Source organism: Elgaria multicarinata, chromosome 13, assembly GCF_023053635.1.
Source record: "Elgaria multicarinata webbii isolate HBS135686 ecotype San Diego chromosome 13, rElgMul1.1.pri, whole genome shotgun sequence".
In the NCBI taxonomy this organism is placed as follows: domain Eukaryota; kingdom Metazoa; phylum Chordata; class Lepidosauria; order Squamata; family Anguidae; genus Elgaria; species Elgaria multicarinata.
The window spans coordinates 28,803,768-28,925,663 of NC_086183.1; the positions used below are offsets into that span (position 1 = coordinate 28,803,768).

General features: G+C 46.7%; 3 protein-coding genes across 3 annotated transcripts; all 3 read left to right on the top strand.

Annotated features, from left to right (window-relative positions):
* Window positions 1-46,381: 46,381 nt before the first annotated feature.
* On the top strand, window positions 46,382-49,395 carry LOC134408255 (carcinoembryonic antigen-related cell adhesion molecule 16-like). Its single transcript, XM_063140460.1, has 3 exons — window positions 46,382-46,490; window positions 47,769-48,128; window positions 49,312-49,395. The coding sequence occupies exons 1-3, from the start codon at window positions 46,460-46,462 to the stop codon at window positions 49,314-49,316; spliced, it is 396 nt and encodes a 131-aa protein (XP_062996530.1). The 5' UTR covers window positions 46,382-46,459; the 3' UTR covers window positions 49,317-49,395.
* A 9,215-nt stretch (window positions 49,396-58,610) lies between these two features.
* On the top strand, window positions 58,611-89,724 carry BCL3 (BCL3 transcription coactivator). Its single transcript, XM_063140258.1, has 10 exons — window positions 58,611-59,096; window positions 59,253-59,481; window positions 61,152-61,317; window positions 65,878-65,986; window positions 74,028-74,229; window positions 74,894-74,982; window positions 80,335-80,412; window positions 81,717-81,884; window positions 85,037-85,157; window positions 87,129-89,724. Exons 1-10 carry the CDS (start codon window positions 59,034-59,036, stop codon window positions 87,644-87,646), a joined length of 1,743 nt encoding a protein of 580 aa, XP_062996328.1. The 5' UTR covers window positions 58,611-59,033; the 3' UTR covers window positions 87,647-89,724.
* Window positions 89,725-101,573: 11,849 nt separating this feature from the next.
* Window positions 101,574-121,055, top strand: CBLC (Cbl proto-oncogene C). The gene is made up of 11 exons (XM_063140455.1): window positions 101,574-102,119; window positions 105,813-105,959; window positions 109,188-109,344; window positions 113,574-113,695; window positions 114,092-114,229; window positions 115,569-115,656; window positions 116,292-116,423; window positions 117,725-117,973; window positions 118,708-118,824; window positions 119,673-119,840; window positions 120,983-121,055. Exons 1-10 carry the CDS (start codon window positions 101,794-101,796, stop codon window positions 119,811-119,813), a joined length of 1,617 nt encoding a protein of 538 aa, XP_062996525.1. The 5' UTR covers window positions 101,574-101,793; the 3' UTR covers window positions 119,814-119,840; window positions 120,983-121,055.
* Window positions 121,056-121,896: the final 841 nt, after the last annotated feature.

The window sequence follows — 121,896 nt, forward strand, 5'->3', positions numbered from 1 at the left end:
CTACTAGTCATAATGGCTATAGGCTGCTATCCTCAGGATCAGAGGCAGCATGCAGGGGAATATGAGCGGGAGAAATGCTAGTGCATCCATGTCTTCAAGGAAACATAAATGCACTAGTGGCCACCTGCTCATGTTCTCCAGCATTAGGGTGACCCTATGGAAAGGAGGATCGGGCTCCTGTGTCTTTAACAGTTGCATAGAAAAAGGAATTTCAGCAGGTGTCATTTGTAGGCATGCAGCACCTGGTGAAATTCCCTCTTCATCACAACAGTTAAAGCTGCAGGAGCCAGGTCCTCTTTAGGTAGAGTGACCAGATACAAAAGAGGACAGGGCTCCTGCAGCTTTAATTGTTGTGATGAAGAGGGAGTTTCACCCGGTGCTGCATGCCTACAAATGACACCTGCTGAAATTCCCCTTTCAATACAACTGTTAAAGATACAGGAGCCCTGTCCTCCTTTCCATATGGCCACCCTGCCTCTGATCCTGGCAGTGGAGGCTGGTGGCTCTGATGTCAGCGGGGCGATAATTCCGCTTCAGGTTTCAGTCAAAGCTAGTCCGAACTCTAAAGGCGCTATCCAAAATGTGGAACCTTTTGGGTTCTGACTGGTTCTAATTGAACCCCAAAGCGGATTTGCCAACCTGCTGACATTGGAGCCACTAGCTTCTACTGCTGGTTGGCAACCATGGGAACTAAATACTGAACTAGATAACCCCCCCTTTCCCCAAATATGTTGCACTACACGTAATCCTACCTGGCTGGGGATTATGGGAGTTGTAGTCCAACAGGCAAGGCTGATGTAGGCCTTTGGTCTGACCCAGCGCTGTTCTTCTTGTGTTCATAAACCTGACATGAAATGTGTCTTTGCAGCTAACATGCAGGATTTGAGTTGATTTTTTAAAAAATAAATAAATCCCACTGGCGTCAGTGGGAGATTTCCTCCCAATGCACAGGCCACCTTCAGGTGAAGGGCTTTCCTCAGGAGCTGAGCAGAGAAGGAAAGGGCTAAATCCTTCCACCCCTTCATGCCTGCCTGCAAACTTAATAATGATCTCAAATCAACGTCTCTAGTTGATGCAGGACAAAAACCTGAGAGCCTATGGATGTGTTGGGAAGGTAAGGAGCACATGTTAGATTGCAAGGTAATACTCCTATAAATATTGGGATGTGACGCTGTATTTGTATATGTAACACATGTTTGAGGTTGGCTGGTGATAAATATTTTCCAAAAAGAAACCAAAACCTGAAATAAATAAATAAATAAATAAAGGAACTCTCCTGTGTGTGTTTAGGCAAAAAAAAGCAGGACTGCTGTGCCTTTAAAAGCTGTCTGACAAGCAGGTATTTAACAGGTGAAGCTTTTCTCTCTCTTTTTTTGCCAGCATAGAAATTCACTGGTTGGCGCATCCCTCGGAAATCCCGTGCTTTTCCTCCCCTGGGGGTGGCGCCTGGAGGAGCAGCCATCCAAGGACCAGAGCCGCCCCCATCCTCTTCCAAGTGGAGGGCAACCAATCACAGGCTGCCTTCCCAGGGCCGGGCAAAGCTGGTCATAGGCCCGGGCCAGATGGGAAATGTAGGCCCCATTTCAAACTGCTCATTAAGTATTTTTTAATCAATCCTAAATACATATGAACTAGAATGTTTTATTTATAAAAAGGTAATGGCAAGCACTTTTATTCAAGATGTATATAAGACATCACTTCTTCACATTCAGAAATGCTTTACGTGCTTTTCTTTGGGCAAATTCATCATCATCATCAACAACAGAAAAATCAAGCAACTTTGCCTTGTCAGTGTTAATGTTCAAAACTGCTAATCCATTCAAATGTTCTTGCACTGTTGAGCAGGGCCCCTGAAAATCGTAGGCCCATGCCAACTGGCCCACCCTCTGCCCAGCCCTGTGCCTTCCACAAGGCACTGCCTGGCCACCAGTCCACTGCAACTCTGGAGCAAGGCTTTGGGGCTGTGTTGACACCGTCTTGCGCATCCTTGTCTCACTCTGGAGAAAGCAGTTGAGTTGGGGTAAGTCCCTGACTTTTTTTTCTCCGCAGCTTCCTTGGAAAGCAAACAGATGCAGAATGTGCAAGGAGGTTACACCCATCTCCAACTGGAGGATACCAAAACCAGTCTGGCTTGGGCAGAAACCAGTTTGGCCTGGTCAGAGAGTGTGCTAGCAATGCTGTCAAAGGAGCAGGATTTATGGATCCTGCTAATTTCAGATCTGATCAGGATTCGGCATGTGTCTGCGTGCGTGTTATTGTGAGGCTGTTCCTGATTCTGCACTCAGTTACAGCATTTCCACTTGAGTATTTATAAGCAAAGGAGCTGTGAAGATGACACCGTTTAGCCTCTCTGTTCCACAGGGAATGCTAGGGTGGCCATATGCTAGGGTGGCCTGCTGCTGCGCTGGATTGGCGCTGGGGGTGGGGACTGGAAGACACGTCCTGGGACTTCCGGGCCGGCATCTCCCAGCCCTTTCCCCCAGTGAATTGGGGGCCAGTCCTGGTTGCCCCGGTGACCTCCATTTCTCTGGAGGTCTCTGGGGTTTCCCGGTGCAACTGGTCACCCTAGTCGCAGGTTCTTCCTTTTTGCCCTTTTTGAAGATAGCTCTAGCAACTTCATTACTCTAGGATGCAGTTCATTGGGCCCTGGGGATTTGAACTCATTCAAAGAAATTAGGTGTTTCTGGACCATTTATTGATCAATCTTAAACTGCAATCCTGCCCCCTCAACTTCTGCTTCACTTTTTCCAGTGGGGTCATGGACCCGCTTTTGGGAGAAGACTGAGCCAAAGTAGGAATTGAGCACTTCAGCCTTTCCTTTGTCATTTGTTATCAATTTGCCATCTTCATTAATCAGTTGAACCACCATTTCTTTCCTCTGTCTTTTACTACTCACGTATCTGAAGAAAGCCTTTTTAATACTTTTAGCATCCCTCGCTAATCTTAGCTCATTCTCAGCTTTAGCCTTCCTGATGCCATTTCGGCACTTCTGTGCTACCTGTCTGTACTCTTCTTTTGTAGCCTGCCCTTCCTTCCACTTCCTATAGGTATCCTTTTTTGTTTTCAGGTGATCTCTACGCTTTTTGTGGAACCACATTGGTTTCTTCTGTTGTCTTGTATCTTTTTTCCTTGTTGGAATTGTTTGTAATTGTGCCTTTAAGATTTCCTTTTTTAAATAGTCCCACCCATCTTGCACTCCTTTTCTCATTAGGCTCACTTGCCATGGGACCTTTCTTATCATAGTTCTGAGTTTATTGAAATCCTTCATGGCTATATTCCAATCATGAATCTTATCCCACCGAGTATTAGGATTTCAAATTCATTCTGCTTGTATATAGACAACAGAGGCCATGGATGATGTGAACCTCCCAGAGAGCTCCAGCTATTGGCCGGTATAAAAATGTTATAAATAAATAATAAATAAATAAAATATGTCTTCTTTTGCAGACAATAGTCCTCTATCTGAAGGGGTGTCCAGTTCAAGTCCAGTTTAAAGATAATGGACCATCAGAAGAAAGAGCCGGGCCTTGAAGATGCCCTTCTGCAACACCTGGACAGCAGACTGAGAAAAGGCACACCTGTCACCTGGTCATGGACTTCTGTGCTATGACAAGATGAGCCATCTTTCAAATTAAACTATTTAAATTATTTCTAAATTTGCAATTTTTAGACAAAGTGTTGCTCTCTTTTCTTTCTTTTGGGTGATCTGTTTCCTCTTTGGGGGGTGATTCATTCATCAGCGGCTGTCCTTGCAGGAACGTTGTCCTTACAGGCTGCAGAGACAGCTAAAGGGAACACCTGCAGCAGCGGAGGCTAGTGGCTCAGTCAGAACCAGTAGGAACTCTAAAGGAGCTATCCAAGGTGAGCTCCTTTAGAGTTCTGACTGGGTCCGACTGAAACCCACAGCGGATTCATCACCCCTTTGCCATTGGAGCCACCAACCTCCCCTGGCGTGCAGTGCACACATATCGGACACTGAAAAGAGCAATGCACAGGAACCTGCAGGTGGACATTGCAATCTCGAAAGACTCTTGATTTCTGCCCTCCAGGTTGCTTCTGCTCAAACAAAATATGTTCAAAGAGCAGGAAGAGCGTGAGGTCGATGAACTGGGGTTGGCAGAAAAATTCATAGGGCAATCTTATGCTTGCTTGCTATGTCAAATGTGTTTACATTGCCGCTGTGGGGTGTCCAGAGGTGATGGAGGACATTGGTCCTGTACTATTAATAGTTTCTGCGCTGCAGGAGAAGTTGCATCAACCAACATTCTCTCCTCCGCATAGATATTAAAGAGCTTTCCTCCATTCTATCAAGTCACGCTAGACAGATCTGATGTGGTTCTTTGGAGACTTGGATCAGATGAGTCACGTTCAACAGCAATTATCTGATACAATGCAATTTGAGTACCTGCCTGTTACGGTTGGGTGTGACCAGGCCCCGTCTCCCTCCATGGGCTTGGTGGCTTCTGGCAGTTAACCTTTCCTAATTTCGATGTATCAGTTTGTGCAATACACCTCCACTTTCATAGTATTATATAACTGTGCCGAGCAAAGAAACGCCTGTCCTTGTAGTGCTTTGTGCTGCTTGAAGCTGGCCTTCAATTGCTGGTGGCTTCTAGCTATGAGGCACAAATCCTTTGATGGTGCACCATGAAAAGCATCTTGGCAGTTCTGAATCTCACCAAAAACTCAATCTCCGGGTGGGTTGTGGTTGGTTGCCAAGGCGTTCAGAGATTAAGCAAATGCAAGAGTAGGTGGATGTTTTAGAGAAAGTGATTCTGCCTTATGGCTTAGCACTGGGTGTCATATGGTTTACCTGCTCAGTCAAAATTTCAGCCCTGCTGAAATCCCGCCTCCATCAGGCTCCTCCCTCAATGGTCACCGCCAGCCACCATTTTCGCAGAGGAAGATGTGACAAAGCAGCAGTATTCCACCAGCCTCGCTGAAAGGCTGCCTGCTTTTTTCCTTTTCCCACCTCATCCCTTTATCTTTTTGTGTCATGTCTTTTTATATCGTAAAACTGAAAACAAGGGTTGTCTCGTTTTTATTATAAGGACCCTTTTTTTGGTTGAAGAGCAGGATGTAATGCTTTAAAATAAAAGGTTTGTTTGTTTGTTTAATGTATCTTTATCTTTATCCTGCTCCTCAGACAAAAAAAGGCTCCCAGAGTGGCTTGCAATCAATCAGTAAAATAAGGCAATTGGTACCCACAGGCTTACAATCTAGAAAGAATGACACACAAGGAAAAGGGGTGTGGAGGGAAAAGGAATAAAAATAAATGAATAGATTTTCATCAGAGCTGGTGAAATGCCCATGCTTCAGCTCTCCTCTTTTGTAGGGGAGGATGGGTCAGTCCAACAAAATCACATGCATGGAATGCTTTGAATACACTCAAAAGTATGATATTTATTATCCTTCAAAGCTTGCTTTAGCACTGTTTGGAAGAGGGGGGAAAGCATCAAAAGACCGCATTGACAGATGAAGCTTTGGCAATCTTAAAAAGCACATCCTCTCTGTAAAATTGTATACAGTTACACCACAAACACACATCCAGGCTCTGTATTGCATTGCAAAAAAAGGGCAGGTCTTAATGGGTTTCTGCAGTGGAGCCTGGTGGCTTTGGCATCAGTGGGGTGGTGAATCCACTCCAGGGCCGGATCTACACTACTGCTTTAAAGAGCTTTATAACAGTTTTATGGCACTTTAAAGCAGTTAAAGCGCTTTATAACTGTTACAAAGCGCTTTAAAGCAGTAGTGTAGATCCAGCCGTTTCTATCAGAACCAGTCAGAACTCTAAAGGAAGGAGCTATCCAAGGTGCAGAAGTCCTTTAGAGTTCTGATGGAAACCTGGAGCAGAATCACCACCCCACTGACACTAGAGCCACCAGCCTCCACTGATTTTGTTTTTGTTTTTGTGAGAGGGCAAGGAATGAGTGATATGGGAGGAGAAGCTCAAGAGCTGATTCATCCTTGGGATCCACGGAGTGTGGGCAAGCTGGAACCTCTTCTTCCCGGATGCAGGGGAAGGAATCAAGAAACGGCATGAATTATCTTAGGCGAGGCTTTTCAATCTGCAAAAAGTATGGCAGAGGCTGTTTAGAAGGCGAAGAGGAAATGGCCCTTTGCAGAACTTCCTCACACACACACAAAGAGACCTTTTTTTACCAGCCTTCACTCCTAAGCCTTTAATAATGATTCATATTTATTTTATTTCACTTTTTAATTTTTGCACTGTTAACCCATCTAATAACCCAACACTAATACATTAAACACATTCTGCAAACCACACAAGGTACGTGGATGGGATGGTTCTTTGTCTCGGGTGTACACGTACACACACACACTGTCAGGGGGAAAATTTATCCACAGAAGAGCCCTGGAATGAAAAAGAAAACTGGACTTGGCATTAAGCTTCACACAGGTGTTGCTCATTAGTGTTAGAACTGTGGGGGTCAAAAATCAGGAAAGAATTTCTTGCATCATCCCTTAATTGAATTATTGGATGATGAAAGTGTGTGCAATACTGTGTATGAAATTGTATATAAGGCTGTACAAATGTGATATTGGTGATGGATGCTGGTCGCTGATGTTGTTAAAGCTGGATGTGTTTTGTATGAAACGTTATACGTATATGCCTCAGTAAAATCTTTGCTGAAGAAAACTCTCCGTGGTGTATTTTTCACATGAGCTACTGGTTCCTCTCTATTCAGCCCTGGTTAGGCCTCATCTAGAGTATTGCGTCCAGTTCTGGGCTCTACGATTCAAGAAGGATGAAGACAAGCTGGAGCGTGTTCAGAGGAGGGCAACCAGGATGATCAGGGGTCTGGAAACAAAGCCCTATGAAGAGAGACTGAAAGAACTGGGCATGTTTAGCCTGGAGAAGAGAAGATTGAGAGGAGACATGATAGCACTCTTCAAATACTTAAAAGGTTGACACACAGAGGAGGGCCAGGATCTCTTCTTGATCATCCCAGAGTGCAGGACACGGAATAACGGGCTCAAGTTACAGGAAGCCAGATTCCAGCTGGACATTAGGAAAAACTTCCTGACTGTTAGAGCAGTACGACAATGGAACCAGTTACCTAGGGAGACTGTGGGCTCTCCCACACTAGAGGCCTTCAAGAGGCAGCTGGACAACCATCTGTCAGGGATGCTTTAGGGTAGATTCCTGCATTGAGCAGGGGGTTGGACTCGATGGCCTTGTAGGCCCCTTCCAACTCTGCTATTCCATGATTCTATGATTCTATGTGGCAGCTGGACAACCATCTGTCAGGGATGCTTTAGGGTAGATTCCTGCATTGAGCAGGGGGTTGGACTTGATGGCCTTGCAGGCCCCTTCCAATTCTGCTATTCTATGATTCTTTCAGAGGGAAGGCACTTAGAAACTGTGCAGGAGAGTCAAATGTTGAAAAGCTGCTGCTTAATCTCTGCTAAGCATTCCTAACACACGCACAAACACACACATACCCACGTACGGCCCAGGCCTGTGCAAGAGCCTTGCCCAGCCAATACTTACTGGGGGTAAAGGTTCCGTTTCGTGTTTCTCCCATTGGGGGGTGGGTGGGGGCACTTGCTTCCATACTCTTGGCGACGTGTCGCTCCAGAACGCCGGCCCTTTCAAAATTTCTCTCAACGCCGTGGGGTTTTGTGCACGGCGGTTTATTTTTAGAGGTGGCCTAGTCAGCCCCTTGTAACCTGGAAGGGGAGCTTCACTGGCACAGAGTGCATGTGCCTGTCTTGGAGAACAGACACCTCTGCAGTGTAACTCCACCGCTCTGCTCCTGATCGTCCTCCAAGGTCTTTGGGAAGCTGGAAACGACACCTTATGACACGCAGAAGGCCAAAATAACTTATCTGCACAGCCCTTAACAGCTCTCATTTCCCAACCCACTGGTGTTTGAGTGAACCTGAAAAGCCCTCGACAGATCTGTTAGGCTGAACATGGCATGGATTGTAAATTTGGTCTTTTTTTAACCTCAGAACCTACACCAAATGGGTCTGAAAACCCCCAGTGGGTAACCAGTGTTAATCTAAACAGACAAACTTTTAATCTCAGCTGACAAGCATCACCACACAGACATAATTGTAAATAAGAACCTTTTTATTGTAAAAACTGCAAAATTAAACAAGTGGCATCGTGGTTATATAAATCACTGGCCTTAGTTAGACCTAAGGTTTATCCCGGGGTCGTCCCTGCCTGATCCCTGGATCCCCTGTGTGTCATTTATATGCACAAAGATGACCCCAGGACGATCCCAGGATAAACCATAGGTTTAGGTAAGGCCTCTCTCTCTCTCTTGTTACAAGAAAAGAGAATGGAACACAAATACAAGATTAAGTAAAAGAATTGCAGTTGCTAAAGCAGGTATTACAAACTTAGCTAAAAAGGTAATGGCTTGAGCTTCTAGCATTGTTATGACTCCTCCTTATCTGCTTCTGTTTGTTACTTGTGGTTTAAAGCTAAACTAAAACACTTTTGACTATACTAAAAGATAGTCGTTAACCCTCCCTGTTCTTCCTCTTGCACACTATTTGAAACTAAAAGCTATGCTGCAGTATTACTAAGTTCCTCTGGCCATGTGAAGAGTAAAAGCAGAAGTTAGAGAACATCTAAGACTTGGAAATAATTTCAAGTTCCAGCTTCAGAAAATAACTCTAAGTCCTAAGTCCCAACTTTCAGGGAAATACTCTTTAAGCTTTTAGACATTAGGAGTTAAAGAGATTCGGAGTTAAAGAGGTCCAGCAATCCACAAGTCTGAGGTGAAGTTGAAGAGAAAAATAAAAATAAAATCTAAAATAATAATAATAATAATAATAATAATAATAATAATAATAATAATAATAATTCTGTGTTGCCGCTTCTGCTATCTGTGTTTTTATACACTTGTTCTGTATACGCTTGTTCTGTATACACTTGTTCTCACCACGAGTGATGAGACCACCAATCACAATTGGCATGAAGAAGTGATTAGACCACCCATCCACCAATTAGAAGTTAGGTGTCTCCCCCTCCCCAATATCTCACGTGTTATAGTCATGGGGTCCAGGAAACATGGCTGCCATTGGGGCGTCTTATCTTGATTAGCGTATTGATGTCTAGGACATCTTCTTTGAACTCACGTTCCTCTTCAGACAGAGTAGGTCATATCCCAGGTGTCACGTTTGCTCAGAACTATGACTTCCCATGCCCAACTTTGAGTGAGGACGTTCTCTTATCAGCAGGTGCACACTGCGAGTTAAAGCTGCAGGAGCCCTATCCTTTTGCATCTGGTCACTCTACAAAAGAGGGCAGGGCTCTTACAGCTTTAACTGTTGTGATGAAGAGGGAATTTTACCAGGTGCTGCTTGCATACAAATGACACCTGCTGAAATTCCCCTTTCTATGCAACTGTAAAAGATACAGGAGCCCTGGCCTCCTTTCCATATGGTCACCCAACTCTAATAGGCAGCAGCTGAGTCTGGGTGTGGCTCAGCAGCCTTTATTAGTGCAGCAGTCAGCATTTGCTAGCTGCTGGAAATGATCTCTCCCCAACTTCTCCTGGCTTCTTCGCCCATCTTGAACCCATGTGCTATGAACTTGGACTCCTGCTTGGCTGTGCTACTGGATTGTGTATGTATTGGGCAGCTTAACTCTGTTTGGCCACTTCTGCTTTGCCTAACTCTATGGCCCTGGTCAGAAGATACCTTAAACCACAGGTTTAACCACGGTGTTTAAGCACTGTGGTTAAAGCCATGGTTTAACATGTCTTCTGAACAGAGCCATTATCTTGGCTGGCTTGCCTGTGTCTTGACCATGTGCCTGTTATCTGGATCCCCCCTGCATTTGCCAGAGCTTCTGAAACTTGTCTTCTGGGACATTGGCCTGGGTAATTACTTGTCCCTTCCGTCAGCCCTATAGCTAAGACTGCTACTAACACAGGACTCCTAAAAATCAAATGTTAAAGTGAGAGATACTGTGTGTCTCTGGCCTGGTTCAGACAACACGCTAAACCATGCTGCTTAACCACAAAATGGTTAAGGGAATGCATGCATTCCGTTAACCATTTTGTGGTTAAGCAGCATGGTTTAGCATGTGGTCTGAGCCAGGCCAGTGAAGAGGAAGGAAAACGTATGTGTGTGTGGCCTGACTAGAAGAGGCAAGGCACCCACTAATGGCACTTTGTTCTGGCAAGCAAGAAGCCTAGTGCTTTCAGCAGGAGCCTTTCCTCTGGGAAGAGAAACTCAGTGACTTCAGCAGCAGTGTTGCACCTTGCCCTGGGGAGTGGGGGTGGGGGGCGTAAGGCACACTGTCCTGTTTTAATTGGATTTTACTGTTTTAAAATATCATATTGGTTTTAACATGTCAATGTTTTAATTTGTTTTATGATTGTATATTTATTCTATTTTATATGTATGGTTTTATCTGTACGTTGCCCTGAGATCCTTGTGATATAGGGTGGGATGTAAATGTTTTAATAAATAAATAAAATGCCTCTGGGAAGAAGGGGAATCTGGACTCGCCCAAACCTGAGGGTACTTATACAGCTCAGAGGAGTGCAGTGCCATGGGTCCTAAGCCCTGGAAAAGATGCTACTTGATATGGGAGAAAGACTGGGTTGTCTTTCCATCCCATCTAACCAAAGGGAGTAATTGCTGTAGTTGCCAGAAACCTGCTTTTAACAAAAGATGGCTTTACATGATAATGGCTGCCTTAAAATGCAGGTGTGCAGACTGACCAGGTGTGTCACTAACAATCACTCTGGCTATCCAGTATTTCATATTCTGCTCAAATTTAAAATAAAACAACACACTTTTGCCTTTGGGGAATACATTTTTAAGAGGTCTGTTAGGGACTGAATTGCTTGGTCCAGCCTTCCCTGATTCCTCTCAGCCCTGTTCCCTGGGCTTTTGGGCTGCCTCAAAATGGAGCCGCTACTTCTCACTCGCAAAAGAGCTGCTTTGGAACAAGAGAGCTCCTTAAGCCCTGAAATAAGAGTAGGGTGACCCTATGAAAAGGAGGACAGGGCTCCTGTATCTTTAGCAGTTGTATTGAAAAGGAAATTTTAGCAGGTGTCATTTGTATATATGGAGAACCTGATGAGATTCCCTCTTCATCACCATGGTGAAAGCTGCAGGAGCCCTACCCTCTTTTAAATCTGGTCACTCTAGTATAGCTCCTGCAGCTTTCACTGTGGTGATGAAGAGGGAATTTCACCCAGGTTGGAAAGTGGTGTACTTTATTGGAAGGAGAAAAATAATCTTACAGAAACCTCTGGAAGAGCATGACATTGCGAATGGATTAATGGAATTCAATTAAACAGCCTCAGGCTACATAGTTAAAAACTAATCCTTATTTCATAGAATCATAGAATAGCAGAGTTGGAAGGGGCCCATAAGGCCATCAAGTCCAACCCCCTGATCAATGCAGGAATCCACCCTAAAGCATCCCTGACAGATGGTTGTCCAGCTACCTCCTAAATGCCTCAAGATGAATAACCTTTGGTCTATAATGTATCTTAAATAGAAAACTATCTTTAGAAAGATTTTTCCTCAAAAAGCATTTTTTTTTAAAAAAAATCCAGTTTAAAAAATCCAATTTTTTTGCATTTTTTTTTAAAAAATCATTGATTTTTATCCACCCTGTTTGTAGCAGCAACAGTGTTTCTTGAGTCCTTCAGAGTTGCCACGAAACAATCCTGAAAACCCCAAAGTAAATGTTAGGGTCCCCTCAGGTCTGGAGTTCTTACTGTCTCCCTCCCTGTAACGTGATGTGCTCTCATTAGACCCGTGTACAAACTTGCACACGTTCTAATGAGACTTACACCTGCTTATAAGGAATCTTTTGATATTGGCAATAGAGCATCTGTGGCTAAGTAAGGCGATTCTCACTCAAGAAACTTACAGCACTGAAGGGGATAATGCCACAATGGCACATTTATTGAGGTTGAAACAAATACAAAGGCACAAGCTAGTTTGGGGGAAATTAGCTGAGCAAGTAGAAGCTTAGAAGCAGTTTCAAGACTGAAAAATAGACTTTCTGAGACTTAAGAGCATACACACAGAGACAGCAGGGGAAAGAGTAGAGGTAATCTTTAAAGGCAAAATACCTTTCCTTGGGCTGCAGCCCTTTCCTGTAGGAGCAGAACTGGGGAGCGTTGCAGCTCTTGGTCTTAGGTGAAGAGGAAAAGAATACAGCGAGGCAAAGCACTCACCCATGGCAGCTTGCACTTGCAAGCTGGAATGTGTAGTATGCTCTGTGTTTTTGGTTGAAGAGAGAGAGAGCGCTAGCCTGCCTCTTCCCCCAAACTTGAGGGTTTTTTGTATGATCATATCTAAGGATCTACTTGCTATGGGAGCAAAAGAGGGTGATTTGGGATGAAGGCTGTACTTGATGCAACCTGGAGTTCAGCAACAGGGCTGCATTAGCATGTGTATGACCAGGTAAAACTCTTGCCATCCAGCATTCATATTCTGCTTAGTTTTACCCCTACTTTTGTCTCTGGGGAATGCATTTGAAGAAGTCTATCAGGAAATGGTTACTTGACCTAGGCCTTCTGTGAATGCTCTCAGTCTGTAGGTGGGGTTTGGGGTCGCTTCAAAATGGAGTCAGTACTGCTCACAGAAGCTACCTTGTAACAACTCCCCCCATTGATGACAAGGCAATCTTATTGGTGGCGTCATCACAACAATTATACAGGTTGGAACTGGAGACTTATTTCACTAGTCTAGAATCATGGTAACTACTCTTTCTAATTAGACTTTATAGCTAATTAGAAATTATCCTTAAAACAGGATACGATATTGCAAAAACATTTTCATGCTGAAAACACAAGAGTGATAATCTGATAATATACTATACAACTAACAGTATAAAAACTTTGACACTTAAAAACTCTCTTTCTGAGGTGGGGGAAAACATTCTGTATGATTCTTTCATTCTTGCTTATTGCTTATGTGTGCCTGCTCAGTCTATTGTGGGTCTTCTCACTGACTTAAGTAAATAGTCTATGTCAGCCTTCCTCAACCTGGGGCGCTCCAGATGTGTTGGACTACAACTCCCAGAATGCCTCAGCCAGGCTGGGGCATTCTGGGAGGTGCAGTCCAACACATCTGGAGCGCCCCAGGTTGAGGAAGGCTGGTCTATATGGAATTATTGGGCAGCTGCTTGTTTTTGGGCTCTTGTAGTCTTTGGATGCTTGAAGACTACTGCAACTGATGTCATCTGGACTCTGGTCTTCTGTACTGCAGTTCATCTGGGTTCCATCTTTCATTATTACTTTTCTGAGAGGACTTCCTAAATCTCTTTAGGGTTATGATGGTGTTGTCAAAAACCTGCATATTGGAAATTAACTACAAAGAGGTGTGGACTCTCTCCATCACTGGATGAAGAGCAATAACAAAACAATAACTATGTACATGAATCTGTGCATCTTTCTTTTCTTTTCTTAAGATTTAGGGGCTAAGTTTTCACTCTGCACATGCTCTTGGCTAGGCTGCCAAGGGCTAGTTAAAGCTGAGTAAAACTTTCAATCAGGGGGCTTTGGGGGTGGCAGCATTTCTTGTTCTTTAAACATACCTGTATGGCTGGCTAGAATAAAGAAAACTAAAGCAATTACTCTGAAAGTTACTGGTGCTCTGTGTGCAAAGCTTGACTGAGTAATTGCAATTGAAAAAGGCCAACAGTCAGGGGGCTTTACTTTCCATTCTTTGGATTGCAAGCTACGGACACTCTCAGCTTTAGTTAGGCAAATGCCATGCTCTGTCTTGGTGTCTTGAAGGGGCTCCCCCTGTGCCTTACAAGGGACTCCCCAATGCGTGTAATTTTTGTCTACTCTCTGGTGGCTGCACTTTGAGACTATTTGGTAAATTAGAGAGAAAACTAGGTTAATTTTTAAACTTAATTCAGGTTTCAGGTAGACTCTTCTTGCCGTTGGAGGCTCTATTTTTGAAGTTTTTCCGGAATGAACAGGCTGCTTATCAGGAAGCAACAGCTGGTTTGCAAACACAACGTTTTCTGTATTAGGCTTTATATTTCTAATTTCTACTTCTGAGCATGCCATAGGAGTTTCTTTACAACTTGGCATGGCAGAAACATTCAGTTGGGTTTTCTCTTGAACTTGAGATTGAATTGGGGGAACTTTTAAAACTGGTTGTTCTATGGGCTTACTTGGCTCTGGAAGTGAAGTTTCAATTTCTCTAGCTGAGGGAAAATTTTGTGCACCAGACACAGCAAGAGATTGCTTGGGAGAGGTTTCTGGGGCAGTTACAGTATTGCTTCTCTTTGTGGCTAAGGTTTTAGGGAGAGTCTGGATTTCTGTTTGCTGCTTTGGGGAGTCTCTTTCTGATCTGTTAGATTCTTTCTCTAGCAGCAATTGTGAACTCACAGTCTCTCGGTCTTTTCTCATTTCTGTTGTTGGTTGGGCTAAGTATCCCTGGTTCCCCACTGTAACCCTAGCAGGGGGCATCCTCTGAACATTACACTGAGGATGTCCACGGGGAACCGGGCATCCCTATGGTGCTGCACACACTTCTCTTAAGACCTGCTTTTGCTCAGGGGTCCGGTTGTTGGTGTCAGTGACTGGAGCTAACTGGTATTTAGCTTTTATCCCTTTTAACAATTCCCAAACTTTAGACAAGACTTCTGTTGGCTGTTTGTCATACTTATTCATATCTTCTCCTAAAGAACGGAGTTCATTCCAAAGGAATCATCTGTATGGATCTAATTTTTTTTCTGGGGGGCTCTGGTTCTAAAAGTCTCTGCCTGTTGCTTCTAGCTGCTTGCGGGCACTGCCACTCAGCAGGATTTGCTGACCAAGGCACTTGATACTTGGCATGAGAATTGGGACCCTTGTTCTGCTTGGGAATAACTGAGGAATGGGGCCCAGTGTTGGCATAGGTTACTGCCTGCACTGGCTCTAAGTGTGCTTTTTTGCTATGGGAGGGTTTATTTAAGGTGCTAAAAGTCCTTAGCAGTTCAGAGGCTCGCAAGATGATGCGAGACAATTCATCCCAAGACAAGGCACTTGGCTCTATGGTACCTAAAGTCATCTTTGTTTGACCATTCAATCCAGAATACAGGGGAGACTTGAACTCAGCTATGTCATAGTTCCACAGTGCATTTCCATTGACTTGAATGCTCTGCAGTTTTCTAGAAAGGACAGCTAGTAATTTCTTTCTACTTACATATGCTTCTGGGAGTTCTCCTTGACTTTGTATCTCTAAGTAGAAGGTTTGGTCTAGGTCCTGACAAGGAAGGAGGGCTTTAGGAACTACTCTCATCCACTCTTGGCAATTGGCATTTCTGAGGTTGTTCATGTTGATGCTGTGTTCTAACACTGTAGCATCTCCTGGGGAGGCACTAATCCTTACTAATTGGGTCAAGTCTACTGCATCTACAGTGGGATAGTGGGACCTATAAAGCCTTACACGGCTTGGGACCACAATACCTGATGGAACGCCTCTCCCGACGTGAATATACCCGGTCACTACGTTCAACATCTAAGGTCCTCCTCCGGGTGCCTACTCCGAGAGAGGCTCGGAGTGTGGCAACGAGGGATAGGGCCTTTTCAGTGGTGGCCCCCAGACTGTGGAATGATCTCCCTGATGAGGCTCGCCTGGCGCCAACGCTGCTATCCTTTCGGCGCCAGGTTAAGACTTTCCTCTTTGCCCAGGCATATGGCGGCACATCCTAATTACCCACATGTTTAGTTTTTAATCGGTTTTTAATGCTTTATGTGTGTATGTTCTGTGTTTTACAGTTTTAAATTTTGTATACTGGTTTTTACCTCAATTTTAGAATTTCTGTAAACCGCCCAGAGAGCCCTGGCTATGGGGGCGGTATATAAGTTTAATAAATAAATAAATAAATAAATAAATAAATAGCTTTGCCAGACTTTGGCTAGCCATGCTACAACTGTATCGCTATTGAGGGGCCCCAATGGGTCGGCAACGGCTTTGGCTTGACTAGGAGTCCATTGACTGGCCTCCATGATGGTTTCTCTAGAAGTCCTATGGCATGGGTTCTTCCTACAACTTTGCTTGTGACCGGGGCCATGGGCTGAGGATCCTGCCATTCTGGATTAACTAGACTTTCTGGCCACGTTTGTAGGGGTGCTGAACTCTCTGTTTGGGTAGGAGGGAACAGTTCATAATCTTCTAGCCCATCAATTTGCACAGCGGCAATGACACCTTGGTGCACTTTCAGCTTTGCTTTTAATGCTTGGATCGGGCGGCTGCTTGTGCTTGGTCTAGCTGAACTTGGAGTTTGCTCAATTTAAACTGGGCTTGCTCTGCTGCTGCTTTATATTGATCTCTATTTTCTTGGGTATCTTTGATGAGAGCTGCTATTTTAACATGTTCCGCTACAGAATCACACTCCATTCTTTCTACTCTGTTTGCTAAAATTTGATTTTTCTTCTCTAATTTTCTGCACTTTTCTTTGTAAGCTTCTGCTTGCTGTTTCCAGTTTTTCACTGAGCTTTGCATATCCAGACATGTGCACCACAATGCCCAAGTGGCAAGAGACTCCTTTTGGCTGCCACGAGGTAATTGCTTTGTATACACATCTGCATAGGCCTCGCACATTGTTTGAACTGGATCCTCAGTTTTAAAAGATTCTGGTTTCCATGGGCCATTACCTTTCTCCATCACCCACTGCTGTAGTAGGGACTTTGCACTTTCTGGTTTGAGGAAAGATTCTCCCTTGGTAACTTGGGAGATATCTTCTCTCTCTCTTGAAATGCTACTGATATGGTGTATTGTGCCTTTGATAGACTTGTACACTCTCTATGCTACAACTATTATGCAACAGATTCCTACTACCATTGTAGCTGTGATGGACTCCCATGAAGGGTGGGCCAAATCTATGTATTGCTGCATCTTTGCAATCTGGTTTGCTACTCCCGACTTTGCTTGCTTGACTGCTGATTATGCTCACTGCTTCGCTAAACTGCGTTCTCTGGGTGGCAGAGACTTGTCTTAGTCTCCCCCCGTTGCTACTCTGATTGAGCTAGAATGGCTATTCTCAAAAGTCCCTGGACTGTGCGCTTTTCCTCACGCTAGTCCCAAGACTACTCAAGTAGACTTCTGTATGGCAGCAGAATCTACAACAAAATGTGGTCCCTTATTGTGTTCATCCCAACACCTTAAGGCAACTCAACTGTGGCTTTGGCTTGAGCGTAGAGAGAATTGCTCGCCCTGTCTTTAGGACCAAATCTCAAACCACCGCTCCCCAGAACCAAACTAAAACTCTGCAGGATTATGCAAACCTAGTAAAACAATTCTAGCAATTCTAAGTTTTGCAGTTCTAAAAGCAGTTTCTAAAACCACAGTTCTAGCAAACATTTAGGCTAAGCAAAACATTTTGCATGCAATACTGCAGCTTGGAGTTCAGCAACAGGGCTGCATTAGCATGTGTATGACCAGGTAAAACTCTTGCCATCCAGCATTCATATTCTGCTTAGTTTTACCCCTACTTTTGTCTCTGGGGAATGCATTTGAAGAAGTCTATCAGGAAATGGTTACTTGACCTAGGCCTTCTGTGAATGCTCTCAGTCTGTAGATGGGGTTTTGGGTCGCTTCAAAATGGAGTCAGTACTGCTCACAGAAGCTACCTTGTAACACCTCCTTTCCATATGTTCACCCAACTCTAATAGGCAGCAGCTGAGTCTGGGTGTGGCTCAGCAGCCTTTATTAGGAAAAGCTCAGCAGTCAGCATTTGCTAGGTGCTGGAAACGATCTCTCCCCAACTTCTCCTGGTTTCTTCACCCATCTAGAACCCATGTGCTATGAACTTGGACTCCTGCTTGCCCCTGCTACTGGATTGTGTATGTATTGGGCAGCTTAACTCTGTTTGGCCACTTCTGCTTTGCCTAACTCTATGGCCCTGTTCAGAAGATACCTTAAACCACAGGTTTAACCACGGTGTTTAAGCACTGTGGTTAAAGCCATGGTTTAGCATGTCTTCTGAACAGAGCCATTATCTCGGCTGGCTTGCCTGTGTCTTGACCCTGTGCCTGTTATCTGGATCCCTCCTGCATTTGCCAGAGCTTCTGAAACTTGTCTTCCGGGACATTGGCCTGGGTAATTACTTGTCCCTTCCGTCAGCCCTATAACTAAGACTGCTACCAACACAGGACTCCTAAAATCAAATGTTAAAGTGAGAGATACTGTGTGTCTCTGTCCTGGTTCAGACAACAAGCTAAACCATGCTGCTTAACCACAAAATGGTTAAGGGAAGCAGCATGGTTTAGCATGTGGTCTGAGCCAGGCCAGTGAAGGGGAAGGAAAACGTGTGTGTGTGTGTGGCCTGACTAAAAGAGGCAAGGCACCCACTAATGGCACTTTGCTCTGGCAAGCAAGAAGCCTAGTGCTTTCAGCAGGAGCCTTTCCTCTGAGACAAGAGTCTCAGTGACTCCAGCAGCAGTGTTGCACCTTGCCCTGTGGAGTGGGGGGCGGGTAAGGCACACTGTCTTGTTTTCATTGGATTTTACTGTTTTAAAATTTCATATTGGTTTTAACATGTCAATGTTTTAATTTGTTTTAGGATTGTATATTTATTCTATTTTATATGTATGGTTTTATCTGTACGTTGCCCTGAGATCCTTGTGATATAGGGTGGGATGTAAATGTTTTAATACATAAATAAAATGCCTCTGGGAAGAAGCAGAGTCTGGATTCGCCCAAACCTGAGGGTACTTATACAGTTCAGAGAAGTGCAGTGCAATGGGTCCTAAGCCCTGGAAAAGATGCTACTTGATATGGGAGAAAGACTGGGTTGCCTTTCCATCCCATCTAACCAAAGGGAGTAATTGCTGTAGTTGCCAGAAACCTGCTTTTAACAAAAGATGGCTTTACATGCTAATGGCTGCCTTAAAATGCAGGTGTGCAGACTGACCAGGTGTGTCACTAACAATCACTCTGGCTATCCAGTATTTCATATTCTGCTCAAATTTAAAATAAAACAACACACTTTTGCCTTTGGGGAATACTTTTTAAGAGGTCTGTTAGGGACTGAATTGCTTGGTCCAGCCTTCCCTGATTCCTCTCAGCCCTGTTCCCTAGGCTTTTCTCCCAAGGGGGGACAGAGACGCCTTGGCTTTTGGGGTGCCTCAAGATGGAGCCGCTACTTCTCACTCGCAAAAGAGCTGCTTTGGAACAAGAGAGCTCCTTTAGTCCTGAAATAAGAGTAGGGTGACCATAGGAAAAGGAGGACAGGGCTCCTGTATCTTTAGCAGTTGTATTGAAAAGGAAATTTTAGCAGGTGTCATTTGTATATATGGAGAACCTGATGAGATTCCCTCTTCATCACCATGGTGAAAGCTGCAGGAGCCCTACCCTCTTTTAAATCTGGTCACTCTAGTATAGCTCCTGCAGCTTTCACTGTGGTGATGAAGAGGGAATTTCACCCAGGTTGGAAAGTGGTGTACTTTATTGGAAGGAGAAAAATAATCTTACAGAAACCTCTGGAAGAGCATGACATTGCGAATGGATTAATAGAATTCATTTACCAAATAAATTAAACAGCCTCAGGCTACATAGTTAAAAACTAATCCTTATTTCATAGAATCATAGAATAGCAGAGTTGGAAGGGGCCCATAAGGCCATCAAGTCCAACCCCCTGATCAATGCAGGAATCCACCCTAAAGCATCCCTGACAGATGGTTGTCCAGCTACCTCCTGAATGCCTCAAGATGAATAACCTTTGGGCTATATTGTATCTTAAATAGAAAACTATCTTTAGAAAGATTTTTCCTCAAAAAACATTTTATAAAAAAAAATTCCAATTTAAAAAAATCCATTTTTTTATTTTTATCCACCCTGTTTGTAGCAGCAACAGTGTTTCTTGAGTCCTTCAGAGTTGCCACAAAGCAATCTTGAAAACCCCAAAGTAAATGTTAGGGTCCCCTCAGGTCTGGAGTTCTTACTGTCTCCCTCCCACCCCACTCTTCAGCCCTTAATCTCTCTCAGGGACCCCCAAAACTTCCACGTCCCCTTTTAAGACAAATCACCCATTCAAAATACACACTCCAGAGTAAAGGTGGTTTTTTGTTTGTTTTTAAACTTTTGGTGGTTTTAAATTTTGTATATCTGTTTTTAATGTTCATTGTGCTTAACTTTTGTAAGCCACCCAGAGAGCTTTGGCTGTGGGGTGGTATAGAAATGAAATGAAATAATAAAGTTAACAGAAAAGAAGCACAAGTCCTGGGTTCCCACAGTCTAAAGCCTTCAGTTACAGAAGGGGCCCAATTCCCCTCCTTCCCAAACGCAGAGGTAAAGGGGTTTAAGGACCAGGGGCATTGCTTCAGTAGTAAAAGCACCTAGTTTGTGTGAGAAAATTAGCTTTGGAAGAACCAGTTCCCCATAAATATATATATATATATATATATATATATATATATATATATATGCCACTTTGTAGCATTACAGACCACACAAAGACTCAAGGCTGAAAATTTCTACTCAGGAACAAAAGCCTGCTCATGAGGAGAAAGAACCAGTCCTTTTTAAAGTTTCTTTTCCCCTTCTTTTTTTAATAGCTGCTTTCAGTGCTGCAAAGCATCGAACGGGTGGAGACTGGAGGGGTCTACTCAAGAGAAGGAAAGGCCAGCTGTGAATGTGAACGAGCCAGACTCCGTTCAGCTGCAGCAACAGAGCCAGAGCGCGCATAATCTCTCCGTCTTCCCCAGGACATCAGTTAGGAGGAGAGTTTGCGCAGGGGAGAGACTCAAACAAAGAACCATCCCTGCCATGGCCTGCCTTCCCAGGAGCAGCACAAAGGCCCAGCTGGCCCTGTGGGACTGACTGGGCCACAGGAAACACCCAGCCCTGGGCCTCACCTGCATTTTACCTGCCTTCTCACTCGGCCTGCCTGCTGACTTGGACTGTTTCAATCTGCAACTTTGCAAGTAAAGGTTTTCTGTTAGGGACTGTGGTGGCTGGATTGGGCCAGAGCCTCACCTGGAAGTGGCACTTTTTTAAAAACAACACACAACTATACCTGTGTTGTGAGCAGAGCCGCCTCGTGGGGGGGCACAGCCAGGCATAGCCGCCTCGTGAGGGGGCACAGCCGGGCATAGCCGCCTCGTGGGGGGGCACAGCCGGGCATAGCCGCCTCGTGGGGGGGCACAGCCGGGCATAGCCGCCTCGTGGGGGGGCACAGCCGGGCATAGCCACCTCATGGGGGGGGCACAGCCGGGCATAGCCGCCTTGTGGGGGGGGCACAGCCGGGCATAGCCGCCTCGTGGGGGGGGCACAGCCGGGCATAGCCGCCTCGTGGGGGGGGCACAGCCGGGCATAGCCGCCTCGTGGGGGGGCACAGCCGGGCATAGCCGCCTCGTGGGGGGGCACAGCCGGCCATAGCCACCTCGTGGGGGGGCATAGCTGGACACAGCTGGGTACAGCTGCCATGAGGATAGCTAATACCCTGGAAGACAGAAACAAACTTCAAAGTGATCTTGATAGGCTGGAGTGCTGGGCTGAAAACAACAGGATGAAATTTAATAGGGATAAATTTATTTATTTATTTATTTATTTATTACATTTTTATACCGCCCAATAGCCAAAGCTCTCTGGGCGGTTCACAAAAATTAAAATCATCATAAAACAACCAACAAGTTAAAAATACAAATACAAAATACAATATAAAAAGCACAACCAGGATAAAACCACGCAGCAAAATTGATATAAGGTTAAAATACAGAGTTAAAACAGTATAATTTAAATTTAAGTTAAAATTAAGTGTTAAAATACTGAGTGAATAAAAAGGTCTTCAGCTGGCGACGAAAGGAGTACAGTGTAGGCGCCAGGCGGACCTCTCTGGGGAGCTCAAATGCCAAGTTCTACGTTTAGGAAATAGAAACCAAAGGCACAGTTACAAGATGGGGGATACTTGGCTCAGCAATACTACAAACGAGAAGGATCTTGGAATTGTTGTAGATCGCAAGCTGAATATGAGCCAACAGTGCGATATGGCTGCAAGAAAGGCAAATGCTATTTTGGGCTGCATTAATAGAAGTATAGCTTCCAAATCACCTGAGGTACTGGTTCCTCTCTATTCGGCCCCAGTTAGGCCTCATCTAGAGTATTGTGTCCAGTTCTGGGCTCCACAATTCAAGGGCGCAGACAAGCTGGAGCGTGTTCAGAGGAGGGCAACCAAGATAATCAGGGGTCTGGAAACAAAGCCCTATGAAGAGAGACTGAAAGAACTGGGCATGTTTAGCCTGGAGAAGAGAAGATTGAGGGGAGACATGATAGCACTCTTCAAAGACTTAAAAGGTTGTCACACAGAGGAGGGCCAGGATCTCTTCTCGATCCTCCCAGAGTGCAGGACACGGAATAACGGGCTCAAGTTAAAGGAAGCCAGATTCCAGCTGGACATCAGGAAAAACTTCCTGACTGTTAGAGCAGTGCGACAATGGAATCAGTTACCTAGGGAGGTTGTGGGCTCTCCCACACTAGAAGCCTTCAAGAGGCAGCTGGACAAGCATCTATCGGGGATGCTTTGGGGTGGATTCCTGCATTGAGCAGGGGGTTGGACTCGATGGCCTTGTAGGCCCCTTCCAACTCTGCTATTCTATGATTCTATGATTCTGCTCTCTTGGCTAGTCTGCTGTAGTTATGCCCGGGGTGGTCAAAGAGTTACTTGAGCCACTGTCTTTGCTTCCCTTCTCCTCCTGGCTGTACTGAACAGCAAATGACCCAACAAACCCTATTGAAATACAGCTTCTGTTTGAGGGACATCTGAAAACTAAAGGTGTCTCTTTGGATATTACAATTAGTAAGTTTAGTTTGTATTCATCTTAAGTGTTTTGTTTGTTCTTGTGTGTAATTGTACGTTTTCACTTCTCTTCTCAGCTTGTATGTCTGCTTGATCTACGTGCGTCAAAGAAAGGTAAGTGCCTGGGATTTCATTTTATGTTTCTTGTGTTTTGCATTGTTGTGGGTTGCATTTTATTTTCTGATGCATTTAGGGCTGGAATTGTTGTGGGTTGCCTTTTATTTTCTGATGCATTTGGTTGGAATCGTTGTGGGTTGCATTTTAATTTCTGATGCATTTGGGGTTGGTTATTATTGTGAGAGTTGGGTTGTGTAACTTTTTTAGAATTTATCACACAATCCTATGTGTGTTTAATCAGAAGTAAACCCCAATGACCCTGTTCAGAAGGCGCCTTAAACTATGGTGGTTCAGGCTTTTTTGTTAACAAAAAGGGCTGAACCACTGTGGTTTAAGGAGCCTTCTGAACAGGGCCAAGGTCTTCAACTGTGAAATGGGAGGGCACCAGGTTGGGGAAGGGTGGTTTAGAGGAAGACTGATTGGTAGTAATAGGGTTAAACTTAAAACCCTTACCAAGATTTCTTCCTGGCTTCCTAAATGTGCTTTCACATTTTATATTGTATTTTATTTGATGATGTGTTCTGTGGTTTGAATGGTTGTGTATTTCATTTTATTTAATGCTGCATTTTGTGATTTGAATTGTTGTGAATTGCCCACAGAGCTCAGTTGTAAGAGTTGGTTAGTGCATTTTTTAGGATTTATCACACAATTCTACGTGTGTTTAATTAGAAGTAAATCCCAATGCGAAATGGAAGGGCACCAGGGCAAGGGTGGTTTAGAGGAGCGATGGTGTGGTTGGCAGTGATAGGATTAAACACCACTTAACAAGATTCCTTCCTAGCTTCCTCACTTGGAGACCAGGCCTGCTCCCATCACGTCTGACAAGGTAAGACATTGTGGGTTCTCTTACTTCTTTACTAGCAATTGTTTCATGACCTAGTCATGTTTTATTGGGTTGTGTGGGATGGCAGAGTTTTTGGGATTGCTTCAGGCAGCAAAACACCTTGGGCCAGACCTGGACTTAGAACTGTGTTAGACACAACCTGCATCTCCTTTATGGGATGTCTCAGGTTAGCCATGGTGCCCTTCCAAGCAGGGCTGGCCCCTCCTTTATGGAGAACGTTATGGTCTAAATGCTGTAACTTAGTGGACTTCTTTGCCTCCTCTTCACGAGGACCGCTGACTTGGGACTGTGTTAAACACAGGCAGCGTTCCCTTCATGGGAATGTCTCAGGTTAATGAAGATGCCCTAGCAGGCATGGCCAGCTCCTACTTCATGCATTTTGTGGTTTTAATTGTTGTGAATTGCCCAAAGTGCTTCACTCTAAAGAGTTGGTTTGTGCCCTTTTTTAGGGTTTATCACACAATCCTAAGTGTGTTTAATTAGAAGTAAATCCCAATGTGTTTAACACGGGAGGGCACCAGGTTGGGGAAGGGTGGTTTAGAGGAGCAATGGTTGGCAGTAATGGGTTTAAACACCCCTTACTAAGATTCCTTCCTAGCTTCCTAATAACAATATAAAATGTAAAAGCACATTTTATTTCATAAAGCATTTTGTGGTTTGTATTGTTGCATTTTTTGCTATGGCTTTTGTGGTTTTAACTGTGTATTGCGTGTTATTTGATCATGCATTTTGGAGGTTCAGTTGTTGCGTGGTTTTGATTGTTGTGAATTCCTCAAAGGGCTTCATTGGCAGTGACAGGGCTGGACACCGCTTACCAAGATTGGTTCCTAATTGCAATATAAAATGTAAACTCAAGATTCCTTCCTTGCTTCCTAATTGCATTATAATATGTAAAAGCGCATTTTATTACATGTTTTGTGGTTTTAATTGTTGTGTACTGTGTTTGATTTTACTATGCAATTTGAGGGGTTGTTGTGTATTGTGTTTGATTTTACTATGCAATTTGAGGGGTTGTTGTGTATTGTGTTTGATTTTACTATGCAATTTGAAGGGTTGTTGTGTACTGTGTTTGATTTTACTATGCAATTTGAGGGGTTGTTGTGTATTGTGTTTGATTTTACTATGCAATTTGGGGTTTAATTGTTGTGTATTATGTTTGATTTTACTATGCAAATTGGGGTGGGTGGGTTAATTTTTGTGTATTGCATTTTATTGTATTTTATTTCATTTCTTAAATTTCTATACTGTCCCATAGCCGGGGCTCTCTGGGCAGTTCACAGGCTCTATTCAATAATAATAATAATTTATTAACCGCCTCTCCCTCTGGATCGAGGTGGGAAACAACATACAACAATACAGATGGTGGTATAATTGTAAACAGTGAGGTCAAAATAAAATTAACTGCAAAAAGCTGCAACTGCATTATTATCAGTGATCAGTAAACAAGGTACATGGTAATACCATGGCCTTGACACCAGGATACAATCAGACAGCTGGGGTTAATAGGCATAATTGTCAGAGGTGTTGATGTTTTTGACATAATTATGCATGGGGGTTAATTGTTGTGAATTGCCCATAGAGCCTGGTTGTAAGAGTTTGTGTCCACAGGTTTTCTGCAAGGTAAGTGTGCATAGGAATGACGCATCTCATCAGGATCATTAACATCAGTTGAAGACTTTGAGGACTTCTGACAAGGTGAGTGCAAGATTTGTACATGTGTGAGAGCAGAATTATAAACTCAGCTTAGCTTAGTCCAATGTACATCTTTTCTCAGAGACACTGTTAGTTATGTTGCTTCTTTACTAGTAATTGCTTAAATATCTAGTCATGTTTTATTGGGTTGTGTGGGGTGGCACAGTTTTTGGGATTGCTTCAGGCAGCAAAATACCTTGGGCCAGACCTGGACTTAGGACTGTGTTACACACAGGTAGCATCCCCTTTATGGGGATGTCCCAGGTTAGCAATGGTCATTTTCAAGCATGATTGGCCCTCCTCCATGGAGAACATTATGCGCTAAGTGCAGGGACTTAGCAAACTGCTAGCCTCCTCTTCATGGGTTGGCTGACTAAGTGCTGTGTTACACACAGGTAGCGTCCCCTTTATGGGGATGTCCCAGGTTAGCAATGGTCACTTGCAAGCATGGTTGGCCCTCCTCCATGGAGAACGTTATGCGCTAAGTGCAGGGACTTAGCAGACTGCTAGCCTCCTCTTCATGGGTTGGCTGACTAAGTGCTGTGTTACACACAGGTAGCGTCCCCTTTATGGGGATGTCCCAGGTTAGCAATGGTCACTTGCAAGCATGGCAGGCCCTCCTCTATGGAGAACGTTATGCGCTAAGTGCAGGGACTTAGCAGTCTGCTTGCCTCCTCTTCATGGGTTGGCTGACTAAGTGCTGTGTTACACACAGGTAGCATCCCCTTTATGGGGATGTCCCAGGTTAGCAATGGTCATTTTCAAGCATGATTGGCCCTCCTCCATGGAGAACGTTATGCGCTAAGTGCAGGGACTTAGCAGACTGCTTGCCTCCTCTTCTTGGGTTGGCTGACTAAGTGCTGTGTTACACACAGGTAGCGTCCCCTTTATGGGGATGTCCCAGGTTAGCAATGGTCACTTGCAAGCATGGCAGGCCCTCCTCTATGGAGAACATTATGCGCTAAGTGCAGGGACTTAGCAGTCTGCTTGCCTCCTCTTCATGGGTTGGCTGACTAAGTGCTGTGTTACACACAGGTAGCGTCCCCTTTATGGGGATGTCCCAGGTTAGCAATGGTCTTCATGGATTTTGGAGGTTTTAATTATTGTATATTGCATTTACTGTACACATTTAACATTAGTCATTAGGCAGATTTAAAATATAATAGAGAATATTAAATAAAAAGAAATGTGTTTACTATGATTTTTTTTCTCCTGAGAAATTAATGTAACCACAACCTAATAAAGGCAACTGAAACCTGAGTTGGTGTATTTATTTTGTCTGTGTGCATTCATTTTGCTTGTGTGCATGTAATAAAAGCATTCTGTTGCAAAAGTGTAATTTTTCTTTTGTTGTCTTAATACTCTAAAAAGTTTATTAAGTTTCTCTGAAAGTGTAATTTCACATGATATAATATATTTAATGTTGAAATGTTTTGCATCCTTCCAAAATTTGTTTATGTGTATTTGGCTATCTGCATTTTATTTTACAAAGTATTTTGTGGTTTTAATTGTTGTGTACTGCCCAAAGAGATTAGTTGTAAGAGTTGGTTTGTGTCATTTTTTTAGGGTTTATCGCGGTCCTATTCGTGTTTATTCAGAGGTAAATCCGCATGCATTTAACTGTGATATGTGAGGACTCCAGATTGGTGAAGGTTGGTTTAGAGGTTGAATGGTTGTCAGTGATAGGGTTACACACCCCTTACCAGGACTTCTTCCTTGCTTCCTAACTGCGCTTTTACATTTTATATTGCAAAACATTTTGTGGGTTTAATTCTGGTGTATTGCATTTTATTTTGCAATGTATTTTGAGGGTTTTAATTGTTGTGAATTGCCCAAAGAACATTGTTGTAAGAGTTAGTTTGTCATTTTTTTAGGGTTTATTGCAAAGTCAACAGAAGTAAATTGCAATGTGTTTAACTGTGAAATGGGTGGGTGGGTGGAACCAGCTTGGGGAAAGGTGATTTAGAGGAAGAACTGTTGGCCGTGATTGGGTTAAATATACCTTACCAAGATTACTTCCTTGTTTCCTACTTGCACGTTTTCATTTCGCAGTTTAAATTGTTGTGTACTGAATTTTATTATTTTATTATAAACTTAAATATCACCATAATATAGAAACCTTAAAATCAAGGAATAAGTAATAAATTGCTATATATATTTAAAAGAAAGAGTCCGACACTATAAATACACACTAGGAATTTAACATTAGTTATTAGGCAGGTTTAAAATAAGATGAATTCCTGGGAGGATAGGTATCAAATAGAAAGGAAAGACTGTTTTTTATTATTATGTACTTTAATTTTTCTCTCCTGAGAAACTATTGAAACCATAACCTAATAAAGGCATCTGAAACCCGTGTTGGTACTTTTATTTTGTTTGTATGTAATAAAACACCGGCATTCTGTTGCAAAAGCGTCTCCTACTTTTGCTTTCTTAATAGTCTAAAATGTTGAGTATGTTTCTCTGTAAGTGCTATTTCCCATACTGTATTGTACCGTCGTCTTAGGTTTAAACCCTTTTGCATCCTTCCAACAGTTGGCAAATGCTATTTCCCATACTGTATTGTACCGTCGTCCTTAGTTTAAACCTTTTGTGCCCTTCCAACATTTGGCTATCTGCATTTTATTTCAAAATGCATTTGTGCTTTTATTGTTGTCAGTAGACTAAAGAGCTTGATTGTAAAGAGTTTGAGCCCACTTTGTGATAAATCCTAACAGTGTTCAGTTCCCAATCATGCTTTCTGCAAGTTAAGTATGCAATGGAATGACATATCCCATTACTTCTGTCAAGGTAAGTGTATGATTTGTACATGTGTGAGAGCAGAATTATTTTTTTAAAAAAACTCAGTCCTATGTGTATCTTTTCTCAGAGACATTGTTAGTTCTCTTGCTGCTTTACTGATAATTGTTTCATTGCCTAGTCATGTTTTATTGGGTTATGTGGGGTGGCACAGTTTTTGGGATTGCTTCAAGCAGCAAAATACCTTGGGCCAGACCTGGATTTAGAACTGGGTTACACACAACCTGCTTCCCCTACATGGGATATCTCAGGTTAGCAATCCTGACTTGCAAGCATGTCTGACCCTCCTCCATGGAGGAAGTTATGGTTGAAGTTCTGAGACATAGAGGCCTCAGAACTTGGTTGTAAGAGTTTGTTTGTGCCAACTTTGTGATAAATTTTAACAGTGTTCAGTTCCCAATCAGGCTTTCTGCAAGGTAATTGTGCATAGGAATGATGCATCCCAACAGTATCATTAACATCAGTTGAAGACTTTGAGGACCAGGCCTGCTCCCATGTCTTCTGACAAGGTAAGTGTATAATGTGGACATGTGTGAGAGCAGAATCACAAAAACTCAACTTACCAGAGACATTGTTTTGTTGCTTCTTTACTCATAACAGTTATATTGCCTAGTCATGTTTTATTGGGTTGTGCAATTTTTTGTATTGCTGCAGGCAGCAAAATACCTTGGGCCAGACCTGGACTTAGAGCTGTGTTACAGACAGCCTGCATCCCCTACATGGGGATATCCCAGGTCAGTGAAGGTGCCCTAAGAAGCAGAGCAAGCCCCTCCTTCATGCATTTTGAGGGTTTTAGTTGTGTATTGTGTTTTATTTCATGGCTCACTGTGAGGAATACTAAGAGTGGTCGTTTTGCGTGAAACTACATGTGAGCACAGTTGTGATCTTGATCACGCTTGATTCCTGTACTGAGGATGTGCTCAGGGATGCCCTATTCCTAAATTCTTAATGTATGTCCAGGATTCCTATTGGAAATCCCACGAGCCCTTAAAGGACTGGATTTCGTGATAATGCACATCCCTAGCCAAAAAGCGTACCTCTAATGAGAGGATGTACAGCTGGGTCCAGGTGTTCAGAAATTCCTGTTTGAGAGAAGGGTGGGTCACTCTTGGGTTGACCTGTGCCAGGAGAAGGACAGAGGACCTGCAACCCTGTGGACTCCCTTGGAACTCTCATGCCATCCTTCTGGGGAGGCTGTCTTGAGTTGGGATGTGAAGTCATTATTGTGATGGTCCTGCTCCTGCCAAGAATTTTGAAGGTGGTGGTAGGGGATGGTAGATCTGTCCTACGGCAGTCTTACTACGGAGTGTCTCAGAGCTTTATTTGACCCCCAAGCTTTTCAACATCTACACGAAACCGCCGGGAGACGTTTACCAGGGGTGCAGGCTGAGGCATCACCCATGACACCCAGCTTCACCTCTCCTTCTCAGCTAACAGAGGTGGGGCAGTTGGAGCCCTGAACCAGCGCACGGGCAGGAGAATGGACTGGATGAGGGCCAATAAACTGAGATTCAATCCAGCCAAGACAGACATACTGTTTGCGGGTGGTTCATCATTCCAGTTTAGTGACATTCACTCTGTTCTGGCGGGGAGTTACAGATTTCCCATTCGGTGACGTCTGTAGTTTGGGGATGGTCATGGATCCACTGTTGCCCGTAGAGGCACAGGCTCCCTCTGTGACTCAGAGTAGCTTTCCATCAGCTTAGGCCAGGGAGGAACAGCTACAGTTGTTTTGGCCTAAAACTTCCATGATCCCCTGCCATCAGTGACACTGACTGGAGCTGATGGGGGTTGTAGTCCAAAACAACCGAAGTCACCGTTTTTTTAATTTCCATTTGTATTTTAGTTGTGTTTTATTTTGCTTTAGTTCATTTTTTTTCTTTATTGCACCCAATCCCAAAGTTCTTCAAGCATTTAAAATAATAAAAAAATTAAAACAGAATAAAACTAGCTGAGATTCAAACCATAGAAATAAATATACTAAACTTAAAACCAGCGGGATAGAAAAGTACTAAAATTACTGTCTAATAATATTTAAAATAACTAAAAAAAACTAAAAACATCCCTTTAAACAGGAGGTGCTCTCAGCCCCCGAGGGAGCCTGCGCCTCTACGGACGATGACGGATCTGTCATCGTCCCCAACCTGCAGACCTCGCCTTTTAGGAAGTCTGTAACCCCCTTCCAGAACAGGGTGACTGACACTTAACCAGATAGATGAGCCACCCACAAACAGTATTTCTATCTTGTCTCGATTGAATCTCAGTTTATTGGGCCCTCATCCAGCCCACTCCTCTCCCCCTGCACTGGTTCGGAGCTTCAACTGCCCCACCTCTGTTTAGCTGAGAAGGAGAGGTGGAGCTAGGTGCCATGGGTCATGCCTCAGCCCGTGCTCCTGGTTAACATTTCTCGGCGGTTTCATGCAGATGTTGAGAAGCTTGGGGGTCAACTACAGCCCTGAGGCACCCTGTAGCAAGACCGCCATAGGACAGACCCATTATCCCCTGCCACCACCACCTTTAAGGGGCATTCTAGGCCTGAGTGGAACAGTTGCAATACGCGACTTCACATCCCAACCCAAGGCAGCCTTCCCAGAAGGATAGCCTAAGAGGTCCAAGAGAGTCCACGGGGTTGCAGGTCCTTCTCCCAGCAAAGGACGCAAGCAACAAGCAGACTTGCACGTCCCTCACCTGGCACAGGTCAACCTAATTGTTTCATAGCCTAGTCATGTTTTATTGGGTTGTGCCAGGTGGCACAATTTTGGGGATTGCTTCTGGCAGCAAAATATCTCAGGCCAGACCTGGACTTAGAACTGTGTTACACACAGCGAGGATTCCCTTCATGGGATGTCTGAGGTTAGCCATGGTGCCCTTCCAAGTGCAAGGACTTAGCTGACTGCTTGCCTCCCCTTCATGGGGTTGTCTGACTTAGAGGGCTGTGTTTCACACAGCCTGCGTTCCCTTTATGGGAATGCCTCAGGTCAGCGAAGTTGCCCTAGAAAGCATGGCCAGCTCCGCCTTCATGCATTTTGTGGTTTTAACTGTTAAGAATTGCCCAAAGTGCTTCCCTGTAAAGAGTTGGTTTGTGCCATTTTTTAGGGTTTATCACACAACCCTATGTGTGTTTAATTAGAAGTAAATCCCAGTGTGTTTAGCAGTGAAATGGAAGGGCACCAGGTTGGGGAAGGGTGGTTTAGAGGAGCAACGGTTGGCAGTGATGGGGTTAACCACTGCTTAACAAGATTCCTTCCTAGCTTCCTGGCTTGCAGATTTTGAGGACCAGGCCCACTCCCATCACTCCTGACCAGGTAAGACATGGTTAGTTCTCTTGCTTCTTTACTAGTAATTGTTTCAATATCTAGTCATGCTTTATTGGGGTGTGTGGGGTGGCACAGGTCAGCCCTGTGCCCTTCCAAGCCCAGCCAGCCCCTCCTTTATGGAGAACGTTGCGCTCTAAGTGGAGGAAGTTAGCGGACGTCTTTACCCCCTCTTCATGAGGATGACTGATTTAGAGGGCTGTGTTACACAGAGCCAGCGTCCCCTTTATGGGAATGCCTCAGGTCAGTGACCTAGCAAACATGGCCAGCTCTTCCTTCATGCATTATGAGTGTTTTAAATGATGGCTCACTGTGAAGAATACTAAGAATGGTATTCTTGCATAAAACTACATGTGAGCACAGTTGTGGTCTTGATCACTCTTGATTCCTCTACTGAGGATGTGCTCAGGGGCGCCCGATTCCTAAATTCTTAGTGTAACTTTACTGGCGTCCTATTGGAAGTCCCACAAACCCTTAAAGGACTGGATTTCCTGATAACCCACATCCCTAGCCAGGAAGCGTACATCTAACAAGAGGATGTACGGCTGGGTCCATGCGTTTGAAAATGCCTGAGAGAAGGGTGGGTCACACTTGGGTTGACCTGTGCCAGGAGGAGGACAGAGGACCTGCAACCCTGTGGGCTCCCTTGGATGTCTCATGCCACCCTTCTGGGAAGGCTGTCTTGAGTCAGGATGTGAAGCCATTATTGCGATGGTTCCGCTCCTGCCAAGAATCCTGAATGTGGTGGTGTTCGGGGATGATGGGTCTGTCCTACGGCAGTCTTACTACGGAGTGTCTCAGGGCTTGATTTGACCCCCAAGCTTTTCAACATCTACACAAAACCACGGGGAGACGTTTACCAGGGGTGCGGGCTGAGGCATCACCCATGACACCCAGCTTCACCTCCCCTTCTCAGCTAACAGAGGTGGGACAGTTGGAGCTCTGAACCAGCGTGCGGGCAGGAGAATGGACTGGATAAGGACCCAATAAACTGAGATTCAATCCAGACGAGACAGAAATACTGTTTGCGGGTGGTTTATCATTCCAGTTTAGTGACATTCACCCTGTTCTGGCGGGGAGTTACAGACTTCCCATTCGGTGACGTCTGTAGTTTGGGGATGGTCATGGATCCATTGTTGCCCGTAGAGGCACAGGCTCCCTCCGTGGCTCAGAGTAGCTTTCCATCAGCTTAGGCCAGGGAGGAACAGCTGCAGTTGTTTTGGCCTAAAACTTCCATGATCCCCTGCCATCAGTGATGCTGGCTAGAACTGATGGGTGTTGTGGTCCAAAACAACTGAGGTCAACTTTTTTTAATTTCCATTTGTATTTTAGTTGTGTTTTATTTTACTTTAGTTCATTTTTTTTCTTTACTGCACCCAATCCCAAAGTTCTTCAAGCATTTAAAATAATAAAAAATTAAAACAGAATAAAACTAGCTGAGATTCAAACCATAGAAATAAATATACTAAACTTAAAACCAGCAGGACAGAAAATCACTAAAATCACTGAGTGTCTAATAATATTTAAAGTAACTAAAAAGAAGAACTAAAATATCCCTTTAACAGGAGGTGCTCTGAGCCCCCGAGGGAGCCTGTGCCTCTGTGGACGATGACGGATCCATCATTGTCCCCAACCTGCAGACCTCGCCCTTTAGGAAGTCTGTAACCCCCTTCCAGAACAGGGTGACTGACACTTAACTGGATAGATGAGCCACCCACAAACAGTATTTCTGTCTTGTCTCGATTGAATCTCAGTTTATTGGGCCCTCATCCAGCCCACTCCTCTGCCCATGCGCTGGTTCAGAGCTTCAACTGCCTCACCTCTGTTTAGCTGAGAAGGAGAGGTGGAGCTACATGTCATTGGTGATGCCTCAGCCCACACCCCTGGTTAACGTCTCCCGGCAGTTTCATGTAGAAGTTGGAAAGCATGGGGGTCAACTACAGCCCTGAGGCACCCTATAGCAAGACCGCCATAGGACAGACCCATTATCCCCTTGCCACCATCTTCTCTAAGGGGCATTCTAGGCAGGAATGTAATGGTTGCAATATGTGACTTCACATCCCAACCCAGGACAGCCTTTCCAGAAGGATAGCCTAAGAGGTCCAAGAGAGTCCACAGGGTTGCAGGTCCTTCTCCTGGCAAAGGACACAAGCAGGCTTGCAAGTCCCTCACCTTGCTCAGGTCGACCTAATTGTTTCATGACGTAGTAGTGTTTTATTGGGTTGTGTGGGGTAGCACAGTTTTGGGGATTGCTTCTGGCAGCAAAACACCTTGGGACAGACCTGGACTTAGAACTGTGTTAGACACAGCCTGCATCCCCTTTATGGGATGTCTCAGGTTAGCCATGGTGCCCTTCCAAGCAGGGCTGGCCCCTCCTTTTGGAGAACGTTATGGTCTAAGTGCTGTAACTTAGCGGACTTCTTTGCCTCCTCTTCATGAGGACTGCTGACTTGGGACTGTGTTAAACACAGGCAGCGTTCCCTTCATGGGAATGTCTCAGGTTAGTGAAGATGCCCTAGGAAGCATGGCAGCTCCTCCTTCATGGAGAATTTTACACTTGAAGTTCAGGGATTTAGCTGTCTGGCCTACCTCTTCATGGGGATGGCTGACTTAACTGACAGGCACGTTCACGAACATGTTATTTGGAATTAACAGGACACAGGCTTCTAATATGGAAGGCTGAGTTCAGAATGTATTTAAATAGTTCTCACAGAAAAGAGACATTTGCACTGAGATTGTTTACTTGGCAGTATAAAAAGGCTGCAGTAACTGTTCTCTGGGCGTTCCCTCTCCTGTTGGGGTCCAGCCCACTGCTGTGCTAACTCTCTTTTGCTGTGGGAAATAATTCTGTTGCTAGTGTCTCACTGGTCTCTTTGTCCATGTCTTTCAAATCCACAATACCTGGGGGAGCCTTGTCTGGGATTTGACAGCGCTTGTCAGAACCACACCGGCAGAAGCTCTCTGGGGACCACCATTCCAACGCACACCCAAAGTAAGAGACCTTTTGAAATCCCTATTGGCTTAGCCTCCTGTTTCAGGTGACAGCGTAGGTCTGGATCACACTGGACTCCCAGCCTAAGACTTCTGTGAGACCCAGCAAAACAGACTTAGAAAAGTGGGCCTTGTCCATTGGAGGGGCAGATGAGGTTTGACATGGCTGGGCCCAGTGCAAAAGACAGGTCAGTAAAACAGGTACCTGAGGAAGCAAGTGAGCAGAGCTGTTGCTGACACCCATAGTGTATATGTACAAAACTTATGGGCCAGGACCTGCAAATTCCAGAATGTTTAAAATGTTCAGATTCTGTTTAAGATAACTAGGAAGAAGTTGAATGATTTGTGGCTTAGAGACAGGTAGAAGAAGAGTTTAAATCTGGCACATAGCAAAAGGTGTTGTGGAGCCTAGAGACAAGAACTGCAAAAGAAAGGGGAGGGAGTTTTCTCCTGCCAAAGAAAGAAAGAATTTTTAGGCTGTTGTATATTTAAGCTTCCAACATGATTATTTTTAATGCATCACTAGTATTGAATTGTAGAAGGAGTAGAAATGTCCGTCTCTGAAGAGTTAAATTGCATTTAGAGTTCAAGCAATTAAGAAAGAATCTCATTTTTTTTAAAGCCCACAAAGCAATAACAATGCAGAATCCATGGTAGATTCAAGAACAGAGGCAATGGATGAGAACATGGTGTGAGCAAAAAGCAAAATCACCCTAGAATATGCCACTATTGTGGTCAAATTGGTCACTAGAAAATGAGTGTCCTAATAAGCCTGGCCAGCTTATGCAGACACCTCATAAAGCTAGCTGATCTAGACTAAAGTTTCAAGATTTTCTTACAGCTACGCTGTCTGCTAAAAAAATTACAACTGTTGTAGGCATGTTTCTTAACTAACTGCCTCACTATCCAGACCAACATGCTTTGGTTAAGTCCTTCCTCTTTCAGCAGAAAGCTATTTTGTAATAAAGATTTACTCACCACATGAAGCATTTCTTGATGCCCTAAATACGTTGTGACCTTGCTGCAAAGCATGGTGTGTGTGTTCTCCTGATTCCTCTTCATGAAATCCAAACTTCCAGCCTGATCACCTGGGGGTCTTGGAATTTGATGAAATCCCTTTTTTGCAATTAAGAAAAGGGAGTATCAAGGATATCAGGGCACACCATGTTTCCAGGGAAGGGCAAGCTCATACCTTGTGTATGGTCTGAGCTATATGTAGTTGATAATGCATAATTACTCTAGTTGGCAATCTTTATGATGTGCGGCCGGCCTCTGGCACTTATGAACAAGAGTTTAGTCCTTATGGAACCCTCACGGGTAAACCAGTGACTCTCCCCTTAATAAAATTCAGGCCACCAAACTCCAACTAACAGATGATCAAGTGTTAAGACTATGGCCGTGCATTAATGAGGTAGTTTAAGGTTCTCATTCACAGATTAAAGACACCCAGACGAGCCCTGCCACGACCACTGGCCAGAGTCTGCATCAAGGTTCTTCAGTGGACAAGAGGACCCTGGCGCCCAGGTGGAAAGGTCCCTACCAGATCTTCCTGGATCCACACATCACGTTGCAAGAGGGCCGTTGACCCAGACTTTGCCAGTCAAGTGTAGACAGCAACCGAGGCGGCGCGCTCAAGGACAACGCAGGCGATTTCTCCCCGAAGCGGCCAACAGCAGGAGTTGACTGCTTCTCCCAAGACCCAGCGGATCATGCCCCTCTACAAACATTTAAGGGCCATAATAATGCCCAGCCACTCGCCAGAAACCAAAAAGGTTTCATCCTACTGGTAGAGTTGGCAAAAGTCCAGCAAGAGCCAAATGCCAGCTGCATGAAGACAGACTTAGCCAGGCAGCCAACGATGACAGATGGCCGCCCTGTTCCAGTATGGTGGTCTTGTTCTTTTTGAACTATGCTTTATGGGAAATAAAGGAGGGTATAGTACAACTGAGTTTAACTGTGGCAGAAATAGATAAACTTACCAAACTGTTAGATATGTGCTTTAATTGTTTTAAACGTTAGCTGTTTTTATGCTGCACCCCCAGAACTCACCCGTTGCACCCCCGTTACACCTCTGCAACCCTAACACCCCCCCATTCCGGCCCCGGAACCTGTTTTCAACCCCAGAAAACGTGTAGTGTAGAAGTAACGATGAGAGTGCTTCTGAGCGTCTGCAGAGTGCTTTCAACACCCGCCCTGTATACGCTTGGGAAGCAGCATTCTTCGGCGGACTTCACTTCTCAGTGCCTTTGCAGGGGACTGAGCGGCTCCCTTCCTCAACTATAGGCAGCCTTAGCTCAGCTGCAGAGCATAACCTTTGCCTGCACAAAGTCCCAAGTTCGATTCCTGTCTGGTCCAATTCAAAGGGTCTGGTAGCAAGCCAGAGGAAAGATGAGAACTTGCCAGTCAAAACAGATGGCACTGTGCTAAAGAGGCCAGTGGATGGACTAAAAAGGCGGTTTCATATGCCTGCATGTTCATTTATTTAGGGTGACCATCTGAAAAGGAGGACCGGGCTCCTGTAGCTTTAACAGCTGTATTGAAAAGGAAATTTCAGCAGGTGTCATTTGTAGATAAAGGGAACCTGGGGAAATTCCCTCTTCATCACAACAGTTAAAGCTGCAGGTGCCCTGCCCACTTTTAAATCTAGTATAGCTCCTGCAGCTTTAACTGTGGTGATGAAGAGGGAATCTCACCAGGTCCTCCTTTTCATATGGTCACCCTAAAATAGTACATAATGCTATGGGGTTTGGCAGTGCTAAACGATACCCCCATATCCCTGGGTTAAACTGGGAAATGGGTCAGTTTAGGAATCCTAAACAAGCCATTATTAAAAGAAAACCTTTTACATTATTATGGACAACAGAACAGTGGAAAAAATCGGATTCACTTTGAATACAACAGCAATGGTTGAGTTAGTTGGTTGTAGGGTTATACTGCTGGTTGATAACTTATATTTTTACATTATTGTAATTATTCGTTTACCTTTATTGTTACATTGTCAGTGTTTTTATTTATTGAGATATCAAGATGTATTCTATCCAAATAATGTGACCAGGCACCACTAAGGCCATATTGTGGGTGCTCTCCAAATAGTACACATAAAAATTTGCAAACGGCTATGCCCGGAGTAAGACCTTCAATAGAAATTGACTAGTGAAAATCTAGTTTATTTATTTATTTATTGCATTTCTATACCGCCCAATAGCCGAAGCTCTCTGGGCGGTTTACAATTTAAGACAATTGAAAACAAAACAATAGTATAAAACCATAATATAAAATACAATAGGAAAGCACAACCAAGATAAAAACAGCAGCAATGCAAAAACACAAATTTAAACGAACAAAGTTAAAATTAATTTATAGACTGTTAAAATACCGGGAGAATAAAAAAGGTCTTCACCTGGCATCTAAAAGAATATAATGTAGGTGCCAAGCGAACCTCCTTAGGGAGCTCATTCCACAGCCAGGGTGCCACAGCAGAGCCACCTTACATTACATCTCAAGTGTTACAATGTTTTAAAGAGAGCTGCATTTTCTTGCTTAATATTAAATCACACTGAATAGGCCTGAGAAAAGATTGCTTCAGTAACCCAATCATTCCTCTCTTCTTTCTCCACCCTTACCTGGGAGTAACTCCTATTATTAAAAGATGCTTTTTTTAATGGTCCCTCCTCCTCCCTCCCAATCCCCTTTCCTTTTGTGTCGTGTCTTTTAGATTGTAAGCCTGTGGGCAGGGATTGTAAGCCTCCGTGAGAGCCTTTTTTGGCTGAATGGCAGAATAAAAATGTCTTTTAGATTGTAAGCCTGTGGGCAGGGACTATAAGCCGCCATGAGAGCCTTTTTTGGCTGAATGGCAGAATAAAAATGTCTTTTAGATTGTAAGCCTGTGGGCAGGGACTGTAAGCCGCCGTGAGAGCCTTTTTTGGCTGAATGGCAGAATAAAAATGTCTTTTAGATTGTAAGCCTGTGGGCAGGGACTGTAAGCCGCCGTGAGAGCCTTTTTTGGCTGAATGGCAGAATAAAAATGCTTAAATAAATAAATAATGGTGTGCTGCTTTTAATGATGTACTAGTTTTAAACGTTTGAATTAGTTGTATGTATTTTATGGTGTTTTTATTTGTGTGGTGCCCCGCCTCGATCCAGAAGGAGAGGCAGGTAAATAATAATAATAATCTCAGTGAGGCTTGCTTCTGCTTAGGACACGATCCTATGCTGGCAGGTGTAGGACTTTTTTCTGGCTAGAGAATTGCACCTTTTGCCTCCCTGTCTAATCCGTCTTTACTGCATATTTCCCATTTTTCTGTTTAGTCTAGCACTAAACATTTGGATAGGAGCATTTCCCCTCCTATCCACAGTGTTCTTTAGCTATTTCTTTTTCTAACCCAGCACCTTTTGCTTTTAAAACAATGGAAAATAATAATTGTCTTTTCTACTGATCTTGTATGAGGACAGCAAAAAGAACTACCATAAAGAAATTTGTACAGCAACTAAAAATACATGTTGATTTCAGATACATTGAATGTCTCACTTGTTCTTTATTTCAGTGATTTTAACATTAACGTATTTTGTAGAACAGGTTGGTCTTACTTGTGAGCTGTAGAACCAGACATGTGACCAAGGCCACGCCCCCTTGGGGGCAGATGGGCCCACCCCTTTGGTGGCTGGGCATGATGTTGGGGTGGGCATGTCTCCTTGAGAGCGGCCGTATTGTCCTCCTTTTTGGTTTCCAAAATATGGTCAGCCTACATAAAATGCAAATAATGAAGCAATGAATAAAAGATACACTTAAAACAAACCAAAATATGCAGATATTAGCAGGGGATAATATTGCCAACATTTTTACTATCCTTTGCTGCTATGCATATTTCATATGGGCAGACATTAGCCACTGATAATATTTTTCTCCGTTCCATGAACACCATTATCCACCAGCTTTCTCTGATCAACTTGCTGTTAAAAGCAAAATATCAGTCCAGTCTCTCTCTCTCTGTGTTCACACAACACAGTAACCCACACTCAGCGGGTGAGTATGGGTTGTTTTAGAACTGTGGGTTATCTAAGTCAGTGCAATTTCTGCAATGTGGGTTATCGAGTTGTCTGAATGCTGTGCATCTTCCGCAGTCTGGCTTGTTAACCACCCTGAACCAACCATGGGTTCTCAAGGTGGCTTGTTCAAGGAAAAATAAGCCATAGTTTAAATGCAGATTGCGTATTCTAATTGAGAAATTAATAACAAATTTGTAAGACAGCAAACCACGCTTGTTACAAAGGCGAGCATTATGGATGCACGAATTTTGACCAATGAGCTGACAATTTTCAAAATTCAGTTGCATCACTAGCCACAAGGCTTTATGAAAATGTTTTTTTAAGTCCACACCAAAATTTGCCTGCATTTTGGTATGAACTTATCTAATATATGCATTTGGCGCACACCCTCCCCTAAGGTGCACATTTTTTCATGTGCCCTTTTTGCAAATGTTTCCTTTTTTATTTTTGTAGACGCTTTCCCCCTTTATAATGCATTTTTTGTGCTTTGCTGTACACTACTGTGTACATTTATGAGCTTTATCACACCAGCGTTATACTGTGCAATCACTGCGAATTGCGTGCAAGTACTCTGAGGTTTCCAGTTTATAATCTGCTTTGACCGTGAGGTACTCTCATGCATCCTGCTTTAATTGTGCTATAAAGCCAAAAGACCTGATCTATTTCGATACTACTTTTGGAGCGAATCATTTGTTGTTTTCCAAGCAGCCACTGGGGGGCGCAGGAGCAGGATTTAATATGTGTAAAGAAAAATAAAACAAATGCTTACATCTGCATAAGTTTTAAAGATAAAGACATCAAAATTGGCACAGTAATAGATATTAAGGAGAGCTTTAAGCACACCAAACTTGAATCGGATTGGATCATCCGTTGATTTTTTTAATGACTTTTTTACATTTCCCCCCTTAAACCCTTTGCAAAGGATCTTAGGAGCGCTGCCACCCAGGGTGTGATTTATCTAGCAAAAACAACGACAGCTTAGCGCTAAAGGGGATAATTCGAGGGAAACAGGTACATGGGATGAAGCTATCAGTGTGTGCTTTTCCCTAGCCTGTGGATTTTCATCAATATACACATTTAGGGGTATATTTCCGGGAGTGGGGCGACAGCAGAAAACCGTTCACAACATTTGGAAAATTGCAGATTTTCGCACGCAAATGTATTTTGGCTCACTTATTTATTTATTTATTTATTTATTACATTTCTATACCGCCCAATAGCCGGAGCTCTCTGGGCGGTTCACAAAAATTAAAACCATTCATAATATGAAACAACAGTATAAAACCATAATATAAAATACAATAAAAAAGCTCAACCAGATAAAAACAGCAGCAATGCAAAATTACAAATTGAAAACACCAAGTTAAAATTTATAGACTGTTAAAATGCTGGGAGAATAAAAAGGTCTTCACCTGGCGTCTAAAAGCATATAATGTAGGTGCCAAGCGAACCTCCTTAGGGAGCTCATTCCACAGCCGGGGTGCCACAGCAGAGAAGGCCCTCCTCCTGGTAGCCACTTAATAGCTTAGGAGGCACCACTGAGATAAATCCATATAAAACCCCCAGAATCAAACAATTTCTGTCTCCAATCCAATCCTCGTGTACTTACTGGAGACTTGCAGCTGTCCCACGGCCTTCTCCGGGTTGCCGTACAAGTCGAATACAAACACAGAGTACTCTCCGGAGTCGGAAGCCTGCAAGTCTCGGATGATCAATGAGCAAGCCCATCCCTGGCTTTCGCGGCCAGTGAAGGCTGGCCCTCTCAGAATCGGACTTTGAAATTCATCTCTGAAGATCATTTGATCCCTGTTAAAATTGTTACCCCGGAACCACGTGCAGCCAACAGGGGCGTCTACACCCTGCACACGAAGGTTGACTGTTTGCCCAATGTGGGGGTTTGCGGGGTGGGATACAATGTGGGCGGCTTCAGCTGGTCGGAGGCAGGAGGCCAAGGCCAGGGCCAGGGCTGAAAGACAAGGGCCAGGAGAAGTGGTTAGTCCAAATTTGCCTCTACCGCTACCCCACAATGCCAGCTCCAAGGTTTTGAGGGTCCTTTGGGAAGGCACAGTGATGGCTGAAGGCTTGGATGTCAACGGGGCGGTGAATCCAGTCCAGGTTTCAGTCAGAACCAGTTAGAACTCTAAAGGAGCTCTCCAAGGTGATTTCGCACCCTCCCACCCATGTCCCCCAGCAACTGGTGTACATAGGCTTACTGCCTCTGATAGTTTTGACTAGCCAGGTCCCCATGGCAGCCATGATGGGACTAGCCACATCCTCCATTGGAGCCATTTTGTGGTGGTGCCCACAGCTGAAATTTCCAGCTATGTCCATGGGTAAAAGGGTTGGGGAATCCTGGAATAGAGCCCACGCAGGAAAGGATCCATTCGCCTGCTTCCTGCTGACATGTAGATGTATCCAGCAGGGCTCCATTACCATCAAGAGCAGCGTCGGACAGGGAATGCAACGGTTATATATAAAGTTAATTACGCTTTGATGGTTGTTACATAATAAGTATACACAGCATTATTAACTGTGTATAACCCCATAAAGAGCATCAATCTAGCAACTAAAAAAGCAGGCATCAACGCAGCGGAGCAACAGGGAATTTTGGAAATTTTGTCACAAAGCGGGGGAGAAAAGTTGCCCCTGCCAAATTTCCCTCCCTCTACAAATTTTAAAGGCCCACACGCTCTGGACACTTTGGCATCTGACCAGCTGGCCTAGTAGCCACAGCCCTTTGCCTCCCCCACACACATCTCACCTGCTAGAACTAGTCTGGTCCACTGCATAGTGGGATGGGGGACACCAGAGGTCAGCATGACAGCTCTGCAGTGCCTGTCGTTTGGGGCTAATGCTCCCCTTTCCTGTTTTTATATCCCATGCAAAGCGAGAGGATTTCCCCTGGCAAGGCGCCCGTTGCCCCAGTAATCAGTACAGGAAAGAGGGTTGGAGAACATACTGGAATGAAGAGTGGGGTGAGAGGGGTGGGGGGAACGGTCCATTCTCGGAAACCAACCAGCCATTTCCCAATAGGGCAAAGGACAGACGTCGCTCATTGGCATGCCTGATTTGCTTGCAGATGGCAGCTCAGTGAAACCCTCCCTTGGGTTTCTCCATCTTTTTTGAGCATAGCAGCAGCCCTGCAAGACCAGGCAAAAAGATCGACCACACACGCACACGCACACACCTAAAATAACTGGAGGCTGGTGGCGCCAATGCCAGTGGGGTGGTAAATCCACTCTGGGTTTCAGTCAGACCCAATCAGAACTCTAAAGGAGTTAGCACCCCACTGATGTCAGAGCCACCAGCCTCCACTGCTAAGTGCAACCACGCTTAGAATACTGTATGCAGTTCTGGTCACCACATCTAAAAAAGGATATTATAGAGCTGGGAAAAGTGCAGAAAAGGGCAACTAAAATGATGAAGGGGCTAGAGCATCTCCCCTACGAGGGAAGGTTACATCAGCTGGGATTGTTTAGCTTGGAAAAAAGGCGGCTAAGGGGAGACATGATGGAGGTGTACAAAATGATGCACGGCGTGGAGAATGTGGACAGGGAGACATTTTTCTCCCTCTCTCAAAATACTAGAACCCAGTGGGCTCATCCCATGATGCTGATGGGTGGGAGATCCAGGACAAATAAAAGGAAGGACTTCTTCACACAGCACATGGTTAAATTATGGAAGTCACTACCACAAGATGTGGCGATGGCCACCAATCTGGATGGCTTCAAAAGGGGGTTGGATCAATTCCTGGAGGCGAAGGCTATCCATGGCTACTAGCCCTGAGGGTTGTGCGCTATCTCCAGTATTCGAGGCAATAAGCCTGTGTGCACCAGTTGCTGGGGAACATGGGTGGGAGGGTGCTGTTGCACCATGTCCTGCTTGTTCATCCCTGGCCGATGGCTGGTTTGCCACTGTGGGAACAGAGTGCTGGACTAGATGGACCCTTGGTCTGATCCAGCATCAGGGCACTTCTGATGTTCTTATGCTTAAACTGTCATCCATCTTTTTGCCCACTCCAATGGAAAACCCTGATATTGTCTCTCACACACACAACTTTGCAGGGAACAACGGTATGTATATATGATGGGGGTGCGGTGGGGAGACCCGCCCTGCCTATATCACCCACCTAGATGTTTGTCTGAACACCTGATTTGCCTTGCAAACAACACTACTACCCATACAGCCAATGTCTTGGAGGGTGAATTGGGCCTGGAGGCCAGTGAAGCTGATACAGTCCAGTTCAAATCCCCCCTCTGGATCAATTTTAATGCTGGAAGACTTATCAAAGGCAGCCCTGCCTAGAGAGCATTTCAATGATCTAATGTAGATGTTCTCAGGTTCTGAAAACCAGTAGCCAGTTTGCCTGCTACCCTCCGTGGAACTGATGGGTGCAGGTGGACCCTGTCTTGAAGCTAGGATTGCTAGCCAGGATTTTCTGGGGGAGTTTTCAGGTCTTCCTCTCTCTCTCTCTCTCTCTCTCTCTCTCTGGCCCTTTGTACACCTATGGGTGTAGACGGAGGGAGAGGGGGCGATCCCAGACTTACCTGCTTCCGCGATCATTGCCCTCAGTCTAAACGGTCATGCCCATTACAGCCACCTTTTTTTCTTTTAAAGGGCTAGAGCTGGAGCACACTTGCGCTCCAGCAAAAATTAAAAGGTAAGGAAAGCAAAATCGAAAAGCCCCGACCCAGCTCCTCACCCCCGAGGGCCCTGGACTCCTGATGACCCCTGCTACTCGCAGGGAAGAGGGAAGAAGCCAGGACGGGAGGCCCACAGTCCTTGGGATCATCCAAGGGCTGCATGTAAAAAAAAAAAAGAGGTCTCAGTTATCCCGGGTAAATGGAGGGTTCATACCTCCCTGATCCCCATTTGGACACACAGGGATCCTGGGATGACCCCTGGAAAAACAGCTGGTGTAGAAAGCCCCCCCCTCTCTCTCACACACACACACATACACAATCCTTGCTTGGGATGGGAGAGGTGACCATTGTACTCAGGGTTGGAGTGAACCTTCGCTTCCGTTAGCCCAGAGATTCCGGAATCTCTCCTGCCACCTCTTGGTGATCTTGATTTACGACCCGGATTAACCTGCTCCCTGTTATTCTTTGGACCTGAATCTCCTTCTAGACTTCCGACCCCGGCATGGTTTTTTGAATGACGCTGTTCTTTTGTCCTAGACGTTTGTTTTCCAGCTCTAATGGCAGGTTGCCCCCGCCTGCGTTCTTCTCGGATCTTCTATCAACTAGCAGCACGAAGCTGACCAGGGCCGTTTAAAACAGCCTCAGTCTCGGAGCGGCATTATCAGAGCAGGACAAAGAAGGCTATCAATGGCTACTAGTCCTGATGGTTTTATGCCTCCCCCAGTATGAGAGACAGTTGCTGGGGAACATGGGCAGGAGGGTGCTGTTGCACTCATGTACTGTTCACTGCTTTCATGCAGAGATTGACAGGTGGCAATGTTTCTCCCACCATGACCTGACAAGCTTCAGCTGCCGGTTTCTTCAGATCAAGCTGCTATTTTTGGGCACAAGAGCAGGGGTTGATAAGCAACATGGCAACCCTTAGTGCAGCTGCTACACTGGGCCAGCAGGGAGGGAGAGGTCAGGCTGAAGTTCTCTGGGCCATCTCTTCATTTCCTTGTACTGGAACAGAGTCCTTTTGAACTGAACCAACGCAGGGGAAACCCCTGGTCCTTTGCACTGTGTGACTCAAACGCTTCCTCGGGGGTTGTCAATATTTACCTTCCTTCTGCTCACCACTGCCCCGCCCTCCTCCTGCCTTAAAACGTTCAGCCCCAGGGATCACAAAAAAACCACCATCAGAAGGAGAAACCTTTGAATGATTCACTGACCTCCTGGAAATATGTGCTCATAAATGCCAGGGAAGGAGGAAAGTTGCAGTTATGCCACCCCAAGAAGGAGAGGGGCTGCTGTTCTTTCCAAAGTAGCACACAACGGGGACGTTCAGCAGGGGGCAGCTTTTCCCCTTTTGCACAAGCGCTCCCTGAACAAACTCTCTTCAGGACTTTTAAACTGATTTTTAGACCTAGAAGAAATATTTGTGAAGTTTCATACTAGCATAGTTTATTTTAATTTTGCCCGTCGGAATTCAAAATTTGTGGATAAGGATTAAAAAAAAATCATATTCAAAAATAGGAAATGCAAGCGCTTTAAACTTCACACTATATAGAGCGGATCTACACTGCGTACTGAAGGCTCTTGTGAGCGCCTGCAGTGCGCCCCCAAAGCGATTTTGTAGATCCCGGAAGAGGAGGAGGAGGAGGCTGGGGAATCCGGCCGCGTCACTGCCCACCTCCCTGCCGGCCTCCTACTGCCGGCGAAAGAGATTCACTCGGAAGAAGCTCTCCGACCCGGGTGGCTCTTTCGCCAGCAGCAGGAGGCCGGTGGGGAGGTGGGCGGCGGCAGCGGCAAGGACGTGGCCAGATTCCCCAGCCACCGCCTCCTCCACCTCTTCCAGGATCTACACAATCGCTTTGGGGGTGCACTGCAGGCGCTCGCAAGCGCCTTCAGTAAGCAGTGTAGATCCCCCCTATACCTCCGAGCTCTGTTGTGGAGAAAATACAGAACAGAAGTGGATTCCTCCTTGGAACAGGCAGATCAGGTGTTTGGATAAACGCCAACATTTCTTCATGCTCTTGACACATAGATTCCTCTCCAAGGACAGAAGGTGCCGTTGTTCTCTCGCTCTTGCTAAATGTTCCATTCCTGTGCTCTCTTTCACTACTTCCTCCTCGGCCTACTTGGGTAATGCCCCCTCTTGTCTATGAAAATCCTCCTACCCCCCTGCTCAATACATAAGGCTGAGGCAGGACACCCTAGCTCCAAAGACGACGCTACGTAGACCCTGGAGCGTTCTTTCTGGCACACCCTCCATCCCACGATGCCGCAGACTGGATTAGCTGTCCTTGCAGGTGAGATGTGGGAACGGGGTAGAGGCCAATGAAAGCGAGGGAATTTCAGCAGCTTTTCTCAACTCACCCCGAGAAAAGTAGTGCCAGCCTAAATTGCCTTTTCTACAAAAATCTTATGTAGCTACACAAAGCCTGGTGAGTGCTAGGAGAGCCAGCATGGTGTAGTGGTCACAGTGCTGGACTGGAACTCGGGAGCTCTGGGTTTTTGTCCTCACTGGGCCATGAAGGTCTCTGGGTGACTTTGGGTAAGTCACTGGCCCCCAGCCTATCCTACCTTGCAAGGTTGTTGTGGGGATAAAATGAAGAAGAGGAGGATCACATACCCTGCCTTGAAGGCAGGGTATGTGATCCTCCTTGGGGAAAACTCGGGGACTCAGAGCTTCTCCACAAGAGTGATTTAGTGCACACTTGGGACTGGTCACTCCCGGACTTTGACGGGTCACTTTCATGGCGTCGTCAGCCTTCCGCTGTTTCGAAGTAGGAATCTGTCATTTTATAAAACGGCACTATAAAACAGCACCATCTGCTGGCAGTAGAATAAAAACATCTGGGAAAGAACTGGCAAAATCAAGAGGGGGGAGCATGTGTATTTTGCCAGTCGTTAAACCTGCAATGGCTCAGAAGACAAAGCCCTGGTAAGGCTGCGGGATTTTTGCTGAATATGGAGAAGCCCATAAATCTTCGATGTGTGGGGGTGTGTGCATGTGATTTGAGGATATCTACAATTCTAGCCCACCACTCCCTGCAGTCAACCCCCACGTAATTCCTGAGAATCCTGAAAATGGAATTAATTAAACAAAACCAGCAAACAAATGTTCATTTGCGCAGGGAGTAGGAAGGGAATGGGGTTGCCAACATTTAAACTGGCCCCTGCTCCTGTGCCTTTAGCAGCTTGATCTGCAGGGACAAGGAGGGAGATAGAATCATAGAATTGTGGAGTTGGAAGGGACCACAAGGGTCATCTAGCCCAACCCTCTCTGTGACAAGCAGGAAAACCAATAACACCATCCCTGAGGGGTGGGTAGAAGGATTGTATGCATCTTGTGAAAAGGTTCCCCTGTCAATTCCCACAGATCCAGCTGTTAGTTTATGACTTGCAGATGCCTCCCCAGAATAGAAAGTTCTCTGGGCAGCTCAGGAACAGGACAGGGTGATCACATGCTTGTCAATTGTCAAGCTTAAGGGTGCAGGAAGGAAGCGTGGATATCACATGAATTGAAAGAGGAATCACCCCCCAAACTTTGTTCCTATCAACTCCACCTGGTTCTTCTCTTGCAGTCTTGTCCTTGGCCTCCTGCCTCCACCCGGCTGAAGCCGTCCACATCGTCCCCGTCCCCCCGAACCCCCCTGTGGGGCAAACGGTCACCCTTTCCGTGCGGGATATAGAGCATCCCACTATCTGCTTTTGGTTCCGGGGTAATAAATTTAACAAAAGTCAAATGATCATCCAAGTTGAGTATGGAAGAGTGGTCCAAAGAGGAGGGGGCGCCACAGGCCGCGAAAGTTTGGGGAACGACTGCGCCTTAGTCATCCAACGCCTGCAGCCCTCGGACAACGGAGAGTACTACTTAGTCACCCTGCAAGGGAATCGCTCAGGTCAACGTTGGACAGACGCCTTGGCACGGCTCCAGGTTTCTAGTAAGTACATGAGGACGAGGGATGGTAGGAGGGAGATTCTCCTGGGAAGCAGGGCTGAGGTTGGAGTTGCCACGGAATGTCCATAAATATTCACAATTCACCGACTCAGATTGCAAATGTGAGAGTTCACCCAACGGTTCAAAATCTGAGTGTGTTGCACCTGTTAACTACTCTTGATTTCTTTGATCATGGCAGGCTTGCATGTGAAATTCCATAACTGAGACCGTAGGGTATAATGGTCAGAGGGTTGGACGTGAACCAAGGAACTAATCTGTACTCAGTCCTGGGCTGATCCTGGGCTACTCTCTTACTTTCATCCTAATCTAACTTGTGGGTTGTTGTGAGGATAAATTAAGTGGAGGTTGCGTAATTTATTCCCATGTAAGAGGAAGCAGGGGATGAACAGGTAATAAAGAATAAATCAATGAAATAAACAGCTCACTGTCATATTCAAAATACCATTGCATGTCAGCTATTTTTTGTATACGTGCCAAACATTTAACAGGTCTTCCTCCTGTACACTGGACAGCAGGCTCTCTTGTAAAAATTAAGAAAGTTGGGACTCAATGCTAGGTATGTTTAGACAGAAAAAAATGGCCCACAACTCCCAGTATGGCTGGCTGGGGCATGCTGGGAGTTATAGGACATTTTTCTGTCTAAATATGCCTAGCATTGTGCCCTAAAGCATGCTTGTCATTTATCTCAATGCCAGGAAAGGCTTACCTGCCCAAGGCCAGATCTACCCCAAGCAAGATGACATTTTGAAAATGGTTTAAAAACTATGTATGGAGTGTGTCCTGGGCCCCACAGTTGTCACACTGTTATAAACCATTTTAAAGCAGCAGCGTAGATCCTGCCCAAGACTCAGGAGCAGGGACAGAAAACAAGGCTTGCAGCTAGTGGTTGGCACAAGAGCAGTGGTTGCCAACTGACCGGGGCAGGGAAACAGTGTGGTTTCGCTCTTGTGCCTTTAACAAGAGCTTCGTTGGTCAAAATAAGTAGGTGATGTGCTCCATGGCATGGAAGAAAGTGTTTCTTGGCTTGTGCCTGGGCACATCGCGGCTATTAAAGGCACAGCAAGAGGGGCCAGTAAAAACGTTGGCAACTCTAAGAGGTTCACTGTTAGATGCTCTGTAAGGGGACGTTTGCTTCTCACCCATAAACGGCCTTTGTCTTTGCACAGACTGAAGCTGCTCGCCTGGGATTCTTTACTCTCTACTTCTGGAGACCCCAGGAAAACGAAGATGCAGTTCGCTGGCCAGTGGTGGATCTCAAGGAGGAATCAGCTTTCCACCAGCACTCCTCTTGCCTTCCCCTTTAAAAAAACCAACCCCTCAATAAAATCCTCATTGCCAACTCAAAACGTCTAAATGGGTACTTTCCCCCCCCCCAAAAAAAGATGATGTTCAGAGAATCTCTAAACATTGCATATGCTAGATGCAAATTTTGGAATATTATAATTTAACTTGAAGTACAGTCCATCTCGCCATCGTGCAAGGGACCGTGGCCAGACCTGCCTCTTCAGTCTGCTGTTCAGATGCTCACTGGGGATGAGTGACCGTTCTAGGGTTTGGTCTTTTTAATTTGGACCAGAGCCTCACCTTCATGAGCAAGGGAGGAGTACGTATTCTTGTTATTTTCTGCAGTATGATGAAATCAGCTCTGCTACATCATTGTTACATACAGAAGCCAACAGTCCCTAAAAACCAGCTTCCCCCAGTAATGCCATTCTAAAAAAAACCAAAAAAAAAAACCTGGATATCCCGATTCTTCTGAAATATTATGGGATTTTCTACTGTGTGCAGCCAAGGTTGTGCTACAAAGCACCCATTAGAGGGCGCTGTTCCATGTATGGTTATGAGGTGGGAAAGTTTTCAGTTACAGACCATGTGGTCACCCCTCTCCACCTGTGTAATGCACCCCGTTACAATTGCGCAAGAGAAGTAGGAAGAAAAGCCCCAGTAAGGAAACACGATTTCCCCTTAATCTAAAGAAGCCCAATGTCTTTGTACTTACAGGCAGAGCACAATGGAAATAAAAGAATTTCTATTAAGCCCGCTGACTTCTGCAGCCATTGCTCAAATCAGCCACTAGTCACCATAACCATTTCCACTAGGTGTCACCATAACCACAGCTGCAGATAGGGTCACCACGTTTACGTCCTAGTCCTTGCTCCTCTGCTTTTAACAGCAGCCTGGATCACAGAAATTTGGTAGTGAGGTATTGGATAAAAGTGTATGTGGAAGCTTTGTTTCTGCATGTCAGGCAGTGCTGTTAAAGGCACAGAAAACAAAATCAAAAACTGGTGACGCTTCATGACTGCAAATGAAGCCTCTAACAGTCGCTTTGTTTTCAGACATAGCAAGAAATGATTATCTCCTTGCAATGAAAAAGCCCCACCTGATAATTTCTGATGTCAAGCTGGTGTTAACGGCACAGGAGCAGCCCAAGGCCCTTTTAGATGGTTAGTTGGCAACCCCGCCCTAGTATCTAGCCTGGAGTATATTGATTGCTAATCCTTTTTTCCCCTTTGAGCAAGAGTTGTGCAGGCTCTTCCCCCTCAGCCGCTTCCTGGCAGGGGCCGTGGAATCATGGAACGGGACTTTCCAAACAGCTGACGGCTGGGAAACCTGGTCTTTGGGTTTAGGGGGTGGAAACAATGGTAGGAATTGCTCCTATTCTCATTGTCCCTGTTCCTTGGAGATCGTGGCGGAGGGCTTGCCTGGCCAGTTTTTGTAAGTGCAAAGGAGAACATGCAAATGAGAGCAATCTAAGCCCCTCCCCTTGCCGTGTGACTTCCCAACCCATTGCCTCCCTCCCTCTGCTGCTTTTCTTATAATGGAAAAAGCAACAACAGCATGGCTACTTTAATAGCAGTATTGATTCAGATCCCATTAGCATGCAAATTCAGGAGTCCTGTGCTTTTAAAAATCCTGTCCAAGAGGGAATGTCAGTAGTTGGAGATGCAGCAAACCTGAGGTCTATTTAGCCCAGTATTGCCAACACTGACTGGCAGCACCGTCTGACCAGGGTTTCAGGCTGGATTTTCCCTCCCCTCCCCTGCCGTCCCAGCCTTATCTGGACATGCCGGAGCTTGAACCTCGGACCTTCTGCCTGCAAAGCACGCGCTCTACCACTCAACTATGGCTCTTCTCCATAGACGTGACGTTCCGCCCATCTTTAGCTCTTGCGTGGTTATGTTTTCTTTAATAAACAGCAGGTGTGGGGTGGCAGGAGAGAGGGGTGATTAGATCAGGATTGCTGGGAATGATAGGAGTTGTAGTCCAACACATATGAGGGATGCCAAGTTGGGGAAAGCTGGGTCAGAGTTTCCAGTGATGGATCTGCACCCTGGCAAGGAAGTCCATTTCTTCCTTTCCCTGTTTGCAAGAACCACAGTCTGTACAAATAGCAGAAGCAAGTGGTAAAGCTTTTCCTGGGACTGAACCACTTAAAACTTCAAAAGCGGGGAGGGGGGCTGAGTGGCAGGTTCCATGTCTGAATGATCCTTGACTGGAAGGATGGAAATACTCCCTGCATCTTTCCCACCCCCCAAAAAGGGGGGGGGGGGGCGCTCAGCCTTCTCTCTCCCAGTCTTCTATGAACATTGTTTGGGTGTTCTCTGAGAACATGTAAATCGGAATCGTAAGGTCTTGAAGCCTGAACTGGTACAGTCAAGGAAAAAGCTTTCCCACTTTGTTCCATCAATCTTACAAACCTGTCTTCCCCAAAGCAGCACCCTCCAGATGTCTTGGACTACAACTCCCATCATCCTACATCCAGGCTCCTGGTGGTTGGGGATTGTGGGGATTGTAGTCAGACATCCAGTAGTCACCAGCTTGGGAGAAGCTGCTATAAAATGTTCCAATAATGTGTTCTATAATTTCCTATGCATTTCTAACGGCACAGGGAAAACTGAAAGGAAAGAGAAAAACTGACACAGAATCCAGATATGTTTAGCATTTAGTGATTTATTTATATTTATTTATTTTATTTATTTATTTATTACATTTTTATACCGCCCAATAGCCGAAGCTCTCTGGGCGGTTCACAAAAATTAAAACCACAATAAAACAACCAACAGGTTAAAAGCACAATTACAAAACACAGTATAAAAAGCACAACCAGGATAAAACCATGCAATCAGGGACAGACAGGAAGGACTACTGATATATATGTGTATATATATAATTCTTTCCATTCTGTTGTCTGCCTTGAATTAGGATAGATAGCATTAGTTAGAAATCTTTTTAAAAATATTAAAAATTGATACCGGATCACCTTGCTTTCTTCTTCTTTCTAATTCCAAGTTTCTAGACCTCATGACATGGAAGAAATTTAAACTGAAAATTCACAGATAATGTTTGCTCAAGGCTTGGAACAATAGTTCCCACTGCTCTTTTGGCTTTTATCTCTCTAAAATCTCGATTGCTGCAGGACAAAACACAGATATCAGCCTTTGAAGCTAACCACGTCTGGGCCAAGCTAGTACTTGAAAATCAGTTGGGAACCAAAGATCTTATAAGCTCTTTCGAGGAAGAACAGGTCACACCATAAGCTGCCACATCATTATCCAGAGATCTGACTAAGGTTGCCACCTTTTCCCCCCCCAGCCCTGCTCCTGTGCTCTTAATGGCAGCCTGATACAAAGAAATTGGGCAGGCAACGCTTTCTTCGTCACTTTACCTCCATCCCTGAGCAATATTTTATCTGCTCAATTTCTTCGTGCAAAGCTGATGTTAAAGATAAAGGAGCAGAGCTGGTATATACAACTGGCAATCCTGAATCTGCAAATTATTTATTTATTTATTAAAAATCATGACGCAACATTCCGCCCTTGTTCCATCTTTCTTCATCCTCTCTCTGCCTGCCTGTCCGCCTGCCTTCCTTCAGTGGGGTAAAACCAAGGGCCTGCTTGCCACCGCGGCTGGACAAAGTTGGCTTTTCCGCCCGCTGAATTTCTGCCTATCCGGCCGCTGCGAAAGGCCCAGCAGCAGGGCCAGCAAAGTAAGACAGTGGCGTCCCAAGTAAGAGTATTGGCTCAGGGAGGGATTTGTAGGTTCAGTTCTTGCTTCCCTACGTAAGCTGTTATGTGACTCATGCCATCCATTTCCCGCAGTTACGCTCGAGAAATCCTCCTCCCTGACTCACCCGCGGTTCTCCAGCTTGCAAGTTGCCGAAAACAATGAAGAATGTCTCAATAGGAATGATGTGGGTGAAACCCCAACAGGCCAGGAGTTCAAGCGTGAACCCGCTTGGTTAAAAAAAAAAAAAAAAAAATCTTTAGAAAGGATAATTCTCTGCAAGTCCCCCTGTTACTTTTTTCCTGCAGGGAGGTGGGGGAATTTCTGTAGCCCCTCTGAAAAAGGTACACCTAAGCCAATCTTTTCAACCTGGCCTCCTCCAGGGGTGTTGGACTACAATGCCCAGCACGCCCTAGCCAGAGACTTCAAAGTCAGGGAAATGATTAAATGAATGGCAACCATGGATTGGGAACTACCATGAAATAGAGATATTGGTTTGGTCACTTGATCGCTTAGTCATATCCGTGTTCACGAATAGCAAGTAACCTTTGATTTCACACATTGACAGGCTCCCTGGGCAGGCTTGAGTGGGTGTGTAAAGCTGGTGGAGCCAGAACCGTTCATCCAGTGGCAGCTGGTGGCTCTGATGTCAGTGGGGCTGTGAATATGCTCTGAGTTTCAGTCAGAACTCTAAAGGTGCAGCGTGAACTACCAGTGCTGACACATGCAGAATAAAGTTGAACCATGTACATTGATGGTGCTATATAAATAAATAATAATAATAATAACTATTACTTCTAACGGCTTGCAAACCAAGGCCTAAAAATTGCATTAGCTGTTTTGGCTGCTGCATCACAGCGCTGGCTCCTATTCGCTTGCGAGCGACTGCAATCCCACGATCCTTCTCCCATGCTCTGCTGCTAACCCAGGAATCCCCCGCCCTATCCTTGTGCATTTGATTGCTTGGTTGTTGTTGCTGGCTGAAAATACAAAACATTGCTTTTGGCCCTGTTGAATTTCATGCTGTTAGTTTCAGCCCAGTTTTTCATTGAGGTTGTTTTGAATGTTATGATTAGTCAGATGTTCCTGACTGTTGCAATGCATGGTTTTTCATGAATGGGGTGTGCTTTGGAACAGCTTTCCAGATTATGAATCAGACAGCAGCAATTGTTTCAGATGAATTATTCAGCGAACTTTAGGAAGCGGTCATATACCAAGCCAGGCTGCTTGTCTATTTAGGGCCAGAGTTAGCAGCCTTATACTGGGTCTGAAGCTTAGTCCACTTAGCTCAGTATTGTCAACACTGACCAGATCTTCAGGGTTTCTGGCAAGATTATTTTCTAGCCCAATCTGGAGAAGTGAGAGACTGAATCTAGGAGCTTCCCAATGGAGGCTGGTGGCTCCAATGTCAGTGGGGCGGTGAATCCGCTCTGGGTATTATTATTATTATTATTATTATTATTATTATTATTATTATTATTATTATTTGTATCCTGCCTTTTGCCCAATGCTGGGCCTCAAGGCGGCCTTACAACGTTTAAAACATACATTGGGGGGAGGGGAACATAAACGTTTAAAATACACAACAAAATTATAAGACATTAACATAGATGGAGGGCCAGATTATTCTCCAAAGGCCTGCTGGAACAAAAAAGTTTTAGCCTGCTTCCGAAAGCCCATCAAGGAGGGAGCCAGCCTAGCTTCCCCAGGAAGAGAGTTCCAGAGCACCAGAGCAGCCACTGAGAAGGCCCTCTCCCATGTTCCCAAGCGCGCTTGTGAAGATGGTGGGACTGAAAGAAGGGCTTCTCCAGAAGATCTTAAAGCACGGGCAGGCTCATAAGGGAGAATATGGTCTTTCAAATAACCTGGACCGAGCCATTTTAGCCAGAATTCTGAAGGAGGTCCCCAAGATGCTTGCAAACTGAGCAGTTCTTCCATGAAACCTGGAGCAGATTCACAACTTCACTGACATCGGAGCCACCAATATCATCATCAACTTTATTATGGTCACCAACCAGATTTTACACATACAAAAGAGTAGGGCAAAATTACATACAGATTTGAAAAGTATGCATCAGAATCAATTCTGGAGTGACCTTATTCTCATAGCATTCAAAAAGAATTTTGCAAAAGCCTTGATTGTGTCTCTGTCCTCTGTGGCCCTGAAGCACTGAAGAAGTGCATTAATTTCTAAACTGGTGTCAAGTAATAATTTCTCTCTAATCTTTGTATAATAACAACAGAGTAAAACGTGGACAACTGATTCAATTTCATCAGAGCCACCAATATTTTTATTAATATTTATAAAGTGCCATCAATTTTCATGACGCTGTACAGAATAAAACAAGACAAGACAATCTGCCCTATGGCTTATGATCTAAAATCACCGTAACAGACAGGGGAGGGAGGGGAAAAACCAATAGGGGTAGGGACATTAAAACTAAATACAGACTAGTATGACCACGCTACGGTTAAAAGGCTTTCAAGAAAAGAAATGTTTTCAAATGAGATTTAAAAACAGAAATTGACGTTGTGGTCCGCAAATGCACTGGAAGAGAATTCCAGGCACAGGGGGCAGAGAGCGAGAATGGGCGAAGACGAGTGAGAGATGTGGAAACTCTTGGGGAGGTAAGAGACATGGCGTTATTGGAGCAGAGGGCACAGGCAGGGCGATGAAGTGAAATAAGGGACGAAAGGTAGGGAGAAGCCAGATCATGGCAGGCTTTAAAAGTAAGAAGAAGCAGCTTGTATTGGATTCTATAAGAGATAGGAAGCCAGTGGAGGGATTTTAAAAGCAGGGTGACATGATCAAAACGATGAGCCAAGAAAATAATCCTAGCCGCCGAATGATGAATGGAGACCAGTGGAGACAAATGAGAAGAAGGAAGACCAGTCAACAAAAGATTACAATAATCCAGGTGAGAAATAACCAAAGCATGAACAAGGGTCTTGGCGGAAGAGACCGATAGGAACGGTCGAATTCTAGTGATGTTGTACAAGAAAAAACGACAAGACTTAGATTCAATATCCTGGATCTTCTACATTCAAGCCACGGGCTCTGCCAGCGAGTAACGGCCTGGGTGGATTCCTGCATTGAGCAGGGGGTTGGACTCGACGGCCTTGTAGGCCCCTTCCAACTCTGCTATTCTATGATTCTATGATTTCCCAAAGAGCCCAGTATTATTTACTTTGAACAACAGCGGCTGTCCGGAATCCCAAACGGAGAGGGGGTCTCTCCCAGTCCTGCCATCCGATCCATTTAACTGGAAGGGCCGGGGATTGAACCATAAAGCTTCTGTGTGTAAACTGCAAAGCGTGTGCCCTACCAATGAGCTACTGTGGTTGCAGTGCCACAAATATCTGAACCATATGAATAGATTTGGAAGTATAGCAGTTATTACCAGTCAGCGTCAGGACGCACGAATGCTCCATGGGGAAAAAATGCCACCTCTGCACAGTGGCAAATAAATGAGACAAATGCTCCTGTGAAGCTACAATCAACCACCCAGAGAGGAGGCTACCCTCTCTGGGACTTTTATTGTTCTTACTTTTCTATCTCACCTTCTATCCTCTTGCAAGGATCCCAAAGCAGCTTACCTGGTCCTCTTCCTCCCCCATTTTATCCCACAACAACCACCTTGTGAGGTAGGCCAGACTGAGTCAGTGAGTGACCTAAAGTCCCCCAGCAAGCTTCATGGCCAAGTGTGGACTAGAACCCGGATCTCCTGAGTCCCTGTCCAACACCCTAACCCTACACCACACTGGATCTCCATACTATTGTGGCCACTTCGCCTCCCAATCAGCCGCTGCAGAGGTTTGGGTAATCCTGCTGCTCCGAGTGGGATTGGAACATGCTCCCATCAATCATGCCGCAAGGTAATGACAGGGCCATATGAGCCGCCTCTAGAGGAAGCTTCCTGGCGCACCCCTGCAGGAGTCAGTGTACTCCCACAGTTTCTCTTCCTGAATAAGCATCTTTAGCCATATTTCAAGTCGACTTTGAATTCCAATTAACCCTCTCGCATCCGAGCGGCTGCCTCTCCAGCTTCGGCCAGCAGGGGGCTTCGTGGCACAGCTCCGAGCGACCCCGCCTGCCCTTTCGTCCAGTTTTAGGGAAATCCCACTCGGTCCTCCCCTTCCTCCCTCCCTCCCCCTCCCCCTCGGCAAAGACACGTCACTAGCACGCCTAGTCAGCAGCTCGGAGCACCGTTGTATCTGGAAGGGGGAGCGAGTGAAGGAGAGAGAAAGAACCGGATGGGCCGGTTCCTACCTACCTCGGGCTCTTCCTGCCATCCTACGCTTCTGCCTTGCGGGTCAAAAAAAGGCGCAGGTTGCCAACTTTTCTCCTCCCTGGCCCTGCTGCTGCTCCTGCGCTTTTAACAGCCTGCCTGCCTGCCCTGGAGGGATCTAGCAGACGAAGCTTTTGCTGGCAGGGAGACAAACGGAAGTTTCACCTGGTAGCTTTCTGCGCGCCAGGTTGCTATTAAGGGCACTGCAAAAGAAAAAGAAAAGAAAAGAAAGTTGGCAACCCCGTTTTCTCACCTCGTAGCAACCTCAGACACTCGAGGTTTCAGCTGCAGTCGTAGGCACACGAACCAGAGAGTAAGTCGCGTTGGACGCCCGAGACTTTGTAGTTGTTCTATAGGATTGGGCTGCGCTGGGCTCCAACTCCTTTAAGAGCTTGCTAGCAGGCAGAATTTCAACAGGTGCGGCTCATTCCATCGCTACATATCGGCGGGGAAAGTTTTAACCCGCTAGGGGGAATGGACCGTCGGAGGGGTTGCCCCGGTGCTGCGCGCAATCCTAGCTCGGGGCCAAGGAAAGAGTTAACTGTCTCTCGAACGCGCCCTGCGGCTTCTTCTCCCTTCCCCTCTCGGGCATTTCCGTCCGGGAAAAGGGCCACTCCGGCGAAGCGCCGCCTCCAGCCGGTCTGGGAGCTGGCGATGCGCCCAGGGCGCACCTGGCACGGTTGGCAATGCGCCCTGGGCGCACGGAACGGGGCTGCCCTCGCCATCCTCCTCCTCCTCCTCCTGCAGCAGCGGCGGCTGCCGGGGAAGAGAGGCGCGGGAGGGGCTGGCGGCCAGGAGTGGGAGGGGCTGGAGGCGGAACTCCCCTAGGGAGGGGAGGCCGGTAAGGAGGCGTCTGTGAAAGTCCCTGCGCTTCAGCTGAGCGCAGGGGAAGTCCCGGCTTCTTTCCTCCTCTACCGCGGAGGGTGCGTGAGGCGGGTGTCACCGCCGCCGCCACCACTCGGGATTCACTCGTGGGCGCCCACGGGGCACTGAGGTCGCTGAGACCGACGCGTTTTGCAGAGGAGAAAGAAAGGAAAGACTTGGCAAACCCTGGAGCGAGGCGATCGGGTGGAATTGGTCTGGTGCCTCCCTTCCCAAGAAGCCATTCCAGGCACCGGGGAGACTGGGAGCTGCTTGCGGCGACGGCCCCGCACGCACAGCCACTCTCTGCCGCTCTCGGAAAGGACGAAGATGACGCCCCCGCCGCGGCTCTCCGCACCCTGTGCGGGAAGGACTCAGGTGTGATCACATGGCGCGTCGATGCTGGTAACCGGGAGAGAAATCGAAACCGGCCCTGGGGTGCTCGGACAGCCCGTGACACCGGTGCCCGGCTTCTCCCACGCCGAGAAACTTGGAGACCGCGTTGAAAGAGGAGGAGTTCTTTGGTGGGCTTGTTCAGAGCCAGAAGGGGGGGGGGAGGCTTTCGTTGATCAAGATGAGGAACCGAAGGTGACGGGGGCCCTGCCCTGCCCTCTCAGCACCAAGGGGAGCTGACTAGGTGGGCCACCCCGCACAGAGCTGGGGCTGCAGGAGCCGGGAGAAAGCTCGGCCTGGCGGCCCGTCCGTTTGGGTGGCGAGAAGGACCCGGCAACATGGCAGGGGAGCTACCTGTGGACTTGAGGACCTGGCGGAAGGGCGGTGGCCCAGGCAGATGGGTCACGTCTGATGGAGAGGCGGCGGCGGCTGGCTTTGGAAGGCAGTCGCCTCAGAGCGAGGCCCCACTGGCACCCAGGCACAAGCCGGAGGAAGCACCGAGTTCCGTCTGCCCGGGTGCCGTCCCGCCGGGAATGCGGAGTGCAGCTTCCCCCCAGGAGGGGCTGGAGGGGGAGAAGAAGGCGGAGACCTCCTTGCCCCTGCGGAAACGCCGCTACTGCGCTCCAGAGGGGGCAGGTGGGGGCGCACAGGGGGCGCTGGCTGGCAAGGTCCCCAAGACGGAGAACGGCCAAGGGGAGACCGGACTGTGGGCTTCCCACTCCAATGGCTACTGCTCCCATTATATCCCGGTTAGCTATTCCAGTTTGCCAGCTGCGTATTATCCAGGTAAGGATGCCAGCACCCACTTACCCAGCAGGGGGGCCTTTCTTATCCTCCCCCTTCCCTAATTTTCATTCCCCCCCTCCATGGGGAAGAACCCCATAGCATTTCCCTGCCAAATTCCTTCCCAGCAACCACCTTCACCTTTACAGAATGTCATTTTCTACACCAGCTGTCCTCAATCCGCTCAACCCCAGATGTGTTGGACTGCAACTCCCATCATCCACGCTGGACGATGAGAGTTGCGATCTGACTCACCTGGAGTGCGGGGGAGGTTGGAGGAAGCTGATTTTCAAGCACCCCATTTTTGATCGAGGGAGGCTGTTTACAACCCACCCACCCCCGGGGGGGGGATCTTAGGAGGAGACCTTGGGCTCCCAGAAGATAAAAAAAGACCCCTTGGCCAGCTGCAGGGGGTCAAGAAGAAGGAGCCCTTCAGCAAGGAGGAAATGATGCTGGCCGTGAGATACCTCTGCAAGGCCCATAGGGTGGATACCTGTGAAACTGGCAGATGGAAAGGTTGATGGTTGTGTCATTTCAGCCCCCAAACTCTTAAAGTCTTCATAGCCAAGTTGCTGTTTCCTCATCCCAGGCCCCCACCTGCAATGTGTTACTAGATGCTATTTTACCAGATGGTTGCAAGTTCTGAGATAATGTATGCAGAACATTTTTCAGTACTCACACACACACAATGTGCTACGTAAATGCATTATTATTATTATTATTATTATTATTATTTGTTACCGAACCAACCAGCAACGCAAAGATGATGCAAGTGCACCGAACTCTTTGTCAGGCTTGACTCCAACCCGGTAATGTGGTAGACTGAAGCCCTTGCCTCAAACGGAGGGATTTGGGGCGCCATTGGAGAGCGACGAGGTTGGTCAGAACTAATGCTGCCCCTCGGACCCAAACTCTCCCGGCATCGTGGCATCAGGAGCAGCACCTGTAAGGTGACTCCAGGTCTGCAGGAGACTCCTAGCACTGGTGCCATCTTGGACAGGTCTTTTACTTATTTTAACCCCAATAGTAAATAAGCCAAGGCTGAACCAAGTGGAAAACAGGGCTTAACTCCAGCCTGAGTTGGAGCAGAAATGAATTTTGGAGCCACACTGCGCAGGGCAGGTATCCTTGAGCGAAGTACTTTTATACAAACATAGTTTTCTGGCCTCCTTAACCAGTGTGAATGCATTTCAGCTTTTTATTTTAGTGTGAGTGCCCTTTAGGGAGGTTTTATATATCACACCACATCAACAGGAGTGCCTGTAATTCTGATTATCATGAGGTGTAAAACACACATGCAAATACATCCCACAGATAGTCTTTCTCCTCTGACTTATCATTGGCTTACTGAGCTCCTAGGTCAGCCTTCTCCAAGACAGTGCCTTCTGGGTGTGTTGGGCTACCACACCCAGTATCCTCAGCAGGCTGTGGGTGATGGGAATTGTAGCCAGATTGTGGCAGTCTGTCATAGCTTGATAAAGACAAGCAGGATAGGACACTTTGAAAACGGTTTAAAAACTGTCTGTGGAGTGTGTCCTGAGACCCAACAGTTGTCACTACTGTTATAAACCATTTTAAAGCAGTAGTGTAGATCCTGCCCTGGACTTGGCTTTGCTTCTCACTGCAAACTGTTCAAGCTTCCTCTCTCTTTTTCTCTCCCCTTTCTGTCTCAGGCCTGGCTGCCCCCTTCCTGAGCCCTGAGCTGTCTCCTCTTTTGCACCCCGTGACCCCGCACTCGTTGGTGGGGGTCCCCACTTGTTACTCCCTGCATTGCCCGGTCGAGGCCCAGTGGGCCTTGGACATTGCCACGGCAACCAGACAAGATGAAGATGGAGACACGTAAGGCGGGGGGCTTCTTTGGGCAGTGTGATGGAGGGGGGAGGCAGCACCCCTGGAAAAGTGGGTTTGGGGAAGGGGGAGGGAGGGCTTTGTTTTAGAAGGGCAATTATGAGAGGAGGTCTGTATGTATGAGAGAGAGAGAGAGAATTCTTATGGTCAAGAGGCAATCTGCACATGCTCAGTGGCCCTTTTTAAACTTCTCCTTCCCCAAAGATGAGAGTTTCCTGGCACAGAGGGCAAATTCTAGGGCTAAGTCCTGCAATGGGAACGGAGTCACATGCACCTCTGGCTAAGATGGCCAGGTATTTACTCAGCACAATGGGGTGAAGCTGAACAGGGTGGAGTGGCAGCATTTGGGGAGGCTGGGGTGGGCTGGGGGAAGAGGGGCAATTGCCCCTCCCACCCCACCCCCCTTGTAACAGCCCTGGTGTAATCGTTCTTCAGTAGTACCTGTATCTCTAGGCTGTTCTGGAGACAAAAGCTGGAATAATAATCAGTTCCTGGCAAAGAGAGAGCAGTTGCTGGGAGCAAAGGGCTGGGGTGGGTGGGGGCGGGGGTCTAGCCGGGGGGTCTTCCCCCTGGTCTCAGAGCCTGGCAGTTAGGACATGGCATGCAGGAGAAGGGCTGAGCCTTCTCCAGCCCATTGCTTCTTCCCTGGAAACACCACAGCCTCAGTGGGAGCGTTGCTGTAATCTGTAAAATGGGCCCATGCACCCGCTGCACGTGCCACGAACTCAAAAGCCCTTTCATTTGAAAAAGTTTGGGGAGGGAGGAAGCAGGACTGTTTCTGCCCAGCACTGACAACGTGGCTGAAAAGAGGGAAAGAATGGCAACAAACGCTCTTAAAATACACGGGGCGTTGGTGATCTTTGGAGAAGATGACCCATTGAAATCCATGGGACATAAATGAGTTCCTGGCTCACCAAAGTCCCTTTGATTTTAAAGCCCTTTAAAAGGGACCCGGCACGTTCCCAGACAAGTGGTCTATCCATGGCTGTTGGCCCTGGGGCTAAGTAGAACCTCCCCATTCAAGAGCAGTCTACCAGAGACAAACAGGGGATTCCCACCGCTTCCACGTCCTGGATGTGACCTCCCTGAGGGGGTGGGGGTGGGATGGAAAAGCGTGGACCAGCCTCGAATCTCCACACCGCCAGCTCTCGCTCTGACGTCCTTCGGTGTGTTGTTTTCTCTCCTTGCTTCCGCCCCGGGGCCATTTGGAGCAGAACGCGTTTCTTCTTCTTCTTCTGTTGTCACTCTGAGAGCAGTTCCTGCTGCTCTTTCATCGGAGCCAACTTGGGCTGTGAGGGGAATCCCCTCGCCGCAGTGCAACTGAGCCCTCCCCCCTCCCCCCCCCCACATACACACACTCCCCGTCCACTCCTCCCCGCCTGCTGATGCTTTCCTCACCCCACGTCACTCTTGGCGGTTCTGCCCCTTTACTGGAATGGGGCAAAGGGAAGCTGTGAACCGTTGCCTGGCCCTGGAGGGGGGTTGAGGGGGGGGAGAGAGAGAGCACAGGCTCCCTGCCCTCTTCCTCCCCCACCCCCCTCCGAGTCTTTCCATATCCCCCTGAAGTCCCAAATGGGGCCCTTTTCAGGGCACTGCCCAGAGAGAAGTCCGCAGCCTCCTGCCAGAACTGTTCGAGGGAGCTCTGAGGACGCCGAAGTTTCCTTGCCAAAGTTTCTCTTTGGGGAGCCAGCTTTTGTGCCGCTCTAAGGAAGTCGCAGGGCTGGGGGCAACTGCGGTGAGACAGGAAGTGAAGGTCACGGCAGAGCCGGCTGTTCTTACGGGAAGGCTGGGCCCCGGGAGCCCTTCCCTCGGCTGCGGGTTCAGCCCTGAGACGATAAGGCGGTTTCGTTTTATGGTAAACGGGGAGGCAGAACATTTCTGCGAAATCATATGGAGTTGGATACGGTATTGTTTGACTTGGGGTGGGGCAGATAGGCATGGCGAGGAGGGGGAAAGAGTGAAACAGGCTGCAGACAGGGGGTCACCCCTCCACCCCCTCCTGGACTTCTGAATTGTTATTATTATCACATTTCTAGTCTTGCAAGAAACCCAAGCCTGCTTACACGGTCCTCCTCCTCCCCATTTTATCCTCACGACAACCCTGAAAGGTAGGCTAGGCTGACAGTTGTGGAAAAAGAGGGGGAAAGCACCACAAAAAGGCTATGAGAGAAAGAGGCGACTAGCTCTGGTGCTATAAAATGTCAAAAGAGGTTTCTTTATTTTTCTTATCCGAAATATATTTTAAAAAATTAAAAAAACTTTCAACCAAACTTGTACAAACGCTCAACGTTTCGGATCTGGCGATCCTTCGTCAGGAGCTGTACAAAGAAATGAATTATTTTTTGAAGTAATTATAAATTTGAAGCCTTATAGATATTTTTTACAAGACCGCAGTTGTGTTCATTCTGTCTCTGTCAGCAGTCAAAACTGTTCTGTGTTAAGACTTTCATAACAGGGGTTATTTACCTTTCCTGATTGTAAAAAAACACCATTATATATATATACACGCAATGGTGGTTTTTTACAATCAGGAAAGATAAATAATTCATTTCGTTGGACAGCTCCTGACGAAGGATCTCCAGATCCAAACATTGAGTGTTGTACAAGTTAGGTTGAAAGTGGCTCGGGTCCAGGTTATCTGAAAGAACGTATTCTCCCTTAAGAGCCTGCCCGTGCTTTAAGATCTTCTGGAGAAGCCCTTCTTTCAGTCCCACCATCTTCACAGGTGCGCTTGGTGGGAACATGGGAGAGGGCCTTCTCGGTGGCTGCTCCGGTGCTCTGGAACTCTCTTCCCGGGGAAGCTAGGCTGGCTCCCTCCTTGATGGGCTTTCGGAAGCAGGCAAAAACTTTTTTGTTCCAGCAGGCCTTTGGAGAATAATCTGGCCCTCCATCTATGTAAATGTCTTATAATTTTGTTGTGTATTTTAAGCGTTTATGGTTTTGTTCCCCCCACCCCCAATGTATGTTTTAAACTTTGTAAGGCCGCCTTGAGGCCCAGCATTGGGCAAAAGGCGGGATACAAATAAATATAATAATAATAATAATAATAATAATAATAATAATAATAATAATGACATTTCATAGCACCAGAGCTAGTAGCTTCTTTTTCTCATAGGCTAGGCTGAGAGCCAGTGACTGGCTCAGAGTTCCCCAGTGAGCTTCATGGCCGAGTGGGGACTAGAACCCAGATCTCCTGATGCCCGGGCCAATACTCCAACCACTGCACCATGCTGGCTTCCGTTATATGGAAGATAATCATTAGGAGGATGTGGATGAATGCTTTGGTGCACTAGAGGTACTGTGAGGTCGTGTGAGCAATTCAGCGTGAGTGGGGATCCTGCAGTAATCAGGATTATCCACCTATCACGTGGAAGAGCATTACACACCCCTAGGTCGGTGCACCCATAGAGTCTCTTTTTGGGGCCAATATGGCCAGAGCCTAGGCTGCACACACGCACCCTTTAACGTGTGACGAGACTCGGCTGCTTCCCACTTGCATGGTCCACCTTGGCACCTGGTTTTAAGGATTACTCCCACGTGACCAGTATATCGTGCTTTTCTTCCATAATGGAACCTGGGGGCCAGGAGAGCATCCCAGGTTCCTTAGGCAGTCACCCATCCCGGCACTGATCTGACCCACACCTGCTTAGCTTCAGGAAGCTTGTTGTCTCTTTTGCTTCCTGACCAGATCCTGAAACTGTCATCAGTTTGGCATGTGGTCCATGTCCACGACACATTGCAGGGTGACATCAGCGCGCCAAAGATAAAATCCCTGAGCCAAGGCATTTGCGGTCTAAAATTTGATGAGTAAGGCTGGAAGGAAAGGATAATTATCTATTATTATATTATTATTTATTGCATTTGTATACCGCCCCATAGCCGGAGCTCTCTGGGCAGTTTGCGTAAGATAAAAACACTTAAAAACAATATACAAAAATTAAAAACCACAAAAACATGCAAAATGCACATATGTTTAAAACCACTATAACAACTTTACAATCAATGAGTCAAAAATAATAAAAGGAGAAGGGAACAAGGCAGGGATTCCACTGGTCTCCTTGCCACGATGCCACCAGCGGCCACCCCTTCTTCTGCAAACCCTCCCATGTCCTGTATGACCAACACAAAGAATTCCTTTCTTTTGCTCTCCTGCGTGAACTTAGGAGAAACGGTTTCTGCCTCTGCGTTGGATTTTTGCAGAAGGCAGCAGGGCGCATAACAAAGGCACAGAGGGGAACACCCCGTCTCTTCCCTGCCCCCCTCCCCGTCCTCTGAATGTTCCACAAGGCTCAGGGGAAGGGGTGGCAGTAGACAGAGAGAGCCACAAATCTAGTGGCTGGCCATTAAGCCAAGCAGAAATGTGTGGGCCTCCTGCAGGGTTGCAAGGCGTTACAATGGATGAAAATGTACTCATGGGATTCCTTCTGGATTGACTGAGGACGAGCGGCTGCAGTTTGGGAGGTGTTTGCGAGAGCTGGAGGAGGTGCAGCACCAATCTTGCAGAGTCGCTCTTCGGCTTGTTGACGGCCCCGTTTCTCTGCCCCGTTCTAGGCCCCTCCACATAGCTGTGGTCCAGGGCAACGTGCCGGTTGCCCAGCGTTTGATTCTTCTCTTCCATCAGGGACAGCGAGACCTGGACATCTTCAACAACCTGCGGCAGGTAAGCATGAGTGACAGGGAGGGCCATGGCAGGGGGTGGGTGCTCGGGGACTGCAGGTCGGGCTGTCGAAAATCGTTACACGGTGGCAGAAGGGATCTTCGTTCCCCGTCTGATGGGGTCCTTCAGGATCCCCCTGAAGCACCGAACTGGGGGTTCCAGGAATCTCACGGGCAAGGTGTGATGGTGATACTGCCTGTTGTTTGTCCCCTGAAATTCAGAGGTATACTGCCTCTGGATATGGATGCTCTTTTTAGCTATGGTGGCTGAGTGGAGTCGGAGGAAGGGAGAGTGAGGCCACTAATTTTAGGTGTTGTGAACGGGTGGTAAATCATTATATTTAATGTATGAGTAGTCTGTTTTTATTGCTGGAGGGGGAAACACCCATGGGATTTCCTGCCTCAAGTGCCAAAGAAAGTTGAGCGGCTTAGGGTACAGTGTTCCTTGTCGCGGGACGGGAGGGGCAACTGCTCTGCCTCAGGCAGCAAAACAACTTGGCTCAGCCCTCCTTGGGAGCTTCCTCCGCCTAGATGTTCACAGCTTGGGGGGCAGTGAACCCCTCTCTCAAGCCATGGGGAGCTGCTTTTTCCCGCGCCAGGTCCAGCTGCCTCGGTGTCGTCTGCACTGACTGGCAGCAGCTCTCCGGGGGTTTCAGCAAAGGGTCCGGGGTTTTTTCCCAGCCCTACCTGGAGGTGCTGAGATGGAACCTGGCACCTGCCGCATGCAAAGCCGGTAGGCCTTCCTGCTGTGCCCGTTGGAGGGGAAAGTGGACTCTGAAGGAGTACAGGCCCTGGAGAAGCGGCTCACTTCCCATTTTTTAATTGCAAGGGTTGCACGACAGGTTTTTATGTCCCGGCATGACTCCAGGAGAGAATGAGAGAAGGAGAGAAAAGAATTTTTTTTTTTTTAAAGAAACACACACACACACACACACACACACTCAGTAGTACTAGTAGCAGTTGGTTCAAACAGCACGTAGATTGACGACAATCCCTTTATAGGCCGAGTGGCTTTCAGACTCCGTTCCAGGAAATCCTGAATTTCCCTGGAAGTTAGTCCGGGTTCCCTGAATCATTGGGAAGGGTGGATGAGCTTCCCTGGAAGACGACTTGTGCAATGCTACCAACCTTTTCCCTGCAATCTGCAACCAGGGAGGAGCAATGGGTGTGCTCCAAAGGCGGAAGATAGATGGAATATCTACCAGTAAACTGCTGGGTGATTAGCAGGAGATTATTGAATGATCGCAACACCACCAAGACGTGGTTCCCCGCCCCCCCAATTCCCATTTCGAAATTAAGCTGTTTCTGCTTTCCTCAGTCTGGTGCCCTCCAGATGTGGTGGACTGCAGCTCTCATCCTTCCCAGACCACATGGCCATTGGGGATGATGGGCATTGCAGTCCAGCACACATCTGAAAGGCACAAGGTTGGGGATGGCCAGCATGTTGGTTTCCCTGATTTCTGCTAGTGCAGATTCAGATTCCGGCTTTGCATATGCAAGTCAACCCAGTGGGGTGTGGTAGGAGATTGGCTCTGTTTGCATCTAGCTCAGCTAAACCCCCAGCGATTAATTTTTTGTATCTGGTTCTGCTTGGTGGACTTCAGGGATCTACTACAAATGCATATTAGATCCCTCAAGCCTGACATCTGCCCACGCCTGTTCTAGGGCAGGCTTTCGGTTCACACGGGGTCATGGTGAGGCCTGGTTTGGAAGGAATGCACATTTTTCAGTGCACATTTCCCAGAATCCTTTGCTCCACGTGAAGATGGTTTAGTGGCAGAACACACAGGGGTTCTTCCGCCGGCTGATTGCGAGGGGAAGGAGTTCCGTCAAGGCCTGCACATTCGAGAATTGCAATGAAACACACCCAAACCCTTCTGCCTGTCCTCATCACTGAAATTGTGCACATCCTTCAAATCTTTTCAAACATGGAGGCGGTGGGGAAGTGGGAAGGCCACCTTCAGCTTTTGGAATTGAGCACAGTAATCAGTTTCCTAAAAATGGATTCTGTTGGTTTTTGGTTTTTAAAAACAAGTTTGCAGCCCTCATGGCTGAGAAGATAAGCTTAACTGTGTGCAGGCGATGCCTGCTGCAACCTCATTGGGAGGGAGAGTGTGTTAAGGCATTGGTATTTCGCTTCGCTCCTTGGTCCTCCCCACAAACACTGAAAGCAAAACTGGAATAATGCAAAATAAGCACATCTAAGCAAATGGGCTTCATTTCCATAATGCACAGCGGTTGCAGAATTCCGTAGAAATTTGATTTTTAAAAAACACACAGAACCAACACAAATGCAAATTGTGAAGCAAGCACTTGCCAGAGCAGAGAGAGAGGAACTCAAAAAAAGGTTTTCTCTCATCTTGGGAAGGAACGGGACGCTTCAGCCATATGCAGCAACTGGCAAATAGAGGGAGAAAACGTGGAGGCAGTGACAGACTTTGTATTTCTGGGCGCAAAGATTACTGCAGACGCTGACTGCAGCCAGGAAATCAGAAGACGTTTACTTCTTGGGAGGAGAGCAATGACAAATCTTGATAAAATAGTTAAGTGCAGAGACACCACACTGACAACAAAGGTCCGCATAGTTAAAGCAATGGTATTCCCCGTAGTAACCTATGGCTGCGAGAGCTGGACCATAAGGAAAGCTGAGCGAAGGAAGATAGACGCTTTTGAACTGTGGTGTTGGAGGGAAATTCTGAGAGTGCCTTGGACTGCAAGAAGATCAAACCAGTCCATACTCCAGGAAATAAAGCCAGACTGCTCACTCGAGGGAATGGTATTAAAGGCAAAACTGAAGTACTTTGGCCACATAATGAGAAGACAGGACAGCCTGGAGAAGAGGCTGATGCTAGGGAAAGTGGAAGGCAAAAGGAAGAGGGGCCGACCAAGGGCAAGATGGAGGGAGGATATTCTGGAGGTGACAGACTTGACCTTGGGGGAGCTAAAGGTGGCGACGGCCGACAGAAAGCTCTGGCGTGGGCTGGTCCATGAAGTCACAAAGAGTTGGAAGCGACTGAACGAATAAACAACAAACAAAAATCCTGATTTACGCCCCCTTTTAAACAGGAAATGCTCTTTGGGGAGGATGAGATTGGGAATGAGAGGAGGTGGGGGGGAACCCTTTGCCTGCCTCCTGTTCCTCCTCTCAGCCCTTCCAAAGCCGCTTTTCCTGTTTAAAACGGCAGCTGACCGTGAGGGTTAAGAACATAAGCAGAGCCCTGCTGGATCAGACCGAGGGTCCGTCTAGTCCAGCGCTCCGTTCCCACAGTGGCCAACCAGCTGTTGACCAGCGACCAACAAGGCAGGACATGGTGCACCATGTCCCCCAGCAACTGGTGTACCCAGGCTTCTGCCTCGGATACTGAAGATAGTTTTGCTACAAGCATTTCGAAGGGCGTAAGAATAGCCCTGCTGGATTGGGTTCCTTCCTGAGATGAGAGAAAACCTTGCTTGAAGGTTGGTGTTTCCAAACTTGCAAGCGGAGGGCAAGGGAGGTGGGGGGGGATTGCAGCTTAGCAGCCGAACTGAAGCCTTTTGGCGTAGACGGGACTCTTGAGCCACAAGCCGAAGGGAGACGCTCCCAAAGCCTGTGGCTTTTGGCAGCTGGTGGTAGAGAGGGAAAGAGAGATGGGTGGATTCCCGGCAGTCTCTTGGGCCCGCGTCACTCCCTCCCAAGGGACTTTCCCTAGCCCCAGTTGGTGGCAAGCCCCGGGCCACTTCCCCAATGCCTTACTCAAGAGCAACTGCTCTCCATGGTCAGCGGCACTGACTCAGAACAGCAGGAACGACGGGTGAGACAGGAGGAAATGGAGGTGACTTGTTTGTTTGTGTAACATATTAGGGCAATGAGCCGAACAAAAGCAGCTTGCAGTTAAAAACGATTAAAACAAAATAGTCAAATGTTATAAAAGCAGCATCAGATGAGAAACATCAATAGAGGAAGCAACAATAACATCAGTAAAAAAAAGCCAGGTGCAATGAATAAAAAGGGCCACAAGGCAGGAGCCAAGGCAGGAGTTCTCGGGGGAGGGATTGCAGAAATGTGGGGCCACCACTGAAAAGGACCTCTCCCTGAAAGCTAGCGGTCTTAGTGCTGGGCTGCAGAGAAGGCGCTCTGTGGGTGATTTTTCACCCCGGGGCAGATTCATATGAGGTGCTGCTGTAAGGATGTGTGAATCAGCGACAATGTGATCTTGCCAAAGTTCTCTGATTTCCATCTTGAAGCTCATTCCGTATCGAGACTGTAAGCTTGGTTTGTTCGTCCTTTCTGCAGGAAAAATCCATGTGTGTTTTTATGCGTTTTATATCCTGGAGAAGTATGCATTTTCTCCCGTTGATTAAAGTGTGTTTGTACGGATGATTCAAACATATGCGTGTTGTCAGACGCAGCAACAACAACAAATAAAAATTCCCCGATCTGCAAATCACATTGCAAGCGTGGAATCGTACAGACTTTGACAGCAGATTGTGTCGGAGTCCGTGTTCAGTCCAGAAGCGCGATGAAAAACAAACTGAAATGAATTTCTCATATGTCTCTATAATGGAGATAGGTGGTCTTTCAAAGAATTTGATCATAGAATCATAGAATAGCAGAGTTGGAAGAGGCCTACAAGGCCATCGAGTCCAACCCCCTGCTCAATGCAGGAATCCACCCTAAAGCATCCCCAACAGATGGTTGTCCAGCTGCCTCTTGAAGGCCTCTAGTGTGGGAGAGCCCACGACCTCCCTAGGTCACTGATCCCAAACTGTTCAGGGCTTTAAAGGGTTAGTATTAGAGAGCGGGGGAGCGGGGGTGAAGAGAACGTGAAAAAAAGAGAGAGAGAGAGAACCAGACAGAGTGGTGCAATGTCTGTGAAGCTTTCAAGCTGTTGCAGAACCACTTTCGCTTTCTTATCCTCCTGCCAGCCTATGAATGAGGCCCAAGTATCTCGTAACTGTAAGAGAAGACATGGGCCTTACTCAGGCACTGATGGGCAGGTATCCAAGTTGCAGAGGTGCTTCCACAATAGACAGGAAGCTGGAATTTGGTACCCATTTACTCCAAGACAGTGGCTGGGAGTGAGACATGTGGTTTTCCGAATGTTGTCAGGCCCAACTCCCATCATCCCCGACTGGCTTGGCTGGCTAGGGGTGATGGAAAAATGCAGTCCTCCAACATCTGGAGGACCACATGTTTGCCACCACCTCTCCAAGGTGAGCCTTTCTAGCAAAGTCTCAAAATCCGACTTTTAAAAACATATATTTTGCTTCAAAGTCACACTTCTGATTTTTTTTTTAATTGATTTATTCTCCTAGATTTATATCCTGCTCTTCCCCTAAAATTAGTGCTTGGCAATAAGATACAGACAATGTAGCATTATAATTGAAAATTAACATCACATCTGTTAAGAAAAAGAAAGAAGTGAACAGCACCTACCAGGCTAAAGGCTACGACTGCCACAAGGCAGCTTAAAAATCCAAAATCTGCCTGAATAAAAATGTCTTTGGCTGCCAACAGGAGAACAATACGATGGCAGTCAAGTACATAAATCTGGGAGGAAAGCGGTCATCTGTGTTACAGAACGGACAGAATGTGGGAGTTCTCTGTTCACACCCATTCATACCCCTCAGAGTGTAAGGATGGAGATTTCCAGTGGCAGCCAGGAACACGTCTGCTGGCTAAGGCCATTTCTACACCAGCCCGAAAATGCGGCTGGTCATGGCCGAGTCCCTGTGCGTCCAAATAACGCACAGGGACTCCCGGGGGCAGCGGGGATGAGTGCGGGTTTTCCCAGGGATAAATCATCCCTGGGAAAATCCGATTCTTCCCGTGGTCTCAGGATCGTCGCGAGACCGCAGGAGGTGCGGCCACCCGTCCCGGCTTCTTCCCTCCTCCCCACAAGTAGCAGGGAACAGTAGAGGGAACCAGGCCTGGAAGAATCGGGTGAGGGGGAGCGTGGTTGGTGCTTTAAAAAAAAAGAAGAAGAAGAAGCTCACTTTTTGTTGGAGTGCACTTACTCTCAGCTCCTTTAAAAGGAATTTTTAAAAATGGCGGACGTGGCACCCTCCTTCCTGGGATGTCGCGCCTGCATGTAGACTAAGGGGAGGATCTCGCGAACAGGATCTCACAAGATCCTCCCTTCTCCGTGCCTCCCTCTACACTGGGCTGGTGTAGAAATGGCCTAAGTGTCTGTTTCACGCTAGTAAATTCATCTTACATTCCAGCGGCCATAGATGTAGTTCCCTGGCTACTACAGGAGATCCTTTAAACTGGAAATGCCAGGAACTGAACCTGGGCTTTTGAGCCGATCATGAAGGCAACTTGCTTTGCCTTTTATCCCCTCTGCCCATAATTTTGCTTTCTTCTGTGTTTCTGCTTAGGCATAGCTAGGTGGATCTTGTTCTACGATTTGTCCTTAACACCAACATTTTCTATTTATTAAAATTTTATTACCCTCACCTTAAGAAGCCTACAATGGCAGACAGTGTTCAGTTTTTCAATAAACGAAGTAGCCTGGCCTCTCCCTAGGACTCAAGGCAGGTGCTACCATTTTGCCCAAACTGGAGGAGTTAGAGGCAAAAAAAAGATACTCCCCAAATGCCTGTCTGAGCCTGTCCCCTACCCACCCATTCCTACCATAAAGTCTGGCTGAAGAAGAATGACATCTAAAAGATGCTTGGGCCCTGGCTTTGGAGGACCTCCAAAGGAAAGAACTATCAAAAGGTGGAGTGCAGCTATTCCATCTTTTCCTCTGTAATGGGTTTTTTTTTTCTGGAAGGAAAAGTGTCAGATGAAGCTGTGGAAAAATACAGGAGGGTTATGCCCGGAAGACAACACCTCTCTACCCCCTCCCTCCATATAAATCCATGCTTGGGGCAGGCTGGTTGCCGGATAAAAGACTTGTCTGGAGGCCTCTCCTCTCTAGAAGCCTCTTTCTTCTGCTAGCCTTTTTGGGAGGCAGCAAAAAGGCACCCTCGGATTATACTGATTCTTGGAGCAAATTCTGTAGAATTGAGTCTTTGTGTTTTCTGAGTCATCCAGGGCAGGGGGCATGTGCGTCCTGCCTTTGCACTGGGACTGTGCTGCCCACGTCTCTGTTCTTGATGTTCACAACCTGTGCCTGACCTGTTGTCATTTCCTTATCTGTTTCTCATAAACCCTACCAACCCCGTCCCTTTCTGAGAAGCGCCTGATTACGTCAACACAGGCAGGTGCTGGTGATGCGGTTTCTTCTGTGGGAACCAGATGGGTTTCCTCTGGTTAGCTGGGTGCGTAAGAGATGCTGAGCTTAACCCCCCCTCACCCCCCCTCCTAGCACTTGTGAGTTTTTCTGAAGTTGTTCCTAGCCACAGATGTGTGTGTGTGTGTGTGTGTGTGTTAAACTTTCTCTGCGCTTGTTTGCTTGCAATTACCCAGAAATGACCTACAACAACACACTATGGAACTCACTACCACAAGATGTGGTGATGGCCACCCATTTGGATGGCTTTCAAAGGGGCTTGGATAAATTCCTGGAGGAGAAGGCTATCACTGGCTACTAGCTCTGATGGCTATGTGCTACCTCCAGTATCTGAGGCAGTAAGCCTGTGTGCACCAGTTGCTGGGGAACATGGGTGGGAGGGTGCTGTTGCACCATGTCCTGCTTGTGGGTTCTTAGTTGACAGCAGGTTGGCCACTGTGTGAGCAGTTACCCAGAAATGACCTTCAACAACACACAGCGCATAGTTAAACTATGGAACTTACTACCACCAGATGTGGTGATGGCCACCCATTTGGATGGCTTTAAAAAGAGAGGTGGATCAATTCCTGGAAGTGAAGGCTATCAATGGCTACTAGCCCTGATGGTTGTGTGCTACCTCCAGTAAGCCTGTGTGCACCAGTTGCTGGGGAACATGGGTAGGAGGGCGCTGTTGCACCGTGTCCTGCTTGTTGGTCCCTGGCCAATGGCTGGCTAGACACTGTGTGAACAGACAGCTGGACTAGATGGACCCTTGGTCTGATCCAGCATCAGGGCTCTTCTGATGTTCTGATGTGCAAACAGTGTGTTTTGTTCCCTCACACTCAGACCCCCTTACACTTGGCCGTCATCACAGCCCAACCAACCCTGGTGAAGTTGCTGATGTCTCACGGAGCATCACCGATGGTGCTGGACCGCAATGGACAGACTGCCCTGCATCTCGCCTCTGAACACGCCAGCCTCCATTGCCTGCAGGAGTTGCTGGATGGGAGGCCCGGCCCGCTGGATCTGGAGGCCCGGAATTTCGAGGGTGAGACGAGCTGGTGTGGGGCAACTCTCCCCAACACCTGGCACCTCCAGATGTTTTGAACTTTAGCACCAATGAGTTATCATCCCAAACATCTGGAGGGCACCAGTTGAGGAAAGCTGGTGTGGTGAAAACACAAACACGCATACTTACACACACACACTCCCGGAGTGGATTCACTGCCCCACTGATATCGGAGCCACCAGCCTCTACTGTATAGATGTCCAATCAACTTAGGAGCTTCCATTACTGTTCATTATTGAAGCCCATCGTCCCCTGCGTTGCATCTGAGCTTCAACACAATTACACCTGTCTTTCTCCCCTCTTCAGGAGTGTATCCTTTAAAGCAGGATATCCTCTAGATATTGTTGAACTCCAAATCCCATGCCCCACCCCAGCCGGCATGGTCAATGAGTGGGGATGATGGGAAATGTCATCCAACCACATTCAGCTTTCCCCCAACTTGGGGCACCCTCCCATTAGCTGGGGTTGATGGAAGTTGGAATCGGTCACGCCTGGAGGGCAGCTGGGTTGGGAAAGGCTGATGCGGAGTTTATTTTCCCCTTGCCTGGTGGCTGGGAGTCTCCCTGGTAAAACTCACCATTGTATTTCCATCCTTTAAGTGTTCCAATTCTCTCTCTCTCTCTCTCTTTCTTTCTCTGACCAGGTTTTACCTCCCTCCATGTGGCTGTTGGAACTTCCAATCGCGATGTGGTTCTCACTTTGCTGGAGCACGGGGCTGATGTGGATGCCGTGGTAAGCATACGGTTTGAGAAGGAGCGGGGACAGAATTTTGGCTAGTGGAGGCTGGTGGCTTCGATGTCAGTGGGGCAGTGAATCCGCTCCAGGTTTCCGTCAGAACCCGTAAGAACTCTAAAGGAACTTTGCACTTTGGAGAGCTCTTTTAGAGTTATGACGGAATCCCGGAGCGGATTCACCGCCTCACCTATTTGCATCCCATTTATGCATCCATATAGCGCGTGAGCTTAAGGTATCACGTTTTACAAAGTTGAAGAAAACAGGCCCCTTGCCCCAAGGAACATGCAATATAAAGCTTGGGAACAGAGGAAGCGGCTTTATACTAGACCATGTGTCCATCTGGCCTAGTATTGTCAACACTGACTGGTAGAGGATCGCTAGGGTTTCAAGCAGGCGTTTTCCAGCCCTGCAGGCGCCCTGCCAACGGATGCAAGTTGGATGTCAAGGGATTTAAACATTTTGCCTGCGGTGATGAACCTGAACACAAGGCAGGAAGAAGGAAATAGAGGCTGTGGGAAACATATGCTTGGGAACGGACTTTACACTCAAGGCTGGGGATTTTGAAGGAAATAAGAGAAATAGCATGAATTAATGCAGGAAGTTCTGGGCATAAAAGGGAGCGAAGGAGAACCGGCGGAGTTGTTTGAAGAAGCAGGAGAAATTCAGGCTTCTGCAAGTCATGTGGAGAGACAGTACACTAAGCCTCACCTGCTACCTAGTTCACGCTCCTTTCTGGATTGTGAGATTTCATCATTTTATTTATTTATTATTACATTTATATCCCGCCTTTTTTCCTGCAAGGAGCCCAAAGCGGTGTCCATAAGCCTCCTCCCTCTCCATTTTATCCTCACAACAACAACCCTGTGAGGTAGGCTGGGCTGATAGTCTGTGGCTGGCCCAAAGTCACCCATGGCCGAGTGAGGACTAGAACCCAGAGCTCCTGAATCCCAGTCCAACACTCTAACCACTACACCACACTGGCTCTCATTGAATGTTGTTCAAAGACTCGGGCGTGTTCCTCCAGGAAGGTTCATCGCCCTTCAAGAGGTGACCTGTGGTTGTGAACAGCCAGACGCACCACAGGCAGAACGTTTTAACCTTCTGATGTGAACTCAAATGCAGTGAGCTTTTGATTGGCAGGGGGGTGTCCGGGGGGGGGCAGCCCACACACTCAGCTGTCAGTCAGACGATGCGGGACAACTGAGTGGTGAGGGGACGTGTTGGAACCAGCCTTTCCCTCACAACTTTTATTGCCGTTCGCGAGGCGCCTCAAAGCACCAAGTGCCGTGAAAAAATCAAACAGACCCTGCCCTGAAACAAACATCAACGACAAAAAGTCTTGATTCTCTCAGACGGACCCACATCTTTTGCCTTCCCACCAATTCTTTGGTGGTCTCTCAGGTTTTGTCCACCCTTTTAGAAGGTTGAAATGCCTCCCCAGAACTTCATTAATGGCGGTAGGACCTTTATGCCAAAATATATTGGCATCTTTGGCCCTGTTGCTTTTCGCCTTCATAAAATGACATTTCAGTCCTCAGCTGAAAGCGGTTCAACACTCCAGTTTCAAATGGAAGCTTCTGCTCTCCGGATTCTTAATCCTGTCCTTCTACTTCTGCGAGATGACAGACTCTTATCAATTTGCATTCAGAGCTCTTCACCTTTGCCCGTGACTAGCAGAAGCAAAAGACATTGTGCAAAAAAATGCACAGGAGCGAACTTGCATGACATTTATATACAGATCTTGTTTGGTTTTCCTTGGGTGTTATCAGCATGTTCTTGAGGTACGACAGCAGCAGCAGATGTAAATAAACAAAATAAAAATGGAGTGTGCAAAAAGAAAAGAAAAGAGAAGAAGGCCTGTTCCGCCATGGTAGGGTGACCATACGGAAAGGAGGACAAGGATCCTGTATCTTTAACAGTTGCATAGAAAAGGGAGTTTCAGCAGGTGTTCTTTGCATGCATGCAGCACCTGGTGAAATTCCCTCTTCATCACCACAGTTAAAGCTGCAGGAGCCCTGCCCTCTTGACCAGATAGAAAAGAGAACAGGGCCCCTACAGCTTTAACAGTTGTGATGAAAAGAGAATTCACCAGGTGCTGCATTCATACAAATGACACCTGCTGAAATTCCCGTTTCTAGGCAACTGTTAAAGATACAGGAGCCCTGTCCTCCTTTCCATATGGTCACCCTATGGCCGCCACGGCCATACGAAGACTAAAAATGTGCTCGGGGCAAATACTCATGCCCCGCCCCTAATGTTCACATGCTCCTCTGCAGACCTTCATGCGTTTAGCGCAAAATTCTGGAGAGGATTTCAGCTGAACATCCTTAGAAGCCTTTGCATGATCAGGAACTCTTCCTTATTGCCTCTACATTTCCAGAAGGCGCAAAGCCCTGCTGTTCCACTCTGTGTGTGTTTCTTGTTTGTATCCTAGTTTCCTGTTTTCCCACCCACAGAAATGGGGAAAGAAGGAACTGAGTAATGACTGTATCTGCTTAATCACCCCCTTTCCTTTTCTAAAGCAAGCTTCCACAACTATGATGAATCTTCCCCTGCTTCACTCAGAAATTGCCACACTTTTGCCAAAAACAGACAAAATCACATCAACGTAACCGTCTCATTCACCTGCATTTCACCTCTCTTCCGCCACAATTATTCACAGCCGGAATGAATTGCTTGGAGTCCTCCTTTCTGCATTTCTTTCCACCCCTTCATCAATTTACTTCCATGTATCCCAGAAAGTGGGAGGGGGGAATCCATTACAATAGTTTAGATCAATTGATATGCCGATTAATTATATTAGTTATAACAAATATTTCTTATCGTTCTGTTGAATTTAATCAAAGGTCCAGCGTGGGGGTAGATAACCCAGTTTAATTTATTTATTTTATTTTATTGATTACATTTATATACCGCCCCATAGCCGAAGCTCTCTGGGCGGTTTACAAAAGTTAAAAACAATAAACATTAAAAATATACAAAATTTTAAACCATCAAAAACAACAGTATAAAAACAACAGTATCTAGTTTCCCCCAGATTTTTTGGTCTACAACTCCTGTGTTTCCTGACCGTTTTACCATGTTGGCTGGGGCTTATGGGAGGTGTAGTCCAAAACGTTTGGAGGGTGCCAGTTTGCCTATTCCTCCTCCTCCACCACCCTCTTTCTTTTTTCTTCATCTTTCCTTCAGACACTAGCTTATTTCACTTATTTATTTATGCATTTGTTTGTTACATTTATATCCCATCATTTTTCCTCCAAGGAACCCAAGGTGGCATACATAAGCCTCCTCCTCTCCATTTTATCCTCACAACAACAACCCTGTGAGGTGGGTTGGGTTGAGTGTCTGTGACTGGCCCAAAGTCACCCAGCAGGTTTCCATGGCTGAGTAGGGACTAGAACCCGGATCTCCCAACTCCCAGTCCGACACTTTAGCCACTACCCCACACTGGCTCACTTCCTCATTTTCCTTCCTTAGTTCTCATGCACATACACAAAATTAAACAGTTCTGTGGTCATGATCATAGAAGTAGCCAGTTACAAGCTTTCCCTGTTGTTAACTCTTGGTCTTGGTTTATGCAAACTGCTTCATAGGAACACAGGAATCTACCTTATGCTGAGTCAGACCATTGGTCCATCTACATCTACCTTGGTATTGTTGACACTGACTAGCAGCTGCGGTTCCCCAGGGTTTCAGGCAGGATTCTTCCCTCGTCCTACCTGGAGATTTGGAGTTTTTTGAACCTGGGATCAGGGTGGATTTGTTTTAAATCAATTTGATTTAAATCACGATTTAAATCACTACTCAGAAAGACTCGATTTAATCATGTGACTCCCCCCACCAAAAAAATGCACTCTATTCATTGAATTTTTTGAAACTTAGCACTTAAGAGGTAAGGGGTTGATTCTGTGGACATAGATTTGCAAAGGAACAATGGAGTTGTGATCTCTGCAGACACAAATTCACACTTTTGAGAACTGTAAAACCAAGCATCTGTGATCATATCTTCTAGATAGAAAAAATTGCCCAATAATCTTACAGAAACCTCTGGAAGAGCATGACATTGCGCATGGATTCATGGAATTCATTTACCCAAAAAAATTTAAACATTGCATGAATATACAGCCTTCATGCTACATAATTAAAAACTAATCCTTATTTCATGATGAATAACCTTTGGACTATAATGTATATTAAATAGAAAATTATCTTTAGAGAGATTTTTCCTCAAAAAGCATTTTATTAAAAAAAAATCCGATTTAAATTAAAGTAAATCATTTTTTTAAATTCATTTATTTTAAAAAAAAATCATTGATTTTTATCCACCTTCTGCATGCAGGGCAGCTGCTCCATCGTACTGAGCTATGGCCCCTCCTTCTTTGGTTAATGGGATGGTTTGAAGGATGGACTAACAGAGTAAAAAGTTCAAGCAGGCTTCCAGCAGGATACCTTTCGATGCTTTATTATGTTTACAATTCAGGAGAAGATGGACATAGAATCATAGAACAGTAGAGTTGGAAGGGGCCTATAAGGCCATCTAGTCCAACCCCCTGCTCAATGCAGGAATTCACCCCAAAGCATCCCTGACAGATGGTTGTCCAGCTGCCTCTTGAAGGCCTCTAGTGTGGGAGAGCCCACAACCTGCCTAGGTCATTGTTTCCATTATCGTACTGCTCTAACAGGCAGGAAGTTTTTCCTGATGTCCAGCCGGAATCTGGCTTCCTGTAACTTGAACCCATTATTCCCTGTCCTGCACTCTGGGAGGATTGAGAAGAGATCCTGGCCCTCCTCTGTGTGACAACCTTTTAAGTATTTGAAGAGTGCTTTCATGTCTCCCCTCAATCGTCTCTTCTCCAGGCTAAACATGCCCAGTCATTTCAGTCTCTCCTCATAGGGCTTTGTTTCCAGACCCCTGATCATCCTGGTTGCCCACCTCTGAACCCCCTCCAGCTTGTCTGCATCCCTCTTGAATTGTGGAGCCCAGAATTGGACGCAATACTCTAGATGAAGCCTAACCAGGGCCTCATCTAGATTTGGATACCTCACGCGATTTGGAAGCTGTACTTCTATTTATGCAGCCCAAAATAGCATTTGCCTTTCTTGCAGCCGCATCACACTGTTGGCTCATATTCAGCATGTTTGAGGGGAGAGCATCATGCTTAAAGGGATTTGGAAATCCTGGAGAAAACTTAGGGCTGTTCTGAGTCCACTGCAATCACCTGCAGCAGCAGCATTGTTCAATTTGGTGCTCGCCAGATGTCTGGCATTGCATCTCCCATCATCCACAGACATCAGGGCCATTGATTTGGCTCTGATCTGAATGAACCCCTGTTGCCCCATCTTTTCCAGGATATTAAGAGTGGACGATCTCCCTTACTGCATGCTGTGGAAAATAATAATCTAGAGATGGTGGAACTGCTTCTACAGGTAAGGATGTTCCTCTGCCCCGTCATTGGACCTACTGCAGAGTAAAAAGAAAGATCAGGATCAGATACACACTAGGTAATTTACACAATGTGTAGTTTGACCCTGAGCTGCTGTACACGTTCAAGAACCAAGATCTCTGACGCGAAACTTTTCTTCTAACGTTTTACAATGGGAACTGTGGGGTTTCACAAAATCTGAATTCAGCACCTTCTGTATGTGCTGAACTGTGGATAAGCAAAGAGGCCTGCCCTTGAACTAGGGATGTCTGTCGCTAGGAAATCCAGTTCTTTTTTTCTTTTTTTCATGTGATGGTGTTCTACGGCCTGTACGCCTCGATTTGCGGGCCAAGCTACAAGCTTTACCCTGAACTTTTTAAAAACATTTTATTTTTTGGCAGGTTAAGCAATTTACACTAATTTCTGAGAAATTTGCACAAATTACGGCCGAATTTCTGAACAATGCATGCGAATTTGGCAGTAATTTGCACAAATTTGGCCATAAATTGCAGAAATTATGGATTTGCACAAATAATAATAATAATAATAATAATATAATTCTTACCCGCCTCTCCAATTGGATCGAGGCGGGGAACAACAGCAAGCATAAAAAACATAAAATACTGATTAAAAAACATGGTATACACTGTTATGGCCAAATTTGCACAAATTGCTCAGAAATTTCCACAAATTGTAGAAACTGGGAGGAAATGCATTAAATGCCCGAACTGTCCCAACTTCCTGCAGATCGAGTCGGGTGCCACAGCGGGAATCAAAATGAAGTCCAAGGGCTGAATCTAGGAAACCCACTGAACTCCATTCCACAGATAGATTTCTATAACATCCCTACCTTGAATGCTCATCTCCCCGGCATGTGGCCCATCCCGATTTTTCCTTGTCCAAGTATATCTCTGTCTTGGGATCTTCGCAAGCAGAAGATCGGGTCTTTTACGTCCCCAGGAAAAGGAAAGGAACCTCTCGCACAAGCACTTGAATCATTGCTGACTCCTAGTGGGACGCCTGCTTTCGCTGACGTTTTCTTGGCAGACTTTGTAGTGGGGTGGTTTGCCGTTGCCTTCCCCAGTCGCAGTTACCTTTCCCCCAGCTAGCTGGGTACTTATTTTGCCGACCTCAGAAGGCTGGAAGGCTGAGTCAACCTGAGCCGGCTGCCTGAGAACCAGCTTCCGCTGGGATCGAACGGGGAGACTTTCGGCTGCAGTAACTGCCGCTTACCACTCTGCGCCACACGAGGCTCTAGTACGTCCCCAACCAGTTTACAAATGTGTGTGTATTTTCCCCACTGTGCAGCACGGAGCCAACGTAAATGCTCAGTCGTACGGGGGCAACACGGCTCTCCATGCAGCCAGCGGCCGCGGCCTCTTGGACACCCTGCGGCTTCTGGTGCGCAACGGGGCAGACGGCAGCCTCAAGAATTACCACAACGACACCCCCCTGATGGTGGCCAAGAATAAGAGGGTGAGAGAATTTGGAGAGAGAGAAGGAGAGAGAAGCATCATAAAGCTACAGTTCGAGCTGTGTAGTTAATTCTAGGCACTACAGCCCAAGAAAAATAACACGTAGCATTTGTTCTGCCATTTGCAGAGTGTTCAAAGCACTTCACATCCATTCTCCCAAGAGTCCTCAACCTTTTTGGGTCAGTAGGCACGTTTGGGATTTTGAAAGAGTGTTGTGGGCGCTCTCACAAAATGGCTGCCCTCAGGAGTGGTTTCCCATTTATAACATGGCTGGAAACTCTCATTTTTGAGAAGGCGAACTGGTGAGGCTAAAAGAAAAGTAATTTGCCCAAGAAGTACAAGGCAGAGGTAGGGTCTGAACGCCAAAAGGGAAACACACTCTTTTGAACCCAAATAAAGGTAGTGCTGGTCTCTTTGGTGTCTACGGGCCCCATGTTGGAGTGTAATCCAATGCCTCTGTAATGCCAGCAGGTGTTGTGATGCCTATATTACATTTTCTTTTCAAGCCAAGAACTTCAGAATGCTGAATTTTGTACTCCGTCGTCCCCCTTTTCTGTAATCACAGGCCATGCAGAGCTCTGAGTTTTAGGGAAAGGTGAGATGCAGTTTGCCAGATGGCATGTGTACAAAGAAGGGCTAGAGGGATTAAGGGAATGCGTCCACCTGCCCATACGTACCTGTGTGTACATATATTTAGCCTAGGCAAACAATGATTAAAGAAATGTGAACGCCGGCATCATGAAAGATGAGGCAAAACCCCTGCCCGCCCTGTGCACAGAGGACAGGAAGAGAATTCAGACTTTACAGTTACAGAAATGGCATTTCAGGTTGAACTGGTTAAACAATTTCCTCAAAGGTAGCAGCAGTTCAGCGAAGGTCTAGCGGTGTTTTGCAGCTTCCGGTTAATTCCAGCAAGCCTTGCCATCTCCTATTCTCCTGCTGGTTTTGTTCCCTGTGTTTATACACGTGTGCTTTCTTTGGTGGCAGGCACCCTTTACATCCTACTGAGACGTTTAATTTCCCTCATGCGACTCAAATCAAGGGAGGGAGAACGCAGGCCCGGTGCTGCCATAGAGGCAACTCAGGCGGCCGCCTAGAGCGCCAAGCAAACGAGGGCGCCGAACAGCGTACCCGGAAGCTGCTCTCCTAGAGCGGCTTCCGGGTGTGCTGTTCCAAAGCCGCCGCCCCAGCCTCCGCCCAACCCCAGCGTTCTGGCTCCTTCGAAGCCAGGATGCTGGGGTTGGAGGCGGAGGCTTCAGTATGGCGTGCCAGGAAGTCACTTCCAGGCGTGCCGCTTCAAAGCCTCTGCCCCGCCCCCCAACCCCAGTGTCCTGGCTTCAAAGCCGGGAGCGGGAGGGAGCGGGCAGTGAGCGGGCAAGCAAGGGGGGAGCCGGAGCGGCAAGCGGGCGGGGGCGAGCGGGCGGGTGGGCAGGCGAACGGGCAGGTGGGAGCAGTGAGGGAGCGAGGGAGCGGGGGGGGCAGGCGAGTGAGCGAGCGGGGAGGGCGGGGCGGCTTCAGAACGCGCCTGCCTAGGGCGCAATATAGTCTGGCGCCGGCCCTGGGAGAACGTGACAATCATCGCTTCTTGAAAGTCAGGTTCTAAATCATGCAGTGAACCTACACGCGAGTAGAGCAGGGAGCTCCTTGCCGCAGACAGTTGTCCTGAAACCCATGGAAGGCAACCGAGGGGGACGGAGCCAGCACACATGTCCCCACCGAACCTCACAGTGAGGGCAATTTAGAACTCCTAAATAGTCCTTTAGGTTTTTGGCGTCTGTCAAGAAAAGGATGGTGTAATGGAGGCTGGGATATCAGTGAGGTAAATCCGTTCTGGATTTCAGTCAGAATTCTAAAGGAACTATCCAAGGTACACCTTTAGAGTGCCAACTGGTTCTGACTGAAACCTGGAGCAGATTCACCACCCCCACTGACATCGGACTCACCAGCCTCCATTGGGGTGGTCCTAACTTGAGGCCTATGTGACCTCATGGCCTCCCTCCCCTGTGGTTCAGAGATAGGATGGCTGCGTTCTGGACATAAAACACACGAAGGCTGCAGTTGTTAATAACCAATGATAAGGAATGCCAACAGGCACACAACTGTGTATCCATTTTAACAATGAAATCAAACAACAATAGTATCAAGAGTCAGAATAATGACTTCTAATTTTTATAATTATGTCAATTCTAAACAGTTCAATCAAGCAAAGATTGTATCAAGAGTAAGAATAATGACTTCTAAACCGTTATATGGATGACGAAACAGGAATCCGGTTATGTGTTCCGTTTCACTTATTTCAGACTTCCTCAGATGTACAGTCTTTAAAGTCGCCGCATACGAGCAAAAGACGTGGGGGTGTAGACAGAAGATAGTAATTCCAAAATTACTTCCAGTTTACAGACAGAGCCCTTCGAGGGAAACTCTTTCTTTTGCCCTGGCTGAGAATTCATTAGCGTCAAAACAGTGGGGAAAAACAGTCCATCAGTCCATACTATTGTTGTTTGATTTCATTGTTAAAATTGATAAGCAGTTGTGTGCCTGTTGGCATTCCTTATCAATGTAGTGATAAGCGTGTTCAGAGGAGGGCAACCAGGATGATCAGGGGTCTGGAAACAAAGCCCTATGAAGAGAGACTGAAAAAACTGGGCATGTTTAGCCTGGAGAAGAGAAGGCTGAGGGGAGACATGATAGCACTCTTCAAATACTTGAAAGGTTGTCCCAGAGAGGAGGGCCAGGATCTCTTCTCGATCCTCCCAGAGTGCAGGACACGGAATAACGGGCTCAAGTTACAGCAAGCCAGATTCCAGCTGGACATCAGGAAAAACTTCCTGACTGTAAGAGCAGTATGACAATGGAATCAGTTACCTAGGGAGGTTGTGGGCTCTCCCACACTAGAGGCCTTCAAGAGGCAGCTGGACAAGCATCTGTCAGGGATGCTTTAGGGTGGATTCCTGCATTGAGCAGGGGGTTGGACTCGATGGCCTTGTAGGCCCCTTCCAACCCTGCTAGTCTATGATTCTATGATTCTATGGTCTGGACATGCCAGGGCCACAGGGCACCAAAGATGAGACCTTCAGAACAAGCTGAGCTACCGAGGTAAGAGATTTGCAGGCCGACGCAGATTTGAAAACCTCTCCTTGTCTCTTCAACCAGGTTATCGACATCCTGAGAGGGAAAGCTTCCCGTCCCGGACCACCACCTGACAACATCCGTGAAGGGTCGTCCCCGGCAACCAGCAACGCCAGCTCTCCTGGCATCCGGCCTGCCCAAACTGGTGAGTAATTCCTCTCCGAGCGAGAGAGGGACGGCCATTTTGTTGTCCTCCACCCTAGCAGCCAGCCCAGTCTGAATGAAGATCTTGCTCGTGAGGCAGCCTGTTCACGGGCACGTGACAAATTGTGGGGAGGTGAAATAGCATGGCGCAGGAAGAATTGACTTCAGGGACTAGCTGGCATTTAGGGCTGCACCATTTAATCAATAGGTAAATCAATTGAAACTTTAGTTGATTAATTGGGGGGAGACCTTATTTTTAAAAAATGCCCTGGCCAATCCTTGGTAGGATAACAAATTGAAATGTGTATTTTCTTGGGGCTATTTTGGTTCTGGTGCAAAATTAGGTAGTGTCCAATGTTTGACCTGTGTAGAGTAGACCCATTGAAATGAATCAGACCTACGTTAATCATGGATTAGGGCTGTGCTCCGCTCTGATTCGGATCGCAAATCTGGAGCGACCCGATCCGCCTCTGCCAAAGGCGGATCCGAATCGGGTCGGGGGAGTTACAGATCGAGGCAAAGTGGTTTGCCTCCATCCAGAGCTCCGAACGCAGGTAAGTGGGGGGGAAGGGGGCTCACCTGGCGCTGGTGCAACTGACCTGGCGCAGCCAGGTAAGGGGGCAGGGGGGCTTACCTGCGTCCGTCACACTCTGGCACAGGCTTCAACTGAGGCCCAGGCCTCAAAGCGGAAGCAGGCCGTGGCCTTTTTCCACTTTGAGGTCTGGACCTCAGTTGCAGCCTGCACCAGACTGCGACGGAGGCAGGTAAGTAAGTGGCAGGTAAGTGGGGGGGCTTATTCAGTCCCCATTTTGTCCCCCCTTCCCCACTTACCTGCCCACCGTGGAGGCAAGTGAGTAGGGAAGGCTGGGCAAAATCTCGATTCGCCCCTCTGGATCTCGCTCCACAGAGCGGAGCAGGGAAGGGTCGGATCAACCCAAAGCGGTTCGGGCCCGATCCGAACGTTCCGGATCAGGCCACGAAGCAGTTCGGGGGGGGGGCGTCCGTGCACAGCCCTATCATGAATGCTACCCAGTGTCTACCAAAGCATATTAGCCATTAGTAAGCAGAAGTAATTAACTTATTTAAACTAGGGATGTGCTCCGCTCCTAATCGGACCGGCGAATTAGAAGCGGAGCGGGGTGCTTCGCCTCCCCTTAAGGCGGAGGCGAAGAGGATTGGGGGGCCGGCGGAGCGTGGCGAAGAGGATCGAGGTGAAGGCGGATCCTTGGCCTTGATCCGGAGCTCTGCCGGAAAGGTAAGTGGGGTTTACCAGGCCCTGCCGCTGTCACTGTCGCCCATGCGGCGACAGCGGCAGGGCCCGGTAAACCCCCCCTCCTTTCCCTTACCTGCCTCCGTCCGCGGTCCGTCGACTTCTTCAATTGAGCCTGTGGTTCAACCAGGAAGTCTAGGCCGCACTTGCGGCCCAGACTTCCTGGCTGAACCGCGGGCTCAATTGAAGAAGCCGACGGACGGCGGACAGAGGCAGGTAAGGCCCCCCTCCCCCTTGGTCCCTTACCGGGCTCTGCCGCCGTCGCCGCACGGGCAGCGATGGCGGCAGGGCCCGGTAAAACCCCCCGCCCTCCGGCCTTACCTGGCACCACTCCCCTCCACTGCGGAGCTCCGATTCAGAGCCGGAGCTCCGCGGCGAAGAGGAGCGGAGTATGGGCAGAGCGGCGCGGAGCGGGCCGATCCGAAATTTTCGGATCGGCCCGCGGGGCGGAGCGGGGGGTCCGTGCACACCCCTAATTTAAACTGATTTTGAGGCCACCTTTAAAGATAGTACTCTTAATCTTACATTTCCTTCAGTATCTCAGAAAGGTATCTACATTGAGGTTTTGGTAACAGGCAAACTTACTTCCATTTAGTTTCCTTTAATCCTTGAATGTCTGCTTCTTTAACCCATTGATCATCACATTAAAGTTCTTCCATCGGTTGGCAGCCTTACTCACTGCGCTTTTCTCTCTCCCTCCAGGCTTGCTCCGAGCTTCGCCTGACTCCTACTCCACCACGCCCAGCCCAGCCCAGACCCCAAAGCCCCACCGGGCAGTGCAGTCCCCCAAGTCCACCAACCAGAAACCAGAGAGCATTATAGCGACCAATGGGCTTTCAGCACCCGGCTCCTTGCACAGAGTGAAACTGGAAAGAAGCCCAACTCCGCCCACTTTGGAGCAGCCAATGGGATTCACGGGGCCGCCCACATTCTTCTTGCCTGTGGCCGAGAGCATGATGGACCCCACCTTCCATCACCCCGCCCTCTACCCTTTTGCGACGTCCGGCCATAACCTCTCCTCCCATCACCTGCAGCTGCTTCCGATTGGCCTGAACCATTCCGCCATACCCCTGCCCCCCGTGTCCCTGGCCAATCGGATTCACCCGAGGGGCACGGAGACGGACCAACCACAGACAATCCTGGACGCTGAGAAGCCGCCAGCTCCCGCCCGTGAAGGACAATGGCTCCAAAGCCGCAACAGCGGGCCCGGTGGTAGCTGACAGGAGGAGATGAAGGGACTCCCATCAGCCTCCTGTAACCGGGAGACTGGCCAAGGAAGGCCATAAACCAGGCAGAGTGCCAAGGATTTTAGACTTTGCTGCTACGGATTCCCCGGCACGTAATCGGCACTCCTTTGCTGCTTCGGAATCCAGAATGCCCACACCTCCCGTGGACCCAAGTTCTTGCCCTGTGCGTTTGCGCATAGCAACACGCCCCAAGCCTGAGATGATGCTTCAGGCTGTGCTAAGCCAGGGGTCTGCTGGTCTGCTTGAATTGCCCCCCCACAACCGCAGTTCCATCCTCTTCAGGTTTTGCTTCTTCTTAGGCCACTCCCTAGGCAGGTTTTGTCTGGAGCTGGGGGTGGGGTGCATTTTTAGGAGAGGAAATCGCAGCGGCGAAGTCCATGAGCACTCTCTTCCCTCCGCCCCCTCAGCAACGTTGCACTGGCAGCGGTTGGTCGCGCAGCAAGCGGTGGTGGTGCTATGTCTCCCTCCAGTGGAGGAGTGTTGAATTGCATGCCGCTTCGCCAAATTGTGCCATCACCTGAGATAAACCAGCCCTTTCAACATGGAGGAATTCTTAAGAGCAAGGAAACACGGATTTCACCCCCTTTCTCCCCCTCCCTCCCTGCCTGCCTGCCCTAACATTGCCAGTTTTCCCGGTGATTACAAAATCATACATTTCAGGAAGTGCAAAGTGAATTGGTGTGGCGGTGATGCAGGGCAGCTGGAGGGCGAAAATGCCACTAGGTGGCCGGGGGTGGGAACTTGGGGGTTTTCTGAAAGCCTGAGCAAGCCAAGTGGAATGTTGGGTAGATTTGTAAGGATTTGCAATTTCAGAAATTCCCTGGCCAATGTCCTCATCATTAGAGGAAGTTGTAGAGGTAGAAATGATTAGTCAGTGCGGCGAGAGGGTTACAGGGGAGTATGAAATGTGTCCTTCAAAAGGGGAGGGAGGTTAGTCCTAGTTAATTGATCTGTTGCGTGTGGAACCTCCTCCTCTTCCTCTTCCTCCTCCTGATCCAGCTTAGGAATGGGAGTCGAGCCGGAAAAGACTGTCACAGGAGTGGTAATTTCCCCTTAAAATCCCCTCCTTTGACACCCGCCTCTTCAGCACAAGACAGTTTGCCCTGCTTTCCACTCAGGGACGGGAGGGTGTGTAGCTCCGTGCTAGAGCACATGCTTTACAGGCAAAAGGTTGTAGGTTCAATCCCCGGCACGTCCACATAAGGCTGAGACGGAAAGAATCTTGCCTAAAACCCAGAAGAGCACAGCTGCCAGCCAGCTTTCCCCAACCTGGTACCGTCTGGGTGTTTTGCACTACAGTGACCAGCATTCCTGACCATTGGGTGCTGTAATCCAAAACATCTGGAAAGCACCACGCAGGGGCAGTGGAGGCTGATGGCTCCGATGTCAGGGGGCAGTGAATCCGCTCCGGGTTTCAGGCAGAACCAGTCAGAACTCTGCAGGTGCTATCCATGGAGCTCTCCGCACCTTGGATAGCGCTTTTAGAGTTCTGACTGAAACCCGGAGCGGATTCATCACCCCACTGACCTCGGAGCCACCAGACCCCGCTGCAAAGGAGAACGCTGCGCTAAACCATAATCCACAAGAATTGGAGGGTACCCGATTGCAGAAGGCTGGTGTAAATGATATTGCTCTACACCAAGCAGGATATGACACTTTGAAAATGTTTTGAAAACTGTTTATGGACCTCAACAGTTGTCACTACTGTTATAAACTTTTAAAGCAGTAGTGTAGATCTTGCCTAGATGCTCTGTCTCAGTAGAAGGCGGGTTCCAAGTTCCACTTCACTGTCATTGATCCATTCTTCCCTCCCTTCCATTCCATTGGATCATCCTTCCATTCTCCCCTCCCTAATAACAGGAACGGTATCTCTGGGGTCCCTCTCCCCCCACCCCCAAATTTTCTTGCCAGACATTCTTTCTCTGCTTTTAAGGACAACCATACTTGAAAAGTAGCACCCTCTAATCATCCCACGGTAGAAAAAATCGGATGCGGAGGGGTCTCTTTTTTTTTCCCCCTTCCTAATTTGTCAATAAAGTATTTTTCTACTTTCAAGGCCTATGTACATGCGTTCTTATGGGTGCACAGTTAAGGCAGCCTCCAAGGTGGTGAAACTGTACACAAAGTTAGGGGTTTTGTTTTTTCAAAAGGCTTGGCTTGCTGTTTCTAGAGTATCTCGGGGAATGACAAGCCCTCACCTCTCACTTGTCAAATTGTTCAGTCTTGTCTGAGAGGCCCCCCCCCCCCCCGCTCATGTGCATATGGGCAGATTCATGCTGCTTGCGAGTCCATGCCACACAAGCCTAGTGGAGCTGTTTGCATGACCCGACAGCCCACCGTGGGTTACTTAATCCACGGCGAGGTTGTGGTGCATGCAGCCACCATTTTGAATATGCAACCCCCTCTCAGGGGTCGTCATGTCATGTGAACCTGGTGAGCGTGGCTTATGCGAGGATTAAACAACCCTTGGCCTGTTTTAGGGTAATAACCCAGGATGAGCTGCAGCGCGTCATCTGAACCCAGTTCTTGTGCTGTTGTTTCCTCATTCGAAAAGCTTGAAATGCCTCCCATGGAGCTCAGAGTGTGGCAGTAAGAATCTTAAGCTAAAATATGCTGATATATATTATTCTTTTATAAAATCTTAATGCTCTATATATTTGTATAAGAAAATCTCTTCGCGGTCCATGTATTCTTAGCAAGACATCAGTGGGAAAACAGTGAAGAGTCTTGAAATACTACATGTAATCAGTTATATAGTCACCAAAAGAAAACCAGCAGATGCAGGCTGTAAGGCAGGCTTCCGTCACTATAAAATTCCAAAGAGCCACCACCAACAAGGCTCTTCCCTTTCACCAATCTTCCCCAAATATTAAGAAGAGACGTGCCCCCAGTGCAGCCCACCCACCCACTGCATTTCTACCCGAGTAGCTTTTTCCATGTTTCCCCTGATTGGATGGTGGCAGGCCTATAGCGGTGACTCTCACAGAGATGCGTTGGGCATACTCCACAAGGTGAATCATCCTGCTACATCAGGAGCAGGTGAACAATCGTTTGCACTCCGTACAGAAACAAGTAGGCTCAACAACTCCTAGGAGAAGCTGTTGGGAGGCACAGACAGCACGTCATGCACAGAGTACAAGGGTGAGTGTACTTTGCACACGAGCTTGTGACTTACTGTTGCAGGCCGTTAGTTTGACCAAAGTTATAAAGAGTGTGAGATGATGGTGGTGGTGCTTAGTGCTGGCCTTTTGTTTAACAAAAAGGACCTTGGGTTATTTATTTATTGCATTTATATCCCACTTTAAAGAACCTAAAGCAGTGTACATAATCCTCCTTTTTATTCTTACAACAACGATCCTGTAAGGTAGGCTGGGCTGAGAATCTGTGACTGGCCCAAAGTCACCCAGTGGGTTTCCATGGCCGAGTGGGGACTAGAACCCGGATCTCCCAACTCCCAGTCCAACACTTTAGCCACTACACCACACTGGCTCTTCAGTGTTACCCTCTCTCAGCTTGCCTACACTGCAAGGTTCTTGGGAGGAGGAATAGAAAAGCGCCATGTGAACACTGAGATCCTTGCAGAAGCAGCCTTTTTTTAAAAAAAACAAAACTTCATGAACTTTGCCACCTACAGTCCATGCAAATTCTGTATTTGGCAATCTGTTTCCTCCTTGCAAGCCTGCATGCAAAATACAGCCGTGTGGGTGGGTGTGTTCATCCTATGTTAATTTAGTTCTGCTGTCTAAACTCCACTGAACTCAAATATTGATACGGTATTTCCTTATTAATAATAATCCAACATAGTTGCAAACCTTTTATAAATAGTCACTTCAAAGCTTTCTTTTTCAGGCCATTTTCATTCCAAACAAACATGAACTGCCCAAGGAGCTTCAGCTGTTGGGCAGTATAAAAATGCAATAATAATAATAATAATAATAATAATAATAATAATAATAATAATAATAATAATAATTTCTCTCTCCAGTGTCAATTTCTCTTTCAAGTTCACATTCAACAGACAAAATAGCTAGGTCCCAACACTGTTCTTGCGCTATACAGGAATGCCTACTGCTTCAGCCGCAGTCACTGGTGATGTGCAAACAATCCATAAGACTATACACACTTCACTAAAAATTAGTTCCCGTTGTTTCGTAAATCTCATAAGAATGTAAGAGGAGCCGTGCTGGATCTGACCAAGGGTCTATCTAGCCCAGCTTTGTGTTCATATAGCAGCCAACAAACTGCTCACAAGAAATCCACAAGCAGAACGTGAGTGCAAGGGCACCCTCTCACCCATGTTCCCCAGTAACCGGTGTATAGAGGCTCACTGCCTCTGATACTGGAGGGAGCACAGAGCCATCAGGACTGGTGGCCATTGGTGGCTTTCTCCTCCGTGAATTTATCCAAGCCCTTTTTAAAGCCATCCAAAGTGGTGGCCATCACTACATTTTGGGGGAGTGACTTAGCTCTGTGAAGAAGTCCCTGAATCCCCCACTATTCAGCTTCATGGGATGATCCTGTTTTCTAAAACTATGGGAGAGGGAGAAAAATGCCTCTCTGTTCACTTCCTCCTCACCACGCATAATTTTGTATGCTGCTGTCACGTCTCCCCTCACTTGCCATTTTTCCAAGCTAAACAATCCTAGCTGTTGTAAGCTTTCCTCATAGGGGAGATGTTCCAACCCCTTGATCATTTTAGTTGTCCTTTTTTTGCACTTTTTCCAACCAACCAATGTCTTTCTTTAAATGCAGCAACCAGCACTGTACACAGTATTCTAAGTGTGGCCACACCATACATTTGTATAAGTGGAATATGATCACTGCTCTCTTACTCATAATTCCAGATGATTTATCAAGTTGAAAAGCATGGGTCCCTGTACAGATCTCTGTGGGACCCCTACTGTTTACACCCCTCCATTTGGAGAATTTAGCACTTATTCCTACTATCTGCTTTCTGTTCTTTAACCTGTTACTTATCCATAATAAGAACTCTTCTCTTCCATGAATGCTAAATTTGCTCAGGACTATTTGGTGAGAGATTTTGTCAATAGCCTCTCACCAACGTCTCATTCAATAAGATAAAGTGTGATTTATCTTATAAATAAAGACTCTTTTCCAAAATTAGACCTGAAGTGTCGTTCCCCCCCCCCCCACTTCCTGGATGTAACATTTTATAAGGAAAACATTCAGAAAGATCTGTAGGATAGTTGCGAAATAGACACTTAATTCACATTTATTTTATGCCTGTGAATCCATCCAGTAGAACTGGCTTTCACTGTCACTGGGACCAGTGACCTTGAACATTATGGTGCTTTGTCAATTTCAACAGCTATCCCTCCCTCCTGCCTGAGCAGAAGGAACTCTGGGACTTGTAGTTCTTGAGAGAGCATATATCATACAGGAAAGCACAAATCTCCTTGTCTCTCTTGCAGGCCTAGTTTAACTGCACAAGCAGTTGTATTTATTCCATTTGTTGTAAACTCGCATGTACAGCACTTTGTTAGAAAGTGCTATATTGTTGTTGTTGTTGTTGTTGTTGTTGCTGTTATGCAACACAAACTCTTCTCTAGAAGGGCAAGCAACTCACTCTTCATAACGTTGTTTGTTCTGCTCTAACACTCCTTTGGACTGGCTCCAGCAGTTCTCGCAATGTCTGGGCAACAGGATCATGGATACAGGAAATAAATTTCCATAAATATCCTGAAGCAATGATCTACAAATTAGCCTCATTTCAGCCCTTCATCCTGTTCTAGGGGAGCCTGGATTTCTGGGTTCTGATCCGGTATATCCTTCCCTGTCCTCCAGTGCTTGGGGGCCTTGGATTTGATCAACTGAAACATGTTGTATAAATGCTTATTACTGTTGTTAGAACTTTTTAGCTATTCACATAGGGTGACTCTATGAAAAGGAGGACAGGGCTCCTGTATCTTTAACAGTTGTATAGAAAAAGGAATTTCAGCCAGTATCATTTGTATATATGGAGAACCTGGTGAAATTTCCTCTTCATCACAACAGTTAAAGCTGCAGGAGTCCTGCCCTCTTTCAAATCTGGTCACTCTAGTATAGCTCCTGCACTTTAACTGTTGTGATGAAGAGGGAATTCCACCACGTTCCCCATATATACAAATGACACCTGCTGAAATTTCCTTTTCTATGCAGCTGTTAAAGATACAGGAGCCCTGTCCTCCTTTTCATATGGTCACCCTAATTTACAGAGTTCCACAACGATGAAATCCATAAAAAGGGAATTTCAGCCAGTATCATTTGTATATATGGAGAACCTGGTGAAATTTCCTCTTCATCACAACAGTTAAAGCTGCAGGTGCCCTGCCCTCTTTTAAATCTGGTCACTCTAGTATAGCTCCTGCACTTTAACTGTTGTGATGAAGAGGGAATTTCACCAGGTTCCCCATATATACAAATGACACCTGCTGAAATTTCCTTTTCAATACAACTGTTAAAGATATAGGAGCCCTGTCCTCCTTTTCATATGGTCACCCTAATTTACAGAGTTCCACAACGATGAAATCCATAAAAATTATGAATACTCAGCAGCACTTTCATTGATCAAAAATTAGAGTGTGATCTTGAAAATGCTCCTGTTTGCTCCCTGATGAAACTAGAGTTAAAGTAAGACTGTTTTACCCTGAGTTAATTGGTGGTGCATCTGTTTGGAGTAAGCTTGTGAATTTATTTATTTATTGGATTCTAAATAATTCTAAAGTTAGAACAGGGGCAGGGAAGTCTAGGGTCAACAAGATAAGATGTTCTTGTATTTCAGTGGAAGCCACTAGTAGTGGTTCAGAGACAAAGGGCGCCAGACCAACCAGATGCTGAAGACACGACATTCAACCTCCACTCCTTAGAGTAATGCTTTGCCAGTAAAACCAAGAGGAGGAGGAAATCACTGAGTTTTTTTAAAGAAAGAGAGACAGATTGCCCAGTTTATGAGATTTCATCTAAAAAATGCACTGCTGTCGGATGGGGCCATTTGGGAGAACACGTCCTATCCTGCTCCTGCATACTACAATCACATTATTATCATTATTATTATTATTATTATTATTATTATTATTATTTATATAGCACCATTAATGTACATGGTGCTGTACAGAGTAAAACAGTAAATAGCAAGACCCTGCCGCATAGGCTTACATTCTAATTGCAGTGGAATGTGCGGAACTATTTCAGGCTCTCAAGCTGCCGAGGTCAATTGCCGGAAATCAAGAGTCTATCCAAGGTACGTCAGACTGATGAATTAGTACAATGCTCCAGGCTCCCAGGATGGCTGTTAAAAGAGAGCCAGTGTGGTTTAGTGCAATTGCTCCCAATTCATTTCTAGAAGGTTCAGGCAGTGGCGGTTGGTAGCTCTAATGTCAGTGGGGCAGTGCATCCACTCCAGGTTTCAGCCAATCAGGCTTCGCATGTTGGATAGATCCTTGAGAGTTCTGACTGGTTCTGACTGAAACCTGGAGCGGATTCACTGCCCCACTAATATCAAAGCTAGCAGCCTCCACCGAGTTCAGGGTACCAGAGGATGCCTACTGACTTCTTCCCCCAGTTTATGGTCACTGGCCATAGCCTTGCTCTGTTCACTGGCATTGTCTAAGGTCAAGCTGGTGAGCAGCAGGGACAGAGCCTTCATGGTGATGGCCCCCTGGTGGTAGCACTCCATCTCCAGAGAAGCTCATCAGCCCTGCTTTAGTGAAGACCATTTGATCTGATTAAGTGTTTGCAGCTGCTGCTTGAATTTTAAAGTTTTGACTGAATTTGCTACAGCGAAGGTGTGTTTTCATTGAAATGTTTTTTACTCAGTGATCATTTTATGTATCTTAAGCCACCTTGAAGGTTCTTTTCAGCCACTGGGCGTGGTAACAGTGCTGAATGTTCTCCTATATCTTCAGGGGGACTCCTCCAGCCAACGGAAGCTAAGCGAGTGGAGAGGGCTTTCTCAGTGGTGGTGCCCCACTTATGGGGAAAAAAACCTCCCCAAAGAAGTTCACCCGGCACCATCGTTGTTATCTTTTCAGCTCCAGGCGAAGATCTTTCTTTCCCCCCAGGCATTTTAGCATGCAATCTTATTGGGATACCCATCAGTCTCCGATTTTGGTGGCCATTGGGCATCCCATGCAGAGTGGGAGGAGAGGAGCAGGTGAAGAGCAGATCCAGAGATCTAGGACTGTTTCAGTTCAATTCCATCAAACATTTTGAATGTGCAACCGAAATTTAGCAGAGAGAAAAATTCATCCATGCTGCAGAAGGTGGGCGGATAAGAGAACAGAACAATTCCACCCCCTGGTGGCCACCATGATACATTTATGCCGTTTCCTGGCTTTCTCTCCCCCACCTCCCCAACCTGGCCTTTGTAAATAGTTTTTGGGCCAGACATCAAGGTGAGTGGAGAAGGGTGGGGCTCCCAGGTGAGCAGCTGGCAGCTTGATATACAAGAACAGCGAGTCACGTCCTCCATTTCCCAGGGGCTCTTAAGCCTGCTTCCATAGCTACCTGAGCCTCTCCCAAAAACGCCAGCCAAGGACTGGGGGAGGCGTCTGACCCGGCTCCACGCAAAGGAGAGAGCGCAGCCGTGCAGCTCTGCTCACTGCCAAGATGGGGGATAGTTGGCAGTCAAGCCTTCTGGCACCGCCCCAGTTTCCCCCTGGCTTGGGGTTCCTCAATTTGTAACTCTAGAATAGGGTGTGATTGCACACCGGCGTGTGCTTCCTCAATCTGCTCCCTTTATTCCAATCTTCTTGCTCTTTCGCCTCTGCGCAAACACACCTGGTGATAATCGACTCTCACACATTCTCTCCCGCCCGCCCCATTCAGGCTGCTTCCTGGCTCTGCCAAAGTTGCCACCTTCATTTCTGGCTCCAGCACTGTTCCAGAAGCGTTAAGAGACGCCCAACCAGGAAATATAACAGGCAGGCCTTCTCGTCTTCTGTCAGATTTAGTCCTGGAACATGGCTGAGGGCTGGGAAGAGAGGAGAGACTAATTGAGGACGGAGCAGCTTTAGGCATGTACAGAGTGCCTTTCCTCTCCTACTTACCGGTCCCTATCTTTCCGGGGCGCTAGAAGGCGGTATATCTTCCACAAGGTCTCTTGCTGAAGGTTCATGTTGTAAAACTAGCAGGGAACCCATGATCCTTCCGACAATGTTGGACTGCAACTTTCATCAGCCCTAACCAGCAGTTGGGGATGATGGAAGGTGCAGTCAGTGAAGGCTGGTGGTTCCGATGTCAGTGGGGCAGTGAATCCAGTCTGGGTTTCAGTCAGAACATCTTTAGAGTTCCGACTAGTTCTGACTGAAACCCGGAGTGGATTCATGGTCCACCCCTTGGATAGCTCCTTTAGAGTTCTGACTGGTTCTGACTGGAACCCAAAAGTGGCTTCACCGCCCCACTGACATCAGAGCCACCAGCCTCCACTGGTTGCAGTCCAACAACACCTGGTGAGTCACAGGTTCCCCATCCTTGCAAGATCAAAGGAGAGGTGCCCAAATCCAAAGCAGCCTGGAGCTATGACTTTAGAGCAGGGATTGTTGAAGCTCTTTCCGCCGGAGGGCTGAAATAGATTTCGGAGAAGTACTCCGAGGCCACATTCCAGTGGTGCTTCCCTTGGATAAGTTCTGTTAAGAGTTCTGTCTGGTTCTGTCTGAAACCCGGGGCCTCCACTGGCCCCAAATCATCTTTTGCTCCACCCCTGCCCGTATTCACGCTGTGCCTTGCTCATCCCTTGCCATGCCATAATGCACAACAGGCTGATTAATTATGCACCCTTCTTTCCTGCTCCCAGAAGAAGGGACCGCTCCAAATGCCACTTCTCTCTTGCTCTTCCAGTAAACCCCTTAGCTCTGACCCCTTCACTGTCATCTCTTTTTCCTCCCTCTGCTGTCTCTTCCGTTGCCACCTCAAGGAGTGGACAAAAGGTAGATCAGGAAGCCCAGATCAGCAAAGATTTCTCACGCTCGGCTGTTTAACAATGCAATAATAAAATGACACCACCGCCCACCCCAGCCCAAGTAAATAAAAAGCGGTGGGGCAATCAGGAGTGGATTGTTTTTTGAAAACAGATGATGAACTTCACACAGGGTATAGTAAAATTATGGCACTCACTGCCACAAGATGTGCTGACGGCCACCAATTTGGGTGGCTTTAAACGAGGATTGGACAAATCCGTGGAGGAGAAGGCTATCAATGGCTACCAGTCCTGACGGCTATATTCTACCTCTATGAACAGGAGCAGTCTACCTATGTACACACCAGTTGCTGGGGAACATGGGTGGGAGGGTGATGTTGCACCATGTCCTGCTTTCATAGAACCATAGAATCATAGAATAGTAGAGTTGGAGGGGGACTACAAGGCCAACGAGTCCAACCCCCTGCTCAGTGCAGGAATCCACCCTAAAGCACCCCTGACAGATGGTTGTTCAGCTTTGTTGGTCTTTGGTCAATGGTTGGTTGGTCACTGTGTGAACAGAACGCTGGACGAGATGGAGCCTTGGTCTGATCCAGCACGGCTCTGCTTATGTTCTTATGAGCTCTGTCCAGTTCTGTTACTCAGATTAAACAAAGAGAAAACCTAGGGTGACCATATGAAAAGGAGGACAGGGCTCCTGTATCTTTAACAGTTGCATAGAAAAGGGAATTTCAGCAGGTGTCCTTTGTATATATGGAGAACCTGGTAAAATTCCCTCTTCATTACCACAGTTAAAGCTTCAGGAGCTATACTAGAGTGACCAGATTTAAAAGTGGGCAGGGTGCCTGCAGCTATAACTGTTGTGATGAAGAGGGAATTTCACCAGGTTCCCCATATATACAAATGACACCTGCTGAAATTCCCTTTTCAGTACAACTGTTAAAGATACAAGAGCCCTGTGCTCCTTTTCATATGGTCACCCTACGTAAACCTGAACCTCAAATTCCTGGGCTCAGAATTATTTATTTATTTATTTATTTATTTTTATTTATTTATTTATTACACTTATATACCACTCCCATAGCCAGGGCTTTCTGGGCGGTTTACAGAATTCTAAGTGATTAACCCCACCACCAACTTGGCTCTAGTTGGTGAATTTGGGGGGGGGGGTATTTTTTAAAAAATGAAGCAAATCTCACAAGCCTGTAGTGTTCCCTTGTCTGGCCTAAATTTACACTTAGTGTAAACCTCTTGATGCAGGAGCCTTTTGCTTATGGTAGCCTGTAAAGAACCATCTGCACTGAGCTGGTGATGATGATGATGACGATGATATAATTACTTGACCAGCTAAAGCAGAGGTGGGTAATGTACGGTCCTGATTTGAGAGTGTTTTTAGATTCTCTAGAAGGGACCTTTAAACTGCATTGCTAAGGAACAAGTAAATAAATTAATAATAGGGTGAGGGGAAGAGAGAAAAGGAAAACGTTTCTAGGCAAAGCAAACAAACATACAAAAAGCCGAAAGTCTGCCCTTTGCAAAATAGAGTGGAGGAGGTGTTAGTAGATTAACCCACCGACTAACCTAAAGAAGGCTTCTTAAGAAACACCTCCTCCATCTTACAAAGGCCAGACTTTGGGGGCTTTTTCATGGGCGCGGAAATCTCTCTCTCTCTCTCTCTCTCTCTCTCTCTCCTCCCACCACCAGTGGAGGCTGGTGACTCCAATGTGAGTAGGGTGGTGGATCCGCTCCGGGTTTCAGTCAAAACCAATCAGAACTCTAAAGGAGCTGTCCAAGGTTCAGAGCATAGCAACGGGAAAACCACATTGAAGAGGATCTCAGTCACGGTGGTCGTGATTAGCTTGGGCTGTTCTGGACTGTCTTAGAGCTTACTGACCGTCAGCGATATGATTTCTGGAGCATGTAACCGTTAAGCTTTTGCTGTGAGATTTCCTGCTATAAAGAAGTCTCACTGACATAGGCGCGCGCAGCACATTTCATTAGGGTGTGCACCCAGGGATTTATTTATTTTTGTAAAGATGAACATTTATTGAATGCTCAGTCATAAAGGACATTATTTTTATTTGTTTATTTTTTAAACACTTTAGCTACCAACGCCCTACTCTGCCTTCGGCTTGCCTGACCATGGGAGGGCCATTGCAAGAGGGGGGTGGAATGAGGAGAGGCTCCTAACCTAGGGTGACCATATTTTGGAAACCAAAAAGGAGGACAACATGGTCGCCATGTTAAAATTATTTTTAAAAAATAATTTTGAAACCTCAAACTTTTTAAAAAAATCCTACAACTCAATGGATGTACAGATCTGTTTGTTTATTTATTTATTTGTTACATTTTATACCACCCAATAGCCGAAGCTCTCTGGGTGGTTTCAAACTTGGCATAGCTAAAGTCCTTGTTAAGAACAATCATGGTGCCAAGTTTCATCTCTTTATCTTTAAAAATAATGTTTTTAATTTTTTTTAAATCCTCACATTTTAAAAAATTCCTAAAAATCAATGGCTGAACAGATCTGTTTCAAATTTGGTATGGCTAAAGCTCTACCTAAAAGCTATCATGGTGCCAACTTTCATCTCTTTATCTTTAAAAATGACGATTTTAAAAATAATGTTAAAACCTCAATTTTTAAAAAATCCCTAAAAAATCAACGGATGAACGGATCTGTTTCAAATTAAATCCCTTCCTAAGAGCTACCATTGTGCCAAGTTTCATGTCTTTATTTTTAAAAATGACGGAGTTATAAGCATTTTTGTTAATTCCCATTAGAGCTGCTCTTTGGAGAAAATCCAGATTTCCCCTCCCCCTCCTGGATTTGTCATCAAAGACCCGGACAAATCCGGGCAAATCTGGTCATATGGTCACCCTACCTAACCCCCCAGCATTGGTGGGGCTTTAGGGTGACACTTGCCACTTCATTCCTGCTGCTGGCAACAATGATGCTTTCTCAGGGACAGCATTTCTGCGCGGTGGAGCAGCCAGAGAGCAGCCGGAGGGCCGTCACTGCTGTGTCTGGATCCCCCTCTGAATCCCTCCTCAATGCCCCCCTCAATTTAGCACTTATTGCTTGGAACATTAGGGTGTGCCTGGGCACAGCTGGCACAGCCCTTGAGCACGCCTATGCTCACTGATATGGCTGCCCCGTGTCAGTTTGCTGGAGTGTGTGCTTGCTTGAGGGACCGGGAAACGCAGCAGGGTGGACAAACGCAGGGCCTTCAGTAGGCCTGGGCACTTGGGGCCCTGGCCCTCCGTCAATTTCCCATGAGCCCTGATCTATTCTGCAAAGTATCTATTGGTGCCAGAAGTGTATTTTTCTCAGTTTAATTGCCATCTGGGGGGATTTTCAAGGGAGATTACAGCTAGGGAGAGAAGGGTTACCCCCCCTCCCTCCAGACCTGCTATAGTATCCCCACCCCACCCCAATATCATTCCCTGCTGATAAAAAGTTTGGGCCCTGCATGTTTGGGGGCCTGAATGTTGCCTAGCAACACCCCTGGCCATTTTTTTGGGGGGGGGTCTGGCAGGCCTTGATAGCCAGTAGAAACATAGCCGAGGTGAAATAAGCGGGAGACGCTTCTCCTGCCAAACTCAGGCACGTGGGGCATCTGTTTCAGAGGCGAAAGGGAAGAAAGGGCGAAGACCTGGCACCCCGTCCTCCCACTCCAGTAGCCTGTACAGCACCTAGCACGCCACGGCAACAAATAAAAGTCCCGGCTCGTAGCGGGAGATGTACAACTAGAGCACTGGGAGGTGCGCAGTGCCCTCAGGCAGACAAACAAGACTGCTTTATGCAGGCTGATGCCTGTCGGTCCACTGCTGTACGCTGAATTCTTCCCTGTGTTTGTGGCCAGTGCGCTGCAGACAGTGTGGTGTGTTGTCAAGGCCTCTTGCTCGGTGTTGTTTCCTTTTCAGGGGTTTTTTTGGGGGTCGGTTTTTTTGCTTTGTTTTTTGTTTCTTTGCCTGCACTGCTCTTTGGCTCTTGTTTTTCTACCTTTCCTTCTTCCGTCTCCTCCCTTGCTGGCTGGCTGGCTGACTTTTCTCCCTGACTCAACACAGCGCCCTCCCAAACCGGCCGCCCTGGCTCTGCGGCTGGCACCCAGGAAGCTCCGGCTGGGTTAGGCCTCACCTGGGCAGCTTCGCCCATTTTCCCCTCCTTTCCCCTCCTTTCCTTTCCTTTCCTTTCTCCCCTGCCATGGCCATTCCGTTGCGCCCTGCCCGAATTCCTCGGTGGATTTCAGGCCACCGCTCTCTGGACAAAGCCCTCGAGGGCCTGACGAAGCTGCAGCACCTGGTGAACCAACCTCGCCTAGGGCTCCGGAACAGCCCGCCTCACCTGCCCTTCCTCCTGCCCCAAACCCACCAGCACCTACGGCTGATTCGTGAGCAGAACGGGACCCAGCTCTGGGAAGGGGAGTACTTTCAGGTCTACCTCGCCAACTTGCTGGAAAAAATTAAACAAGCCATCCGGCTCTTCAAGAGGGAGAAAGAGGAGATCTTCCAAGAGGGCTCGGCCGCGAGGTAAAAAAGATCATAAATAAAGAGAAAAAGAGATTTGTTGGGGCCGGGGAGAGGGCTGGTTTCCACATTCCAGGGGATGCTACAAGGATGTTGCTATGCTGCTTCACGCCTGCTACTTCTGTCTAGGGCCTAGATATCTAGGAACTAGAAGGCAAGGGTGCGTACACCCTTCCCTTCCTCCACAGAATTCTATCATGATGGTGGGAAGCTACGCCTGTTAGATTTCTGCCTGTTACACAGAAGTTTAACAGCGCAGGAGACTGGCCAGATTTTTTTTTTTTAAGTAGCAACCCTCTCGATGGTCTGAAGCAACCCTGTTTTAAACGGGGAGCACGGAACTCTACTCTTTTTCCTAATCAATGCCCTTTTAACAGTAGCCTGGTTGGAAAGAATTCAGGTGCAGCTGGTAAGGTGCTATTGTTGCCAGCAGTCTGTTTTCAAGAAAAGCTGCTCCTTTTTCATTTCTGCCTGGCACCTGCAGCTCTTAAGGGCACAGAGTTTCTGCCGTGGTGAAGGATAGGAATGTATTATTATTATTATTATTATTATTATTATTATTATTATTACCGTATTGCTTCGATTCTAAGACACACCTTTTCCCCCATATAAACATCTCTAAAAACGGGGTGCGTCTTAGAATCGCGGGTGCATTTATTATTTCTTAGAAGCAAAGCTTTTTTTCTGTTGGTGGTACTGAAATTACTATGCATCTTACAATCAATGGCGTCTTAGAATCGAAGAAATATGGTATTATTATTATTATTATTCCTTAAAATCAAGGGCATGTCATGAATGGAATAGGCCATGATTGTTAAGAACCTAGGGCTTTATTATTTATTGTTATATTATAAACATTTATATACTGCCTTATTTGCTAGAAAGCTTTATTAGACATTAAACAATCCAAGCCGGGTGAGGAAGGTGTGTGTGTCTGTGTGTGCGTGAAATTTTCCCCATCCACCTGGTTATTTATCTTCCGGGAAAGATTTGATCCTGCAATTGCCCCATCTCTTTCACAGAATTGTGAGATCAAGATAACCACATCTTCCATTTGTAAACCCTCCTGTCTTACATCTTTTCTCTCTACACACACACACACACAAACACACACACACCATTAAGGAGGGGGGACAGTTAGAATCGCTGCACAGTGTCTTGTGATTGATAGTGCTAGGAGCTGTACGTCTGGAAACAGCTCTGGAAGCCCCTCTCCTTGAGGGGAGCGCCTCTCCCTATATATGCCTGCCCGAGACTTGAGATCTGTTGGAGGAGTCCTCCTCCGCATCCCACCAATGCAACACATACACTATGATGGGACATGGGACAGGGCTTTCTCTGTGGTGGCACCCCGACAGTGGAATGCCCTCCCCTTGGAGGCCTGACTGGCACCAACACTGACTCTATACTGGCGCCAAGTGAAAACATGGCTTTTTAACAAAGCCTTTAATGGTTAAATTCACCTGGATTGCACATTGTTTTAACTGTTTTAATTGTTTTTACTGCTTTTAAGTTATATATTGGTTTTAACTTGATTCATGGTTTAATTTGTGTATATTTATTGTTTTATATTGTATGATTTTATCTGTACGCCGCCCTGAGATCCTAGTAATATAGGGAGGGATACAAATATTTTAAATAAATAAATAAGTCCGTGATGCACCTTTGCAACCGTCAGCTGGTTATTCTGCACAAATTGCTAAAAACAACCAGGCCTTCAAGTGAATAACGGGGAACTTGGAGAAGTGGGGGGAGGTGGTACAGAATGGCAAAGCACAATCAGGAAGTCTTGTAAGTTCAGGGTGTTTGTGGTTGACAAAGTTTATAGGTTTCGACAGAACTTGATCTCCTCTCTAAGACTGCCAACTAACCAACGAAAAACAAAACGAAAAACAACCGGACCTACGCTGGTTTAATACCACCTACATGAACTGCAAAACGCGGCAGGCATTGCTTTTGTGGTACAGAGAATGTGATAGCCTGTGATAGGAGGCGTGTCTATACATTCTGCATACTCCGTCATGGCTGCCCAGTTGCGCCCCATTGTTTATACGACGCAGCCTCCGACTCGCGAAGCTGCACATTTTCAACGTGTCGTTTTACCGCAACGTTTTACATTGCTCTGATGTTGCCACAGTTGTTTGTACGTGTGTCAGTGGTGGCGTCAGTTTGGGTTCAGAGAGTGGGCGGGCGTAGTTAAGGGGTAGATCCCAGGCACGGTAGGCACGGGAATACAGGGCAGGGGTCTGGGGTTGGGCTCGAGCAGCCTCAACTGAGTGTTTAGTAATTATTTATTTTATTGATTTATTACATATTTATACTGCCCAACAGCCTAAGCTCTCTGGGCGGTTTACAACTAAAACCATAAAATCCAGTTTAAAACTTTAAAATCACATAAAACCAGAATAAATTACAGTCCAGGGAAGGCTTGTTTAAAAAGATATGTTTTTAGGAGGCGTTTAAAAGTTATTACATTTTTCGCCTCCCGAACCACACGAGGGAGAGTTTTCCAGAAGGAGAGTTTTCCAGAGGGAGGGTGCCGCTACAGAGAAGGCATATTAATGACATATTACAGTCTGGAACGAAAGTAAGGACGGTTATTATGTATAGCGCATAAATTCAAAGGACTGTAGTGGCACAGAGGCACAAAAACAGGCTTTGAAAGCTACAGTGTGACGCAGAGTTCCCAGAAAACAAAACAAGAAAAGATTTCGGCGGTTTTCGGTCCTTTGATTTTTGCTGCCCATTACTGCTGTGAGCTAACGGCGCTGCGAACTTTCCTGGCTGAATAACCCGTGCTCACCCTGCCCATGTAAACTATTGTTGCTGCTTCACATTAGGGATGCTGTGAGGTTTAGGAGGAATCAGTAAGTGAAGCAGCACTGAATATAGATGATGCCCCCAGGGTGTCCAGATCAAGCTGCTGTTAAAAGCAGAGGAACAAGGACTGGTCACAAACAAAGTAGGCCACCCTGCCCTCTACTCCTCCACCTGCAACTCCATTTTTGTTAGTTGGACTTTGGTCCTCCTTTATCAGTTGCGGTAGGGCTGGTTGCTAGGTAACCAGGGTCCCTCCCCTCCCGCGTGGAACACTCGGTACCAGGCCGCGGTGAGACCTTTCCGGATAAAAGCTGAGTTCATGGAGGCCAAGAAAGGGCTGGTGTGATTTTGAAGGAGACTTCCCACCTGTCTGACATCTTCTCTCTCTCTCTCTCTCTCTCTCTCTCTCTCTCTCTCCACACACAACCATTAAGGAGGGGGGACAATTAGAATCGCTGGACAATGTCTTGCGATTGATAGGTAGTGCTAGGACCTGTACATCTGGAAACAGCTCTGGAAGTCCATGATGTCATCTGAACAGGCCCAGAGGGGTCAACTCTAATGGACAACTCTTCTTTTCTGGCTGGGCTCTTGTGCCTTTGACAGTTAAACATGTAGACCAAAATTTAACAGGTAAAGCTTTGCAGTTGCAAATCACGCATGGAAGTTTCTTCAAAGCTGGTACTGTTGTGCCGGTGCTCTTATTTGTAATTGCAGGTTGCGGCTTGGTTGGTGGGTTTTTTTTTAATTATCTCTCTATGCGCCGTTTGTGAATCATTGCAGATGTGTACGGCTGCAATGACCTACAGCTAAGACAATGGTCTTTGAGGACACGCGGACTGATTCGGACTCCATTGTTTGCTTGTCTCACTGCAGGAGGAACCTGACCAAGCTTTCGCTGATCTTTAGCCACATGGTGGCTGAGCTCCAGGCCCTATTTCCTGGCGGGAAAGACCAGGGCAGCTTGTACCAACTCAGCAAACCAGAGGCCCAGTCCTTCTGGAGGGAGACATGGGCTGGACGGTGAGACATTGAAAACCGATCCTGGTATTCCCACCCACCCCACACACATCCTCCTCTTCTTACATCCATTGCGGCTGGGTTCACATAAGACGCTAACCCACACTGAGTGGTTGGGTGTGGGTTCTTATTTATTTATTTATTTATTTATTTATTTATTTATTTTATTACATTTATATACCGTCCCACAGCCAAAGCTCTCTGGGCGGTTCACAACAATTAAAAATAGTAAACATTAAAAGTATACAAAAATTAAAAAAAAAACATAAAAACAGTATAAAAACAACAGTATCCATTTAAAAACAACAATTCTGGGGTCCATTAAAAACAAACTTAACGTTGTTAAATGCTGTTAAAAAGCTGTTAAAAAGCTGTTAAAATGCCTGGGAGAGAAAAGAAAAGAGAGAAGAGAAAAGTCTTGACTTGGCGCCGAAAAGATAACAATGTTGGCGCCAGGCGAGCCTCATCGGGAAGATCATTCCACAGTCGGGGGGCCACCACTGAGAAGGCCCTCTCCCTTGTTGCCATCCTCCGAGCTTCCCTCGGAGTAGGCACTCGGAGGAGGACCTTAGATGTTGAGCGCAGTGAACCTTGGGTTGTTTGTTGAACTGTGGGTTAGTGTGTGTCTGAACCCAGGACATTTTCTGGAAGGTGCATCGTTAACTATGCGGTGCAGCTTATCTTTCTTGAACAGGCCACTTGAGAAACCATGATTTGCTGTTGGGTTGTTCAGGGTGGTTTACAAGCCACACTGTGGAAAATGTCCCGAGTTTGGACAACACACTAACCCATAGTTCAACAAACAATCCATGGTTCAGCGTGATGTGTGAACCCAGCCATTGTCACCGCAACACAATTCTTTCCCATCCGTGGTATTGTTACACACAGCAAAACAGAATAGGTTTAGCAAAAATCACGCGTGTAAAAATATCATGAGAAAATTTTAATATAAATAATGATATTTCACACAAAATTCAAAGCAATTGAATAGCAGTCCAGCAACAGATCACACAAACATAGTTACAACACGGATTTCCAAATCAAAAGGCTGTACAAATATACAAAATAAACCTGGAAAATTGTTTTTTTAATTAGTTTACATTTATCTGATTATTCGGGTAAAGTATATCATCCCAGGTATCTCTAAGTTTGTGTATTTGGTTTTACAGGTTCCTTGTAGGAAGTTCAGCTTCGTGAAAACCTTGTTGTAGTAAAGGCTGTAATTACTGCTTATGTTTTTCCCACTGAACAGGACCAGTTTGGGGGCATTGTATATTTGTGCAGCCTTTTGATTTGGTAACTATGTAGATGTTGATACATTGATGGACTGCTAAACAACTGTTTGAAATCCTGTGTAAAATATCAGTATTTATATTAACATTTTGTCATATTTTTTACACACGTAATTTTCCTTGGACGTATTCTGTTTTGTGGTTTGTCAGTGGCTAAGGAGAGAAGTGTTTTATTGGGGATTGTTACACACAACCCAGAACTCCAGGGAGACATCTCAGGGACACAGCATTTAACCAGGTTTGGTTGCCTTTGAAAGAAGGTCACTGGAGGTGCATTGGCATTTTTTACGGAGGACAGTCCTCTATTTGAAAGGCTGTCTTTTCCAGTTCCAGTGTAAACATAAAGAACCATAAAATACACAGAGAGCCCCTGGGCAGCAGGAGGAAGAAGTAGGCATACAGGTCACATGGTCACTGCCTTCCACACTATGGGCTCATCTACACCAAGCAGAATATTCCACTTTGAAAGTGGTATATAAAAGGCAGGAGCCACACCACTGCTTTATACTGATATTGAAGTGCACTGCAGGATCTACACTAGTGCTTTATAATGGTACTGAAGTGCACTGACAACTGTTGGGGCCCATGACACATCTACACCAAGCAGGATATTGCACTACGGAAGCGGTACGAAAGCGGTATATGGTATGTGTCAATGGGCCCCAACAGTTGTCAGTGCACTTCAATACCGCTCTAAAGCAGTCGTGTGGCTCCTGCCTTTTATATACTGCTTTTATACCACTTTCATAGAGAAATATCCTGCTTGGTGTAGATGAGCCCTATGTGAGATCTGTATTTCTATTTAAATAATTGTTATTATTTTCTAAATGTATTATTATTATTTTCTAAATTATTATTATTTTTGAAATTTGCATAAATGGCCGCCCTATTTGTAATGTTTGCATCCCTTTACAAATGTACAGGCTGAACGTAAGGTGCTAACCCTTAACCAAAACCGGACAATTAAAAGAAAAGAAGTTAAAGATAGTTATTTATTTATTTATTTATTTATTTTATTTTATTTTATTACATTTATATACCGCCCACAGCTGAAGCTCTCTGGGCGGTTTACAACATTATATATGATTATAAATTAAAATGTAATACAAATGAAGTTAAATTATTAATACTTCCAACGAGTGACATATAAAAATCACAATTTGGGGGAATACCTAAGTCAGCCCCTTTTTGAAAAAATAGTTCTGAGTACTCTACAGCTTAGTGATTGGGCCACTGACGAAGACAAACGTCGAAACGCGTTTGGCCAGAGTCAAATGAGCCCTGTTTTTAGTTTATTACTTTATCTGTAAATGTATGAGAGTGCTCATAATCATATCCTTAACTTCTTTTCTTTTAATTGAACTTAAGTGGAGCGAAAGAGTCGGCCGTACCAAAACTTCTAGCCACACAACGAAAGGCTGTGGAAAGATATTCTCAGTTAACGCGTTTTGCTTAACTCTGTTCAAGCCTTCTCCAACGATTGTTTATTTCAATGACGTGCATATTATTAGCCTGAGTGCAGCGATCCTTCCTTCCATCTGCTCATTATTAAAGCAGTCATAAAATAATTTGTTAAAAAGCTCGTGCGGTGAATTCCAGGAAAGCCTTCCAACGTGTTCTGTACCTGCCACACCCAGGGCATATCGACACCACAGATCTAAAGTGCTTTAATAATAATAATAAAAAAATCCATGTTCTCAGGGCACACTGGGAGCTGCAGTTCTGTGAGGAGGTCCTAGTCAACTCTTATCAGAGAATTCTCGTCAGCATTCTCACCAGACTGCAGTTCCCAGGTTTCTTTGGCAGAAGCTCAAATGAGGATAAACCCACTATGGGTTTGCAGTGTGGATATGCCGGCATCAAAACAAATGCCCCTCAACTCTACCTCTGAATGTAACATGCTGGTCCGTCAATGCTTTCTCCTTCCTCTTCTCCGCAGGAGCCTGGTATCCTGGGTCGAATTTCGAGAAGGGCTCAGTCGGTTCCACCATGTGGATCCTGGCCCAATGGCCATAGCATTGAGATCCACCATCGACCTCGCCTGCAACGGGCACATCTCCATATTCGAGTTTGACATTTTCACCCGCCTCTTCCAGGTACACCCCGGGAGCAGACAGGAACCTTTTGTGCAAGGGTGGAGGGGGGCGGGTTTACCACCAACAACTTGCCAAACCTCAAATTCAAAATAATCAAAATTTGGGCGTAACCCTATTGCAACAATCATCCTATGTAGGGCGAGAGGAGCAGAGGAGGCAATCTTCACCTCTCCATCCTCCCGCCCTGCATTTTTGCTAGATGGGCTATTTTGCCCGTCTAGCAAAAGTGTCTCAGAGGGAAGGAGGCTGGGCAGGCCTCAGGATAGCTCGTATCCTCACCTCTCCAGTCTCCTCCCTTCCCCAACTACCAAAACAGCCTTTTCCCCTCCTCTCCAAGGTTGTGTTCCTGACATCAAAGAGGCAGCCAGTGTGAGGGAGGGAGATCGGAGTTTCGCTTCCTAGCTCTGAGGTCAGAGTACTGTCTCTGATCTTGGATCTGAGAATCTGAACTAGCCCATGGCCCCCTCAATTTTAGGAAATAGGGTGAACTGGGCAACCGATATTTTATTTTATTTTATCGGTGTGGAATTTCAAGTTTTCGTCAACCTCGTTTCGGCATTTGCAGATCGAAATTCTGCTGCCGGAATTCGCTGATAACGAACTCCATACCTACATGCTACAAACATAAATTGAAATGAGCCCACTTTAAATGCCATGGCTTCTCCCAAAGAATTGTCGCTTCATGAGAAGCTGATGAGGATTCTCTCTTAGAGATCTTTAATGCCCTTTTATCCCCAGAACTACAGTTCACAAGGGTCGTGCAACGAAGAAATGACTGTTCAATCACTGTTTAACTCTGTCTTGTAGGCCAGTTTTTAATTATGCTGAACTAATGAAAATATTATTTTACAATTGAAACTTGTACAACCATTTCTTTCCACACCAGGAAAATCTTCGTCCGCTAAGACTGCAATTATAGACCCACTTACCTGGGAGGAAGCCCCATTGAACTCTGTGGGAAATACTTCTGAATAGATATAGGATTTCACTGTAAAGTTTTGTATATCAGGCTAACACAGGGATGGGGATCCAGAGGCCCGCAGTCTCAGTCTGGTCCTCTGGGATTCTTCAAATGGCTACGCCCGCTTCTCCCCACCCAGTAGAGGCTGGTGGCTCTGATGTCAGTGGGGTGGTGAACCCACTCCAAGTTTCAGGCTAAACCAGTCAAAACTCTAAAGGAGATATCCAAACTGCAAAGCTATTTAAGCTGCTCCTTTAGAGTTCTGACTAGTTCAGACTGAAAGTCCGAATGCTTCTCCTAAGGCTTTGTTACTGGCAGCAAACCTTTACGCTAAAAGATGATGAGGCTTTTTGGCCCCACACACCACTGGGACACATCACCCCAGTGCTTCTCCAGAATTTAATTTGTGCTTTGGAAGACATTCCCTGGCCCTGTGCTAAAGCCAAGAAAGCAGGGCTAATTTAAAAATAAATAAATTCAAAGTTAGCACCTTAGGCATGAGTCTAGCCATTTCAGAACTTCGTCTTTTGTGGGAAGGGTTGCAGCTCTTTTGGACATTGTGCCAAAAAGAACTTTCTACCAATAAAATAATTTATTTATTTATTACATTTTTTATACCGCCCAATAGCTGAAGCTCCCTGGGCGGTTCACACAAATTGAAACCATTCAAAGTATAAAAACATGATACAAAATGCAATATAAAAGCACAACCAGGATAAAAACAGCAGCAGTGCAGAAATACAAATGTAAAATACAAATGTAAAACAGCCAAGTTAAAATTAAATTTATAGACTAAACGCTGAGAGAATAAAAAGATCTTCAACTGGCGTCTGAAAGAATGTAGCATAGGTGCCAGGTGAAACCTCCTTAGGGAGCTCATTCCACAGCCGGGGTGCCACAGCAGAGAAGGCCCTCCTCCTGGTAGCCACCTGCCTCACTTCCTCTGGCAGGGGCTCACGGAGAAGGACCCCCAAGGATGCTGAGAGTTGTAGGACTTTTTTTCCTGTCTAAATGTGCATAGGATTGCGCTATAACAGGAGCATGCCTGTTAGAAGGAAGTGACTGAGGATACACTGCAACTTTTTGTTGCAGGTCCCGGTTGATTTTATCGATTTATTACTTACACCATTTTTTAGGGGATCATTCAAAGCAGTTTACCAGCTCAATAAAAACAAACCCCCACAAGGCAATCCATACAAATTACAATTAATTACAAGGAACCACACACAGGATTCTTGTCTTGTGCGCAACACCGCAACAGACAAAACTCCTTTAAAGCAGCAGATTCCCTGTGTGTGTGTGTTTGCCATTTTGTCTATTTGACTGCCTTTCTGTGCATGAGAACTGAAAACATCCCTAGGGGTACTCCATAAGGTTTTGTCATAGCTCCCTGCTTGTCATGTATGTCCCATGTTAATAACCAGGCTTCCTATTGGGCTTTTCACCAACAAAATCTTTGCATCCTGAGACATTTCTCTCCTTTTGGGGGTCTGCTTTAGCTGCTTGACAGCCTTTGCACCTCCCGGTTTATCTTTCTGTTTTGACGTTGGGCCTTGCGTAGGGTGACCAACTGTCAGGATTTCCCCGGATTTGTCCTGGTTTTTGTTCTTTCCATGGTGTCAGGGGGGATTTTCTATAATTTTCAATAATGTCCTGGAATGACACACCTTCCCCTTTAAGGCTGCCATTAGCATGGCAGGAGGGAATGACGTGCTTTCTTGAGGCACATCATTCCCCCACCCCGAGCTCCAATTGAGGTCTTAAAGGGGAAAGTGGGTCATTCGTGGACATTATAGAAAAGGCCCCAATTGGAGTGGATGGTGGTGGTGCAGAATGAAATCCTTTCCCCTCCTCCACTCCAATTGGGTTCTTTAAGGTGGCGGGGGAATAAAGTACTTTCTGCAGGACTCAGAAAGCTGCTTCCCCCCACGCACACTAGGTGTCCTCTTTTTTGGTTTCCCAAATATGGTCACCCTAGCCTTGCGAATGGGAGAGAGGCTCTGGGCTGCTTCTGACAAGTGCACGTTTCCTTGTTCACGCACCACACACACACCCCTCCTCCCCCTCCATGGATGAACGTTGCCTTTTTGCAGGTTTGCTCTCTGGCCTATCAGCAAGGAGAGCTGTGGACCACACGGCAGGATGTGGCTTCTCTCGGTCCATCGTTCAAGGCTGCCATGTGTGGGTGGAGAGAGGGGGTCAGCCGCTCTAGGTAGCGGCCCAAAGTTTCCGTTACTGAAAGCCTGGGAAGGGTTGCAAGTCTCTTGGTTCGGTTGAAATGGGGGTGGGTCTGGGGGGAGGGAAGGAAGGAGTCGCTTCTTTAACCGGCAAAACACCCCCGCTTAACACTCACAAGGGACAAGTAATGGTGTCTGCAAAAGAATGTGCCGTTCCCTCTAATTGCAAACTAATTTGGTGAGTGTGGACGACGGTAAAGCCAGAGCAGGAGCACCATGAAATAAGGAGATATTAAAGTGCTCAGAAAAATGGCGGGTTTTGCAGAAGGACGAAGGAAAACATCTTTTAAAAATACAAAAGGGGCAATCGTACCCATGCCCTGCACAATGGCCCAATGAGGCCTGATCATGCTCAGTAACTCCAGGAGGCTGAGTGTCAGTTGGAAAAGAAAAGCAGACAGCTAGTGAGGCAGGGATGGAACGGAGTACCTTCGAGAAGGGCATGGCCGGCAGACAAGAGCCCTTAAAGGCGCAATCCTATGCATGTGCAGACAGAAACAAAAAGTCCTACAACTCCCAGCATTCCCCAGCCAGCCACGCTGGCTGGGGAATGCTGAAAGTTGTAGGACTTTTTTTTTCTGTCTGAATGTGAATAGGATTGCGCTGTAACAGGAGCACGCCTGTTAGAAGGAAGTGAGGATATACTGCAACGTTTTGTTGCAGGTCCCAGTTGATTTTATCAATTTATTACTTACACCACTTTTTAGGGGACCATTCAAAGGAGTTTACCAACTCAATAAAAACAAAACCCCACAAGGCAATCCATACAAATTACAGTTAATTACAAGGAACCGCACACAGGTAGCAGCATATAAAAACGTAAGACAGCAGATAAAACTCCTTTAAAGCAGCAGATTCCCTCTGTGTGTGTGTGTGTGTGTATGCCATTTTGTCTGTTTGACTGCCTTTCTGTGCATGAGCATTGAAAACATCCCTAGGGACACGCCATAAGGTTTTGTCATAGCTCCCTGCTTGTCATGTACGTCCCACGTTCTCCTAATGTTCGTCTCCTGCACTCATCTCCCCCACAGCCTTGGTCGACGCTGCTGAAGAACTGGACGTACCTGGCAGTCACGCATCCAGGGTACATGGCCTTCCTCACCTATGATGAGGTGAAGGCCCGGCTGCAGGCGTACAGCAGCAAGCCCGGCAGGTAAAGTGATGCCCTCCGCGAGGACCCACGAATCACATCGCAAGCGTGGACTTTGATCACAGATTGCATTGCAGCCCATGTTTGGGCTAGAAGAACATAAGAAGAGCCCTTATGGATCAGACCGAGGGTCCATCTAGTTCACACAGTGGCCAACCAGCCATTGGCCAGGGTTGAACAAGCAGGACATGGTGCAACAGCACCCTCCCACCTATGTTCCCCAGCAACTGGTGCACACAGTTGCTGGGGAACTGTTGCTGGTGCACACCATCTCCAAGGTCCCCAGCAGGTTTTCTTCCTAGTCCTACCAGGAGATGCCAGGGATCGAACCTGGGTCCTCTTGCATGCAAAGCCGCGACTCTCCCACTCAGCAGCGGCCTCTTTCTTTCTCTTTCTCAGCTATATCTTCCGACTCAGCTGCACCCGACTGGGCCAGTGGGCCATCGGCTACGTGACGGAGGACGGGAGCATCTTACAGACGATCCCCCAGAACAAACCGCTCTTCCAGGCGCTGATTGACGGACACAAGGAGGGCTAGTGAGTGATAGGGGATGGGGGGGATTCACTTTTGCATGAGTTCCTAAAAGGGTAGATAAAAATCAGTGGTTTTTTTAAAAATAAAATAAAATAAAAAATGACTTTTTTAAATTTAAATTGGATTTTTTTTAATAAAATGCTTTTTGAGGAAAAATCTCTCTAAAGATAGTTTTCTATTTAAGATACATTATAGTCCAAAGGTTATTTATCATGAAATAAGGATTAGTTTTTAATTATGTCGCAATTTTTGTGAACCGCCCAGAGAGCTCCGGCTATTGGGAGGTATAGAAATGTAATAAATAAATAAATAAATAGAGGCTGTATATTCATGCAATGTTTAAATTTTTTGGCAAATGAATTCCATGAATCCATGCGCAATGTCATGCTCTTCCAGAGGTTTCTGTAAGATTATTGGGCAATTTTTTCTATCTAGAAGATATGATCACAGATGCTTGGTTTTACAGTTCTCAAAAGTGTGAATTTGTGTCTGCAGAGATCACAACCCCATTGTTCCTTTGCAAATCTATGTCCACAGAATCAACCCCTTTCCTCTTAAGTGCGACGTTTCAAAAAATTCAATGAACAGAGTGCACTTTTTTGTGGGGGGCGAGTCACATGTTTAAATAGAGTCTTTCTGAGTAGTGATTTAAACTGTGATTTAAATCGAATCCACCCTGGTTCCTAACACGACGAAACGTCAGACTTTACATCTGATTTTTTATTTTATTTTAAAAGGAAACCAAACGATTGAGGACCTAAAACCCCAAAAAAAATAGACACTGCAAAGGACGTCAGTGCAACTGGGTCAGATCCAGATGTCATCATGCTTAGAGAGGAGACCTATGGAAAGCAATAGAACTTAATGACTCTACTTGCTAAAAATGAGAGACCTAAAAAAAAAAAGCACACTGCAAAAGATGTTAGTCCAACTGGGTTGGATCCAGATGTTGTCATGCTTAGAGAGAAGACCCGTGGAAATCAATAGGATTTAATGGGTCTCCTCGCTGGAGATGACAAAGTCCAGATCAAACCCGCTCTGTTCAATGAGTCTGACTTCTAGGTAAGAGTCTGTGTAGGATTTGTATGCTGAACCATTTAAACTTTCCTGACGAAGCTCAAGACAGTAATAGTTAAGTTAAATATCACCTTGCCAATTCTACTTCTGCACCAGCCTCCCATAGCCTGGTGCCTTCCAGATGGGTTGAATTGCAACTACCATCATCCCCAGCCTGGGAATGATGGGAGTTGCAATCCAACACATCTGGAGGGCTGCAGGTTGGGGAAGGCTGAGCTAACAGACTGTAAGAAACATTCTGCCGTGCACCATCTCATCCCGCAGCTACCTGTATCCCGATGGGAAGAACATGAATCCAGACCTATCAGAGTTGACTGAGGTATCACCACCAAACCGAATTCGGGTCTCACAGGTAAGTCCACCCACAAGTGCCTTTAGGCACCTTATGCCTAAAGCTTCATAGAATTATAGAACTGTTGAGTTGGAAGGGGCCTCTAAGGCCATCAAGTCTAACCCCCTGCTCAATGCAGGAATCCACCTTAAAGCCCACCTGTACAGCTGCCTCTTGAAGGCCTCTAGTGTGGGAGAGCCCACGACCCTCCTAGATCATGGGTTCTGTTGTCGTACTGCTCTAACAGTCAGGAAACTTTTCCTGATGTCCAGCCTGAATCCGGCTTCCTGTAACTTGAGCCCATGATTCCGTGTCCTGCACTCTGGGAGGATCGAGAAGAGATCCCGGCCCTCCTCTGTGCGACAACCTGTCAAGTATTTGAAGAGGACTTTCATAACTTCACCACAGCTTTCTGCTCTCCCCAAAGTGATTAGGCCACAGAGATGGTTGGACTTCAAAATTAAGTAGAAGATTGATGGGATTCAGGCATAAAATATGAACCGTCCCATTTATTAAGATCTTCAGTGGATTCCTTGTTTCCAGTGCCCCTGGTTTCAGAGGTCAGGCAGGTCCTGGCAGGTGCAGACTCTTATTTCTTGCAAACGGGCACAGCGAGCAGTTATGTCCTGCATCCCTTTCCCCTGCTGCTTCCGCAGGAACAGTATGAGCTCTACTGTCAGGTGGGATCCACGTTCCAGCTGTGCAAGATCTGTGCCGAGAACGACAAGGATGTCCGAATCCAGCCCTGCGGGCATCTGCTCTGCAGGAGCTGCCTGGATGCATGGCAGGTGAGTTTCCGGCCTACTTAACTACCCAGGGACCCACACAGCTGGGCCTCAGTGCGTCTTTCGGTAGCTGCTTCTTGCAGCAAATCAAATCTGACCATCTCCTGTCCTTCCCTCCTGGCCTGTCCTTCCCTCTTATTGCTTCGATTGAATTCTAGACTCCCCTTTAAGGCTTGTACCGAGACGACTTTCTTTTAGTTATGTACAAAAGGGAAAAGGCCCACCGCTGGTTAATATTCAGTTCCTGCAACGGTTTTGTAAAAGGTCTGAAAACGCCGCCTGTTTGCTAGCGTTCCGGATGAAAGACCTGCCAAAGTTTTGGGTCTTATTTCCTTTTACCGCAGAAACCTCATTTTCTGTTGATTGCGTTCCGCGTGAGTTGCCTCGTCCTAAAATTCGGGCATCTCACAATTGCACTTTTGGAGACGTTTCCCTGTAGCGTTTCTGTCCTGTTCCGACTGTGAGCGTCATCACACGGGGGGAATCGCGTTTCCTTGCCGTCGCTTCTCTGCCCACGCGTTTGTCCCTCATTACTTCCTCTCTGAGAGAGGAAGTAAACGACCTGCGAGGGGCCCATTCAGTGGGCTGTTTTGATCCCGCTGCTTCTCCTGCACACAGCAGGAAACGGCGCCCACTTCCGTCTTTAAAAAAAAGTCGGACTTCCTGGGGTGTTCTTTTGTCCCACGGAGAAGGCTAGAAGGGATTACTTTTAACATCTTAAATTGATCTATACTTGTTGCATTGTATGCTTTTATTTGCTCACTGCCCAGAGAGCCTCAGCTAATGGGCAATATAAAAAAAGGAATAATTAAAAAAGAAACAAACCAAGGTATGCAGACATGTGATAGCCTTTAGAGCAGCCTTCCTCAACCGGGGGCGCTCCAGATGTGTTGGACTGCATCTCCCAGAATGCCCCAGCCAGCTGGCTGGGGCATTCTGGGAGATGTAGTCCAACACATCTGGAGCGCCCCAGGTTGAGGAAGGCTGCTTTAGAGAGAGAATCCTGTCGGGGAAGTGGTTGGAACAAGGCCACTCAGTGAGAACTAAGCATCCTCAGTGGCTATGAAATGCTGACTTGTTTCTTGTGGGTATGGGTTGGTTGGAAAGAAAACACGTGGGAAGTGGAACGGAACGGATTAGCTGGAATCCTGCACCGAAGCACCCCGCACTGTAACATTTTGTTGCAGTTCCCCCTGGTTAACTCTATTGACAAGCGGTGCACACAGCCGGGGCGACTCCGGTGCCTTCTGACCCTCTACCACTCAGTCCCCCCTCCCCTTATCTCTCCTGCCTCCCTTCCCCAGGACACGCATTTGGCCTTGCCTCAGTCCCGGTGGCTGGCAGCAAATCCTAACGGCGCCCCCGCCGCGTCCCGCCAGCTCGCCGAAGCGCACACCTGCCCCTTTTGCCGCCGGGAGATTTGGGGCCACGAAGAGATCGTCATCGACCCTTTCAAGGGCAACTCCTGCCTGGAGGACGAGGGGGACGAGGGGGACCTGGAGGATGTGGAGGACGTCTTGCAGCAGCTGGCGACCATGCGCAGGGCTAAAGAGGTTGGTATGAGAGCAGGGCCGGTGCTACCATAGAGGCCACTCAGGTGGCTGCCTAGAGCGCCAAGCTAAGAGGGGCGCCGGGCACAGTGCAGCACTCATGCGCGTTGGCTGTGAGCCGGCCCGGCCCGAGGGTTCAGCTGGGCCTGGGCAGGCAAGATGGCACCCCGCTCCTGCCCGGCTGAAGCGAACCCAGGGACGCTGGGGTGGGGGCGGCGGCTCCACATTCGGACTTCCAGAACGCGCCCGGAAGAGAGAGAGAGAGAGAATGTGTGGGTGAAGGGGGTGCAGGGGGTCTTTGAGTGAATGCATGTGTTCATGCGTGTGTTTGTTTGGAGTGAGTGATGCTGAGTGTGCGTGCGCGTGTGAGTTGGGGGGGGATAAATTGGAGGTGATATTCCTATTAAATAATGCATTTTAGACCCATAGACGTTCCTTTCCAATTTGTTTGCTATAATTGGCCTGACGTATTTCTTGCGCTCTAAAATAAATTTAGCAGTTTCAAGTTTTGTGCTTCTTATTTTTTCCAGGAAACATATGTTCTTAAAAATCAAAGTTGGCATTTTGGGGTGTGTGTGTGTGTGTGAAAGTAGCTCACCTTGCCTAGGGCGCAAAATAGTCTGGCACCGGGCCTGTATGAGAGGCCCTCTTTGGTGGAGGGGGCTCTAAAGGGTGTGGGAGGAGATCTGGATTAACTCTGTTTTTTCTCCCCCACCCATCCTCATCCCATGCTCCAGATGGAGAATGCCATTTCCTCTCCATGCCTGGACCCTGAGTTGCAAACCCCACCGTTACCCCCTCGGGTCAGTCTCCAGCAGCAGAAGAACGCCCCCCTGCCCAATCCTGACTATCAGGTGAGTGGGACGCCCGCTGTGACATGGCACCAACGAGGTCTGGCGGGTAGCCGGGCATTTGGATGTTTGGGGGAAAGAAGAAGGGCGCCCCTGCCCCCTGCACAGAGCGGAGCCGCGCAGCTGCGCCTTTCCACCTCCGCTCTGCGCGTTGCACAAGAGCGCCTGCATGCAGACCTGCGTTTTGGCAGCAAAGATGTGGCAGCCGGGTTGCCGAGCTCTTCACGGACTGCCAAACCCAACACGGTGTAACGGTCAGAAAGAATGGGGGGGCACAGGTTCAAATTCCCACGCCAGTTCAGGATAAACCATGGTTCAACCGAACGTAAGAATAGAAAAATGAGAAATGGAGAGAAACCAAAATGGGCGGATTTTTATTTTATTTTTTAGGATGCTTTTAGGATGTTTTTAAACAGTGTATACCATGTTTTTAATCGGTATTTTATGTATCTAATGCTTGTTGTTGTTCCTCGCCTCGATCCAATTGGAGAGGCAGGTAAGAAATATATTATTATTATTATTATTATTATTATTATTATTATTATTATTATTATTCCCCAGCCTTCTTGTCTAGGGGCCCTAGGCCTCCTCTCCCCAATGTTTCTTGAACAAAGAAGAAATTAAATAGGCTAATGGGGCATCTTTAATTTCTTTAAGCAGCTTCAACTGCAACGGTCTGTTTGCCACTACCACCGTCACTTGCCACTGTCTGGGTGGTCATTTTGTCATCGTCCCCCAGGGTGGGGGCCCCTGGATTTTGGCCCCAAGGTCCCGACCTACCCACACCACTGATGGTGCGTCTGTATATGGGCATCTCCCAGCTGACACCTTCTCTTTGATTCTCTCCCCAGGGTGCCCCTTCTGCCCACTGGATCTACCAACGGCCCTTGCCAAGTCTCCCGGGAGATTGCCCTCCGTCATCAGTCCCGTGGGATGCCCCAGCGACCTCCCCGTTTCACAGGGGCCAGCAGGAGCCGCAACAGCTGAGTTGATTTCAGCGGAGACAGCGGCGGAGACAGGTGAGGAAAAGAAACCCGGGGCAGATATTTTCCATGGGTAGATTAATCAACCCAAGCTTTCAGTTGATTCACTGAGGAGGAGAGTTGTCCCTGTTGTACGTTCAACAGTAAACTAAGCTCAAAATACTGAAAAAAAATATGAGATCTGCCTTGCTGGATAGAACCAAGATGGAATGTGATGAAAGAGAGAGAGAGAGAGAGGGAGGGTGGGGGGTGGGAGGGAAGGAAGGACAGACGGACAGAAGGAAGGATAGAAGAAAAAGGAAGGAGGAAATCCATATTGGAATCTCTTGTATTGGAGCAATTTCTATTGGTGCAAGAGTGCAAGCTTTTCAGGTTACACAGAACCCTTCAGCAGAATCCATTCTGATCAGTTATAGATGGCATATAGTAGCAGTCTCTTGGCTTCGTCTACTTCACAGGGTTGCTGTGCCAGTAAAATGCCACTCTAAGCTCCTTGGAGGAAAGAGTCGGGTAGACTTTATGGAGAAAAAAGAAAACACCTTTTCAGTATGAAAAGTGTTTTACTATTCTTGCTTCGTTTCTTCCCCCAACAAGTATCTAGTAAGGTTGATTAGTCTGAGAGAGTCATCTGAGCTGCCTGGCTGAGCAGGGGTCTGGACCCTCCCGCCTCCCAGGTCCAGTTAGCATCACGTGTATCTTCCCTTTTACCAGCTAATCTTCAATCTATGCTCACTCGCCCCCCCTCCCCCCATCCCACCCCATAAATAAAGTGAGGAGGATGGAGACACGGGACTGGGCGTTCTCAACAGTGCCCCCACCTGTGGGACTCCCCCCAAGGAAAGATGTGATTTACCCCTACTGTGAATACTTTTAAACGTAACTTAAAACCATTCTTTAAATTATTATTTACAAAAGCGTTGGGCTCCTGAGTTGTTCATTTGGGTGTTTTTTAGGTTAGATTATTAGCATTGTATTTTCAATTGCTTTATTGGGATAGTAGGATTTTATTGTCATTTCACTGTTACTTGCTTTATTAATATTGTAAGCAGAATAATCATCATCATCATCATCATCATCATCATCATCATAATACAACTCAGAAGCTTACATTCTCCCATCCCCAGGGAAAAGGCCAGGGACCAGATGTCACTTAACTTCTTTTATATTTGCCCAACTAGAGCCATCTGCACTGTTCCATGAACTCCGCTGGCACAACATCTGTCCCCTGCCTGCAGCAGCCTGTACCCAGCCCAGATGGCATAGGCCAATTTGCGGAGGTCTGGTAGCAAGACAGGCTCTCTTGTGGTCGAAGACTGAATTCGGCGTCATGCCGGTTTCTACCTGCTCTATGATTCCATGAGGGGAAGGAAAAACGGTTCACGCACATCACCAATTCTTCAACTCACTGCCATGGACTACACAGATGTCCCCCGCCAAGAATGATGGAAGCTGGCGAAACGGAGCCAAGGTGTTGTTGTTTTCCTGCAGGGGGAGTTCAGCCACTTCTAGGAGCCTTTTCCCACAATGCGGCATTTCCCAAGAGAACGGCACAGCCGTCACTAATATCCAAGATCACCCAAGTGAGTGCTTCTCCTGTCGGAGTGACATCACTCATTACTCAAGCATTCTGGTGGGAAATGATGATTGCTCCAGCCAACACATCTATCGTGACTGCATTTTCCCCTCTGTCGGGATGACCATTGTGCTAAGGTCATGGGCTCCTATTGGACAGTGTCCGTCTCATCACTGCTGAGTGGATCATGAGTCCATTCCTTGCCTAGCCACGTCATTTTCAGCAGTTCACTGATTTCATATTGCTTTTCTGCCTCCTTCAGAGGGTAGGTGTGCTCGTTCCGGGGCCAGTGCAAAATCTGGCCTGTTAGAAGCAGAAAAGGTTCGTTTGTACCGGCATTCGAACTCTCAACACTAGCTAGTATCTCTACATCATGGTTTTATTTGTTGTATGTCTGACATGCTAGTTATATCCACTAGGTGGTGCCAATGCTTTAGTGACACAATCTGACTAGTACCTCCGTAAGTCCTGTTCCAGACTTGCAAAAATATGCCTTTATAGCCTCCTTTTGTATTTTTT

Excerpts from the sequence above, each read along its gene's own strand:
- CBLC (XM_063140455.1), top strand. The coding sequence starts at position 101,794 with ATGGCCATTCCGTTGCGCCCTGCCCGAATTCCTCGGTGGATTTCAGGC. Across the intron at positions 109,345-113,573 it reads TTTTCACCCGCCTCTTCCAG|CCTTGGTCGACGCTGCTGAA; the intron begins GTACACCCCGGG and ends TCTCCCCCACAG. Across the intron at positions 113,696-114,091 it reads TACAGCAGCAAGCCCGGCAG|CTATATCTTCCGACTCAGCT; the intron begins GTAAAGTGATGC and ends TCTCTTTCTCAG.
- BCL3 (XM_063140258.1), top strand. The coding sequence starts at position 59,034 with ATGGCAGGGGAGCTACCTGTGGACTTGAGGACCTGGCGGAAGGGCGGT. Across the intron at positions 65,987-74,027 it reads TCTTCAACAACCTGCGGCAG|ACCCCCTTACACTTGGCCGT; the intron begins GTAAGCATGAGT and ends CCTCACACTCAG. Across the intron at positions 85,158-87,128 it reads CATCCGGCCTGCCCAAACTG|GCTTGCTCCGAGCTTCGCCT; the intron begins GTGAGTAATTCC and ends CTCTCCCTCCAG.
- LOC134408255 (XM_063140460.1), top strand. The coding sequence starts at position 46,460 with ATGCCGCAGACTGGATTAGCTGTCCTTGCAG. Across the intron at positions 46,491-47,768 it reads TGGATTAGCTGTCCTTGCAG|TCTTGTCCTTGGCCTCCTGC; the intron begins GTGAGATGTGGG and ends CTTCTCTTGCAG.